Source organism: Antennarius striatus, chromosome 12 (genome assembly GCF_040054535.1).
Source record: "Antennarius striatus isolate MH-2024 chromosome 12, ASM4005453v1, whole genome shotgun sequence".
In the NCBI taxonomy this organism is placed as follows: domain Eukaryota; kingdom Metazoa; phylum Chordata; class Actinopteri; order Lophiiformes; family Antennariidae; genus Antennarius; species Antennarius striatus.
In genome coordinates this window covers 21179076-21321535 of record NC_090787.1, presented here as the reverse complement: position 1 = coordinate 21321535, position 142460 = coordinate 21179076, and the positions used below count along the sequence as shown (strand labels likewise).

General features: G+C 43.8%; 6 protein-coding genes across 19 annotated transcripts; 2 read left to right on the top strand and 4 right to left on the bottom strand.

Moving 5' to 3' along the window:
• The first annotated feature begins 38342 nt into the window (after positions 1–38342).
• On the top strand, positions 38343–54621 carry ppp2r3b (protein phosphatase 2, regulatory subunit B'', beta). 3 transcript variants are annotated; one of them, XM_068329742.1, is made up of 14 exons: positions 38343–38520; positions 38946–39300; positions 47089–47274; positions 47632–47735; positions 48325–48427; positions 49371–49445; positions 49543–49629; positions 49862–50018; positions 50572–50620; positions 50807–50896; positions 50991–51166; positions 52146–52264; positions 52333–52439; positions 53921–54621. In XM_068329742.1, exons 2-14 carry the CDS (start codon positions 38959–38961, stop codon positions 54057–54059), a joined length of 1734 nt encoding a protein of 577 aa, XP_068185843.1. In that variant the 5' UTR covers positions 38343–38520; positions 38946–38958; the 3' UTR covers positions 54060–54621. The 3 variants fall into 3 exon arrangements, 2 of the variants coding, with proteins under 2 accessions (XP_068185843.1, XP_068185845.1); XM_068329744.1 differs by lacking the exons at positions 38343–38520; positions 38946–39300 and adding an exon at positions 44753–45188; XR_011037711.1 differs by lacking the exons at positions 52333–52439; positions 53921–54621 and having other exon boundaries at positions 50991–51455; positions 52146–52270.
• A 339-nt stretch (positions 54622–54960) lies between these two features.
• si:ch211-269e2.1 (cohesin subunit SA-2) lies at positions 54961–73478 on the bottom strand. 7 transcript variants are annotated; one of them, XM_068328856.1, is made up of 33 exons: positions 73352–73478; positions 72912–73012; positions 72759–72846; positions 70832–70996; positions 70236–70332; positions 70005–70081; positions 69853–69924; positions 68222–68426; positions 67970–68121; positions 67818–67891; positions 67600–67723; positions 67408–67506; positions 65637–65716; positions 65445–65552; positions 65241–65355; positions 64992–65109; positions 64630–64733; positions 64000–64092; positions 63821–63907; positions 63232–63420; positions 62931–63007; positions 62757–62844; positions 62553–62633; positions 62032–62124; positions 61783–61957; positions 58940–59076; positions 58736–58837; positions 57807–57958; positions 57590–57718; positions 57320–57510; positions 57176–57236; positions 56921–57092; positions 54961–56412 (listed from the first exon to the last, which is right to left on the bottom strand). In XM_068328856.1, exons 2-32 carry the CDS (start codon positions 72938–72940, stop codon positions 56969–56971), a joined length of 3486 nt encoding a protein of 1161 aa, XP_068184957.1. In that variant the 5' UTR covers positions 72941–73012; positions 73352–73478; the 3' UTR covers positions 54961–56412; positions 56921–56968. The 7 variants fall into 7 exon arrangements, with proteins under 7 accessions (XP_068184957.1, XP_068184958.1, XP_068184956.1 ...); XM_068328857.1 differs by having other exon boundaries at positions 54961–55646; XM_068328855.1 differs by having other exon boundaries at positions 54961–57092.
• Positions 73479–74358: 880 nt separating this feature from the next.
• Positions 74359–79112, bottom strand: si:ch211-218d20.15 (uncharacterized). Its single transcript, XM_068329262.1, has 8 exons — positions 78703–79112; positions 78375–78493; positions 76476–76536; positions 76335–76402; positions 76089–76191; positions 75098–75216; positions 74858–75003; positions 74359–74775 (listed from the first exon to the last, which is right to left on the bottom strand). Exons 1-8 carry the CDS (start codon positions 78821–78823, stop codon positions 74667–74669), a joined length of 846 nt encoding a protein of 281 aa, XP_068185363.1. The 5' UTR covers positions 78824–79112; the 3' UTR covers positions 74359–74666.
• A 443-nt stretch (positions 79113–79555) lies between these two features.
• med14 (mediator complex subunit 14) lies at positions 79556–93911 on the bottom strand. 2 transcript variants are annotated; one of them, XM_068329907.1, is made up of 29 exons: positions 93507–93911; positions 93144–93170; positions 92945–93050; positions 92667–92840; positions 92427–92556; positions 92174–92302; positions 91929–92036; positions 90953–91085; positions 90660–90810; positions 90441–90552; positions 90043–90168; positions 89487–89565; positions 89155–89314; positions 88873–89067; positions 88011–88145; positions 87823–87899; positions 87542–87702; positions 85608–85754; positions 85041–85285; positions 84576–84845; positions 83679–83922; positions 83131–83253; positions 82768–82944; positions 82434–82672; positions 82171–82350; positions 81331–81438; positions 81070–81195; positions 80712–80901; positions 79556–80629 (listed from the first exon to the last, which is right to left on the bottom strand). In XM_068329907.1, exons 1-29 carry the CDS (start codon positions 93680–93682, stop codon positions 80556–80558), a joined length of 4302 nt encoding a protein of 1433 aa, XP_068186008.1. In that variant the 5' UTR covers positions 93683–93911; the 3' UTR covers positions 79556–80555. The 2 variants fall into 2 exon arrangements, with proteins under 2 accessions (XP_068186008.1, XP_068186009.1); XM_068329908.1 differs by lacking the exon at positions 83131–83253.
• Positions 93912–96623: 2712 nt separating this feature from the next.
• On the top strand, positions 96624–137705 carry usp9 (ubiquitin specific peptidase 9). 4 transcript variants are annotated; one of them, XM_068330128.1, is made up of 47 exons: positions 96624–96859; positions 101887–102155; positions 103312–103457; positions 105066–105145; positions 106139–106251; positions 107759–107977; positions 108374–108489; positions 108595–108846; positions 108951–109086; positions 109177–109329; positions 109714–109818; positions 110516–110722; positions 110812–110948; positions 114211–114344; positions 114425–114515; positions 115564–115677; positions 115773–116001; positions 116446–116541; positions 116675–116886; positions 117811–118051; positions 118285–118434; positions 118760–118880; positions 118975–119105; positions 119212–119490; positions 119585–119722; positions 119951–120088; positions 120217–120383; positions 120503–120611; positions 120725–120871; positions 120969–121115; positions 121221–121428; positions 121506–121726; positions 122490–122677; positions 122769–122942; positions 123947–124088; positions 124166–124922; positions 127566–127689; positions 127770–127995; positions 128117–128246; positions 128883–129068; positions 129307–129527; positions 129629–129717; positions 129794–129950; positions 130705–130917; positions 131544–131573; positions 132733–132831; positions 135647–137705. In XM_068330128.1, the coding sequence occupies exons 2-47, from the start codon at positions 102054–102056 to the stop codon at positions 135878–135880; spliced, it is 7809 nt and encodes a 2602-aa protein (XP_068186229.1). In that variant the 5' UTR covers positions 96624–96859; positions 101887–102053; the 3' UTR covers positions 135881–137705. The 4 variants fall into 4 exon arrangements, with proteins under 4 accessions (XP_068186229.1, XP_068186230.1, XP_068186228.1 ...); XM_068330129.1 differs by having other exon boundaries at positions 96624–97203; positions 119963–120088; XM_068330127.1 differs by having other exon boundaries at positions 96624–97203.
• A 1045-nt stretch (positions 137706–138750) lies between these two features.
• On the bottom strand, positions 138751–141822 carry rpl8 (ribosomal protein L8). Of its 2 annotated transcripts, none has more exons than XM_068330132.1 (6): positions 141766–141822; positions 141107–141250; positions 140855–140996; positions 140005–140223; positions 139798–139913; positions 138751–138944 (listed from the first exon to the last, which is right to left on the bottom strand). In XM_068330132.1, the coding sequence occupies exons 2-6, from the start codon at positions 141242–141244 to the stop codon at positions 138786–138788; spliced, it is 774 nt and encodes a 257-aa protein (XP_068186233.1). In that variant the 5' UTR covers positions 141245–141250; positions 141766–141822; the 3' UTR covers positions 138751–138785. The 2 variants fall into 2 exon arrangements, with proteins under 2 accessions (XP_068186233.1, XP_068186232.1); XM_068330131.1 differs by having other exon boundaries at positions 141761–141813.
• Positions 141823–142460: the final 638 nt, after the last annotated feature.

The window sequence follows — 142460 nt, the reverse complement described above, 5'->3', positions numbered from 1 at the left end:
GATAGAAATGGAGGGATTTGTAAGTGTGTGTGTGTGTGTGTGTGTGTGTGTGTGTGTGTGTGTGTGTGTGTGTGTGTGTGTGTGTGTGTGTGTGTGTGTGTGTGTGTGTGTGTGTGTGTGTGTGTGTGTGTGGGAGAGAGAGAGAGAAAGTCATCCAGATAATGACCTACGTGATTGATAATCGATGGCCTCCCTCTCCCCGCGTCTCGTCTTTCTGTTCTAGGGTTGTGTTTTAATGTCGCTCTTCTGCTCAGTGACCTCATTAAAGGATCTGGTTACCCTCAAACAGCTTTTTAATTTAGCCTAATGATTTTTTGCATAATAGATCAGATACTTTGTAAGCCCCAGGGAGCAGCCCTGTTCTTCAAGGTGCCTTTATAGTGAGAGCAGCTCAGGTTTATTGTGCTATACGTGATTATCTTTAATTCATGTTTTTTATTTCAGCCTGTTCGCTTCTTCTTGAGAATCTTTGTTAGTAAATGTCTAAAAACTAGAGCCCTGTAGTTTATTTCCCTTCAGCTAAATGATCTGTTCTATAAAAATAGGCCACTTAGTGACTGGTATCTATAAATACAATCTTATTGGTACTAACCCATCAAAATCTGCTTCATACACTTATTTTTACGTCTAATTTTTTTTTCTTTGCATTGTATTACATTCATCTTAAACGCTTTTCCAAATCAACTTACCGTACATGTATTTTATTTTAGAGGAATAAAGCTGATCATGTAGAACAGAAGTGGAACAGAGCAAACTGTGTGAGAACAGTCTGGTCCTTCATGTTCTGTTAAACGCCAGTCTGAAGTTCTTTTTATAGAGCGGATGTAACCAAGATCCTTCTTGATGCTGCAGCTCACCAAACAAACCAGTGACGACATTAAACTGTCCCAATGCGTGATTTCAGATTCTCAGCCAGCTTGAGAGGCGTGACGTAAAACACATTAGAGTCAGCATGTAGTGGGAGATAGCAACACCAACAAGACAGCATAATAATTAAGCCTCTATGTCACTCAATGGGGGGAGGAAATCCTTCACCCAACTTAGAAGACATGTTATGTTGATTTTCCATCTTCAGTTGTTGGTGATACATGCCAGTGTTTTTGACATTTCACTGTTTCAGCTAAAATGAAAGGAAAGGTGTACAAAACTGTGGTGAGACCAGCGATGTTGTTTGGTCTAGAGACAGTGTCACTGAGGAAAAGACAGGAGACAGAGCTGGAGGTAGCAGAGATGAAGATGCTGAGGTTCTCTCTGGGAGTGACCAGGATGGATAGGATCAGGAATGAGTACATCAGAGGGACAGCACATGTTAGAGGTTCTGGAGATAAAGTCAGAGAGGCCAGACTGAGATGGTTTGGACATGTCCAGAGGAGAGATAGTGAATATATTGGTAGAAGGATGCTGAGTTCTGAACTGCCAGGCAGGAGGCCTAGAGGAAGACCAAAGAGGAGGTTTATGGATGTAGTGAAAGAGGACATGAAGGTAGTTGGTGTGAGAGAAGAAGATGAGAAGACAGGGTTAGATGGAGGACACTGATTGGCTGTGGAGACCCCTGAAGGGAAAGAAGTGTGGACACATTGCCGTCTTTATGCACTACCTGAGTTAATGGCTCCGACGGGCTTCCTGGCTGTTTCAAAATGCAGCCCCTCACTTATTTACATTCGATCAATGTGGGTGTCACAAAAAGCAGAAGAATGCATCATTATCCATGAAATGAACTCAGGTGAACCTGGTTCAGTGTGGTCACCAGACTCATGTAAGGGCAGACACCTGGTTCCTTTGGAACATGAAGTCATTAATCCTGTGTGTTGACTTCACTGCTCTTAATCAAGACATACTGTGATACATTTACAGTAAAGTTTTCTTTTCTGTACTGTAAACTTCTATGATGTGTTTTGGCATCTGATTACTCTGAGGGAACATCTTGAAATGTTTTTATTAATTGGACATTACCTGACCTAATGCTTCCAATTATTTCTGTGACTTATCCCACAGCTTCTCAGAGGATAAAGCCTCTATTGTTCAACACTTTTCTTACAGTTACCAAATTCCTTGGAAACACCCGACCAACAATCTGTTAGTCCATCTCTCAGCACCTCAGACAGAGTTGAAAATAGTTAATTATACCTTCAGAGTGATTAACAGTTAAAGCAGCCTGGCACTAGAGATTTTTATATATAGTTCAAATGTACAGTAGTTGCAGGGTTTAATGTTAAACCACTTATTTGTGATATGGTTTACATTTTCTTCATCTATCTTCTTCGTCTAACACCACACTACCACTTTCTATTGACTTTCCCTCTGTTCCTCGACCGCACCACAGTTATCAGATAGGCCAGCAGAGGCTGTGTGGTTGCTTTAAATGCCTCTCAGACACCTCGTGAGTTTTTACGAGAGCACAAAGAGTTCACAGAGCTGCACTTGAGAGCGCTGGTGAGGGCCAGCGCAGCGCAAATGATCTGCAAAGTTAAAAAAAAGAAAAGTTGCTTATGGAAGTTCAGACACTGCTGCCCAAATGAAGTCGACTCGGTCCAGAACTTTTAACGATAGCCTAGGTCTATCAAAGATATTGGATATTAATTCATTAATAATAGATACTAATGAGCTTTGAAGAGGATGTACTGTTGGACTTGTGAAGTCCCCAGTGACTAATGAAGCCTGCGAAAACACCTTTGAGGTGCTGGGGACTGTGGGGCCTGGCTGGAGGAAACACTACAAGTCTTTGTATTAAGCTGATCGGGCCGGTCCCTGCCCCGGCTTCATTAAAGCCGGCCACTTTCACACCCCAAATTCTACTGAAGGGACCACTGATGAATTAGTTTAATTGAACGTAAATAATGAATTCCCAAGGAAGAGATTTGGCCCAGTTGTAATTGCCAGAGATCAGACGACACAATACCAAACTTCAAAAACTCAGAGCCAGGCGGTCGTAAAAGCCATAACGATGACTTCGAAGAAAAAAGGAAGGAGTGGTATAGGAGGGGGGGGGCAACAGAGGAGGAATAACAGAGACAGACATGGAGAAAAGAAGAAGAACTAATGAGGAACAAAGACCTAACGAGTTTTTCAAGGAAAACGAAGTGTTTCCAAAGTCGTCTTTAAACTTGGCGAGATGAAACGTGGGAGCGGCGGTTGTTTTTGACAGCTCGGGACGAGATGGGCCACGGCTCACAGAGGAAGGGGTAATTCCCTATTCCTTTATATTACCCTCTCACTCCCTCTACCCCCCCCCCCCTCTCGGCTGGGAGCCCCCTCATCCCTCTCTCCACTTCCCTACATTGATTCTTGAATTAGACTGTTCCATTGAATAATTAATAGACCTTTTCCCATGATTGATGATTTGCATGGTTTGAATATTAGCTTTTCAATCAAACACAGCTTGTTCTAATGTAATCATATTGAGAACATGTCAAACACTGTTTACCCACTTTGTGCACAATGTTGTCCTAAGTTCCGGCTGCCGAGGCCTCGGCGGTGGGGAGCGACCCCATCCAGCTGATTACAAGGCCCTCGAGTGCTGACGCTCATGGAAACATGCAGATGTATGCTTCAGAATGTTAATGTGCACAAACAGGCGTGGAATCACAGCAAAGTTCCAGACATACATTTGCGAGTAGATCTGCATCTGTGAATCTACACAAAGAGCCCTGATAGTTTTCTTTTCGCTGAAACGCCATCATTTCCCCAACAGAGCCGGTCTAATCGCTGCAGCGGCGCTGTGTTTAGCTTGAGTGGCAGCGAGGCCAGTCTGGGAATAGATTGTCAGGCATATTGCCTCTACCATCTCAGCGCCATATTACAGAGAGAAAACACATCAATGCTGGGAGAGACACACACGCATTAAGATTCCCTTTTAATTTGACTGGGATTGAAGTCGAGTGCTAAATTACACCATCACCCCCCCAGCTTGGGCTCCCCTCTCCTCTACACCCCTACCCAAGCTTGTTTTTTGTTTGTTTCACTTATTTATTCATTTCCGGCCTTACTTATTCATTCATTCCAAGAGTCCGATTTTCTGAGAGTGTGTCAGCGCGTCGCTCGGCGCTTGAAAGCACTTTGCGTGGCGTTGTGTCTAGTGTGTTTAGATGCTTCCAAACATGTGCACGGTTAAATAATTTACAGAGTAACTGACTAATGACAGGCAGTGATCATGTCGAGACGAAGAGGCCTGGGTGACTGCTGATCAGGGACAGAGCCTGTCGCTTCCCGTCACGCTCACGGCTCCTGTCTGGATGTGTGAGGCTGGTGATTTGGCGTGTTACTGCGGGTGTGGGAAGAGAATATGTTTGTGTTGGTGTCTCAGTGCTGCAGGACGCTTTTCAGACTGCAGTTCCTTTTGCTTTAAATGGAGAGGATGGATGTCTCCCAAGACATTTGTAGAAAATTGATATTGAGTTCTATTCATCACTGGGGTTTTGTGTGACAGTTCATTCACTTTATACACAAGGATGCTGTATATGAGCGCCGCCTGCTTTAAGTCCCTCAGACACTTCAGTGAGAAATGGATGTGAACCTGGAATCCAGTGCTGTAAATGATATTATCTCTGATGATATGTTTGTTTATGGCAGAGGCTACATCACCAGTCAAGCAAACAAACACCAGTAATCTGAACCAAATACCCTCAATATGTCTCAGCTAACGGTTAGGATGCATAAAAAACTTTCATATGCACATTTCTTTATTGTAAATACGTGAAAACGAGTGAACAGAAGAAAAAATTAGGATTTCATTGCAAAGGCTAGGCCTTCCACATATTTATTATCGTTGAATAAGCCCATGAGATGATGAATCAAACCCATGTGTTCTTCCTGTAACAACTAAACATGGTAATGAGTTGTGAGTGCTAATATAGGTAAATTAGGCAGTCAGAGACTGCACCCCTGAATTCAAAATTTTACTTTTTAGAATTTGACCTACTGACCTAGTTTTCCAATTTTTGTGCCTTTTGCTTTTCTGAAAATGTTGCTTTTTGTTTTGTGATTATATCTCATCAGGTTTCAGAGATGTGTACCTAAAAAGGTATAAAAGTGAAAATTTGACCTTGATCTAGTTTTTCAAGGTCAAGGTTGTGATCTAACTTTCATCCCCTTTCCTCCCTGAACATAACGCCTTTTGTTTCATCTTTTCAGCTTATTTGCTTCCTGAGATATGTGCAAAAAATGTACAAAAGTTGAAATTTGACCTTGACCTAGTTTTCTCAAGGTCAGGGTAATTTTTATCCCCTTTGCTGCCCAAGTAATGTGCTTTTTGTTTCATCTTTCTATCATCTTTCTATCTATGAAGACATTTGGTGGACGGACGAACACACGGACACTGACAGTTATAATGCGTCACTGCTTCATGGGATGTAATAAGGCTTCATTCTGACACTCAACGGGTTTCGAGGCAGGGTGTGTACCCAACGCATTGTTCCTATTGTTGCCCCAAAAAACAAGGTGTACGCCAGACAATTATCAAAGACAGGCTTGTTTAAGAAGATGGATTCAATGTTCAGTCATAATTCTGACCATCGGAAACAACATCCCAACATTTATTCCTCACGGTTGGAAGAATAATTCAGATTGACCAGCTAATGTGGCTTGAGGGGTCGTCACAGCGTGTCATCCTTCCATTTCAGATGAACCCTCATATTTGTTCGGCAAAGTTTTTTGTGCTGGATGTCCTTCATGCCGCAACCCCCTACATTTATCTGGGCTCTACCACTGAACTTCACTTTCTGCATCAGGACTGTAATTCTACACATTCCTTACAGAAACACCAGGCAGACCCACCCTGAGACTACTTTATCTTTCAGCTCTCAGTCAACATATATGAAGACTTTCTGGTGGAGACTAGAAGGTCCACTTTTCTCTATCTAGCTGCAAATGTTTCTTCTTTTCTGCATAATTTACTTAGATTAACGAGGAATCACAGGAAGTTCTGAGCTGATGTGGATTGAGAAGAAGTCAAAGAATCACATGTGTGAACATGTAATAGTCTTCTTCTCTTTTGGGCTTTTCCCTTCAGGGGTCTCCACAGCCAATCAGTGTCCTCCATCTAACCCTGTCTTCTCATCCTCTTCTCTCACACCAACTACCTTCATGTCCTCTTTCACTACATCCATAAACCTCCTCTTTGGTCTTCCTCTAGGCCTCCTGCCTGGTAGTTCAGAACTCAGCATCCTTCTACCAATATATTCACTATCTCTCCTCTGGACATGTCCAAACCATCTCAGTCTGGCCTCTCTGACTTTATCTCCAGAACCGCTAACATGTGCTGTCCCTCTGATGGACTCATTCCTGATCCTATCCATCCTGGTCACTCCCAGAGAGAACCTCAGCATCTTCATCTCTGCTACCTCCAGCTCTGTCTCCTGTCTTTTCCTCAGTGACACTGTCTCTAGACCAAACAACATCGCTGGTCTCACCACAGTTTTGTACACCTTTCCTTTCATTTTAGCTGAAACTCTTCTATCACACATCACACCTGACGCTTTCCTCCACCCGTTCCATCCTGCCTGGACACGCTTCTTCACCTCTTTTCCACACTCTCCATTGCTCTGGACTGTTGATCCTAAGTACTTCAAATCCTCCACCTTCTTGATCTCTTCTCCCTGTAACCTCACTCTTCCACTTGGGTCCCTCTCATTCACACACATGTACTCTGTCTTACTGCGGCTAACCTTCATTCCTCTCCTTTCCAGGACAAACCTCCACCTCTCTAGCTTCTCCTCCACCTGTTCCCTGCTCTCACTGCAGATCACAATGTCATCTGCAAACATCATAGTCCATGGAGATTCCTGTCTAACCTGGTCTGTCAGCCTGTCCATCACCATAGCAACAAGAAGGGGCTCAGAGCTGGTCCCTGATGCAGTCCCACCTCCACCTTGAACTCCTCTGTCACACCTACACACACCTCACCACTGTCTTACAGTCCTCATACATGTCCTGCACCGCTCTAACATACTTCTCTGCCACTCCAGACTTCCTCATACAATACCACAGTTCCTCTCTGGACACCCTGTCATCAGCTTTCTCCAGATCTACAAAAACACAATGCAGCTCCCTCTGGCCTTCTCTGTACTTCTCTATCAACATCCTCAGAGCAAATACTTCATCTGTAGTACTCTGTTTTGGCATGAAACCATACTGCTGCTCACAAATGCTCAATCCTGCCCTTAGTCTAAGTTTCCCATAACTCCATTGTATAGCTCATCAGCTTTATTCCTCTGTAGTTGCCACAACTCTGCACATCTCCCTTGTTCTTAAAAATGGGCACCAGTACACTTCCCCTCCATTCCTCAGGCATCTTCTCACTATCTAAGATCCTGTTGAACAACCCAGTCAGAAACTCTACTGCCACCTCTCCTAGACACTTCCAAACCTCTACAGGTATATCATCAGGACCGACTGCCTTTCCACTCTTCATCCTCTTCAGTGCCCTCCTCACTTCATCCTGACTAATCTTTGCTACTTCCTGGTCCACAACAGTCACCTCTTCTAGTCTTTGTTCTCTCTCATTTTCCACGTTCATCAACTCTTCAAAGTACTCTTTCCATCTTCCCATCACACTACTGGCACCTGTCAATAGACTTCCATCCCTATCCTTAATCACCCTAACCTTCTGCACGTCCTTCCCATCTCTGTCTCTCTGTCTTGCCAACTGGTATAGATCAGTCTCTCCCTCCTTACTGTCCAAACTAGCATACAAGTCATCATAAGCTTCTTGTTTGGCCTTTGCTACCTCTACCTTCACCTTACGCTGCATCTCCCTGTACTCCTGTCTACTCTCCTCAGTCCTCTCAGTGTCCCACTTCTTCTTAGCTAACCTCTTTCTCTGTATACACTCCTGTACCTCCTCATTCCACCACCAAGTCTCCTTATCTACTTCCCTTCCAGATGACACACCAAGTACTCTCCTACCTGTCTCCCTGATCAATATCTCCACACTCCTACCCACCAAACAAGAATTAGTGTATCCGCACTATAAGATGCACCTAAAAGCCTTTAATTTTCTCAAAAACCGACAGTGCACCTTATAATCCAGTGCGCCTTATATATGAAAAAAGTTTTAAAATAGGTCATTCAAGGAAGTCACATCACCCTTAGTGTTTTTATTTTAATTTATGTACTTTTACTAATTGATCTTTAACAGTTTGCTGCTTTCTCAATGTAACCTTTGGTCCCGTATTTATTTCCTTTTTTTTAATACTTTCTATATAAATAAATTTCAGATGTGTTGAATCATTCATTAATTCCCTTGAACTGCGAGAGTTTTCAGTTGCTACTGCTTTAGACGTTGATGATTAAACAAAGGTCATTTGAGATGTTGCGTCAACTGAATGTGTAACCAAAGCTACATTTAAATTAATAATTTAATTAATTCATTTAAATATGGTGCGTATACTTTCCACGATAAAAGGAAACTCTAGTATGTGGAAAATGTTACACAAGGTTTTGTAAAATGAGATTGAATAGTTTTCAGGTGACGTCCTGGAAAGTCACATAGGAGACAAATCCCACCGAAAGTTAAAAAAAATTGAAAACAATGAATTTTCTAAAAAGCAAAAGGCCAGTTTTGAGAATTTGGTCGCCGTATGTAAAAAGTTTTGTGGAAAAAATGAAAAAAAAAAAGATGAGTTATGCTTTGGAAACAAGGCAGGCGGTGGGAACCATTCTTCCACGCCGTCGTCGGTTTGTTGATGACGGATAAAGTGAACGGGGAGCAGACGAGGCTAACTCCTCCAGTATCACTATAAATGTGTTCACGGCTATTTAACCAGAAGGTCGCAGACACAGAAAGGAATAGGGGGTAATCACAGGAAATGAGGATGAACAAATGTGCTCTCCCACACACACACAGTGGTACTCACACACACACAAGCAGGATCATGAAACACAACACTGAGGGCCTCTGTGCATGTTAAACAATGCTCTGACTGTCAACAATCAGGCATAAATTAGCAGCCGTGGCCTCTACTGTATTTATTCTGGTAATTACCTCCCAAGAGGACACACACACACACACACACACACACACACACACACACACACACACACACACACACACACACACACACACACGTACAACAGCAGACACAACAGCGTGGCATCACACACACACACACACACACACACACACACACACACACACACACACACACACACACACACACACAGTGAACCAGCCAGTCGCCTCAGTGTGTCAAGGAGATAGGGAGGAGGGAGGGGTCTGCAGACATCCCATCAACAATGTGTGTGTGAGCCCACGTGGAAACATATGTGTGAGGAAGACGAGTTCTTCATCCCTTTGATTGTGCTGGAGAGCTTTAAACCATAAAATCAGTGAGCCGATAAAAGCCAATCCCTCTCCTCCATTAGGGGACAGCAACCTCCCAAACAGACGCCGACTGATTGATAGACAGTTCTGAAAACATTACAGAGTCGGAAATCATAGTTCAATAAAAAATGACAAGGATGAGCTAAAGAGTGAGCCGGAGCGACAGAACGAGAGAGAGACAGGAAAGAAGAGGATGAGAGACAGGAGGCAGGAGCGAGGCAGAGACACAGGCAGTGACAGCCACATGAAATCTCATCTCCATTTTTGACAATGGGGGAACCATCTGAAGCGCCGAGAACAGAGGGAGGAATTTAACTGCTTTCATCTTGTCATAATTATCTCCAAGAAGCCACATGAAAGGGAAAATCTGTGTTTTTTGTTTATAAATTAGAGAACAAGGACATTTTCTGTGTCAACTTTGATGGTGTTTTTCCTCTGAGCGCTGGAGTCGTCCTGGGCTAACGATCCCATCGCTTCTGAAAGTCAAGAAGAAAAAAGGCACTGATGAAAATTGCAATAAAAATGACACTAAATACAATTTAGCAAATGAACGGAGAGCTGAAGTGTCGTAATTCTCAGAGCATCATTATCACAATTGATGCCATTATTGTTGCTCGCACACGTCTGTGAATTCATCAGTGTTTCGAAATTTCTAACTCCCCGAACGCAAACGTGTTCATCGGGAGCGGATCCACCGGCCACACCGTCAGCAGGTGGATCAGGGTATCTCAGCTCCTGATTGGTTGTGTTGGGCAGATCAACAAATGGAGACAGGAACCAACAGCTATGATGATCAATAGTTCACTACCAGACACACAAAAGCATTCTGGGTATTCATCAATCTCCATCGGCAGTCAAGAAGTTGACCACAAACTGGGATTAATATGTGTACGGGTTGGTCGGCGTCTTGTTGTCACAACAACACATTCTAACGATGCAGCACATTAGAATGACAACGCAAAACAAGACTTCCTAGTTTGTGACAAAGAATAAATGAGATGTTGATTCTGGGGAGAGTTTTGTGTAAAACTACCAGCTGGTTCATGTTAGTGACTAGACCTGTACACACACCTGATGCCCCTCGTCCTCCTGGGGGGGGGGGGGTGATTGACGCTGTTTCTAAGGTTAGCGCCACCTGTAGATCAGAAACAATCATAAAGACATGATGTCTTGTATGTTTTGAATTTAGTACGTAAGGTAAGATCCAAATTATGAAGCAGATGTTTCCGTCCGTCCACCAAATGTCTTCACAAGCGTTCAGACAGAAGGATGACACAAAAAGCACATGACTCAGGCAGCAAAGGGGATGAAGATGAGATGATGACCTTGACCTTGAGAAAACTAGGTCAAGGTCAAATTTCTACTTCTGTACTCATCACTGATTTTTGGTAGGCGTTCACATGATACCATACGCGCATTCTATTGGCTGACGGCATCCAGAGGTGCGCTACGTTCCGTCAGCCTCGGACTTCCGTGAGACACAAAAGTGTTTTAAACAGTCTATCAGTGTATTTTAAAGGTGATACAGATAGAAGGTGGTTTAATATCAGTATGTGGGGGGGGGGTTCATTAACGTTTAAATTACCTTAAATAATAAGATAAATAGTTTGTTGTTCTATCGCGGAATTTGTTAATTGCGTGTGGTTCCTGAACGCATGAACCAGGAGGAACGAGGGGTCACTTTATACCTGTTTAGGTCCACGTCTCTGAAACCTGATGAGATATAATCACACAACAAAAAGCAACATTTTCAGGAAGCCAGAGGCACAAAAATGTGTAGGTCAGGGTAAAATGTTGAATTCAGGGGTGTCACAGGATGTTGCAGGCTCTGACTGCCTTGTTTTACTATGTTTATATAAAGAGTTTTTACTTATACATATCCTTCATTGGTCTCCATAGGGCTTCATATCACACCTAATGTTTGACATGTAGGGGTTGTGGAGAAGCCTAAAATATCCAGGTGGATGGAGACAAGCTGAAAGCTTAGGGTGATAATGTGAGGAATGCAGAGATGCAGAGGACACAGTTGTTCTGTTCAGAGACATATCAGCATTACTTTAACAATGACATCACTGTGTACTTGGATGCTGATGCATGCGTCATCATATATTCTCTATGGTGTGTCCACTCATCTTCTCATCATTAAAGGAGACTGGAAATGTGTGTTAGTGAGTAAACGATTATCAATGAGGGTTCACCTGGGCTGAATTAAAGATAATAGTGTTGGTTAACAGAGTAAAATTAATTAGTCAATGAATTAAAATTCAGATGGATGTAAAAACTGCAAATGTATTTACTTTTTTCTAATTTGGGAACTATAGAGTCACATAGACAGTTTAACAAAACAGGAATGTCCTGCAAGATCTCTTTGAAAAACAACCCTGTTTTAATCATTTATAATTTCCTCTGTTTACAATATTTTTCTATTCTATAGACACTAATTTCTCATTAATTACTCTATGAGAATCAGACAAATTTTAACATTTAACTCACATGTGTCAAACTCAAGGCCCGGGGGCCAAATGGGGCCCTACACATCATTTTATGTGGCCCGCAGAGCATAAAAGGTCAGAGTGTCTAAAAATAAATAGATCAAAAATGTGCTTTGACCAAAACTACATTTCCCACAATGCAGTAGTTCAGCCCATTTTAACTCTGACTAAACGTTGTGAACAAAGTTAATGTCCTAACTTGTGTCTGATGTTATTTTTCTTTATTGATTGATAGTTTGATCCTTGATTGATGGAGTTCTGTGGGTTTAATAACCTGACAAATGAAAAGGATTTATGTTAGAACAGAGAAACAAACAAACATGTTTTTTCTGTCTAACTGTAATGTTTGGAACTAGAATCAGTCAGAAATTCAGTTATTTAACATTAAGGAGTAGTTACATTTAGTTACATTACACTGAGTTACATTTAGTTACATTTATTAGTTACATTAAGGAGTAGTTACATTTAGTTACATTACACTGAGTTACATTTAGTTACATTTATTAGTTACATTAAGGAGTAGTTACATTTAGTTACATTACACTGAGTTACATTTAGTTACATTTATTAGTTACATTAAGGAGTAGTTACATTTAGTTACATTACACTGAGTTACATTTAGTTACATTTATTAGTTACATTAAGGAGTAGTTACATTTAGTTACATTACACTGAGTTACATTTAGTTACATTTATTAGTTACATTAAGGAGTAGTTACATTTAGTTACATTACACTGAGTTACATTTAGTTACATTTATTAGTTACATTAAGGAGTAGTTACATTTAGTTACATTACACTGAGTTACATTTAGTTACATTATTAGTTACATTAAGGAGTAGTTACATTTAGTTACATTACACTGAGTTACATTTAGTTACATTATTAGTTACATCCGGCCCCTTGAGGACAGACATTATACTGATGTGGCCCTCAGTGAAAATGAGTTTGACCCCCCTGACCTAACTTTTAGTCTTCAGATGATACTTTTTCGTTTCGTTAAAAGGTTTGATTATGGTCTGTAGAGGTGTCTTACAGTATTGTGTGAACGTGCACTGAGGGATGTCCGTGTGAAGCGTAGATTCTCACCAGTCAGAGTTGATTCTCACCGGCACCAGAGCCTCAGCTATCTTCAGTCTGAGCCGAAGCAAAAAGCCCAAGAAACACTTGGTATAAATGCCCATCATCTATCACCTGAGTCACACAAACACTCTCTGTTCTGTGAGGTTCCAGCGCTAACGCTGTGACCAGAATGTGTTTTTCCTCACATAGCTGAGGCGTTGGGAGAACTGCAATCATGCGACCAAAGAGGATATGAAGCCGAGCCAAAACACGCACAAGGCAGACCCAATCTAATTCGTGTTCATTAAAAGTTAAAGCAAAGGAAACGGCCAGGTTAATTTGTGCTACTGTGATTTAACATCTTGATGATTCATATTAAAGCTCTGTTCTGCGGCGGCCGTGGCGTTCTGCTGTGCTGCTCAGCTTTACAGAGGACAGACCAAACTGAGCCATCTGTCCTGACGCTCTCACATTAGAGCGAAAATCTGTGGTCATCCATCACTGCCTTGTTAGAGAGGCAGGAAGCCAGGGGTGGGGAACATATTGCACCAGCATATTGTTGGAATGCCCCGACATTCTCAGGAACAATGTATGTTTTTGCAGATATGTTACAGACTCAGATAACCTGCAGCTCTGCTGTTGTCTGAATGTGAACTACACCCAGGCCCTCTGTCTGCAGCCATCTGTGGCCCCTCTCACCTTTGACCTTTAGCAGAGGTCAACTCGGGTCAAGCGTCTCAAGTTTGGCTATTGTTTCCGATGAGTGGACAGCGTCTGCCCCCGTCCCAAAAACCCCGACACATGCTCAGTTCGATCCGGAGGCTGACTCTCAGTGGTCAGCCTGCGCCCAGAGGTCCGTTAAAAATCTGTTCTGTCCTAACCAAACAGGAAGTGTTTACATCGTGCATGTGAACTGTCCTGAGACATCGTGCAATATGTTAATTACTCCACAAGAGGGAAGGAGAGGAGCCGCGAAAACCGTGGTTTACACCAAACAACTCAACAAAACACCGCGGAAAAGTTGTCGATGGAAATTACTCTGGGGGAGAATATTCAAGGTTTTCCTCTCGGCTTGGCGGTCATGCACGTTTTGTTTCTCCATCACTTCTTCGCTTGCTTTTCTTTTCTAGCCTTAATTGCAGTTTACAGGGAAAGGGTAATCACTTGTGAAACAGGGCGTGTTATTTTTTTTTTACCCCGAGTGTGAATCCTAAGCAGGCCAATCGCCCGGCTCCATCGCTCCGTCTCTCCGCCGGCTGAATCCTAATGGCTGGATGGAGAGGAGGAGAGCAGGGAGCGAGGAGAGAGAGAGAGAGAGGCTGACAGCGGGGCTTGACATGGGCATTAAATCATGCCCCGAGGAATCCTCCATCCACGGGCTCCTGACAGCCACGCTGTCATCACGGCCAGGCCACTTCCTATGCCTCTTGACAACACTGGAGCAGAATTAGTCAGAGCATCAGATGTAAATTGGTGCTGTTCAAGGATGATAATGAGCACCAAGATACATGTCGGTGTCACTGACGGGACGCCATCGTGATTGGCTGTCCCTCACGCTGCGCTCCATTAGGTCTAATGGTATTCAGGCCAGGTGTAGTGGGGGGGGGGATTGGGGGGGACGCAGGGATGGACAGGGAGAAAGTTTGCTGTTGTGATCAGTTTGCTCCATCCGTGAGAGGACACACATGTGGGGGTCCAGACACACACACACACACACACACACACACACACATTAAACTACTATATCATCCGTTAAGCTCATGCAATTATTACTCAAGTTTTGCACGGTTTGAATATAAATATTGATCTCCAGAAAAAGTTCTACCTCATGAGGTGTATTTATTGGTTATTCATGACATCACATGCATTAACCCACCAGTTTCATCCCAGTCCCAACCGACTCCCAAAATCCTGCATCCCATTCAGTAAAACTCTCAGCTCAGTGCAGTGTGTGTGTGTGTGTGTGTGTGTGTGTGTGTGTGTGTGTGTGTGTGTGTGTGTGTGTGTGTGTGTGTGTGTGTGTGTGTGTGTGTGTGTGTGTGTGTGTGTGCACACGGTGTGTACAGCCTGCTCACTGGTGTTTGCCAGTTTGCCGTTTGCCCATGCTGGGGACGAGCCGCCGGAGCCTCTGCCCCAGATGCATACATTTCCCATAATGAGGCAGGTGGCCTCGACAGACGGCTGGGTTGTACGGGTGACACGGCGCACGCCGGCGCTCTGGGCACCTGACTGACAGACACCGCCAGTCCCTTCCCTCCTCGCTCGCTCCCTTCCCTTCTTCCTCTTCCTCGCTTTCTCTACATCTCTGTTTTGCCCTTCCTCCTCCTCCTCCTCCTCCTCTCCCGTGTTCAGTCTCTTTTCCAGAGTTTGTGTGTGTGTGTGTGTGTGTGTGTGTGTGTGTGTGTGTGTGTGTGTGTGTGTGTGTGTGTGTGTGTGTGTGTGTGTGTGTGTGTGTGTGTGTGTGTGTGTGTGTGTGTGTGTGTGTGTGTGTGTGTCTGTGTGTGTGCGTGTGTGTGTGTCAGCAGCCTTGTTTCACTGTGGGTTTTTGGGTAAATTCCTCCGCTCCCCTGCAATTTCAAATGAAGATAGCTGAAGGTTGTTAATTGAACTGCCGTATCCGTAACAGGGTAAAACTCACTGTAATTAAGAATGAATAAATAATTGATTATGTATATTTTCTTGTAATTGGCTCCTCGTTACCCTTCTACACGCTGAATGCTAATTGATGCTGGGAGTTAATTATCATTTCGCTGTGAAGTTGGCAGTTTATCCAGGAGAGATGGTGAAGATGTCACGGTCATTTCTATTAGAACAAGGTCATCTGTAAAGATTAACATTAAAAATAAATAAAAAAGGGAATGGTCAGAAAATGGAGAGATTCAAATACCCCAGCAGACACCTAAAGGAGTGTTTAACAAACTAGCAGAGGAAGTGGTAAATGGCAAGGATTAAGCCAGAGGCCCTAAGCAAGATGATCCATTAACAAGGATTCCCTAAGGCCTGACTAAAGACTCCAATCTGAGCATCGGTCTAGAAACACAGGCTGTTAGCTGATTAAAGGAAAAAAATCACACTTTTGGATAAAATTACTCAGAGCGAGACGTTCTCTCTGTGGTAATTTTGATGAAAAGTCAGTTTGAAGATGGTGACCATCCATCGCGTGAAGCTTGGAATGAAGTAATGAGCTTCTTTTTTTTCTTTAGGTGTCCAACTGAGATTTAAAATACTCTCCCTTCCTGTGCTACAATTAGTGAAATATTTCAATCGCAGGCAGATTCTCACTCCACATTAATTCCATTTGTGACATTTCAACAATTCTGTTTGTCATGTGTGATTTAAATCATCCTGTGAAGAAAATAAAGAAAAATGAAACATTGCATTGCTAATTTTTGGAAATTCTAATTTGACAGACTAAAAGATTACGAAATTCAATTAAAAATTAAAAATTAAAAATTAAAAATTAAAAATTAAAAATTAAAAATTAAAAATTCAAAATTAAAAATTAAATGTGAAATTAAATGTGAAATTAAATGTAAAATAAAATATAAAATAAAATATAAAATAAAATATAAAATAAAAAAATAAAATAAAATAAAATAAATTACACTTGCCTTGTGAAGAGAAATATTTTTAATTATCATTCATTTTCTATACAGCTCGTAGTAAAAGAGACAGAGAGAGAGAGAGGAAGTCTTCTTTTTGCTGATTTTGACACCGGCAGCCATCTCCTTGTGTGTCAGGCTTCCATAATGGAGTCTTAATGTGTCCAGCAGCGAACAAAGACCACAGACTCTACACCTCTTCACACTGCTTGCCTTACAGGACCCTTTTCTGTCTGTCTGTCTCACTGACTGAGGTGTCCTCTGACTTGCCTGGATTAATTTTCTACAACAGGCCAGGCCTAAGGCAGCTGTGTCAGCATTTCATGAGCGCCGGTGAGGACTGTGGGTTTTAGAACGTCCGCGTGTACTCTGACAGTCCTGTCAGGGAACTAGAGGGCAGAGATGCTCCTCATCTCCTCATACAAAAGTCTGTGTGATCTGCTGCCTCCCTGGAACAGCTGGAAATGCTCACTTTTGCAATTTCAAGCACTGCTGGAATATTGCAGGGATAGATTTGTGTGGCGGCTGGATAATAAGCGGCAATTTGTAGACTCCTCAAAGTAAAACTAAATGAGTCTGATGGCTCCTGCTTTGGTTTGTCTGTTCATTATTGTCTCTATATCCCTACATAAACTAATCCGGGGCTGATGCTAGCTTACAGCAGACAGCTGGATAGTACAGTAGCATGCAACATATTTTCAGTCTTTTTGGATGCGTTGTTTCTTTCTTTGAACACTCCCTCCCTGGTGTCCCCCCGCTGCTTTCTGCATGTTTAATGTATCAGTCATTCAGGTGGGGAGTGACTGCTATGGCATTGTCTTTTAGAAGCAAAGAACTCTCTGTTTTCCACCTGCAGCACCAGGTGTAACTGAAATTGACAAGCCTTTCGATACACGCAGAAAATATGTTATTGGAAGAGACAACTTTTATTCTCCAGAACTTTACATCACACATGATCTTGGCCGAGCGCTCTGATCTGGATCCCTCTGTGGATAAAGGGGAGGAAGGCGCTGCACATGCATGTGTGTGTGTGTGTGTGTGTGTGTGTGTGTGTGTGTGTGTGTGTGTGTTTGTGAGTGTGCATTAAATAAATAACTCCAAAGGCAAATCGATTAACTCAGAAGCGTAGAAGTTTTCTGTGGAAGATAGGCAAAAAAAAAAAGAAAAAGTTTTATTGAGCTACCGCAATAGAAGTGATTTATTAAATGTAGGACCGTGATTGTACACACTGCTGCTGTAAGCATCACATATACTGACTTCAAAGTTCAGGCTGTAGGAGGCAGTGAGCTTTGTTTAATTCAATATTATCTTACAGTTTGAATGGGGATTTGCAGGAACAAAGCACGCGAGCAAAATGCTGGGAGAACAATCGAGCACAAAGAGAATAAAAGGAATGTTTGGATTCCGGCACAAGGCCCGACATGCTGCACGAGAAGGCATCATCAGAGAAGTACAGAGGATCCTCTACTTACAAATGTCTCTACGTACGAAATGTTCTACTTACGAAACGCCTCAACAGGAAAATATTGCCTCTAGTTACAAAAGAAATTTCGAGTCACGAAAGGTTAAAATACAGTATGGGCTGATACTCACAGCTCCCACAGGTTCTTGAACGCAGCATTCTCATAGCTGCTCTACCATTGGCTATTACCTAGCATCCTAACATCCCATTGGCTAAGAGGGAGCTCTGTGTGGAGCTAGATCGGTGTCTATGCAGCGTCCTCGTCATTCGGCCCTCGACCCATGAGGTGTTCTGATAGTTTTATATAAATGTATTAACTTTTAGAGTATTCACTATGGACCCCAAGAAAGTTACGGAGAAAAGAGGAAAAGAAAAGAAGAAAAGAGGTTTTTTGTCCGTACAAAGCAAGAGATCATAAAAAAAATCATGAAAAAGGGATGCGTTTGGTTGATCTCTCCAAAGAATATGTCCGTAATGCATCTACAATCACCACGTTATTAAAACAAAAGGACGTTTAAGGAGTTTAAGGCGTCGCGTGGGGGGTTTCCAGAACCAATTAATTTCTTAAGTGGAGGTACCGCTGTAGCAGCATCACATGATATTTTTCTCCACAGGGTTTTTGACAAATTCAGTAATCCTGTTGAATGATCTTGGATAAATTGTTAGCTTTATTGGACTCTGGACGGAGTCTGATGTGGCTGGGGCGCTGTGGGGCGGGACATCCAGACAGGAAATGAGCGGGTTAGAGCTTGTAGACACAGTCCAGGATGTGTGAACTCACTGTCGTCCAGTGAACACACACTGGATTCCATTATTTTCATGTCTCCACTGGAATCTCTCACCATTTTCTGTCGCTGATCATCTTTCTCAGATACTTCCTTTCAGGCCTGGTGTCTGTCAACGCGTTCTGGACCAGCTTATGGCTTTTGAACGTGGGTCAGGCTGGGTGAGCACACACACACACACACACACACACACACACACACACACACACACACACACACACACACACACACACACACATTTTTACTTCTCTCGTTCCCTTGTGGTCCTTCATCCCATTGGATTTTGCATAACTGTTGAGGGAGCGCCAAACTTGTCTGAGTTGGAGCTGCTGATACAGTAGAAACCTACACTATCCCTTTAATGAGTACACACATGCATGCACATGCACACACACACATATACACACACACACACACACACACACACACACTTTGCACACACTCTTCGCACTGCTTGGCTATTAGGGACCAAGAACAGGAGAAAACTATTTGAAAGTGAATTTTAGATTTCCGGTTGTGGAGCTTTGCCTGGGAATGGCAGCCGAGCAGGGGTGCGAGCACCGACACACACTCCTCACACACACACACACACCACGCATGTTTCCGCTCCGGTTGCTCTCGCACACAGCATGTTTAATCAAAAGAGGCCAACGGCTGCCGACCATTATGCCAATGACACTTTGAGTAAGAGTCCAAGAGCGCAGCGACATGACAGCCATTAGGCATTGAAAGTGAGACTTTAAAGGAGGGCTGAAGGACAACTGTCAGTTCACAATCAAAGGCAGAGAGTGAAATCTTCATAATGCATTGCACTGGAAAATTCCTGCACTCGCTGTCTCTCTAAACCAGTCATTCACAAGTGTCCCGTACACAGCTCGCCGCTCAACGCTCCCAAAAAAAACATGAAACGGCCAGGAACAAAGGGCTGACGAAGCCACTTCAGAGACTGGCAGTCTGTAAATGAAAGCGAGCAGCGGTGTGGGGCATTGTGCAGGTGGTGGGCAGATCATTAAGGACGGGGCTGGTGACTGCCAGAGAGACGACTACTAGCTAGCAACTCCACTAGCGCACCTCTGTTCCTCCCCAGCTTAGATCCTGCTGACAAATGTGACTGAACCAGTATGGCAACGCAATTAGAGTAATGGATTACACTCTGTGACAGTTTCAAAAGAGGTGGGAAACTTTTTTTGAAAGCACCAGTGGATCCTAAATGAAGCCCAGTGTGTTTGAAAATTGCTGCAAAGCTGGAAAATCAATAAATCGTAACAAGACAGACTCCCCGTCTTCCAGTCCTAATTTGTCCACTCATTGTTAAAATTGACAAAAGACGGCAGCGTCTGTGTCGCTTTAGTGATTTTCATTGGGGAAATCAAGGCCTGCTGGCGCTGACCGAACTCCGCTGCTCTTCCAGCTTGGCAGAAAACTGCCACTAATGCCCCTCTCTGTCTCGTAATCAAGGATTTCACTCTGAATCTTTGATCTGGGAGAACCCTCTCTGATGGAAGAACCCTCCAACCGCTACCACACACGAGCAGCACACACACCTCTGATCTCCCTCCAATTAATGATGTCAAATGAGTGTGTTTACAGGCTCATTATATTACTGCTGCAGAAGAGGAGCGCCACCCTGCGTCGCCCAACACACACCAACGCAACACACCACCAACGCGTCTGACCGAGACTGTCTCCGCCTTGACACGAGCCCTGGAGGCAAGCCTGATGGCAAAGCACCAAAGCACTACTGCCACCAGTCAGAGCGGTGGCTCGGTGGGGTAAATGAGCCATGGTGGCACAAGTCCACACACACACACACTTGTACACACACACACACTAGATATGCAGTCCAGCTGGACCTGGTTGGAGACAATTCGTGATTGGTTAAGCTGTAGCCAAGCAAATCCTCTAAAGAGCTCAAACTGCCCCAGAGACACGGGCCGAGGCCAAGGCCTGGGGACAGGTTGACAGGTGTGTGAGTCTTCGTGGAGTTACAAAGCAAAGGAGGCACCGGCGCAAATGATGGATGGTAGAAGAAATGGAAAATGTGAAGGAAAAGTTGCAGCGCTCATCGGTTCCACGGAGGATCGGATGTTTCATTTCTCAGGCAGTCGCTTCCCCTTTCCCAACAGCTTTCAGAGCTGCAGCGGACAGCGTGGAGGCTGGAGCTCCGTACGCCTTTACTGCCCCCTACTGGGATGGAGGTCAGCCTCAACCCCTCCCAGCTGAGAGCGCCCACACTTTCACCTTAGCTCTCACCGAGGGGCCCCCGATGGCGCCTTTCGCTAATTATGACGCTAATGAGAAGAGCGAGAATCAGAGGGTTACACGCGGACAGGAAGATGGCTTTGACACGTTGCTTCAATTACGGAGCAGTCTGTCTTTGTAGAGCCCAGAGACGAAAGGATCTGAAAGGAGTCAAGGGGATGAGAGAGTAAAGCGGGGGTGGGGGGCAGATACGGCCTCTATAATTCATATTTAATATCTGCATCTGTGTTTCACAGCACCTAGCAGGCCACCGGTGACGTAATCGCCTCTTTAATTAGGTAGCAATGATTGTTAATGCATGAGTGTGTGCAGCAGCATCCATGAGGGGCAAATATCAAGTAAATGCACCAAATAAAGAAGGTTGGAATTCTGACCACAGAGCTGCTGTGAAGCTCTGAGTTTTATTGATGGACTCAGTGGACATGTTCCACTCTGCTGTGAGTCTGCTAGTTTCCCCCTTGAGTAAAGCAGCAGGAGTGTGTGTTTCCTCACAGCGTGTGTGACACCGTGACCCCGCTGGAGTGACATAACCGGCATCGGAAAGCGCTGGCTCAGCAAACGCCACTCAAAACAGTCACTTAAAAACACTCACTCACCCTGAGGAGAACACACACACACACACACACACAAACACACACACAAACACACACACACACACATGCTCGCAAAACCAAGAAGTGACACTGACAGTGACAAATTCCTCTTTCAGGTATCAGCCGGTCTGCACACATGCACACCAGTAGGAAGTTCACAAACAGAGGAGGGGTGACAACACACACACACACACACACACACACACACACACACACACACACACACACACACACACACACACACACACACACACACACACACACACACACAGCAGCCGGGGCTGGTACATTACTATTCTATTGAGGTTTAGCAGCACCGCCACCTTCTCCTTCCACTGGGAATTTGATAAGCAGGAAATCACTGCATGTTTCACACACACACACACACACACACACACACACACACACACACACACACACACACACACACACACACACACACACACACACACACACACACACACACACACATTTTCACAATTATTTCCACTTCTGCTACTTTCCTTTTACTAAACCAGCCCTAAATTCCCCCCAACCCTGTGGAGGAAAGCGGTTCCTGGTGGCCAACGTGATCTCATCAGAGTCATTACAGAGAGGCTTCCTCCCGTCGGGGTGTGTGTTTTAGCTCAGGCTTCTTCTCCTTTTCCCGTATCCTCTGGTCCTCTCTTATCTCGTTACACACTCTTCGGGCTTTGTGGTTAAATTATGTATTAAGGTCAATGTCAAAACATGGAAGATGTGTAATCTGCAGGGAGTTTCCTTTTATTCATTATTACAGTGAAGGCTGAGCACAACTGTCAGCCAGCCGTGGTTGTGCTCAGCGTGGAGGCCCCTGTGCTCAGCGGGGCCCCGCAGAGCCTCTCCCTCGCTCTCCTCCGCTCTCCTCCACCTATCCCTTACCAAACAACCACAAACACACACACACACACACACACTTCATCCTCCCCCCCCCTCTTCCTCCTCCTCCTGCCCCTCCCAGACGGACCCCTGATAGATTTACCCAGCTAACCCGTCTCGCTTTGGGATCTTCCTCTTCTTCTTCTTCCTCAGCTGTCAAGTGCAGCTACACGCCGGTGTCATAAATCTGAAGGAGAAAAAATGTTCACACCAGAGAGCAGGAGGAAGAGGAGGAAGAGGAGGAAGAGGAGGAGGAGGACGAAGAGGAGGAAGAGGAGGAAGAGGAGGAAGAGGAGGAGGAGGAAGAGGAGGCTGTCACGCCATGCACTTGTGGTTTAGGGAATTTGTCTAATCTGGAATCATGTCAGGATACAGAGAGGCTACACGAGGTGCCCCCCCCCATGTGTAATTATAGTGTACATGTATGAATGATAAGTGGGAAACCAGCACAGCTCCCGTGTTCTTTGTTTTAATTCAGCCGAAGCTGACGTCACGTGTCGACAGGAAAACCCATCATGGGTCCTCCACAGGGATTTGGATCTGGGGGGCGGGGGGCGGGGGGGTTCACACCTACCTCTCCTGTCTCACAAAAGCTCAACACTTGACCTCTTGTTTTCTCAACTGCTGTCAGTCAGCGTCAGAAGCTCTTCTCCCTGTCAGATGCTCTGACGGCTCTGAGGAGCTCTGGAGGCCTTCAGCCCGACCAGGTCTGAAGATCTCTGCCTTTAACGGATCATCAGACAGGAAACGGTGTGAGATTCTGGTCCAGAGGGGATCCAGATTAGATTAATTCAGTTAGGAAACAGTCGTATTTGTAGTAACGTCTGTGGAGAGCTTCTGTCACGTTAACCATCACACCATTGTGTGTGTAGGTGGTAATAACTGATGTTATTATCAACCATGAGACACACAAAGTTCCATCAATAAATATGAAACCAAGACAGGGGGGGGGGGGGTAGAACATGAGATACAGGACAGACAAGGTTACCTGCTTTTTTAATCCAGATTAAGTGAATGATGGAGGAAGGAAAGGAACTGGAAGTCATCCACAGGACAGCAAGAAGACCCAGGTTGGCTTCTTTTGAATGGAGCAGACACCTCCTCCTCTCGACCCCCCCATCCCTCTCCTCAGGACTGTCTCCTGGTGGTTGCATCTCCTCCCTCCCATCCTCACGTGTTGTGTTTAGTAAAATGCCTCCTGACTGGTGGGCCTAATTACTGGCTGTGCTCTGACCCGCGCCGGGCCGAGGCTTGGTCTGAACACTGATTCAACGTGAACCCTGCACCGGCCGGCCCCTCACACTAATGAATACTAATGAGTGATTATCAGGGGCTGCAGGGACACGCTCACACACCCACCTGTGGAGCTTCAGGAGGATCGGAGAGCCCCTTCCCAAGAAACCCGCTCGTGGTTGGGTTATGGTTATGCAGGGAAATGCAGCTGTCCCTAAAGTGATGCGGGGGGGCGGGGGGGGCACAGACGTTCTCAAGGTTAAACACGTTAACACAGAATAGACCAGAACTCAACAACGTCTACATTTTATATGGAGTTATAACAACTTGCTTCATTTTTTTAAGAGAATTAGCGACGACTTATTTTTTTAAATTCTAACGTCTCAAACAAACAAAATGTACAACAATCGTATGAAACATGACGTATGACGGAAGTCTCCTCCAAAACCAACATTAAAATGCTGCTTACACATATCCATGTACAGTTATACACATGAAGCTATATCACTTTGAAAAAGGCCCTTCTGGCTAATGAGCGCCTCTATTTTTGATACGTTAAGCAGATTTTACTACTAACACTTGTGTACTTACGACTTTCATTGAAATACTCTTTTGAAACCAAGTATTTTAGAATAATTGTGCTTATAATGTCTCCTTCCAAACTGCTATGTTTACATATATTTGCTGTAATATAGTAGTTAGATTATAACTATATATTTCTGGGGTTAACTCATCATAACAGCAATATTTGTCGAGTAGATTTTAGGATTAAATTACACCAATCTGCTTCATACTGGCTCTGGATTTCCCCCTTGTGAGAAAATGAAAAAATTCTTGGTGTTATTTTTCTCCCCACCGTGTGTTCTTTTCATCTGTGTGTACATTATCTCCAGCTCTTTGAATTTCAATTTCACTGTCATGTAAGCTCGTTTCATCACAGCCGACGGTTGCAGCTCTAATAATATTCAACTTTTAGGTCACAGTGGAATGCTAATTAGATTGCTATTTTAATTAATATGTCCCTACAGGTTTCCATATCAAATCAGTTTTAATGCTGTACCGTGCACTTTGAGCCAATAAATTACAACGAAACCTCAAAATAAAACCACTTCAAAAAAGGAGGATTTGGAGGTGTACAGGAGCGGAGCTCGTTTGAACTGAGTTTACATAAATTGCTTATTGTTGCTTAATAAACTGCATAATATTAACCACAATGGGTGATGTTTGAAACTGATTCAATAAGAAATAATGGGTGTTTCTATTTTCTACTAATAAATCCATACATGAACCTGCTCACCAGATAAAAGCCTCAGCTTAGCTGCTCATTTCCAAGGGCAGTCCAGAGTTAAATGAGCTTTAAACAGGGAGATATGTGTAGGTGTAGTAGTACTGCAGACTGTGTGCATGTACATACAATAGGTGTGTGTGTGTGTGTGTGTGTGTGTGTGTGTGTGTGTGTGTGTGTGTGTGTGTGTGTGTGTGTGTGTGTGTGTGTGTGTGTGTGTGTGTGTGTGTGTGTGTGTGTGTGTGTTATTTAAGGACTTAAAAGTACTTCATTTTCCATCAGTGTGTCATTTGCCTGTCAACATTTCTATGAATGCGTGCGCACATATATCTGCTTGTGTTTGTGTGTGTGTGTGTGTGTGTGTGTGTGTGTGTGTGTGTGTGTGTGTGTGTGTGTGTGTGTGTGTGTGTGTGTGTGTGTGTGTGTGTGTGTGTGTGTGTGTGTGTGTGTGTGTGTGTGTGTGTTAACCTGAGTCCTCAAACGGTTGTTTTGTCCTGCAGCTCAGGGTGTCCCATTCATCATGTTGAGAGGGAACTGGGCGGCCTGGGATATGAGCGCTGCTGTATTCCTCTCATAATCAGAGGTCAAACTGGGGTCCAGTGTTCAAATTGCTTTACTTCACAGGAAGGCAGACGCTCAAGCACACACACACACACACACACACACACACACACACACACACACACACACACACACACACACACACACACACTCACATACACACATACACAAGAAGAAAAATGTGCACATACACACGCAGAAATTAGTTGTCAAGCCAGAATTGTGTTGTTCTGAATCGGGTATCAGTCTACACCTGGTTTCGTCTGGTTGTGTATTTTCTCTTACATTGTACTGAAACCGTTACAGAACAACAGTACTGCAGCATCTTGCACTGACCTCTGAATACATCTTTGTTTTTTAATTTCCCATCTTTTTGTGTTTTGCTTCATTTTTTCTGAGCCACAATGATAATCTGATTCAGTGTTTCTGTCCCTGCGTTAACGCTCAATCACTGCATCTTATCCTCAACGTGATTCCTTGTGTTCCACCACCTCGGAGCAGGAGAGCCAGGCTTTTGCTAACTAACAAAAATTGTTATTCATGAATGGGGACGGGGGGGAGAAACTATTTGGATATTTATTATACTTTAAAATGAAGTGATCCACATTTCTGCTGCCTGTGAGGTAATTAATGTGGGGAAATCTTGAATTAAAGATGTAAATCCTGACACTTTGGCAGGGGGGCCGGTAAGGGACAGTGGTCTCCAAGGTTTGGATTATTCTTAGCGTATACCAATTAACACCATGTATCTTCTTTTATGTTCACTTCAATTAAGAGCCTTTACAATTTTTAAGTTCTTTTCTTCTCAGTAGTTAGAGAATGTCAGCAGCTGATCAAAGGCGCTCGCTGCCGTCCGTGCACCATAGGTAATGCTCATTTGCATAAAGGAATCTGCATATTGCTAAGAAGGTTTTCATTTCATTTTGCATGAATTACAGAGCCAGAAATGCAGCAGTAGATTGAGACGCAGAGGTGTGGATGTGCAGATGTACACAAAGCCTTCAGCATCGCCTCGTCAAACTTCTTTAAACAGAGGAGGAGTGTGATTTTAGCATCATAATGACGTCTTTAAGATGAAACAAGCCAACAGCTGGATGAATGAGTCTGGGTCTCGTTGTAGCTCCAACTGTTGAGATTGTAAAAGTGAGCGGCTTCTGTTACGAGTGTTATTAAAAGTGTTAATAACATTCAGTGGTGATCAGAGTATTGTTCACACCCGATAACTCCAGATCCCGAAGTCATCAAACCCTGATTTGCACGGGTGATTTTATACGACTGTCTCGCAAAGCTTTGCTTGTTTTCTAGATTTCCATCTTTTAAGAGGACGTTGAGTCAGAGCGGGCCCAATGGGCTTCTCCTCTACCTCACTGTGGTTCTCATTCGTTTTTCTGCTCTTTATTTCCTCCTTTATTTATAAGTGGTTCTACTTCTGCCTCAAGTTGTTCTGGTTCTGGTTCAGATTCTTCAGATAGGCTGGTTTAATGCATGTGTGAATGCATTTGAATGCATGTGGTTGTATCTTTGTGTACTCATCCACCTCCTCAAGGCAAGTGTGAAGACTCTATTCTACAATGTGTGGCTGCAATAACCACTAATAACCTGTCTGCTTGTGATAATCACTACTACTAGAATCCCATTACACTCCTGGTTAAATCAATGAGCGGATGAACAGACCAGCAATGAGGAATGTAAACGGTGCTGCAGTCACAATGATCATGTGATTATATGATCATGATAAGTCACGTGTTACGCTGGTTCTTTAGGCACAACTGCCCTTTGACTTGTTTTGAAATCTGTCACTTTGACTGAAGTCTTTTTTTGCTCCCTACCCACAAAAAAAAAGAAGATTTGTGAGATATATATTAAAATTGACATTACATAGAGTTTATTTTTAAATCTACTCCAATGCTCTTTCACCTCAGCGAGTGTGTGTCTGTGCCTGACTTTTTGTAATGACAGTATATTTAATCCATTGTTCGTGACTTCATAAAAAAAAAATGAAGGCTTGGCAAATTCAAACATCAAAACATGAAGTTGGGTGTTATGTCTGCGCAGCTGTGGGTTTTCATAACCCGAGTGTCTCAAAGCATTATTAACAAAAATCCTTTGCTCAGCCGTGCATTTCCAGGGCCAATAAAGAGGCAACGCTGTGACACGAAGGATGCATACGTAGAACACACAGCCATCTAGTGTTGGAAAGAAGCAGATGCATGAATACAGTCAAAGGGGCCAGGCACTTCCATGAAGCCTATATGGTCCATACATTGTGCTTATACCTTCACCTGTCTCTAAGGGCCTCAACAGTGATGTTACGTCAGAACACAAACACCAAAACATCACTAGAGACTAAAAAGCCTGCTAACCACCGAGATATTTGTTCTTTGTCATCCTGACGCCAACAAATTGGAATAAAAACGCGAAGGCTTTTGTACTCTGGAGCCATGCACAGGAGGTACACTAATGGTCGGAATACGTTTTCAGCCCACACACCCCGGTTTTAGCCTAATGGCTAGCCTGCTGCTGGAGCTGCACCTCTTCCAGGGAGGCTGCTGAAATAACAAGGCATTAGCACCTGGAGGCTGCGTCCACCTCTCCTGCAGGAAACCTTTCTGTTCTATTACCATCTGCCCTCAGTTTGCATTATAACTGTGTACAACCAAATCTAAGCAAATATGATAAACAAATGCACACGATTGTGTTCATATTGGGAGCATGAATATGTATTCGCTGAGCGTTCAAACAAAGACACAAAGGGAGGCCCAACCTGTTGTCAGCTCAGCCCCCTTTTCCCCGCTGTGAAAACTCTGCTCCCTTAATAATCACACATCATTATGACAATAGATGTTAGGGAAAACACGTAAGCCACGCGCAAATAACACAAGGAAACAGAAACGCACAGACAAACAGAGATATTATCCACCGTGATATCAGCGCTGCTTCCTCAATCCCTCCACCTCACACTTGCACATCTAATCCTGTTTGCTCTTGTTTTTTTAAAATCTGACACACTTTGGCGGTTTATCCCCTCGTTCCCCGAGCTGCTGCCGACGTGCGGGTCATGTAGCCCCACGCTGCTCCCAGAGACTTATCTCATAATTGCTTTTCATTGATCCTGTCCGATCAAGTGCCTGATGTTCATCCTTTTCATCCCAACGCTTCTGCCAGCCCTAATCTGAGGGGTTTCTCTCTTTCTCTACACCTGTAATCCACCCGGACACAAAGCAGAGAGGCAGCAGAGGGCTGACTTTCACACCGTGTGAAACAAATCCTTCGAAAAAGCTCCGTGTCCTCTTAGGTTTATGGACTCACAGCAGTACTTGCATTAAAAAGGATATCTGATGTCAGTCGTACGATCCCATGTAGCCCAGAAGAGGATGACTGAGTTCATGGTTAAATGTTGTGTGTGTGTTCTGAATGGGTTGAAGCAGTGAGAAACTTCATTAAGTAGAAGACAAGAAGTGTGAACTGTGAGGGAAATACAGTTTACACGACTATCAATGCACAGCTCCCAATTCACAAACTCTGAATACACTTTCATGGATTTTTTTGTATAATACACTGAGTCTGGACGACAGCCATGAGAGCACACACACACACACACACACACACACACACACACACACACACACACACACACACACACACACACACACACACACACACACACACACATACACACACAGCTTTAGTTTAATGTGCTGGCAGCTTGTCTGTAGCACCCATTCAATGGAGGGGTTTAAATCATGAGAGCCCATCTTCAGCAGCAGTAACAGATTATATTTCTTCCCATAAAGATGCCAGTTACACATTTTCTTTGTAGATGTGAACTACTCTGTGACGCTCATTAGAAAATATCAACATTTCTACTGCGATATTTTTTTTTTGCTCCAAATTATGTGATTGTGCTGCTTCAAAGGAAACAATTTGAAGATACATGAAAATTAATTTGTTGCCACGTTCAAGTTGTAAACGAACTCCAAGAATATGTGGCATGAATGGTGAAACACTCCAGACATTCAGCTCACGTTTTGTTCCCATTCTCTGCTCGATATGTTAATTGTTTTATTGTGGAAGTATGTGACCGTAAGAACCAAGGTTGAAACGGATCTATTCAGTCATTTCAAAGGGTTTCACGTAAAACTGCTGTCTTACCAAACAGCTAACCTACACTCCATAATGATCCAGAAACCTCCAGGATATTTATGTCCCTTCATGTCTTCTCATTCATATATGTGGGATAAAGCAGCAATCAGCTACCTACGCCACTGCCGACTCTGTTTGAGCCTCCCCCTGCCTTCCTGTGCATTATTCAATGTCCTCCTGCAGCAGCACACACCTTCTCCATGCAGGAGCGCCGACCAGCAACACACACACACACACACACACACACACACACACACACACACACACACACACACACACACACACACACACACACACACACACACACACACACACACACACACACACACTAATGTTATGTAAAAACGAATGATGAAATTCAAGAGGGTCAAATGAAATGAAATGTGTGTGCGTATGTGTGTGTGTGTGTGTGTGTGTGTGTGTGTGTGTGTGTGTGTGTGTGTGTGTGTGTGTGTGTGTGTGTGTGTGTGTGTGTGTGTGTGTGTTCAAAGGTGAGGCCTTGGGTGATGGAGAATGGGATTCCTTTACCTCCTATAAGTACGGTGGGGGGGGGGGATAAAAGCCGCTGTAATGACCTTGGTATAATAAGGCGTTGCTGATTTCCATGATTTTCTGGCTGTTATGCCACCAATCTGCTTTTTCCACGTGAGGAACAAGAAGGGAAAAGAGGAAACCTTGTCTGGACGAACAACGTTTTCCCAGAATCAAACACATGTTTCCACGTTTCAAACCATTATCTAAACGATTATTATCTCAGGGCAAATTAATAGATGAAACACATTTTTCTCAATGGTCTGGCATGTTTTCTTTTTTTTTTTAGTGACCACTTAATACATGTAATTTCCTTAATTTGTGAAGTTATTTAGAAAGTGATGTAATGCTTGTTTCTTTTTATCTTGAAAGCGAGGGCTGCGTGTTGTGAAGGGCTGCTCAGTGCAGCTAATATGGCACCAGTGAAATGAAAGGCTTCAAAAGAGCTTTTTCACGTGGTGCTGATGCGGCGCTAGCTGACCTCTAAATACGATTAGATTGCAGTAAACACAACAACAGCAAACAATAAACAACTGGTAATTGGTGTGATCCTGTCTCCCAACAAAATCTTTCTTGATTTGCTATAAATTATGAGCGTTAATGTGTTTGCTTGCCCTTCCCCTCTGGGTGATATCAGAAAACTCCGACTCCATCCTGATGGGCCCGTCTCATTAAGAGAGGAGCGGAGGAAGATGATGTACAGTACCTTCATCAGAATAACTGGCATTAACTCATGTCTAATTCATACGGCCTGTGCGTGTGTGTGTGTGTGTGTGTGTGTGTGGGTGTGTGTGTGTGAGTGTGTGTGAGGGGATGGTTGTACTCCAATAAATACTGCCAGTGTGTGTGTGTGTGTGTGTGTGTGTGTGTGTGTGTGTGTGTGTGTGTGTGTGTGTGTGTAAGGAGTCGCCCTGAAGCATTCCAGCTGAAGTGTGCCCTCTACAGGCAGATATTATACACTTCACTCTCTTATGGATTTGTGGTAGAAAAATGTACAAATATTTTTAAAAATTTCATTAATAGCTGAAGATGTAATTTCTTGAGTAACAGCATATATCAGTCTACATGTATATTATTCAGCTCTGCTCCATATAAATGCCACTTCTTCCATTAATATCTGATGAGAGAGAAATCCTCCAAAGCCTCCAATCTGCAGAGGCATTGTCTCTCTTTTAAAAATCATCTCAGATGGAAGGATCAAACTTCAGAGCATTAGCGACGTGTCTCATGAAAGAAGTCTCCTCCTCTGTGGCTCCGTTTCGTGCAGCATATTAAGAATCTAAATGTTGACTGAAGACAGTTTGATTCTCTGGCTGTGATTTTCTTCAGGAATAAAACCAGTGAAGCATGTTTACAGTGTAGCCATGAAAGTGTTATGGGATGGCTCATCACCACCCGATACCATTTTGGGAGGCGGAAAATGAGGTTCATACCAACGGTTCATTTGAAAGCCGTATCAAACAGAGAATGTTTAAGACCAAGATCAGAGAATTTTCTGGTCAAAAATATCACTAGACCAGCTACATTCTTGTAAAACTGTTACTTTATGTTAACAATCATTTCAACAGTGTTGAGCTATTACTGGAAATCAGACACTGAGCAGTATTTACAAATCCATCCTGTCTCTTAACGTGCTGTGAGAGTGTGGAAATCCACAAAGGGCAGCAGCAAAGAAACCTAAAGCGACATTTAAATCTGCCTCTAACAGAAACCAGCGTGTGACGCTTCATTCTCTTGTGACAAAAAACATTTGGAGGCAATAGAGAAAAAATGTTTGCTTTGGGTCATCTTTTTAATATGATTTGAATAGAATACAGTATGAAAATTGATTGCTCAAATATTAAGTAGTTTGTTACCCAAATAAAAAAATTTTTTTAATTTAATGTTATTTCAGTCTAAATTATATTTGGTATTTTCAGAAGCTCTTTAGTTCTTTGGATACACATTTTTTGAGAAAGTAAAAATTTTGTTATGTAAAATTAGAGCAAAATGTATGAGCATAAAAGTCATCCTCCAACAGTGTGAAAAATATTCTGAAACAGTTATTTTAATTATTTTCTGTCCACTGATAAATAAAAATGATGTCTGCCTGTATGGATAAAAGAAGATGACTGAGGATGATGAAAACATGAATATAGCTCTAAGTGTTACCTATAAGTTTTCAAGTCTGCATCAATTTAATGTAAAGTTTTCCTCACATACAGTATATTACAAGATCAGTGCAACATATAAACGCATGTTAAAATTTATAGCTCATTCCCATCTATTTGTGTTTTAGATAAAGAGGAGCAATCCTTCATGCTTCATACTTACTTAACAACATGAGTACGTTTCACTTACAAGACCACGAATCATTCGTTCAGTTTTTGACTTTTATGTAATCTATTCCATTACTTTTAACTTTAAACACAAACAAGGTTTGTGTTTGTGTTTTTCCTAATTTAAATAATTTCAGTCATACTACTGTGTGTGCAGTCTCATATGTTTGACAGTGTGTGTGTGTGTGTGTGTGTGTGTGTGTGTGTGTGTGTGTGTGTGTGTGTGTGTGTATTTATATATATATATACATATATATATATATATATATATACATATACATATATATATATATATATATATATATATATATATACACTAAAATCAAAATTTTAAAAATGCAATTTCATTATTTACATATAAAACATATTATAATAATGTTATATATTAATTGTTCCTTTAACTGTACTATCTGTGGCTCGCACAAAAAAGCCAGTACTAAGTCTTCTCAAAACATTCAGAATGATAACTACAACAATCTCCCAAAGAAAGGAGTGGCATATAAAGAGTAACGGTGTGTCCAGATGTGACATTTATGTCCTACTTAAACATGCATTTTAAATGTAAAAGCACATTTTTTATTCAAATCCAAAATTGCATACAGCCTGTTTGTAAATGACCTCAGGATCATTTGAAGGTATAAAGACTTGGTGTAAAATCACATCACATGAATGCAATGATAACTGTCTGTTTGCTGTAGAGTCATAGCAAAAAGTACTTCTCAAAGTACTTTTTGAGTCACTCATCTGTATCTAAATTAATATTGTCGTAATATTACATTATAATAATACAGGACAAGTCAAAAGTTACAGGTAATGAGAATAAGAACAAACTCTCTGAACTATGAGCCATAGTTTCACCTTAAAATACCCACGGCTGATGTCTATTCATCTATGTACATCGCCTATTGTACTGTCCGAATAACTCTACGGTGTACAGCTCCAACACAACACTTTCAACTTTATTCACTCTCCTTATTAGAGCAGATTACTTATTGCCAACTTCACAGAGCACCCATATAGCATAGCTGACAGCAGTTAGGGAGAGCTGCACACATGAACTCCTCACTAACATTTTCCTACGCTAACCAGCTGTCCCCCTGTGGTTTCAGCCTCGGCCAAACCTTTGAAATGTCCTTCAAGGCATGAAAAAACAACATGCACACTGCTTTGGGTAAAATCCTATTTGTACACTGTAATTGCACTTTGAAAAGTTGCAAAAGTTTAAAGTTTCAAGACCTTCACTTTTTCTCTTCTCATTTCTGATATTGATTAGGCTCTAAAACACATGTTTCCAAAACACATGCTGTTCTTAAGAACAAAGAGGTTTCGCATTACGTGCTGCCCCTCAGACAACTTTTAATGTTTCGGATTTGATTTGCTGGCATTATCAGGGGAAGCAATCAGGAGAATTCAGTCAATAATTTTCACAACCGTGAAACCAACATTAATTTGCTCTAAACAAAAATGCTCCAGGCATGTTGAATGTGGTCATTAATGAGCCAGTGGTTTATGGTGATAGGTATCCGTGGGGCCCTTGGTGCTGAAAATACAGACAAACAGTACATATCAATATCAAGACCATGTCAGGTTTGTGAAGTTAAATACAACTGTGTAATGGTCTTTGTCAGAAACATTTTCCTTCTTTGTTTCAAAATTATCTTCAAGAATGCCAGCAGCATGAGTTACAATGTCAGATCTCTGGAAGAATACGAATATTAAAACTAAACTGAAACACCGGTAACAAATATTAACATAATAATCTAATCGCAAAGATTTGGATTGGAAAATGTAATGTATAAACCCAGAATGTGTGATTACAAAAAGAGCCAGATTAGTCTAGACAACATTTGTCATGTCGCCTGCATAATAAGAATAATTACCTAGCAACACTGTATTCACAGAGACACTCAGCAATTACGCTGTTGTTTTTGGTTGCATTGCTGTAAGTTCAAATGGCTCCAAGTGAAATTGTCTGACCATGTGGTGGTGAAATCTCTCTCAGTATTTATTTTACATGCAGGCCTCTCAAGTGTGGCCAGAAGACTGTTTCTACAACTGTTAAATATGAATTAAATTAATATGATTGGAGTTGAAGCCTGTGTTCTAGATCTAGCAGCTAAAAACAATCCACTCCATTTTGCCCCTTGGTGTTAATTATAGTGTCCTTTATTTTCCTGACCCTTACAGTAGGTTGGTTTCTATATGCTGGGGTTGCAGTGGAGGAGACATGATGTCTGCGACCATTCCTTCCTATGGTGATCAATAAGGATGTCCAATTCCACACAGGCCAGGTGTTCCCCATATCTGCTTGGAGGAGTAAGAGTACCAGAGGGGAGCTGGGAGTGGAATCCGGTGCAGATGTTTCATTGTTATTCATCCAAAGAGAATCAGGATCGAGTTCATGAGAGGCTACACTGAACTCACAGAGCTAATTTCTTGGAAATGAGTCCTGCAATAATAACCACTTCAAATTTGGATTGTGTACTGCAGAAATTAAATGGTGATAAAATAAGAAAAAGAATGACGCCAGTAATTACTTATGTGCTGAACACGTGTTAAAAATTAAGAATAACCGCATTATACGTGTTTTATCAGTCCTTTATGGGCAGTGTATTATATAGATAGAACATTTAGTGCACTGCACTCGCATACAATTTTGAGGTAATTTACTTGAGTATGGTCATATTTCATACTTCACCTCCTTTCATTTCAAGAGAAAGGTTGTGGTTTTTAGAGTGCATCATTTATTTAAAAGCCAGATTTCATCTGTTTTCTCATATTAAGGTAGAAAGCCGTCAGAGAGCACACACCCCTGGATATATCACCTTCACTAAAACTTCATACTCTGATGAGCTTTCTCTTCCAAAACCCCTTTTCTAAATTTATTTAAAGCCAGCATGTGGGCCTCAGACAGAAGTTTGGGAGTACAATGCTTTACACTTGTATTCAATTTTAAGATTTATTCTAGATGAACAAGAAACATTATTAACATGTGTTTTCTGTCATCATGCATCAATGACACATTCTGATTATTCATTTAAAAAATAAATTTAAAAGAACTGCTTATTTAGTCACCAAGTTTTACCAAAGGATTTGAAATGTGTTTAAAATAGTACATTTATGATTCTTTCATCACATTCAGAGTGAACCTCCTATGCATCGTTCCACACCTGAGAAATTTCCACAAAAGGTGATCAGGGATCTTCTACTGACATTATTGTGGCCCAAGAAATCAGCGTCCTGTACGACCTTAACTGATAGTGTTCAGATTCATATGTGAAGTAACTTGATCACTCCAAGAACTGCGAAGCTCAACGGCCCCACCTCAACCACTGGACTTCCAACCTTGTCACGTCCTCCTGCTCCCACCAGGACCGAGACCATCATCACTGCAGACCTGGTGACGACAACGCTGCGGAGGCTCCGTCCTTATAAGGCGGCTGGACCGGATAAGATCCCCCCAAGACTCCTCCGAGCCTAGGCTTCGGAACCAGTGGACCCCCTGCAGCGATTGTTCAACCTCAGTCTGCGGCTGGGGAGGGTCCCGTCACTGTGGAAGACCTCCTGCATTGTCCCTGTACCCAAGAAAGGACGCCCTACTGAGCTCAACGACCACCGACCGGTCGCTCTTACCTCCCACGTAATGAAGACCCTAGAGCGACTGGTCCTGGAGCTCATGCGTCCACAGGTGCAGGGTGCTATGGACCCTCTCCAGTTCACCTGTCAGGCCAAGGTTGGGGTTGACGACGCTGTCTTGTACATCCTCCACCGCATACTCTCCTACCTGGACGCTGGGGGCTGTGCCGTCAGAGTGCTCTTCTTTGACTTTGCGAGCGCCTTCAACACCATCCAGCCCCAGCTCCTGCAGGATAAACTGACCTCCATGGCTGTGGACCCCTACCTCGTGAGCTGGATTACGGACTACCTAACGGACAGACCCCAGTACGTCCGTATGGGGGACTGTTTGTCTTCTATGGTGACCAGCAGCACGGGGGCGCCACAAGGGACCGTTCTATCCCCCATTCTCTTCACCCTCTACACATCAGACTTCAAGCACAACTCGGATACATACAGAAGTACTCCGATGACACTGCGATAGTGGCATGTATCCGGGAGGGTGATGAGGGGGGGTACAGGGCATTGGTGGCTGACTTGGTTATCATGGAGGGCAGTGAGGTGGGGGTGGTAGGAAACTATCAGTACCTGGGACTGCAGCTAGACAGCAGACTGGACTGGTCACTCAAGTCCAACTGTGTGTACAAGAAGGGGCAGAGCAGGATGTACTTCCTGAGGAGGCTGGCCTCCTTCAACATCTGTCCTAAGCTCCTTCTCATGTTCTATCAGTCCGTAGTCTCCACTGTGCTGTCATACGCCATTGTGTGTTGGGGTGGGGGGGCCAGGAAAAGAGATATGGACCGTCTGAACAGACTCATCCACAGAGCGGGCTCAGTGGTCGGGCTGAGCCTGGACTCTGTGGAGACAGTTCTGGAGAGCAGGACCATGTCTAAAGTTAAGGCTATCATGAACAACACCAGCCCCCCCCCCCCCCCCCTACACACCACCTTCTCCCAGCAGAGGAGCACCTTCAGCGGCAGACTGCTGTCACACAGCGCCTCCACAGAGAGGCTGAGGTCCTCCTTCGTGCCCCGTGCCATCAGGGGGTACAATGACTCTCTCAGGAGGAGCGGGGGGAGGTGGGAGGTCAGCACGGGGTTAAATGGATTTAATTTAATTTTATACTGTTTATATTTTAATTTTATACTGTTTATATTTTAGTTATAGTTTAGTATATGCCCTGTTAATGCTACATGTGTCTGTTATTGTAGTGTATGTCTTGTGGTATGTCCTGTTTTGTTTTTGTTTTTTTCCTGGTGTTTGGCTGAGCAGTGGATATGTGCAATTTCCTCTGATAGATACTTTAATAATCCCTATCTATCTATCTATCTATCTATCTATCTATCTATCTATCTATCTATCTATCTATCTATCTATCTATCTATCTATCTATCTATCTATCTATCTATCTATCTATCTATGTCTTGTTGCATCTGTGTACTCATGAACCAGTGTTGGATTGAGAACTATAATATTACCACAGACAACAGGAAAGACTGATCATGTTGTGTTCTTTCTTTGAGTCTTTGATATCATTAAATCTGGTGACACAAAAGAGGAAACATTAATACAAGAAGTATCTCAATGACTAATGATGACTGAGTTTAAGAGTTTGTTTCCTAATATTTGTGTTAAAAGTAGTGCTCAGAGGTGCTATGACTTAAACTAAAAATTGTTATTCCAAACTTGACTTTAAAAAATGATGAGACAGAACTTGACTGAAGTTTAAACAGTTTACTGAACAAAAAAGGGTTGAATACATGTGAACTGTGAACCTGAGGAGTACATCGTAATTTATCTTTCCATTAAGGGCTAACAGCAACAGTTTAAATCAATTATGTCCATTCCATAATTTCCTTCACCCTTTCTCTAGGCACTGTGGGTAATGTAGTCTTTTAACAACATAAACATTATCCTGAAATAATGTTTCAGTTCAACACATATATTCAGTGAAACATTCATTCATTCCCTTTAACTAAATATCTATCCCATGAACTGTTCAATATAAATATATTGATTATTATTATAATCGCATGACAAACATGTCTCGTCAAATACTTTCCCCCACAGCCCCACTCAGCCCCCTGCGGACGGCAGCGGACGCAGCATGTACGACGCGCCCAGTTTAACTCGCGGAAAATCTCGCGAGACCTTCCTCCTGGTTACTAGGGGAACGGGAACGTGCGCGCGAGGAGTTCCCTGTTTTCAGCGCGTTTGTTATGAACGTCAGCAACACGTTACGTTACGTTACGTTACGTTACGTTCCCGCAGAGCACAGGAGATACCTGCTCCAGCTTCACGTTCGGTGGACGTGATGTAGATTCGATCAACGCGGTTGACTCTCCCGTTAGTTCACTCTGGTAGGTGTTTTAGCCTCCAGCGCACTGATGCTATCGATGCTAACTAAACACTGCTACAACTTTTTGTCTAGCTAACATCGCCTCCACTACCTACTGACTCACACAGCTCCTTTATGGATACCTCTGTGGCTTTAAGTCGTGTTAGCGAAGAAAAGAGGTTTTATTTCGATTTTAATAAGTAGACAACCTTAGCGGGGGGGCGGGGGTGTTGATTTAGTTACGTTCACTCTTACATGTGGGCCGGGTCGGTGACAGTTCGCGCTAACAGGGAATGACGTCACCGGTGGGTGTGTTGTTAGCCGCTAGCCTGCTAGCTGCTCCAGTGCAGTCAGCTCTGGGCTGTGTTCACCGGCCCCCCGCCGAGGCTCTGCTGGGGGTTCTCCCGGTGTTTTTGAGACGATAACCTCTCTGTTTCTCCACCACAGAGCCGCCACTAAAATGCCGTCAGCACAAGTCCTCCAGCCGGTCCTGAAGATGAAGGTTGACGAGCTCTTCGTCAGCTGGCTGAGTGACCCCGCGACCCAGTCTCTCCTCAAAGACTATCTGGACCTGATCAAAAGTGGACAGCAGGTCGATTTGATCAACGGGGGCGTCCAAGATAAGAAGCCGCTGACCCTGAATGAAAACAAGAATGTGGCACCAGAGAAGAACTGGACGGAGAAGAAACCTGCTCCTCTCGGCACCTCCTCTTCCTCCAGTACTCTTCCCTCAGGCTGTGGCAGCACCAGGATGATCGGACCCAGTGGCAGACTGCTTAGGAGGTCCGTCAGCACAAAAAAGGTAAATTATCTGTGGAAACCGTGAACCCATGGACTCAGAAACCTTCAGGTGGTTTCACATTATGTAAGAACATGAGGTGTTCTCCTCAGGCCCTCATTCCTGAACTTTTTGTACAAACTGTTAAGCAACATTGTGAGAAATTTGAACAAGTTTACGCTTTCTTAACATTTCATGCCAGAAGGGCTGTCATCTTACATTTCTGATAACAAAAGTTATCAAGAGATGTTCAGTCTGAGCCAACTACCCATTGATCAACAAGGTGATCAATGTTTTTTGTTGCACAACACTCTCAGTCAGACATGCACATTCCATAGTAGTTTTTTAAACTATACTTAAAGGTAAATGATGTACAATTAATTTGTAATGTATATTTATATCATGTTGAATCTGTGGCAGTTACATTTGAGTCATTGTTGTGTTTTTAGTAGCCTGAGTTTTTAATCCCTACTTTCTACACTCATATAATCTGATTCTTACATTAATACTGATATTTAACAGTAAGCTTGTTTTGTTTTTTAATTCCACACAGACAAGAATGAGGATTTCTGGCACATGCAGGAAGGAAGTGTCTTAACATTTAATTATCAGACAATGATTTTTGTTTAAAACAGTTTGCTTTTAATCCTAATTTCTGAAGTTAAACCTTCAAAAAGGTTGTGTCAGGTACTTTTTCAGAGAGGCATTCCAACATATAGAGAACGAAAGCATGTAAGTATATATGATGTCTGAATTCCTTTGAGCCTTGTTGTGTTGGGGGTTCTAGTATTGTGCATATTTGCTTACTGCCCCACTGTCATGGCTTGTTGCAACACTGAAGTGGAATGGAGCCAGTTTTTACCAGTTTTGGTTTTGATGTTAATTCTGCAAAACATTAACCAAGACATGGAGCTCGTAGCTACAGTAGAGCCAAAAGTTTCATCCTATTAAAACACACGTATCCAACTTTAAATAGTAAATTGTGATAGTGCATTTGTTGTGTTTTGCTTTATCTCTGTCTTGTTGAATTTACTTTCATTTATGACATGTGTCATGTTTGTTTCAATACTGTTTTTTGTTTTTTAACCCTAGAGTCAGAAGATCGTCTTTTTTCAAATTCTACTTACAGGGACAACAATCAGTTTATTTAGTTATCTGAACTGTTTTAATGGATGAAAATTTGTAGTGCTTCCAAACTTGGTCTTTTTCTGTTGAAACTCTTGGATGCTTCCTTTCCAAGGCAGGCCAGCAGAGGCTGCTGAATGCTCCACGGCACCAGAGACTATAGAGTCTGTTCAGCATAGTCTATCATAGTGGGTCCTCCATGTCTACGAGTACATTTTGTTAATATTAGTCACATACTTATGGGATATTACATCTCAATCTAGGTTATGCCTGCCACCCGGGCTACTCATTCATTCATCTTGTGTGCTGCTGTGTCTCATCTTCAGGTCATTTTTGCCTTTGATTTGTGGACAAAATCAAGCTTAATTGAAGTAGTTTTAGTTGTTTCCCATCTCATCTGGGTTGAAACAGGAAACTGTGAACTGGCTGTGATAGGAGTGAGATAGCCAGACAGCTGGGGACAAGTGCTCTCAGAAATGTTGCCTTCTACATGTTGTTGACATGCTAAAGACACGCGTGAGGAGGTACTGGAGTGGTCACTGGTGGGACATGTGTTCTCTTGTTGACTGAAACATCACAGCTGAATGACTAGACCTCATGTTCCACTCAGAGCGAGGCAGTAGTTATGTTGAATGCCCATGTCTTCACTATTGTGTTGTAGTGTTGTGAGCCTGCCTGTGTCTATAATTCACCATAGATTAGAAACTGACTGATTAAATTGACCAGCTGTGGAAAAGGCTTCCCTATTAAGGGTGGGGTGCTACAGTTCCTTTGTGAGGGGGAGGGGTCATTTGGAGTGTACTCATTCTATGTCTGCTAATGCAGAGACTACATTAGCTATTAAACTCCTACCTGAGGTAGAGGATGCAAACTCTAGGATACATCCTCTGTATTTAATGTTCAGCTGTACGATACAACAGCATGATGTCAGATGGATTTAAACTTTTGTATTATTCATATCCATGTGGCTCTTGGCCCTGAATGCCTCCCTTTCCCTCAAAGATTAACACAGAACAACTGCTGGACAGTCTGTGTTTGGTTGTGATGTTTAATGGCATGTGCCAACAGTGTCTCTCAATATTAAAGGGACTGTGAGGTTGTTATAAAGTAATACTTCTATTTTAAGAAAAGAAAGCTAATTCCTACATAAAGATGCATTCTTTAAAGGATTACTCAAAAATTCCATTTATGTGACTTTGATGCAGGCTGGAACAGCTGGTGTGACTTTGACATCAGACACTGATATAGATAGCCTAGGTCGCCTTCTGTTGGCATCACATACACATTGAGATGAGGTGTGGCAGCAGATTCATCCTGGGTAATTTATTCTAAATTAAATGGTGTAAAATTCTGCTGATTGTATGACCATATGGTTTTAAAGTGTTTATTTACACTGTGGAGTGAATGTCAGCTCCACATGAGGGAGTGGGTTTCCTTCCTGTCATGCTTACCCTTGTTCCCTCACGTACCATCAGTAGCTTTAGTCAGGTTAGTTAGTTAGTTCCATCCATTCCTATTTGGAACATTGGGCGACGAGTCTCCTCCAATTGCTCCGGTCTCTTGCGACCCTTCTTACTCCATGCCAGCTGACACCCATCTCACTTAGGTCTTCTTTGGCAGTCTGTCTCCATGTCTTCTTTGGCCTCCCTCTCTTCGTTATAGTCAGGTAGAACATTAGAAATGAATTTGCTTCTCTTCACAGCTATGCATTTAGGATTATACGGTTATTTCTCAAGCGGTATTTTTATAGCATGCTTAGTTAGGCTCAGCAACATCGAAGCTATTTGAAGCTGGAGTCTGGGGTCATGTGACCTGTCACAGAGAACCAGGTGTTGAACTATTTCCCGCAAGTCCGTTTATTTTGGAGCAATGGTGACCTGTGAGAGAAAATGAACCACTGGAAACTTCAGGATTTGACTAAAACTTCTGAGAAATAGCCCAAAGGAAGTGTGTGTGTGTGTGTGTGTGTGTGTGTGTGTGTGTGTGTGTGTGTGTGTGCGCGTGTGCGTGTGTGTGTCTGTGTCTGTCTGTCTGTCTCCCTCCATGTAAAAACAGCACATAGAAAATGACATTCATGTGTAGCTTTTCCTCTTCCTCCGTCTTTAGTGATCTGACCCTTTGATCCATTTCTGGGTGTAGAATCCGTATTGTTCCATGTTGTCACAGGGTCTTCTCTCAGTCACTGGGTTGTCAGTGAATCAGGCCTATTTCTGGCCCATGTTCACATGTGTCAGACATGTGATTGTGCTGGATTCGGCCAGGACACTCTGGATTTCATAGCAGCATGGTTTCTGTACTGATGTACAGCTGTACCCCTTTGTCATGAGACGATTTGTCACCTCTGGATTCATTGTGATACTAGACATATACTGTAAGTGCTGTAACACAGACAGGGAAGCCAGCGGTAGCCGGTGTTAGTGGGACTCCGTGTGTGCTTGTATTGACAGCGGGGGAAGCCCTCAGGGAGTGGTTGATCAGTTTTGCGCCACCCTTCTGGAATCTATATTTCTCTACTATGGTTGCTTTTCTGTCGTCTGTGTTGTGTGTTGAATGTGAGCAACAGCTGATTGTAGTCCAGCAAATTGCAGCAGTGTGAATCTGAGTGCTCCTCTACCTGCTGACACCTCTACCTGCAGCCATTCACTCCAAACTGTTTCCTAATCTTTGTTATGTAATAACGTGAACATGATCAGACACATTTGTGTGTGAATCAGATACAACACGCTATAGATCCAGCGGCTCCTCGTGTTTTCTGACTGGCTCAGTGAATTGAGTATGAACATCATTCTATTGTAACCTGTTCTATGTTTCTTCAGTGGGTACATGTCTCCCTGCAGTGGCCTTAATATGATCATATATAGCTTTAATATAGCTGGAACTGATCCAGCGGGTTATTTTAAAGGCACATTTTTCATACAGTCCCATGTGAGGTTTGCATTCAGAGCCTGTGTGGTTTTTTTTATCTGTGTGTGATGGTATCTTAAACACCATCAGACAGGCTGCCTCACATGTAAACCAACACATCATCGTCCCTGCTGTGTTGTGGGTCCCTGTTAATGAAACACACCTCACATTTCGTTTTGCTCAGATACACAAACAGATGAAACGGAGTTCCAAACGTGTTGACAGTTTCATCTGATCTACCGTTTCAACATGGCCTTGTTGCTTTCTTTTCCATATTTGGTTTGAATTGATGAGCGGGACAAGGCCGCAGCCACTGTGAAATCATCCCATAAACAGCTTATCCAGCATGTGCAGTGTCCTGTGTGAGGGATAACAGGAACTGGGTTTGTCTGAAACCATTGGAAAATGTGCATGCTGGCACCCACCAATCTAAAAAACCAGTAGGGTGTTTTTATTACCAACAAATATAAGCTTAGCAGCATAGCTTACTGATGTAGGTATCTCTAAACCATTGTGCTCGATCTACAGTTTCATCAGTGGACATATAGGGCAGACTATGTATAGTGTGTGTGGAGGTACCCACACAGCTGTTAGATCAGGATACTGGTGGAGAATTGGTGTAATCACCATCACTCCAGCACGGCTTCAAACGGAAGCAGATGTTTGTTTAAGGAATAAAGATAGACCCGAGTTTCTCCAGATCCAGTTTCTTGGATTGCCTAAACAGTGTATGCTGGTGCTTTTAATAGGTGCAGACTGGTTCGGTCATCATTCTTTGAATTTGACATTTCCCTCCCTCCCCTCTATTGCCCATCAACTATAATAAGACATGGAATGGCTGGCAGCTCAGGCTCGCAAAGGGAAGGCAAAACAAAGACCACCATAAGATCAGATACAGTGGAGTTGATTATATGTGTTGTGTCTCACTGGTGATTTGACCTACACTCTGCTTTTCTATTATTAAGTCATCATGTGTTGGTTCTTTTCTTTATTTGCCAGCTTTTCATTAGGTTTATTTTGTCTGCCTGGTGTTGTCACGTTTTACGGATTTAATAACTACTGAAGGCAGAGCTAGCAGAAATAATATTTATGTTTGTTTTCCACCGCTTTGGGAGTTTTATTTAAAATGTTCTTCTGAATGTACTGTCCAGACTCACAGTACAGTTAATATTTCAATGCAGACTTGAGTTTCTGTTGTGTTTGAGCCTCTCTGAAAGGAAGCGTGTTGACGGGGCGGTGTGTTTTGATATGTAGGCGCATCCCTCAGTTGGCATCTTTGCCTGCTGCAGGCTGCACCAACAGGTCTGTCTTTACAAATCGTTCATGAGCACCGAGGAATGCAAACTGGAAAGGGCAGATCCACTGCACACACCCCTCCCTCCCCACACATGTGCTAAGTGACTCCCACACACACACCCCATCATTTCTTATCTGCCCGACAGCTTTGAGGCCAGGGCTCCCTGCCCCTGTGGATTGTGTATGTCTGCACGCACCTTGTGTAGAGATTGGGACAAAGCTGCAGTTAGGGTTAATATTGTGTGAGCAGATCTGGAATGGGACGGGAAGAGCTGCAGTAACAGCTGCTGTCGCACTTCAAGAGGTTCTCCCTGTGACAGAGGACGACCACAGAGGACTTTGAATGCTTCCACCAACTTTTGCGTAGAGTTCTACCTGGTTCTGAGTCAAGAGGATAGCACAGGATTCATCGCGGTGTCGGTTTATGTGTGTTTGCAACCCTGTCCGGAGCGAGGATGAGGATGAAGGAGCTGTCTCTGCGCCAGGACCCGGACCTGAGGAAGGAGCTGGCCCTGCTGGCACGCGGCTGTGACTTTGTCCTGCCCTCTCGCTTCAAGAAGAGGCTCAAAGCCTTCCAGCAAGGACAGGCAGGTGTTTGTTTGAGTATAGCCACTGCTGGCCTGTTACCCAATGAGTAGGGCTATTAGTGAGGACTGGATCGGTGTCGCCTCACGTCTTGTGTTTTTAGATTGCATTAGTTTAAATCTGCAGGCTGGTTTAAACTGCAGTAATCGTAGCTGCTATTAATCACTGTTGCTCAATAAATTGTAAAGTTGAACTGCAGGTGTTGTTGGAGCCTGTTTCAGCGGGCAGGTGAGGACAACAGGAGACATCACCTTCATATTTATATTACATTATTTGTATTAACTGATCCCTCACCCAGCGTGGTGTCGTATGATGTTTGTGTCAGTGAACGTCTTGTTTTCCAGTGTGTGGGATGTTTCATTTGTGTGTAGAGACGTGAGCGGGGAGCCCTGGTCATTGGAGGGCATTTGAGCTCAGCTGTCTTCTCTCAGACCACATCATTGTGAATGTGTAAAATGTCACAGGGCTTAGCAGTTGTGCTCCAGAGCTCTGCTAGCGGTTAGCATGAAGCAAGGGGGGGGGGGGCACTGTGAGGCAGGGCAACAGGAGATGTTTATGTCCTTTTATAGCCACGGCCGACACCAACACATGGCACACAGAAGCATCTCATGGTGAACTGAGCAGGTCACCACTGACTGAAGACAGCAGAGGAACTCAACGTATAGAAACATGTGGGTTCAGTGAAGAACCCCAGGTTCTCCACAGCTTTAGGGTTTTTATCGACACTGATGGCCTGATGGTCATATGTGGGTTCTAACAAGAGGTGAGAACAATGGGTAGTAGTTTTTTGGCCCTAAATCAATCCAGTATTTTGATCTCCTTGCTGAGGCTTGCGGGAACAGTTTATATGATCGTTGACAGACACGGAGATTTATCCAATTAGCAAATTCCTCAGTTGTGTAAACAGTCTTTGGGTGTGAGACGATAGTATTTTCATGGCCCTGCTGCTACGGTTTGATAAAAATATCTTCAAATTATCTTCATCCATGTCCTCAGCAAGGAGCCCGTTGAGATTATATCAATGCATACGATGCCCTCCCAGTGCCAAAGGCGTGCACGCCAGTTTGGATCAGTTTTATCACTACACTTACGTGTGTATGACTTTCTCATACAATACCCCAGTTCCTCTCCTGTCATCAGCTTTCTCCAGATCTACAAAAACACAATGCGGCTCCCTCTGGCCTTCTCTGTACTTCTCTATCAACATCCTCAAAGCAAATATTGCATCTGTAGTACTCTGTACATGTGTATGACCATGAAAGAAAATGTTAGACTTTTTCGTGAGCGTACTGTTTCAAATCAGAAACATCACAGGTGTAGGTTATATCATCAGTATAGCTAGTTTTCATTCTGTTTTACTACCACATGTGAATTTTCTATAATTTTCCAGGAACGACTTCTGCTACACCTTTCATTATCTCTGACAGCCAGAGGGAATGCAGCGTGTGTGTGTTTGGTTTGAGAAAGTCAGACTTCTGTAAGTCAGTGTTTGATGAAGGTTTCTTAGTGGTTACAGTTAAAAATGATCCAGAACTGATGATGATGATGATGATGATCACGTTATTCTAAATACATATTGGTTAATCTGAGTAAAGAGATGTCATCGTTGCGTAGCGTGTGTTATGCCCTGGGTTTAGGGATATAGCAGGTTATCTTTGATGGTAGTATGCGTTCTCTGAGTGCTCTATAGTTTTATCTTATCATGTTCTGTAACCCTTAAATTCCTTTTTATCTTTATGCAGTCATAACTCATCCCTGATGGGGTTCAATGAGAGATGTTGTTATTGTGCTACTTATCTACAGTTTGTGTTTAAGCAAGCTTGTCTCATGCTGGGATGTTTGAGGTGTGAGGTGATAACATGAGCTAGCATCGACGGCTAACAGTTTATTTCTGTTTCCCAGGCCCAGGTGAGGACGGAGGAGCCCGTCACCACAGCGCTGAGTGAAAGCATTCCAAAGTTTCACTTCCCACAGGGCCGGCCCCAGGCCAACCTCAACATCGACGGCCTCATTTCCAAGATTGAGAAAATATTTTCCCAATTCCCAAATGAAAGGGCCACCATTGAAGACATGGGGCAGGTCGCCAAGGTGAGATAGTGATTTGTAGCATCACGTTTCAGCTGCCACCCAGAAAATCATTTTCATTGGTGGCTTTTCACTCCTGATTTGAAGACTGTTAACCGATTTTAAACCTCTTTGAAAATATTGTCTCTGTTTTCCTGAGAAATCTGAGAAATGGCCTGAAGCCAACCTGGATTCAGAGAGAAATGAGAGTTTGATTTCCTCAGGGAAGTCTTTAAGTGATGCAATGCTGCTTGTCAACCCAGTCGTGTCATGTGTTATGCTGTCATTCTTTTTTACTTTAAAGATCATATATATCTCGGACGTTAGAAGAGGTTAATACTGTCCCCATGTCTTTGCCCCGTCCCTCCTTCGTCTCCACAGGCCTGTGAGTGTCCTTTTTACTGGAAAATGCCATTATTCTGTTCGACTGGAGGCGACAGGACCGGCTTCGTGTCCGTTCACAAGTTCGTGGCGATGTGGAGAAAGTAAGACAATCGCTCCACTCATTCTGATTGGACCAATAGAACAGCCAGTGTTTCATGCAGTCCCTTCAGAACAATGGTCACAACTCAGACGCTGTGTGCAGCTCTCCCATCAGAAGCACTCCAAACAAATCATTGATCACAAATACCAGAGAAGACTTTATATTTCTATTCCGTACGTCTCTACGAAACAAACCAAACATCGTTGTAGTTTTTTTCTGCCTGGAACTCAAAGACTTTTATGATACTGAGTTTGAGCTGTGTATTGAATGCTGTTGGAAGCAATAGACATGTTCTTGTATTAATGCGTTGGCCTCCAGAGGGATGCTGGGAACTGGCCTTTGACTGGAGTTCATGACTCAACTGTTCTTTGATGGGAGACCACAGCCAGCCCTTAGCATTATTTTCACATTGCTGCCATAACATTCCTCACTCATAATAACCAGGCAGACATTCAGAATCCTAATTTCAGAATGTATTATTGCCGCCTTTACACTCGTACTCTTGAAGGAGTGATTAAAGGGATGGACAGAACATACGAGCAGGAGAGGGAGTAACCCCACAACCATCTGTTCCCCCTTTTCTTCTCCAGAACTCTGCAGACCTGTCACGACGATGCTTCTAAATTTGTGCACCTCCTGGCCAAGCCTGGCTGCAATTACCTGGAACAAGACGACTTTATTCCATTCCTGCAGGTACTGGCTAGGCAACGGTTTCTCATGTGGATGAAGGCCGATGGAGGAACATTTCTCTGCTGTACAGAAACAGTAGATCCATCGGTGCAGGACTTATAATTTACACACACATTATAGCAGCAAAAGCATCCCTTATCGGGTCGTCTGATGGAAACGGTCTGAACACGTTGGCCTTTTGTGTTCTCATTCCCCTTGACAAGGTGTTGGTGCTCCACATTAGCAGCTGATAGGTTTCCATGCTGGGGGGGTGGGGGTGGGGCTGCTGTTCCATACTGAGCACCTGTTTGCGTACCGTCAGAGACGCCTCGTGGCCCACACCGTTTAATCTGTACGGTCCCACTCGGCGAATCGCCTCTGACTGTTTTGATGAATGAAAGGCGAATTGCAGTGGAGTAGATGTGACTGTCCCCGCCTGTTTCCTGTGCGTGGTGATTTATGTGTTTCTTCATGATTTAATTCCTCACAGTAAGAGTCAAAGAGGCGTGACGGCTGACCCAAAGTAAGGCCTTTTAATTCCACTGCCGCCTTCGCATATATTTCAACAGTTCTTTTCCACAGCAGAATGGGAGAGGGTAGAATAATGAAAGACGCGACGCCAGGTCATTATAGGAATATAGCTGCAGTTTATTTGAAATGCAGCTCCACCCTTGTGACTCCACGGCACGAGGAAGGAAGGATTAGACAGTCAGCTGCAGAGGCTTTATTTTTTCTGGCTTTGCTCATCTCAGAACAGGTTTTATCAGCGTTTCCTCACAAGCATTTGAGCTTGAAGGCCTCGCTCTACTCAGCCTGAAGCCTTTTCTTTATGTAACACCACTTAAAAAGCACACTGTGTGAAAGACTGATGTTGATGAACGATGACACCGTCTGAATGTTATGTAATATACATTTACATCTGAATGCCGTTGCTTGGTCTACCAATGCTCTGACTTCCTGTCTGCAGGATGTGGTGAACTCACATGCAGGCCTGGCCTTTCTAAAGGAAGCTCCGGACTTTCACTCTCGATACATCACCACGGTAACGTCCGACGATGCAAATGTTGTAAAAATTAAAATGGCACCGCATTGATTAAGTGTTCAGTATTGTTTAGTTGTATATTAATGCTGTTGTTCAGGTGATCCAGAGGATATTCTACAACGTGAATCGGTCGTGGACGGGGAAAATAACATGTTCTGAGCTCAGGAAAAGTAACTTTCTTCAGGTACACGACTGTACAGTTACGATTGTCTGTGTATTTCATGTTACAAAGAGTAAGACTGAAACTTTAAGAATATAAAACATTTTTAAAGTCACTTAATATTCATCTGAGGGCCGTCCACACATTTCTTCTCTGTTGCAGTCACTGGTATTAATAGAAGTGTTGATTTCTGAATCACACATAACTCTAAATGCTTACAGCGATGTGTGAGTTGGAACATCCTCTTGTGTCTCAGAACGTGGCGCTGCTGGAGCAGGAAGAGGACGTGAACCAGCTGACAGAGTTCTTCTCCTACGAACATTTCTATGTAATCTACTGCAAGTTTTGGGAGCTGGACACAGACCACGACCTCTACATCGACCAGAAAGACCTGGCACAACACAACGACCAAGGTGCATGAAAGTTTCATATCCTGTAATCACACACACACACACACACACACAGACACACACATACACACACACACACACACACACAGCTCAAACAATTACAACAGCGCTCACAGGACATCCTCACTATCTCTCCAGGAGGTTGAAACGACCTCAATCCAGAACCGGCGTTGGTAAATGTTGTCGGGTCTAGCTTCAGCCGGTGCACTCACACACTGACTCAGGAAAGAGACTTGTCTTTGCAGCTCCCCCCCCAACACACTCAGCGCCACATGTTCTGAGTTGATGGTCTATGAGTGAGGCGGGGGAAATGAGACACAAGATCAATAAGAAAGCAGTGAGTACTCTCTGCTCAAATGACGCCACGTCTGGAACGATTTCTACCGCCACACGGGCGAAACGATGACCGAAGGATTTATAGCATTGTCAAGATAAAAAAGAGCTCCGGATTTACAGTCTGTGAGAATGGATTACATGTGTTGTTCTCTAACTGGAGCTGCTGGGTGAGAGGGAGCCTCGTTTTCTGACTACGACTCTCTCTCTCTCTCTTTTTCAGCCATTTCCCACAAGATGATTGAAAGAATATTCTCAGGAACAGTAACGAGGTAATGGAGAAGTTGAAGGGAGGATGCTTGTTATGACATTTATGCCCATTTCAAAACTTTTTTTCATATATAAGACGCACTGGATTATAAAAAACTGTCGTTTTTTGAGGACATTAAAGTCCTTTAGGTGTGGTTTATGGTATGGAGAAACGGTCCTTATTGCTGTGTGTGTGTTGATGTGAACAGAGACCGGCGGGTGTATAAAGACGGACGGCTGAGCTACGCTGATTTTGTCTGGTTGCTCATCTCTGAGGAGGACAAGAAGACGGACACCAGGTGTGTGATCTCAGACGCGTCCGTCACGTCATCAGCCTTCAGGTGTCTCCTCTCACGCGCTCTGCGCTGCTTCCCTCCCCGTGTTCCCTCCCAGTATCGAGTACTGGTTTCGCTGCATGGACCTGGACGGGGACGGCGTGCTCAGCATGTACGAGCTGGAGTACTTCTACGAGGAGCAGTGTCAGAAGCTGGAGGCCATGGCGATAGAACCCCTCCCCTTCGAGGACTGCCTCTGCCAAATGCTCGACCTCGTCAAGCCCGAGGTCGAAGGTCAGACCCATTTTACATGTTCACACACCACAAAGCCCAGCTCTGTGTTTTTAACAGGGTCTTTCAGAGCGTTTCTACTGGAGAGTGCGTTGATGACCTGGGGGGACTCACACGAGCAACTGCTGCCAGCTGGGGGTGTCATCCACACCCCCCCCGACAAATTCCCTCAGCACTTAGCTCTCGTCCACGATTCCTTTTGGGAGACACTGACCCGGGATGTTTAGTATCGATAACCATAGCAGGAACGTGACCCCTAGCCAACCTGCTGGGATGCTGCATGAGGGGGGGGGTGAGTGTTACCCCCAGCAGGAGACGTTACTGCTCCACTGTGTATCTGAGGCAGATGTTTCCCTCCTCCTGTCAGCAAACAACCTTTAACAACCATAAGAAATGTCTAAAAACTCACTGTCAAAGCACGTTTTACTATCCAGCATGTGATCAGTGACTACAGTAGAACCTGGAGACACCAGTTTAATTCAGCACGTGTCTGAGTTCATCAGTCAAACAACATTTCACCATGTAGAATTTAACATAAAAAAAACATTTTAATCCGTTCCAGCCTTGAAAAAAAATCCACAAACCCCTAAATTGTGAAAAGAAACAATATTTTTATCAACCAATAGACACCCAGACTTTACTGTGTATAATTAATTATATATAAGTAACGTAAACAATGATAAAGCAAGAAAAAAAAACAAAGTCAAGAGAACACACGAGCTACGTCTACTCAACAAGAATGAGATCCGGTCTCAGCTGATGTATCCATCCGCCAACACGTGGTGGTGTCCTGAAGCATGGCTCGGATGTCAAACAACAATAAGGGCAGAGCGACGTACACACACACACACACACACACACACACGTATCTCAGATAGCTGGGATGTGGAGCAGCTCGTATCTGGAGGTTCTACAGCGTCTCCTGTGAGGGTCAGACCCGTGTATGCCTCCCCCTCTAACGTCCCCTCGTCGTCCTCCTCAGGTAAAATCACACTGCGGGACCTTAAACGCTGCAAGCTATCCCACGTCTTCTTCGACACGTTCTTCAACATTGAGAAGTACCTGGACCACGAGCAGAAGGACCCGTTCTCTGTGATCAGGGTACGGCTGGACACACGGCGTGTCGTCCTCTGGCTTCAGGACGTTTGTGTAACCTGTCACGTTTTCAGGAGGTGGAGGCAGACGGCCAGGAGATGTCAGACTGGGAGAAGTATGCTGCGGAGGAGTACGACATCCTGGTGGCGGAGGAGGCGGCCAACGAGCAGTGCAACGACGCGTAAGTCAGGCTTCACACGCGGGTGTTTCAGATGTGGTGGGTCAGATCGCTTCACACTGCAGGAGATCAGTAACCATCTGTCCATCACGCTCTCACGTTCAGACCGTCACCAGTGCAGTTATAGAAAGATGGAACTAAAAGCACCTTACTGGAGCAGCCAAGGGGATGAAAATGACATGACGACTTTGACCTTGAGAAAACTAGGTCAAGGTCAAATTTAAACTTTCGTACACTCAGGACGAAACAAAAGGCGTTTAATTCAGGGAGGAAAGGGGATGAAAGTTGGATCACAGCCTTGACCTTTGTCAAGGTCACATTTTCACTTTTATACCGTTTAGGTACACATCTCTGAAGCCTCGTGACAAATAGAATGCACCGGTTACATGGTGGGTCATGGGTCTTTTGTTAAAGGACCCTGAATTATGAAAGTAGTTCAGGGGTGTCGCGGGATGCTGCAGTCTGACGGCCTTGTTTCCCTACTGGGATCCATAAAGTCAATCTTAATGTCAATCTTAACGGAGTAGAGTGTAATTGTGGTGCATAAAAGTTTCGTGTGTTTCGTTGTGTGGCGCTTTTAGGAGCACCAGCGACATCTAAAGACCTGCGTCTGCCAGAGGTAAGACCCCCCAGGTCCTCCTCCTCCCCCCTCTGTGAAAGTCTAGTCCTGAAGCCACAGCCAGCCTCTGGCCTCACCCCCGCCCCGCCCTTACCCCCGCCCCCGCCTGCACTGGTGACGGGACAGAGACACAGAACAGCGTTCATGCTGCCTCTGCTGCACCACCTGTGTTCCTTCATGTTTCCTCCTTTGGTTTCCACACATCCTGTTTGTTTAGAACCATTTCTCTGAGACAGAACATGAAAACACTTCATTTCATTACCATTCATACATTTCCCAGAAGCCATTTCACTTATCTTAGCATAAAGACTGAGATATATAACCTAGAGTATAGATTTCAGACCCTCACATCACCGATAAGGTCTCTCACACAGTTGGACTACTGTTGTGGTTTAGAGTCTAATTCTGTGAATAGAATCACCAGCAAACATCACCTGAACAGCATCCAGATCAAACATCACCTTCAGGGTTCCACGTGGACGCCATTCTCCCAGCAGCGCCCCCAGAGCTGTAATTCACACCTTGTGTTGCTGTTTGATGCTTTCAAATGTTAAGTATTGATGAGGGAGCGTGTTGTTCTAGCAGGGGTTCATTCTGGGTCACCTTCTAGTTTAGCTTGAGGTCACCAGAAAACCAGTTTCTGTAGTTATTAAACAAATGTTCGTGTTAAATCAATGAGCTGGGGGGGGCGCTGGGTTTGTTACCACAGGACAGGTTCTGGATACCTCTTTAGACCTGTTGGCAGTCTGTTCTAGGCTAATCTACTGGGATCTGGTGGTAGTTCGGCTCAGGCTGGATTTATCTTCTCCTCACAGGAAGTGTTTTCCTTCCTCTGAATGCCGTTTTTCTCCGTGTGTCCATCCAGGTACGAGAACCCTCTGAGCCCCATGGGGCAGCACATCTCCAGCGATCTGGGTCTGACCAAGAGACATTTCTTTGACATCCCCACCCCACACTGCACCCTGGGTCTGGACGAGTACGAATACGAAGACGACTTTGAATGACATTCGATCCCGTGGGATCTTCCCCTCCAGCCTGCTGAGCGCTCGTGTTCCCAGACGCAGAGCGCCACCAGCGACAGGAAGCTGGATTCAAAGCTCCAGGCCCAGCTCCAATCCGGACAAACGGACTCAGTAACAAACAGGGATGAACTTACCCACTGGTGGGGTGAAGAGGGGGCTTCAGCAGTCATGGTGGTCCGAGGAGAAGCTGTTCTTTATACTAGACCGAATGTTTTCACACAGCTGACGTCCTGATGTCACAACACATCCACGTGTCGACACCGTTGCTCCGTCCTCGCCTGCTGAAGATGTTTTGCTTGGCGCGGCTGGTGTCGGGACGTCAGTCCGTCAGGCTGTCCACACCGCTGCGCCCCGGATCGATAAAACCACATTGGTCTGAAACCTCTGGCTAACGTTACATTCCAGTGATCATAACTGAATGTTTTCTATCATGAACGGATGCTTGCTGTAAATGTCGAGCAAGCCACCGTGGAGCCGTCTGCACAAACACCACAGCGTGTGTTGTTCACTTACGTGTCATGATCGTGTGAGACAGGGTTCTAAATTATTAGATGCTTTTATAAATATCTGTAAATAGTTATTTGCTGCTTGCTGTGTTGTAAATGAATTGGGCAAGTGTTTTAGACATTTTTTTTCTATGTAATAAAGTATGTCATTGGAATGTACTTTTGACGGAACAAATGGAAGTTATAAGTTTTGATTTTTCTTTAAATTAATAAAGCTTGGTGAATGGAAGAGTAATGGTATGTTACTGTAGTTGTCTGTACGCTGAATACCACAGGAACGCTATACTTCTAGTCTAAAAGAGCAATGAGACACTGGATTCCTCTTGTTTTACAGTATTAGTGTATTTTTTTAAAGTATTACAGCTTTAGCATGCATATATTGTTTGGACATTTTTATTTAAATTATATAAATACATAAGAAACTTTACAAATTATTTCCCATAAGGACAACTCTGGAAAAGGAACAGGAAAATTCATTATGTACTTCCAGAGAAAGTTCTATAACAGTAACCAAAAGCTTTACGACACATTTAGCATCTACTTTCAATAGTGGAATCCTGTACATGGATCAAAACAGTTTTACTCAGCAATTTAGTCCTCAAAGAAAAGAGGATGTTTCATAAAAATGTCATCTAAAGAAGAAATCTAGTGTTAAACTGTCTCAGTCGACAATCCATGACATTTCTGTCCTGTCCTCCCGTCCCTGTACACAGAACAAAGTCTACCAGCTTCCACTCATAAAACCAACCATGTAAAGTTCATTCATGTAGCACCAAAGTTTGAGTTATGACAGTTTACAGACCAAACCTTCCCCGTGAGCAGAAGCAGGTCATAGTGAGGAAAACCTGAGATAACAAGGCTCTAGACGGCTGGAAGGTGGAGACACGTCACAGCAAAAACATTCTGACCACGAACAGCAGTAGAAGCTGTAGTCTGCTAAAATATCAAGAATCACACGTTTATCACCTCTTCTTAATCAATGGGTGTCTGACTGCAGGAGGGTGGAGGGGAAACTGCTCCAGCTGGAGTTTGGTTGGTGTGAAGAGTGGCTCTGATATTTGTGCTTTAAAATAGAACCACAAAACAATCAGTGTCAGTAAAGAAAAACACTTCCAAGTTTTCTACAGTGGAAAAAACAGTAAAGTGATGTTGGACAGGTAGTCCTCAAGATACGAACAATCGCACGCAGTCATATCCGACTACTGTAGTTCTCCTGTCTCGCAACCCCCCCGAGCAGCGAAACATTAACACCATAGATAAAGATTTCACTTCAAGTCAAGATGACTTCACAAATGTCAGACTAATGGAAGTTTGCTCTGATTTTAGACTTCATGGGGGGGTTTTGTCACCGGCAGCGTTTTGTCCTTCTTTTCTCCACATCTCTGTGAACTTCTGATCAGGAAACAAACCCACAATGCATTTCTGTTCATGGAGACGTTCACCAACATGGAGACTGAAGACAATTCAGGTCAGGTTTAAAGTTGGAGCAGCGATGTAGACGATAGACTACCTGTAGGGAAACTGTCAGCACCTGATAGTTCATATTTTATGAACTATTGATGGGTTGTCTCCCTGTAGGAACTAAATGATGTAGGAACCAATGTTTGCAGGTCAGGTTTCTGTCTGGAAGAAATAGAAGCTGAACTCTGAATGTTTTTCTATTTCATGTTAACTATTGATTGAGTTCACTGAGAAAATGAATAGAAATAAACCAGATTAATCAAACGTAAAGGGGCGTGTCTGACTTTTGATGAGCAGGAAGTGACATCAGAGCATCATTCAGGTCAGTGTGGTGGAACACCTCAGTGGATTAGAGCTGGGCTTAGCCTCTACACCCCCCAGGAGAAAATTAATTCAGCAGAGGTAGAGATGTTAAAGTTTCATTACAGTACTACAGTATTTTATGTATTATGGGATGCTTTAATGTCCTGTAATTGTTTCTTGTCAGTCTGAGGGAACAGAACTTCAGTATTTAGAGTAGTGATGACATTTAAATGACCTCAAATGGAGATTATAGATTAGAATTTAATAAATAACAACTTGCAAGCAATTCAGTTTACGAACAGCCTTTCGGAACCACTTGTGTTCATAGGTGGAGGACTACCTGTATTTACAGACAGGACCGTTTTTAATCACTAGGCATCAAATGGACCTTCTATTGATACCGTCTTCTCTGAAGCGTCAGCTGCAACAGGAGAACCATCAATGGAATCGATCTCATGTTGGTTTTCAAGGAATTTGGTTGTAATTGTTTGGTTGTAACCTGAATATTGTTTTATCTGATTTATCCCTTAAAAGTTTTGTCACTCAAATCCTAATAAACAGCCTTTTCCACACCTCTGGGCTCCGATGTCCGAACAGAAGACACAGGACCAGAGACAGGCGTTACATTTCGATCTCCACGGTGTCGTCATCGCCCTCGTTGACACACGTTGCCACGGTCAAATTTTTTGCAGGAGGGTCCGCGGGGACAGAAAAAGGATCCGCGTCAGCTGTCTTCTCTGGATGGCTGAGGAGTCAGACGAGGTTAGCGGGGAACAGTCTGCTGGACAACATCGCTGAGGAAATAAATAATATGGACGTGAGCCTCACCTTAGCCTCTGAGCTCTGGTTCTGGAGTCAGCAGGGCTCAACAAACACGGGGATTTACTTCCTAGAACAAAAACAGTCGCTCGGTAAACCTGTTGCTTGGTGGACATAAATAAGGACATAAATGTCTTTTCTGTTTATTACTACCTTCCACTTTCTGTTTGGAGTTGGGGGAGCGGTTGGGCAGGTAGAGCTTCCTGTCAGAGCTGACGTGGGACACGGCGTCCTCTCCTTCAGCTGCAGCCAACATGGAAGCGCGATAGAAGGCCAGCGGCTGCCAGCTGTCGTCCCTCAGGTCGACGGCGTGCTCTGCAGTGTGTTTCTGCAGGTAGGAGAGCCTGCACAGACCAACAGAGGGGTTACAACGACCCACAACCACAGAGGAACACCTGTGGACGCTGTGTGTGCAGCGCTTACACTGTTTTCTTGTCTGGTTTGAGCAGTTTGCTGGAAAACTCACTGAGGATGGTCAGATAGGAGAGGTGTGGGGGTGTCGGTGCGTCTGGGCTCTGACTGAACCCCTGGAATACAAACTCTATGCCGTTCCTGCGCGCAAATAACACACATACAAGGTTTGAGCACAAAACCCGCTCCACGCTGGAACCCGTGTGACGAGACAGAAGCTGGGGTTCACCTGTGGATCATGACAACACACTCACGAAACTTCACGTGATCCCCGAAAGTGAGGGCGAAGCGCCGTGCCAGCTCTTTGATGCTGGTGAAGGTTTGGATCCCCGGCTGAGCTCCGCCGCCGCTCTCCTGCCCCCGTCTGAGGCGAGTGAACAGCTGGGGAGGGTGAAGGAAAGACGCCGACTGAGTGTGGAGGGACTGGAAGGAACATTACTAAAGCCCCATTAAATACAAGGTTCACTGGCAAAGTCTAGAGCACTGCCGAGGTGCCTTTGAGCAAAGCGCTGTCCCCTTACAAGTTAGTCATTGGGGCACGCCGAGAAGGAGCCGTCCGTCCCCCACCTCTCACCATTACCTCATGCTTACACTCTCCCTTAGTTAAAGCATTCGTTCATTAGTGTCGTGATGTTTCAAACATGTTTTCTTTGGTTACTTGAGGTCTGACATCACCGCGTCTCTTCTCTCACTTTGACCACTGGTCATTTTACGCAAATAAATGTTATAAATGTTAGGAGTTTCCTCTGGTAGTTGTCAGTACTTTAAAGAATGAAAAAGTTTATTTTATTCAAACATTCCTATAAATAGTACCATCAGGAAAAAACGGATAAAACTGCAGTGAAATTAATTTTCTCCAGATGAATGTAAAATACAGACAGCAGGTGGGAAAAATCCTTTCCCCAGAGACACTACTGACGTATATTTCCTCTCCTCCTTCAAATCAGACTAAACGTCACCTGAACCGGTGAATTCAGTCTGATGAAAAAGATCTTTTGAGAACCAATAAACTGTTTAAACACGACAGGGGCCGACGTGCAGCCGTGTGTGTGTGTGTGTGTGTGTGTGTGTGTGTGTGTGTGTGTGTGTGTGTGTGTGTGTGTGTGTGTGTGTGTGTGTGTGTGTGTGTGTGTGTGTGTGTGTGTGTAGCAGCTCTACCTGCTGCAGACAGAGCAGGAGCATGCGAGTGCTCTCCATCTTATCCGTCTGTCGGGTTCTGTTCAGCAGCTCCTTCAGGATGTCCCCAAAGGCGTTACAGTACTGCAAGAAAGGGAGGGGGCACCACTGTAGTACTACTACTGCATTAGCAACTACAGTAGTAGTACTGAGCTAGTATCTGCAGTGGTCTCCTGTATTTTCTACCTTCACGTAGTACATGAAGACCTCGGCAGCCATGCTCATCTCCAGTACTCCGTGTACTATGAGTTTGCAGTACGCCGCCAGCAGAGCCCTCCGCCGGTGACAGTCCTCCAGCCTCTCCTCTTCATCGCCCTCAGCGGCTGAGGGAAGCAGATGGAGCCGAGGCGTGTGATTGGACGGAGGACCAGTGAATCATGTTTAACAGAACAGACAGAACAAAGCAGAGGCGGCGCAGACTTTGAGTCGGTTTCAGCTGGATGGCTTTAGCAGGTGGAAATCAAAGATAACACCAGAGTTATGGTTGTGACACCATGTGGCTTCAATCTTTCTCGGGGCTAATAAAATAGTCTCGCTGGTGAACCACAGTTAATGGAATTTTCTCACGGAAAGAGATTGCCCTGATTTTATGATTTAACTCCTGCCCCTGCCCTGGGAGTGATCTCTGATCCAGCAGCTAATAGAAAACACCGTCTATATAACAAAACTATTACCAGGCAAATCCAATAAAACAATAGCTTTTTATTACATGTTCAAAAACCAATAATCCCAGATTGTATTTGGGTGAAATTTAAGGGATTCCCACCAGGACAGCTATTGACTTCTCTGGACGTCTCTGGAAGTAGAAGCTATTGTAAAGGTAATGAAATATTATAGTAATAGACAGACATGAATGAATTCATAAGTTTAACCTGCAGGACTTTACAAAGACAATTCTGTTTATTTCCAACATGTCAATCTTGTTTTCCTCATTTTGGCACAGATGAAAATGTTCTGCTGCCGTAAATTTACAAGCAGCTCGACTTTACATAATAAAGCTGAGATCCTTTATATAAATTAGTCGAGCAGGTCTCAGTCTGAGGATATTAACAAGGTTTTCTTTGTGAGTGAGGATCAACATCCAGACCAGGATGGACGTCAGACGCCGTTTACAGTCAGCCGGATCGTCGGCACCAAGTTTAACGCCAAACGCGTGGCTGTGCATTAAAGACCTGCATGTTTTTACGTTGGTGACCAGCAGCTCTGAATCACAGCTCCACCCCTGGTACTGAGACGCGGCGCCTACTTTTACTGAAGCCCTGTCATTAAGTAAACATTCAATCCAGTACTTTTATTTTCTACTTCATACTTTTAATCCAACACATTTTAGAAAGTTTAATAATTGTTTTTACTCTCTATTTTCAGATTGAGATTTAACAAAAATATAACGTTCATAAAATAAACATTTAGTTAAGAATTACAGTGGTAAAGGTAAATATTAGAGAAAAATGTAAGAACTCGTAGAAACTCAAGAACTTTTATGACTGCTCAGCTCCGGAAGGCTGATCCCTAAGTTGGAAACCAGTAAAATGTTAAACGAGCGTTGATGTGTCGGCTTAAAAAAATCTGATTTGGCCAAATGGAATAAAATGTCGATCACAGCGGACATTTTTCTGAAAACTAAGTATTTACGTCTTGCTGCTGTTAGAAGGAGGAACTAGAATCCAGTGGTTTTAGTGCAGCTGAGCATCTTCACATTACAGTAAAGTTATTTTACAGTTAATGTTAACTTATACTAACAGGCCTTTGGAGGATATTTAAACACTCTTCATTTCTGTTCAACTCTGAGGTTGAGAAACATGTCACAAATAAAAAGAAAAGTTTCAGTAAAAAAAAAAAGCATTGAAATAAAAACAGCTACTGTAAAGGATGTGTAAGATATAAAAATACTACAAAGAAATAATAATCCCTTAAGTTTTTCTAAAATAACAAAATAATTCTATTCCTTTACTTCAAGTATGGAAATAAAAAATGTCAAAAAATAAACAGAAACAAATTGTTGTATCCATTAAATAATCCATTCTACTGCGTTCAGTTTCGCTTTAAACCCAATTGTTCCTAAACGTGTCATAACATCCAGCTGGTTCTTAAATCTTCAACAATCTGTGTGTGTGTGTGTGTGTGTGTGTGTGTGTGTGTGTGTGTGTGTGTGTGTGTGTGTGTGTGTGTGTGTGTGTGTGTGTGTGTGTGTGTGTGTGTGTGTGTGTGTGTGTGTGTGTGTGTGTGTGTGTGTGTGTGTGTGTGTGTGTGTGTGTGTGTGTGTGTGTGTGTGTGTGTGTGTGTGTGTGTGTGTGTGTGTGTGTGTGTGTGTGTGTGTGTGTGTGTGTGTGTGTGTGTGTGTGTGTGTGTGTGTGTGTGTGTGTGTGTGTGTGTGTGTGTGTGTGTGTGTGTGTGTGTGTGTGTGTGTGTGTGTGTGTGTGTGTGTGTGTGTGTGTGTGTGTGTGTGTGTGTGTGTGTGTGTGTGTGTGTGTGTGTGTGTGTGTGTGTGTGTGTGTGTGTGTGTGTGTGTGTGTGTGTGTGTGTGTGTGTGTGTGTGTGTGTGTGTGTGTGTGTGTGTGTGTGTGTGTGTGTGTGTGTGTGTGTGTGTGTGTGTGTGTGTGTGTGTGTGTGTGTGTGTGTGTGTGTGTGTGTGTGTGTGTGTGTGTGTGTGTGTGTGTGTGTGTGTGTGTGTGTGTGTGTGTGTGTGTGTGTGTGTGTGTGTGTGTGTGTGTGTGTGTGTGTGTGTGTGTGTGTGTGTGTGTGTGTGTGTGTGTGTGTGTGTGTGTGTGTGTGTGTGTGTGTGTGTGTGTGTGTGTGTGTGTGTGTGTGTGTGTGTGTGTGTGTGTGTGTGTGTGTGTGTGTGTGTGTGTGTGTGTGTGTGTGTGTGTGTGTGTGTGTGTGTGTGTGTGTGTGTGTGTGTGTGTGTGTGTGTGTGTGTGTGTGTGTGTGTGTGTGTGTGTGTGTGTGTGTGTGTGTGTGTGTGTGTGTGTGTGTGTGTGTGTGTGTGTGTGTGTGTGTGTGTGTGTGTGTGTGTGTGTGTGTGGCCTCACCGCCGGCCTGACCGTCGGAGTCAGGCCCGACAAACACGTGCAGCAATACGAAGGCCAACAGCGCCCTCTGCAGTTTGGGACTGGGAATGTAAAGCAGGGGCCCAAAGGATGAAGGGTCCCACACGTGGAGCTGGTAGGAATGAGCCGTCAGAACGTCACACACACCCAGAAACGCCTGAAGCAGAGAACAAAACACACGTCAGAAAGGTGAGAGGGTGGAGCCAAGCGTCAACTTCCTGTTGGCCCCACCTGATGGCGCACACGGCGGTCTGCGTGGGACAGACAGCGATGACCCCTCTCACAGAACAGACGCAGCTGGGACCTCTGGGCCACGGCTTTGTCCTGACACAACACACACACACACACACACACACATGAACTGACTCAGGCAGGTCTGGAGGAGAGAATCTGCTAATTTTCCAAAACTACATATTGATTAATGTTGGTTAATTTATAATTATATTATTTTCAACTAATATTATATTATTTAAGGGGATAAAACTGTTTCTTATAATATAATAATAATATGTTGTTGATTTGCTGGATGTAAACACAGACACACATCGTCCACACACACACACACACACACACACACACACACACACACACACACACACACACACACACACACACACACACACACACACACACACACACACACACACACACACACACACACACACACACACACACACACACACACACACAATAATTCCAATCCCACTCCTCCATCTTTCCACTGGAGCCGGTTCAAACAGAGACTAACTCACCCTGGTGGTGAGCGTTTCACTGCTCCTGCTGAGGGACCAGAGCACAGAGAAGGACAGACACTGGAGAACCTCCAGCAGCACCTTCACACAAACATGAAGCCGAGACAAGAGGTTGGAAACACCCAGAAGAGGCAGATGGACGCTCCACAGCTCCAACAGGTGTGTGCAGGCGTGATGTGAAGGTGAATTCCTCAGAGGTTCTACCTCAGGCGGCGCTGCTCCCCAGCTGGCGTCCACAGGCAGGAGAGGAGACAACAGCTCCAGCAGGTTCCACTGGGAGAGGTCATGACAGCTGAGACAGATAAATACAGGGATGAACAGTCACCATCAGAACACTGTGGAGATTAAACTTCATTGTGAACATCGTTCAGGTCTCACTTGTGGAAAGCTCTGAGTTTTTTCAGTACGGCTACAGTTTCTTCAGTTTTCGCCTCATCGGCAGGAAAAATGTCCTCCTGCAACAGGAAAACAGGAAATACAAAGTGACTTCAGCTCATCAGTCAGACATTTCCCCATTAGAAGTAACTACAATCATTTAATCCGTTCCAGTCTTGTAAAAAAGCCCCAAACCCTTAAAATTATGAAAATATTTTTTTATAAAGGAAACAGACTTTACCTGTGAATCATTAATTCTACAGTATATAAGTTACACAAACAAAGATAAAGCAGTAGGCCTCACCTGCAGCCGTGCTGTCAGCTGATCCACCCAGCGCTGCACCAGAGCGTCCCTGGCAGCCTGAGCGATGGAGGAACCGGCGCTCTGCCCCCCACACAGACTGAGGAGGGTCCGGGCAGCGGTCTCCAGAACAGCAGGGCCCGAGTGGCGCTCTAGGATGGAGTCCATCTCCTCCATCAGGCTGGACACCGCCTGGGAAAAGATAACTTAAAGACTAAATATCAAGCTGAGATGATTCTGAAAACTGATTCATGAAGTTAAAAAGACACGAGACGTCCCTTAACAGGCACAACAACATGAGTGTCAGCGGGTTCTCTCTTCACACGCAATTAGAATTTTTATTTTTGACAAAAACAAATTTGAGACACATTTTATTCTTTTGGTAATTATACAGATTCTGTGATAAACTACCAAATTACAAAGAAACAGCTAATGGCTAATCAGGAAATGAAGACTTTGCAAATTAGAAACATTTAATTTCACAGTTCAACTACTTTGATCAAACATTCCTGTTTCAGAAACTATGAAACACGATGCAGCTGTGTAAAAACCACTTGATGGTTTGATTAAATCTTATTATTGGTCTACAAACCTGCATGTTTTCAGCCTGGGGACACTCGGAGTGGAAGTACTGAGGGATCTTCAGCAGGGAGGCAACAACGTCACCGCTGCTGGAGAACTGCACCAGAACATGGTGTGGTTATGCATCAAGTGTGCAGCGCAGAGGTCAGATCAACATGACTCTGAACGACACGACAGGTGAATGAGTACCTTGGACAGCAGCTTAGGAAGCACCATGAGGAGATGTTCTGTCAGCGTAGCGCAGTCATCAGTCAGAGTTTTCTTGTCCCTGACACTCAGAACCTGAAGGGTCGTGACGCAAATACAAAAAATAAACCACGAACCAGTTTATCAGACAATGTTTCCACCGACCAGCCTTTAAGGTGTGGTGGATAAATACTACAAAATAAAATGATCGACAGAAAAACTGTTTTTTTTTCTAAATGTAATAATAAATGTGAATCCAGTGTGTATTCAACTGTATCAGCAGCGTCCTCATAACATGGCCTCAACATTCGTTTTTGTTCATTTCGCTAGTTCCAATTTAGAGCTAATGTATTGTGTGTTAGCGGCCGGAGCGTCACCTCTAAGAAGGTAGTCATGTGACCGAGGCAAGCGTCTTCCAGAGTGACTCACACACAGATGTGGAGGAGAGAATCCACTCATTTAAAACTAAACTTGGTTCAGAATCATATTATAAATAAAATGGAAATAATGTAAGTTCTGTGTTCTGGGCATCGATTGACCTCCCGACCGGTACTGGTTCACCTGGGGGGTGGGGGGGCGCTGCTCTACAGTAGATCAGAGCCGCCCCCTCAGTGAAGGACCACCTCCACTGACCTTCTTCACCCCGCTCCTTCCAGCCAGCGCTGGACCCTCTGTGGCCTGACGCACCGACGCCACCAGGACCTCCACAAGAACCGCCTGTTCTGCCTGAGTAAGACCTGATCACTTGCACACACACACACACACACACACACACACACACACAGACACACACACACACACACACACACACCACGTGACAGTCATGCTGCTTAGATCTACTCATCAACAAACGGGACATTTTTCTAGTAATGCCATTTGTTTTGTTGTAAAAAAAATCACATAAATATGCAAAAATAATCTGAGCAGCTCTACATTTAAGGAAATCCTTCTGGATTACTGTTTGTAATCCCACCAAGGAGCCACATGGGCGTTACCTGAACGCTGTGAGGAAGACTCCTTCAGCAGTATGGAGGTGAGGGTGGGCCAGTCCTTCAGCAGAGCTGCACCACAGTCCCACAGACTGTCCACCAAGTACACCACATGCGTGTGCAGCTGAGAGCAGAACACAGGGCGTGTTGTCGTCACGGATCATGACACGCAGCATCTTGACGTTGATTTGAATTAAATGCAGGTCGTTTCCACGTATAAACTTCCTTGGATTGAAACAGACGGTGCGTCCGTACCTCTGACTCCTGGTAGAAGTGCAGCAGAGCCTTCAGTCTGGCCACCGTTTGCAGCGTATGAGCCTCCTCCTCGTTCGATCCCTCAAGAGCTTCACCTCCAGGCGTGTTGAGAAGCCTGATAACGACAACAATCAGTCAAACACGATTTAAACAGTCAAACACGGTTTCTGCTTGCTTGTTTGTTTTGTAAGTGATGTACACTACCGGGCGTACAGCAGCTCTCCTGCAGTGGCCGCTAGGGGGCGCTGAGAGGAGAAGACAAACTGTAGGAGCTGCTTGTAGTCCTCTGGACTGAGCACATCATCACATGTTCTGAGGAGTCCCGTAGAGTCGGACGTAAGTATGAAGGACGCTTTGCAAATGAGAAGAGTGAATGAGAACCGGCCACTAACTCACCTGGAGATGAGAACCAATAGCTTCATAGTCTGCACCCCCACCTCACTGTCCCTGTCCAAGGTCATCGAGATCATCCGGTCCTGGAAGACCAACCGGTAGCATGAATGAGTGGTAACCAATAACAACACGTCTGTCTGAACACGCATGAACATAATCCATGTAGTAACAATGAATGTACTGTCAAGAGGACATACATCTCTGTAGTGGAATAAAGAGTATTTAACTGTTTTACACTCCTGTTGTTCCAATTCAGGTAATGGACCTGTACTCAAAGTCTAACTTAACCTCCAGGGACCCATTAAAACGTCTACACACATGACCTAATCGGGGCACAAAAGGGTCGTCTCACAAAAGCGAAAAAAAAAAAAGTAATACAGAAAAAAAAATGTTTTTAATGCATCAGATCTTTTCCATTACTTCAGACCTATCCATAGATATAAAGGTTATTATATTTTTTATAATTATATGTTTATATGGAATTTGCCATTAGAACCCTGTTTTTCTTCCAATGGGAAAAACACAAAATATGGAATATTTCCAAAAGTTAGTGCAGAGTTTAATACTTCTGATAAAGATATTACAACTATTGGATGAATGGACAAACATGTTTTTACATGTGTGTAAACACAATGGGTCTGGTTCTGGGTAATGGGGTCATTGTGGGGTCATTGTGGGGTCATTGTGGGGTCATTGTCTTGCTGCAGACAATGAAGATCATGTTTCATTGTAACATGTCAGCATTATTGTATATAGTTATATATATATATATATATATATATATATATATATATATATATATATATATATATATATATATATATAATATACATACACACACACACACACATATATATATATATGATTATAGTATGTGAAAAATATGTGGTTATAATGGGAGTCAATTGGACCATTTTTGACCATTTTAGGTATTGTGGTTACACAGTGAAAATCTGCTATTCTATACACTTCCAATGACAGGCATTAAGGAATTCAGAAAATAAAGATGAAAGAAAATTTGTTGTAAAATTTCAAATATTTAGTCTTTTAACTTAAATAACTGATTTATTGGGAAACACATAAAAGCAACAAAAATGTCACTTTTGGGCCCAAACAGTTCCTAAGGGTTAAGTAAGCATGAGCATGAAGTAAAAGTAGTCGTTGTGTAGAAAAACGTTCCCTTCTAGCTGAAGATGTTGTTTTGCATTAAAATTACTGTTGCATTAATATGTAGGCACAACTTTGTTTCTGTCCATGCTTGAGGTTAAGCTCAATTTAATTATCATATGTTCTTGGTTAGTTTAGTGAAAGTAATGTATCATATAAAACCACAATGGGTTTGCTGTGTTGAATCCCACAGTTTCTGTGAGCTCAGGATCTGTACTAAAACATTGTGGACACTGAACTATCACCTTTTTATTTGTTGTGGTAAACCTGTTAACAGGAAGAGTCCAACATGATATTAATAATTTAACATGTTTTTCTGGTCATCTGATGAATTTAAGTCCAACTTTATCTCTCTGATAAAACTTGTTAGCTTTCAGGCCTCAAATAACACCTAAGAGAAAAATCTGTCTCTTTAGCTGCTGATGTTCTCTTATGTTATAAAAGGCAGAGTAACTGTGGGGCTTCTACTTCCCAGGAGTTAAGAAACAATAAGCCAGATGTACCTCTATAGGTCTGTTTGCTGAAAGTACAATATAGAAAAAGCTATTTGATGACTGCCCCCTGCTGGACACAGCAGAGACACGCATCTTCGACCAGAGGCGCTTACCTTGAAGCGGCTGGTGAACAAATCAAGTTTAGGGAGGAGCAGAGGATCTCCGTACAAACCCTGCAGAGCCAACACACACTTGAGACGCACATCCGGTATCTGAGGGGTGATGTGTAGGTACGTCAATGCAGAGACATCATCAAGTATTACTGCGTTATTGTTTCATCACAGTGTGTCGCTGCGGTTGTCTACCTTGTCAAACATCATCCAGCCCATGTATTTGAGGTAGCTATCGTTGAGAAACGCGGAACTGTAGAGTTTCATCCACAACCCCAACTCCTCCACACAAATAGATCGGATTTCTGGAAGCACATCGCTGCACGGGCAAACACACAGAATCCAACGTGTCGCGTGAAGACTTCCACACACACGCAGCAGTTACGCTGAAACACTGTCATAGGAACACGTACCGGTATCTTTTGAGAAAAACCCCCTTGAAGATGATGTCCATGATGCTTTCTATCTCCGCCCGCTTCTCCTGCAGCTGCAAGTGCATGAGTAGAAGCATGACACACACAGGAAGTACGACTCGCCACCTGCAGACACAGCGAAGCGGACTGACCTCGGTGATCTTCTTCTGGATCCTCTCCAGCTGCAGTGGGCTTTTCTGTCTGGTCGTCTTCGTCTTCTGCACCTCGTACAGTTTCTGGCTGTTTTCAATGCTGACGCTGAGACTCTGAGCCACGCCCACCAGAGAGCTCAGCAGCTTCACCCCTGACCAGCGGCGCCCACATCAACAGATCAGTTCACTGTGTGTGTCTGCATCTGCCTGTGTGTGTGTGTGTGTGAGTGTGTGTGTGTTTTCTGTCCTTACCTGCCAGTGTGCAGGTGTGTCTGAATGCTCGCACATAGGAATTGGACAGTTCAGTGAGCAGCGAGATGAGGGTGTTCATCAGGTAGCTGTCGAACAGGACGCTGTGCTGACACTGAGACACCAGCACGGAAATAAAATCACAGAACTCGGAATGAAACCAACGACCGTACGGTCCCGACTGGATCAGAGGATACTCCATACCGTCCTACAGCGGAGACAGGGAGGGATGGGGAGGGGAGGAACACTCTGAGGGGCAGTAATGTCTTAAAGGTATTTATACTTTCATTAATGAAGAGATTTAGACATTATATACATGCTATTTGCTATTTTGCTAGATTCACAGTAGTCAACTTGAATCACACACTCATTTCATCTTTGCAGACAGTTGAACCCTGTCCCAGTGCACACACAGCTCACACAACTCATCTACCCTGTTCTCACCCTGGAAGTCTGTACACATTTGAACACACACACACACACACACACACACACACACACACACACACACACACACACACACACACACACACACACACACACACACACACACACACACACACACACACACACACACACACACACACACACACACACACACACACACACACACACACACACTCATACCCACACCTACACACCCCCACACACCCAAGGTGACAGTTCCATTTATGGAAGTCTTCACACTTATGGGGTGATCAGGATGTAGGCAGGATTGTTTACAGGATGAGACCGGAGACGGAAACTACATCGAGAAGAAGCCGAAAACCTGTCGCGATCTGATTGGACCAGAAGACACCACATCCCCTCATGCATATTCTTAATCTGAATTGTTTAAATTTGAGCGGGCCAAGATAGAATTGCTCTTCTTCAGCTGCGTCTGATGTAAGACACGTGTAGTACCGGCAGTCAGGGAGACGGAGAGAGCCCGGATATCTGTCTTAGACCTGTTGTCAGGAATAAACCTTTAAACTTATGATGATTGTCTCCTGCTTTATCTCAATAACAAGAACCCACGGAATAAAGAAGCTTTGAAAAGACTTTGCTTCATTATCTAAATCAGGGGGGTCAAACTCATTTTCACCGAGGGCCACATCAGCATTACGGCTGTCCTCAAAGGGCCAGATGTAACTAAAAGTAACTTAACGTAATGTAACTAAGTGTAACTATTAATGTTAAATAACTGAATTTCTGACTGATTCTAGTTCCAAACATTACAGTTAGACAGAAAAAACATGTTTGTTTGTTTCTCTGTTCTAACATAAATCCTTTTCATTTGTCAGGTTATTAAACCCACAGAACTCCATCAATCAAGGATCAAACTATCAATCAATAAAGAAAAATAACATCAGACACAAGTTAGGACATTAACTTTGTTCACAAATTTTTTGCTAGAGATAAAATGTGCATTATGTACATTTGGGAAATGTAGTTATGGGAAATGTAGTTTTTGGTCAAAGCACACTTTTGACACTCTGATTTTTAGACACTCTGACATTTTATGCCCTCGCAAGCCACATAAATTGATGCGAAGGGCCACATTTGGCCCCCGGGCCTTGAGTTTAACACATGTGATCTAAACGATCTGATTCAAAAGCATCCATCCGTTCACGAAACAGGAAGTCTCCACTGACCGTATCCATGGGCCATGTGACTGTGAGGATCCATGGAAAGGCCAGAAACTTCTTGTACTGCAGACCGGAGACCTGGAACACACACAGTCACGCAGCGTTACGCACTGAAACGCCACAGGAGACCAGAAGAAATGTCTCTGAAGTCTTCTCACGTCATCTAGGTCTTCCACCATTTTACTCATGACGTCACTGTCTTCTTTATTCTGACACATCTCTGCTGTCACCACACCTGTGAAGGACAGCAGGTATGATTGTGTGTTTGTGTCCTATGTGTGTGTGTGTGTGTGTGTGTGTGTGTGTGTGTGTGTGTGTGTGTGTGTGTGTGTGTGTGTGTGTGTGTGTGTGTGTGTGTGTGTGTGTGTGTGTGTGTTTCATCTGCTGACCTTTGCAACCAGAGCACTGGATGAAGAAACTGATGAGATTGAGGAGGGAAAAGTCTCTGTCCGTCAGGTAGGCCTGGATCCAGTCGTCAATCACCACCTGCTCAGAACACACATGTGATCTAGGAGCCCATAGGTGACACACTTGATTTGAAAACATTAAATTTGAAGAAATCTGATATTTCTAATTAATTATCAGTGTGATAAAGTTAAAGGTGAGTCATCTCAGCCTGGTGACGGGAATGCAGCCTTGGTGTGTTTCCTGTATGTGAACGTTCTGTATCCTGGCTCATGTCTGAGGCCCAATCAAAAATATATCATTTGATATCAGTTTGTGTGCACGTGTTTATTCGGCTGTTTTAATTAGAACTGAAATATTGAAGTTCATATAAACCTATCGACAGAGTTATATAGAGGTGCTCTTTTATCAGAGACAGTGGAACAATAGTGTTTTCTTTGCACTATTACACTAATGAGAAACCGAAACTCAGTCAGATAGAGGAGGAAGACATGAGAAACAATTTTGAGTTTAAATATGTAATATTAGACATTCTAGTGCAAAATCAATTACATGACACTTAAGGATGTGCTCCTCTCACCTGCATGGCGCTCCTGCCCATGGTGACCACCTCAAACAGGGTGACGGCTTCAACATGCCTCTGTTTGAGCTGGCTGCCTCTGGACTGGCTACCAGTGCCGGGGCTGCTTTTAGCACGTTTGCGTTTGACGTTCTCTGAGCCTTTGTGGGCTCTCTTCCTTCTTCTCTGTGGGTTGAGAAATATAACGGGTGTAACAGTAAGGTACAGGTGTATGGACGCGTAAGAACACACAGCCTGATGGGGGTTAAACAGGAAAAGTGCACAGTTATTACATGAAAATACATTGACTATTAATTGATTATTAATGAACTTATTCATCAGTCATTAAAACCTCTGTCCTCTATCTGCACACGGCCAACAAAAAAATACTGTACAAACATGTGTAAAAGTAATGAACAAGAGAAGCCTGTGTGACAGAGCCCCCACTACCTGGGCCAACAGGATGAGGGGAAATGGACCTGACCTGCAGTGGAGACTTCTGTACAAACCCCCCCTCAAGAAAAACACAGCCGACATCCAGTGGAGGATTTACATGGTGCCGTCGGTTCCAATGCTTTATCTCTGTTTTTAACCCTGCGGTGTCCAGCCAGTGTCCCTTCTGTCCCCTCCAGGAGACAGTCTGTCATGCTGTCAGTGGGTGTGGGAGACTTCAGTGCTCTTCACTCTTCTAATGAATGTTTTTAACTTGTTCAGTGAAAATTTTAGTATCAGGAAATCCGTCTACGGTGCTGGGTACAATAGATCGAATCAGAGAAAGTGGCAGCTTTTAAATTTTATTTCTGGGGAGGCAAAACTCGCAATTTCTGTGACCAGGAAGAGGAGAACTGAAAACAATACTGTTCCAGAAGCAGCTCCTGTTTTCTGCTGTAACATCAGATGTCGCTTAAAACTAGAATCTGGTTTCTATAAAATGACAAAAGACCTGAATAACTTTAGGAACATCTGGTGTCACAAAAATGTCCTATGCACTTTAGTTGATGATCAACTCACTTTTGCAAACTTCCTGATATAATGCACTAATTTTTAAATGGTACTTCCTTTTGTTTATTGGTGTTTAGTGTTTTTGAAGTTTCATCAAATGAAAAATTGTAAAATGTTCTGAATGTGATTGAAGTCTTTTTGCAAAAAATCTTCTTCTTCTGAAGCACTTTAGTGCTTTCATCTAATGTAAAATTGTAAAATGTTTGAATGTGATTAAAGTGTTTTTGCAAAAATAAAAAAAAAATCCATCTGGGAGGAAGAAGAGGAGAAGAAGTTGAAGAAGAAGAAAAGAAGAAGAACAAGAAGAAGAAGTCGTAGAAGAAGAAGAACAACAAGACGTCAAAGATTTTTGATTTTGATTTTTGCAAAAACACTTCAATGAAATTCAAACATTTTACAATTTTTCATGAGATGAAAGAACTAAAGTGCTTCAAAAACACTAAAAACAATAAATAAAAGGAAAATACCATTTAAAAATTAGTGCATTGTATCAGGAAGAAAATACCATTTAAAAATTAGTGCATTGTATCAGGAAGTTTGCAAAAGTGAGTTGATCATCAACTAAAGTGCATAGGACATTTTTGTGACACCAGATGTTCCTAAAGTTATTCAGGTCTTTTGTCATTTTATAGAAACCAAATTCTGGTTTTAAGCGACATCTGATGTTACAGCAGAAAACAGGAGGTGCTTCTGGAACAGTATTGTTTTCAGTTCTCCTCTTCCTGGTCACAGAAATTGCGAGTTTTGCCTCCGAAGAAGAAGAAGAACCCAGAGAGACTCCATTCAGACATGTAGAGAAGATGTCAACTTTACAGAGAGAGGCAGAGTTTTCATCTCCCCTCCGTGTCTGATTGGACCAACCATCGTCTTCATGACAACAGATCTCTGAGCCTTTCTGATGATGAAGAAAACCCATCAGAAGTGCTTCAGGAGGCACAGTGCTCACCTCACGCTTCTGTCGGTTCTCATTGCCTGAGTCCTCCTCGGAGTGATGGACGGCCCCGGAGGACCTTCCTTCATCATGACAGGTCCTGCTGGGGGTCAGAACATGAGGTCAGAGGAATGAATGAAGGCTGCATGAGGACCAGACCTGACGGACCTGCGTGTAGCTGCGGCCTCTGGGATCATCTCCTCGGGTCTTCACACAGGACTCAGGTGTGTCTCTGCCTCCAGAAATACATCCCGACCCGCGGACGGCCTCTGAAGCAAACGTGGATGTTTGATTCATTTAAACTTACATCTCCGGGGGGGGGCTACAGGATAAAAAACCGATCTCCTTTAAGAAGGGAAGGAGAATAAATTAAATTAAATTCATTTCCCCTCGGCAGGGAGGAGCCGGGAGGATCTAACGTTAAAGGTTTGCCCAAAGACACTTCGGCAGAGTCAAGCCCCGCCCGGTGGAGACGTAGAGGTGAACAAGGTAAACAATGTGTCGCCATTCGACTGTGTTAGCTAACATGTTTTAATAAATGTCAGCATTAAAACAAAGATTAAAATTGAGCCAGAGGTGGAAAAAAAGCTTAAACTTTCCACACTTACCGTCTCTCTGCGTTTCATCTTTCCCGGGGGTTCACTCACGCAAGTTTAAATCCAAAAACTTCAATAAATAATAAGCAAACATGGCCATGAATATCCTGCTTCCTCTGCTCTGCTCTCACAGTCAAGTTGACGAACAGCCTAACACAGCCCGATTGGCTGACGAACCAAAATCCAGTTACGTGATTGGCTTCTCTTAAACGTCATTCACGTTTATCCCGCCCCTCATGGCAGCGACGTACGGAGTTGGATCTCCGCGTACTTTAAGAACACCTGTAAAAATAAACACTTCAGGCGAACAACATGTCAGTAATTGATAACGTAATTAAAATAAATAAAATACTTTCATACAGCGTCAGTACACAACTGTGTATTATTACAAGGGTGTTACAGCACCTACTTCCTCCAGGAATTTGTGGTAAAATATCTAAACATCTCCCTGTTTGTATGTCGCGGTATTCTAATGATCTATGCTGGTTGACATTTAACGTCTAGCGAGAAGTGTCCAGTAGGGGGCGCCATATGCGCATTACTGTAAAGATGATATCGCTTTGTGCTGCAGGTAAAACTCCAGGGGGTTCTCTGGAATAAACAAAAACACCATAAATTTAATCCGGAGAAAATATCACAAAGTAAAAGTGCTCAATTCCAATTAAAAATGCATTTCAAGCAACCAAACTATTGTGTTGTCAATAATGACAGATTGTCCATCCATCCATGGAATAATATATTATATTAGAATAATTATAATTATATTATAATATTATTATATAATATAATTATATTATATAATAATATTATTATATTATTGCTATACAGTAATGTACAGGGAGCAAATTACATCGTTGGTGATGTGTTTCACCTCTTCATATACACTGAAGGAGGTATGGTCTCTTTTTCAACCTGCCTGCCTTTTAAGGGTTAATCTTGGATATGATCACATCTACCAAACGCAGATTGGAAGACACAGATGGTGCAATAACAGAGAAAAAGTCTGCACATTTCCATGTTGCATTCAGCTTTATTATTCAGGTAAAAAAGGAAAGTCACAACAGTGGTTGTAACAGTAGTGCAACAGGGATTCATCAAGATCATATCCCAAACAACAAATGCACCATGCGGACTAGAAGGCCCTCTATTCATGACTTTTAAGTGACATAAGCGATCTAATCCCACCATCAATCAACTGAATCAGGTTGTGTAGCACCTTTTCACAGTCAAAAGAACCTCCATTCATTTAGAGGCAGGACTCTCCCAGAGGAACCTGATAGGTCCAAACAAAAGGATTCATGGGGGCAGTGGGCTTCATGAGGACGGGTCAAAACAGGAACTGTGAGATGAAGGCCATAGCCTGGTGAAGGTCTTCCGTCAGCTCTTCTGGTAGTAGCAAAACCAATGATGTCAAGCTCTGAGTTATTTTCAACACCCTACATAGAGAACAGAATGTGGTTGTTAACCCATTGCTTCTGCCTCAATCACCAACAGTGTAAGGTGTGGATTACCACTCACCAGTTGATGTAGTGAGCAGCCAGCAGAGGTTCATGTCTGGACCCTTCTTCTACCGCTAGACACTGTTTCATCTGTTTGAAATTGGCCTCAATATTGTTCTTTATTTCAGAGAAAGCCTGCATTCCTCTGAAAGAGCTGATGACTTGCTGCAAAACAAGACGTTAAAAAGCAAACAAGTTATCGTAGAATACAGACACAGGTAGATGTATGAAAGAATAAACCCAAAAGAAGTATGCTTACGTATATAACCGACAGCTGGTGAGGGATGTATTTATGACTTCCGAGGTGCCTGATATCTTCCTCTAACTGTTGACTCAGGACCAAGAGCTGGTTTAGTTTGGCAATGTGGATAAAGTATTCTGCAGATGGAGCATTAGACTGTGTTAGTTTGGTTCTTTGGGACACAAGAATACATATTAATCATGTGAGCAGCGACTATATGGATGGAGCGGTCATCAGAAAACCATCTGCACAGTCACTGTTGTCATTGAACTACTGTACAGGAAATCCATGGCAATGAAAAAGATTTGTGAGAGACTACAAAGAGAAGCACTTCACTGCATTACCCCTACAATTTGTTTGTCTTGCTTCAATACCATCCTTGAGTGAAAGTATAGAGAATCAGAATGCTTTGAAAATAATTAGGAAAATGGTTCCTGTAAATCTTTCATTATATGTGTATTACTGAGTTGTTCATACTAATGCATTAATATGTAATAAGCACTAAAGGATTAATGGTGATGTCAGTTTTAAATGCTTTTAAAATAATCCATGCTTTGCTCTATAACGAGCCATCAAACTTGTCTGAATGTAAATTACATGTATGATTGTTCTTTTCTGTGGTCTCCCTCCACTTTCACTTATATTCTGACAGTGTTTTCTCCATCGAAGAGACAAAACCAAAAGGTTATCGGCATTTTTTTTAGAAAACATCAGTCTTAATTATTATTTAATGAAAATCTGATATCATTAAAGGGCCTGTACAACAGGCAATTAAATGGGGAGATGATGGAGTGATGGCAGCCACCTCGCAGTGCCTTAGGAGTAGCTTGCTCTAAGGCACCTCAGCAGAGCTCAGGAGGTGAACTGACACCTCTCCAGCTACCAGTTCACACTCCATACCTTTGGTCCATATTGGTCTTGAACCGGCCACCCTCCGGTCCCCAATCCAAGCCCGTGTGACTGAGCTACTGCCACCCCAGTGGTGATAATTGTCAGCCCATCATCCTACCGTCCATTAGTGGCCTCTCCAGCATGTCCACCGGGCTGCCCTGAATAAGGAAAACCTCGACTCGAGGAAACATCGCTGACAGACTCATCATGTCCAGGTAGTCCTGAGTAAAAACACAATACCACTGATTTCTGGTATAGCATGTAGGACTTATCTGAAAATCCCGATACGCCAGAGGAGTTTCAGGAAGCTTGGCATGCAGTGTTTTATGTAGACTGTTTTCTGGAACGTATTCTGATGTGATACCTCCAACTGCGGCATAGGCTTTGGTAGATGTTCAAGGCACTGCAGCATCTGGTCAAGAATCTCTGATCCTTTAGAGAGAAGAAAATGCATCAAAAATCCAGGAGCTCTTCATAAAACACTGTGATCCTTGATCAGTCTGACCTTGGGTCTGGAAAGTGTCTGATTCCTCAGGGCTACAGCCTTGTCCTAGCTGCTCCTGGAACTGTAACACAGAAAACACTGCTAGTCACAGATTCCATTCAGACCAATGAGAAATTCTGACTGCAATTACAAACAGTAGTCTATTTATAATTGTTGGGATGTTGAGACTATCAGTTTTAAACTGACAGTGAAGTTATGTCAGAGTTAGATTAGGGGCAAGTTGTCAAGGATACCTCAAATTGTCCAAAAGAGCATGAATTTGGTAGAACAAAACTGAGCATACAAGTAGAGGGTAGCCAGGCACGGATTAATGAATTAAAAGTCAGAAAAAAAATTGTGAACATTTGGTCAAAAAATGAGATTGTATGAGATTGGTCTTTGAACCCGAAAGAAGCAGTCTCTGGCAGGTAAGTCCATAACACTCTTTATTGGCTGCACATTTGAGTCAGCAAAACACAGGACAGGAGACAGACGGACAGAATCCAGCAAGGAACAGGGGAATCTCGAGGTCATGACACAAAGTCTAGATCTTCAGGACGGAACAGGACGTATAGTCAGAAGAGTCAGAGTCAGACCAGGAAGGCAATCGGTCTGTTGGCTGCAGGCAGGGCAGACCCCCAAAAACTCACAGGTGCCTTCCTCCAGTGTGGGCCGCCAGAACCTTTGCAGAATTACGTCCTTGGTTGGCTGGATTTCTGGGTTACAGGTGATTCTGCAGTCGTGGAACCAGAATTGGATTGGAACCAAAAAATTGGAACCAAAAAATATATGCCAGAATTTTGTGGTCAGACCAGATGAGGAAGAGCTGCTTGCTCACCTCCAACCAATGGCACCATTCCTGAAAAGCCACTGCCAGAAGCTCTATGTAGTTTCTCTCAGCCAGAGAACAATGGTGGAAGAAGGAGGCACAGGGGTGAAGCTTCTGGTCCCTTGTAGCCCTCTCCCACTCCCCAGAGGCTACAAGCAGATTAGTGGGCGGTGGTAATGTTTTTGATTGTCATTTCGTTCAGGCCCCCATAGTCGAGGCATGGCCACCGACTTCTCTGTCTTCTCCACAAGAAATTACAGCTCCTGCAGTTCCAACACAGGACTCCAATAGCAGCTGTGGTAGGATGGGAGCTTGAGGTGTCAGACAGTAAGTACCGAGTGTAGTTTTTGCGAGTTTATCCATGAGCAGTTACATTTGGGTGGCCAACATAACCAACACTTACTCCTGGTTTGAAAAAGCCAGGTAAACATCTGCTTTGACAGAAAACAGCAGAGGCTTGTGATGTTGTCTGTTCAATCTTCTCAAAATCGATTCTGGGGGAACAGGAACGACACTGGGTCCATTCTTGGCCACATTGTACTGTGTAATGGGTGTAGTACATGGACCCAAAAGCAGCTCCCCTTGGCAAGTAGGTCCATAATAATTATAATAATTTGCGCACCAGCACTTTCTCAAGTAAATACATTGCAATCTTTATGTAACATGATTTGCTGTGGTTTAATGGGTGTTTAATGTGAATTGACATAAAAATAAAACAAACACAAGGTGTTTTGTTTGCTGGTGGAGACACACACATGGGTCTTCCAGATTATCAATTTCAAAAATTCATCTGACAGTTTGATGGAAACAGAAACGAGGTCAAATGTGGGACGCAAACATGAGCTTCATCAGCAGTGGTGGATGGGAAGGAAATTTCCTGAATGAAATTGATTGATTGATAAGGCTGGCGGCGAGGCTATGTTATCTCCTGGAGGCCAAACAGACCATCAAACCTGGCTCCAGATTAAAAATGAGCACCATAATATGACTTGATCAAAGAAAACACACATATCTAGAGATTATATTTATAACAGGTCACTGATTGCTTACTTGATGCACATCAGGATGTCATTGCTGGCGGGTCACCATACCTGCTGCATCTGAGCCCTGATGAGGAGGTCCAGCTGCCCACAAAGGCACAACATCTCCAGTCCCACATGTTCTGGACTCATCCGGACAGGCATCAGGGGTCTCCTCACCTGTAGCTCCACTGGCCAGAGAACAAAAACCACATCAGCAGGTTGGTTGCCTTTCCTTCACATGTCAATACATGTAAACACACAACCCATGAAACAAACGCGCATGCCATTCCAGAAGCAGGTCCAGGAAGGATGGAGATGTGAGGTCTGTTCTGGGGGCCATCAGGAGAAACATTTCTGACGGTTCGAGTAAAAAGCAGCTGGTAAAGCTGAGACTTACCTCTGAACGCCTCATGATAAGCACAGGGCTGACACAGCGGCTCCGACGCGCTGCCCGCCATGTCTGACCGGCTGTGCGTCCTCAGTGCGTCCCGCTGGTCAGAGCCGCAGGATGGAGGCATCAGAACCCCTGATATGGAGATCCATCACTTTATTTTTGCATCGGGGGGGTCTACTTAGCAGAAGGTGTGCGTTCGAGTGTCCGACGTTCAGGCAGGGTGAATAGAAGCCACTGCAGTGTTTCTTCATACGCAATCGTTTCTTTGCGGATGATGTCACTCAGTGTGAGCGCATGTGGTCTCCTGAAGGGTCCCGGGGGCTGAGAGCTCGATGTGCGAGGAAGACACGATGCCAACGCCCTTTCAGACAGCAGACGTGCTGTTAGTCTGGCTTTTACAGCTCTGATCGCCCCTCCCACTCCGCCTCCACACACACACACACACACACACACACACACACACACACACACACACACACACTCGATGATGTCATTGTTTGGGATGAAGATGACAACACCAGTCTGAGGGCAGCGGTGTGATCAGGTCTGATCCATGTCCCTGATCTCTCCTCTTCCACCAACAATACATTTTTGCCTGTTTTTTGTGTGTACTGTATTTTGCAAATTTCTCAAAATGTGATGCACATTTTTTGTATGAATTGTCCAAAGAACATAGATGCAAATCTCTCGTGGACAAATCAGAATTTGTTGTGGCTCTGTAATCTGTAGTTCCTAGTCACTTTTTCAGATTACGGTCAGTACGGTGTATGTTTTAAATCAAAATTATACACAGCAACAAAATGTGCTACTCAACAGACCACATAACGCATCAGTAATAATCAGAGATGGGACTTAAGAGGAAATACTTTAAAAGAAAAAAATGCAGGCAATGGCATAAACTAAAGCATACAGAAGATGAAACACTGCATGAAGGACAAGAACGGCATCCAAGTATTAAAGGGTGGAACAGGCCAAGGAACCCACCAGCAAGATATGAAAGCTGTTGAACAGTCATTGTACAGTAATTAACATAATGAAAGTCGGAGTTCATTCTGCATAATGACGTTTACTTTCCAATGTCATAAATATATGCAGCACAACTTCTATACTTTGGCTTCGTCAAATGTTTGAAGCAGGACATCAGCTCAGGTACAATATCGCTCGTCACATTTCATTGAATGATCTACTTCTGTACCGCCAAGTGATAGATTATCAGGGCACAAACCAATTCTGGGCTTGGTTTATTATAGGATGGCTCAAATCCTTCAATGAGGACTCCGCGTGGTCTAAATAAAATACAACTGGCTTATAAAGTCTGTCAGTTTTACAGTATCCAAAGTGAAAGTTTGAAATAATATCGCAGAGGAAACAAAGCAAAAAGACATTTAAATAGTGTGCTGTGTCACATAAAATATCCTGACGCTATAATTATGGTCTGGTATTAAAATGAAATTAAAATGAAAAAAATTCTCTTGCAAAAGTCTAACTCAACTACTTCTTTTTCAAAATTCAAATATACAACAATATACATATTTTGTAAACAATCTTAATTTTGAATAGAGAATCTTGTTTACAAGTGCATCTGGAGGAAAAAAATAAGATTTCTGTTTTTTGCATCAACTGCCATTCCACACTTGAGATATACCCCAACAATAAATCTCAGGGCTGGAGTCCATGACTTCATTTCTGTCCCTGCTGACGTGCGGCCAGCGGCCCACAGGCTGCGGTGCAGCAGACGTGTGCTGGATGCTGACATCAGTTCGTCTCTGGTTCTCCTTAGAGCTCATGGATGGACCTGTGTCTGTTCACCAAGGCTCTCTCGTTGGGTTCCAGTAAGGGCTCCAGCTTTGGGGTTTTTACTGACGGGTACCGGGGGGTAGTGTGAGGTTGGCCATCAGTTCGTGCACCGAGGCGAATATCGTACACTCACCTAAAGGAGAGGCAAAATATAGTGAGCGTTAGCAAAAGCACTTAGCAACAAGCTTTAAAAGACACATCACACAGCGTCTCACCGGGTCTAGCGGGGTGCAGCTCATTGAACCTCTTCAGGATGTTGGAGACCATGAGTGCTGCGGCCCCCGAGGAGCTGTGCTGCCGGGGGATGTCCGCCTGCTGGGTGAGCCATGTGGCCATGTCGTACACGATGGGCACGATGATGCTCACCGGCTCCTGGGGCACCGGGATACGCTGAGTCAGCTGCAGCTGAGAGGAGAGACCAACCACAGACAGTCAGGTGTGTGTGTGTGTGTGTGTGTGTGTGTGTGTGTGTGTGTGTGTGTGTGTGTGTGTGTGTGTGTGTGTGTGTGTGTGGACACATGGACCACATGTTCTGATGTGGAGAGCTAACAGCGAGGCTCTGCTGACACCTACAAAGAAAAGCATCTTGGACTTGAGCACCACGGCGATGGTTCCAGGAGGAGCGATCGGGGGGGCGCTGGGGGGGATGGTGAGACAGAACTGGACATTCCATTTGAGTTGTGCAGCCTGGTCAGGGAACTGAGGAGGAAGGCAAGATTGTGTTACAACCCTCGATTCAGAGAGGCAATTCTAATCATTTAAGTCAAAAATGTGAGCACATATTTAATGTTTAAACCGTCACTGAGAATTCCCATAGAACTGACTGCTACCTACCAGTTCCAGCTTCATGATGCGCACACAGTCACGCAGAATGTTAGTAGGAGCTCCCAGGAGCTTTGTGAAAGCATTGAGAGTGTTGTATTTGAATGGAGGACCAGCAACCTAGGAAGAGGACAAGACATGAGTGCAGATACTGTTGCTATGGGTGGTGTTCAAGAGCACCACAGAGAGGATGACTGTCAAATCTTAAAACTTTAAGACAACATTACTTAACATAGAAATTTAGATCATCATACACATAGAGCTCATTTTACCTCCAGAAAGTAGTGCATCCCTGGGATGCGCTTCAACAAAAATGTGTGCATCCCAACATGACGTTTATGCATCCCAAAACCAATAACAGAATATACGGTAGAAGCGTACGCAAGGATTGAGTTTAACCAATTGCACAATATAAAAACTAAACAATCTGTTAATTTTAATGATTTTATTTATAACATCACAACTGTTAAGTAAAAAGAAAAAAAGGATTAAAATTGTTATTTTCATCAAAATGTTAATACCTGGTAGTTATTATTAAAACAACAAAACAGTTTTAGAAGTAAAGAATTCATATATTCTCCAGTGGACACTGCACCAACCAGTGGTTTTTTTACATCTTTTTCGGAGGCATGGTGATAATGTAAGACTAAATCCTTGCTGCAGCATGTAAAACAACGTTGCGTTACCGTTTGGGCGATTTTAATGAGACTGAAATTTTTATATATATATATATATAAAATTTCCCATTTACTGGCCAAAATGTTAACAATTTTTGCACAAATATTTTAAAATGATGTATTTTATTTCACTGACATATAAAGTGGGGTTTAAAGCTCTGCTCCGTATACCCACCCTTGTCTCAAAGAACTTCTCCAGGACCTGGAGCTCCTCCTGGGACCAGGGACCAGCGTTCTCAGGGGTGACTTTGAGCTGCAGCGTCTGGTAGTTCTTTGGGTTGAGAGCCACGCGACACTTGAGGACATCCGTCTTGAACATGATCACCCCCGGCTCATTAGAGTTTACAATGGACAGCTGGGGGGGGGGTAGAAACACCATGAATACTGTGAGGGGAAACAGGCCTCTAAGAGCGTGAAGATACTGAGATCCATATTTACATTGGGCTCCTGCTGGATGATCCTCTGTAAGTGCCGCCTCATGATGACTGAACCCAGGAAGCGCTCCAGCGGGGAGCAGAGGTAGCTCCCCGCTAGGCCTGGCACCAGGCAGGGAGTGGGTGAGGGGAGCAGAAGCACATGCAAGGCATTGTGGGTGAGGATCGTAGGAATGGAGGCAGCCCAGGGCCGCTGAGGTAGCTTGCGAGGTGGAGGCATACTGGTGGGCATGACCTGTGAACCTGAACCAAAGACAGAGCACATCATTTAAAGTACCACCTCTTGTGTGTGACAGACTTTTGTCACCAGTGACACACTCGGAGGAAACGGTACTTACTGGTCCCAGCACGAGGAGAGTGGGGGTCAGGGATGGGTGAATGCAGCGATGGATTACCGGGGGACATGCCGTGGATCCGTGCTCCAGGAGAAGGCCCAGAGACCTGGGGGGAGCCGGCCCACTGGCCCCGGTGGCTGGGGGACACCATGGCGTACGGAGAGCTGGGGTCCAGAGCGCCTACAGGTGGATGAAAGTACAGCCATAAAAAACTCCACCATGAACACCGTCTGATGGCCGGGCCTTTGTGTGGCCGTCTATTAGTGGCCGCTAACGCCTACAGGTGCATTATGGGTATGTTCAGGTCAGCCCGCTCCAGCATCCGCCCACCAACAGGCCAGCATTCAGGGCCACCCTGCTGCTTACCGTGGGGACTGGCAAAGCTGGTCTGGCCCATGGCTATACCCAGAGAGGACGGAGACGGGGTGGGCCCGAAGGGGGAGGGCGCCCTCAGGGCTCCGCTAGGGGAGCCAGAGGTATGGATGTTCCCTGCACACACACATACCAAACGGCTCGTCAAGACTCTTGAGGTTGACAAGTTCTCCTCACACACACACACACACACACACACGCTCGTACACACGTGCTAAAGCAGGGTGGGAGGCAGCAGCCTCTGGCTGGTGGGCTGAGATGGGGGGGGTGGGAGGAGCAGAACTGAAGTCATGCTTTGTTCCCGCTGGGCACTGATGTGTATTTATGTCACATGAAAAGCATCTCATGGTTTCACAAACGTAAAACGGGCACAGAGCAGCTCTTCTCCATCAGGCAGGTGATGACGATAATGTGATGCGTTCAGAAATGATGAGCCGCTCTTAATCCCACACTAAAGGCTGATGAGCTGAGATGACGACGACACCAGAGTTCACTCACTCACACTTTAGTGGAAAAACACAACACATCCAGCTCACCCTTACCTGGGGACTGGGTAGGCATCATGGATGGTGAGGGGGTTACATTGGTGTGGTAATTGGGTGGCGGTGAAGTCAGAGGAGGGTAAACCCCCCCAGCACCTCCTCTCATCTGTGGCTGCTGCTGAGCCTGTAGCTGGTTCAGACTGTCCATCACGTCCACGCGCACTGGTGAGGGCGGGTTATCGTCCTCATTGACGGAGCGTCTCCGAGCGTCCTGATTACTGTCCACAAACATGTTCAGGAACGTCTAAAAAAAGGGAGGATAATTATTTAATTAACTATGCATAATTAATAACGGTAAAATCTGTATTACAACTAATTTCAGCTGTGCTTTGGAAATATCCTTCAAGTTCTTCAGACCATTTCAAAGAATTTAACTGAATAGTCTGGGATAAGAGCACCAGAAAATCTAAAAAGCTAACAAAATAACCTTAACGGATCATCAATCCATACAAAAACTACAGTGACAGAAGTAGAATTACTGCTCTGTGGCAGCATTCCTCCAAGAAACCGCTCAGACAGAAATATATTGCTGTGAAGTTGACTTTTTAGATATAATGCGCTGCTAGTTCACACTCTTGTCCTAAAAGTTATGTCAGAATTACAAATCTTTAATGAAGGCAGACATTTGTGCCAAATGTAATGAATTCCCTCAAGACGTTCCTGAGATACCAGGTGAGAATGGGTCAGACATGCAGTCGCTGTGACATCTAACCGCCTGAACCTGATCACTTCATCCTCGAAGACAAACAGTGTCAGATCTGAAGAAATTTCCTCAAGATATTCCTGGATTCTAACATTCAGACATCAAATAGTTTCATGATGTATGTGCAGCATTATTTTCAGAAAGAATCCTCATTTCCCCAATGCTACCACATAATGCCTTCCAGTCTGGTGTACCTTTAGTCCGGGGGCGGGGTAGAAGCCCTCTACAATCTTAGTGTTGTCAAAGAGGCTGTAGGCTCCGTCTCTGATGGCCACCACACCACGGCTGCGGCAGTAGATGTCGATGCAGTACATGTTTCGGAATGCCAGGCGGATGTGTGTGGCTGACTGGGGTAAGATGGAGAAGCACTGGTACGCCGTGTTGGTGCGCTGTGTCAGGCCCAGCATGGGGACTGTTGGGAGCTTGTTGATTGCATTCAAAGGGGCTTGTGTGTCAGAGAGCACCTGAAGAAGACGATACACACATCAGCCACCAAACACACTCACACTGAAGTACACGGTGCAGGATTTAAGGTACAGTGATCGCTGCATTGAGACCAGGTAGCCTCATCATTACGGTTACCTGAACACATTTATGACAACCTTACTGACTGTCCAAATGAAGAATTGATCAAATGTGTTGTTTCCAGTTTTGTGTACCTGCAGCAGCTGCATCACATTTGGACTCTTGTTGAACATCTCTTGGAGCTGATGGAGGATGATGTTGTGGCAGTTGGAGCAGCCGGAGTTTGGCCCCACGGTGCCCAAGGCCAGATGGAAGCGCTGGCTGCTGGAGTTCCACTGGATGGTGACGGAGCTACCCTTGGTGGAGCCGTAACACAACACCAGCTTACGGTAGTTATACAGCCGCACTTCTGAGAACAGGCTCAGGTAAGAAGGCAAGTCTGGGGGTCGGACAAGTCCCAACAGAAAGCTGGATTAGATCAGTGTTTCGTTCTGTGGACAAATAAACAACTTCCTTCCCGGTGATTATGAAATGCAGTATTTTCCGCACTATAAAAGCCTTTAATTTTGTCAAAAACCGACAGTGCACCTTATAGCCCAGTGCGTCTTATAGTACGGAAAATACTGTGCAAGACCAAACTTACATTTTTGTGTATTTGAAAGTAGATTTATCAGCTTCATCATATATTCAGAAATCCACTCAGTTACATTAAACCGTAACATGTAAGAGGTTTTCTCCTTTGCAGATGACCAAACACGTACCTGGCAGGGCACGAGAGAAGTGGAGAACACACTGGTAGAGCTGATTGATGGCGCTCCAGTCATTGAGGAACATCTCTACCACTTTACGCCCGCCCACCGGCTCCGACAGCGGGTTCTCATAGGTCAGATAAACATGCCGCGTAGACGCTGGTAGGGGTGAACACAGGACATCATTTTGCGTTTAACATGAAAACCATATTTTAAATAATATATACTATAATACAAGATCTTGTATTATATAATATAATACAAGATGTTGAAGCTGAATCAAACTCAACATCTGCTGAGGAGCCCACTAGACTTGCTATTGCTGCGACAGCAAAACAAACCCTGTTTTTGTCAAATGTAGATGTTGCACGTAGTTCTTCTTTTCCTTTGGGCTTTTCCCTTCAGGGGTCTCCACAGCCAATCAGTGTCCTCCATCTAACCCTGTCTTCTCATCCTCTTCTCTCACACCAACTACCTTCATGTCTTCCCTCATTACATCCATAAACCTCCTCTTTGGTCTTCCTCTAGGCCTCCTGCCTGGCAGTTCAGAACTCAGCATCCTTCTACCAATATATTCACTATCTCTCCTCTGGACATGTCCAAACCATCTCAGTCTGGCCTCTCTGACTTTATCTCCAGAACCTCTAACATGTGCTGTCCCTCTGATGTACTCATTCCTGATCCTATCCATCCTGGTCACTCCCAGAGAGAACCTCAGCATCTTCATCTCTGCTACCTCCAGCTCTGTCTCCTGTCTTTTCCTCAGGGACACTGTCTCTAGACCAAACAACACCGCTGGTCTCACCACAGTTTTGTACACCTTTCCTTTCATTTTAGCTGAAACTCTTCTATCACACATCACACCTGACACTTTCCTCTATCCCGTTCCATCCTGCCTGGACACGCTTCTTCACCTCTTTTCCACACTCTCCATTGCTCTGGACTGTTGACCCTAAGTACTTCAAATCCTCCACCTTCTTGATCTCTTCTCCCTGTAACCTCACTCTTCCACTTGGGTCCCTCTCATTCACACACATGTACTCTGTCTTACTGCGGCTAACCTTCATTCCTCTCCTTTCCAGGACAAACCTCCACCTCTCTAGCTTCTCCTCCACCTGTTCCCTGCTCTCACTACAGATCACAATGTCACCTGCAAACATCATAGTCCATGGAGATTCCTGTCTAACCTCATCTGTCAGCCTGTCCATCACCATAGCAACAAGAAGGAGCTCAGAGATGTTGCACGTAGTCATATATTTATAAAAAAAATAATATTGCCATACAAAACTCTTTCTCAATGTTGTTTTGTTGTTATTACAGAAGGAAATATGTTTGTGGTCTCACTAAAGCAAAAAACATTAGTGCACAAGTCACTGTTCTGCTTGACGCAGCTTTTCTGAGTCTGCATCTGAAAGACCGGTTCTCTAAGTAGCATGAGTGAGAGTCTGACCACACCGCCATTCCTCAGTCATCACGAGGAAGAGGTAATGTTTCTTTGTATGACGGGCAGCATAATGTCAGGCCCCTTTATAGAGGGGAGTCTAACCCCTCTCTGATGGTGACATGCTTAGTTCCAACCAATCCTGGCTGGCAGAATGCAATAGGAGCTTCTGATGAGGTCAAGCTGAGGGCATTCCCAAAGTGAGGCGCTCGCTCACGCTGCTCAGAAAACCACAGTTACACAAGAAACCTGAAGTTTTTAATGCCTCAGAATAAACCTTTGAAGATGCAACAGCGCACACAATCAGTCTGTGTGCAGTCAGGGTCCCGAAATACAGCTACAATATTTTTTATATGTGAACGTTTAACTAATGTAAAGTAACTATCCTGAATAGTTAACAAAAGATTCTTAAATTCTTACATTTTCCAGCAAATTCAGTGAAAATAAATTCATTCAGTTGGTGAATGTTTGCTCTTAAATGTTGGATCACTTCGGTGATGTGTACCTTGCTCTTTGCTGTGTGTGCTGTTGAGAGGACAGTTGGCTAACACCAGCTCAGCCACCCAGGTTCTGTTGTTCCTGCCCTGCAGCCTGAAGGTGCAGTCCAGTAGAGACCGCTCTAGAGCTCTCCTCGTCTCCTCTCCAACACCGCTACAAGGAGGAATCCTTCAGGATAAACACGACAACAGCTTGTCCATGGTGGTACGAACCAACTGTATCGTACTAGCTGCTGGCTGTCAGTGTGTGTGCACGCAGGAAGTTGATTCATGCGTTTGTGTATCTTACTTCAGCAGACGGATCGCATGGCTGCTGCCATCTCCCTCCACTTGGACGCCCTGGTTTGGGATCTCCATATTGGCCAGCTGCTCAGTGACACATTAGCCAGAAAAACATGAGCTGCAGTGCGAGACATTTACCGACACATCTAACACTAATGTCTATGAGGGATGCAAAGGTTCTACATTGTGACTCACCTCTGTTCTGAGACCAACGAAAGGCATGTTGGTGTCACACATTGCTACGACGTGAGCCAGCTCTTTGTTGAAGGCACACATTTCTCCAGATCGCTTCGGCTTTTTCGGCTCTGGATCCCCCTGATCCCCCGACATCTACAAAGAAAGAAATCGATCAGCCAACGTGTGTGTTTGTCTCGCAAAAGCTTCACGTTACAAGGTTGTATTATATTGGAGTGTAAACACAAACTACCTCGGAGGCAGAACAATTTATATTAATATTGTCACATTATTATCATTGCAGAATATGTCATTTATAATCACTAAATATAGTGTACTCATCATTTACATCAGGGGTGTCAAATTCATTTTCACCAAGGGTCACATCAGCATAACGGCTGTCCTCAAAGGGCCAGAGCTAATAAATGTAACTAAATGTAACATAAATGTAATGTTATATGTAAATACTCCTTAATGTTAAATAACTCTGAATTTATTACTTATTACATAACAGTTAGACAGAAAAATCTGTTTGTCTGTTTCTCTGTTCTAACATAAATCCTTTTAATTTGTCAGGTTATTAAACCCACAGAACTCCATCAACCAAGGATCAAACTATCAATCAATAAAGAAAAATAACATCAGACACAAGTTAGGACATTAAGTTTGTTCAAAATGGTTTTGTTAGAGATAAAATGGGCTGAATTACTGCATTATGGGAAATGCAGTACACTTTTGACCTGTTTATTTTGAGACACTCTGACCTTTTGTACTCTCGCAGGCCACATAAAATGATGGGGAGGGCCACATTTGGCCCCCGGGCCTTGAGTTTGACATGTGTGACTTACATGAACACGTGAGTGTTAACTAATGAAACAATGACCTTTCTCTTGGACCCCAGCCGGACCCCTCTCCCTGCTGCCGTATCCTGAACGAGTTGTTCGAGGTTGGGTTTGAAATGCTGCAGGAGTTGTGCACACACAGGTCCATCATCTCCCTCCAGCTGCGACACGGACAGGAAGGAGTACCTGTACTGTAGCGTCGTGGGACTGCTAGGCACTTCGTGCATTTCCACCACCTATGGACAAGGGAGGAAGATGAAGATGAAAAACGTACACACACACACACCCACAAACTTTAAGGATATATTGATTGACAAACTCACAATGTAGTACTGTGGAAGACGTGTGAGTTTAATGAACAGTTTGTGTTTAGACAAGCTGCCAACGGGGTGTGTGTCGGAGTTGGACAGGTGAAGGACGTCGGTACACAGAGTGGGAAGATGCTTCACAGACTGTCGACAGCGCTGCTCCCCCAACCAGAACCTGAACACAAAGAAAGAAGACTTCATAGCCATCAAAGTCCTCACCAGAGAGTCCACAGGCCAGTCACAGCACCTACGTAGCTGAGTGTTACGACCTACAGCTGCTACCAAATGAATGTACCGTAGCTGGTTTTGACAGGCTTCTGTTTGGAAAACTGAAAAGGTGAACTTACTTCAGCTGCTGGAGCCAAGACGTGATCCGCTTCATATCATCATTGATGGTCTTTTCAATGTCATCCAGCATAGATTGATCTAGAGAGACAACAAGATCTTTACGCTTACAGAGCCAATTACACTTCTTCTCCTTTGGGCGTGTCCCGTAAGGGGTCACTAGTGTGTCATACTATCTTCTGCATCCTCCTAACAACAACTGCCCTCATGTCTTCTTCACTACATCCATCCATTTTGGTCTTCCTCTTTCCTGGTAGCTCCATCCTCATCACCTTTTTTACCAACATCCTCACCATCTTCATTTCCTCCACCCCCAGCTCTACTTCCTGTCTTCTTTTCAGTGGTACTGTCTCTAATCTGTCCATCACAGCCAATTATACTAAACATTTAAATTCACGCCACGTAAAAAGCATAACTGTCCATCATTTATCTGTATTACTGGTGGAAAAGCTCAGTCCTTTACTGTAAAATGAACCCAGATCACAATATGAGCACATTAAAGAAGAGCATTACTAGTACTGACACACAAAACAAACGTTAATGTTTGACATTACTTACCTAACCCATACAACATGGGCTGGAACATTCCGGAGTGCAGGTCCACAAAAATGTGTAAGCACTCCGAGCGGCCACAGGGCTCAAGTATAGGAATAACCAGCGTGGGCAGAGCCGTCTCAATGAACGCTGGAATAAACAAGCACATGAGAGTGAATAACACCATTATCAACTCTGACAGAAGAGATCTCTGTGAGCTGGGGGAACTTTAACCACAGGGTTTTTCCAGGTTAAAATGATGTCTTCTGCCTCCTAAACAATGCCTTGTTTTCCAACGGCTGTTACTGACTGACAGGCACAAGGTCATGTCTGCTGGCGTGAACAACACTGACTTTCTGTGCATCTGAACTGGAACTAACCTTCACTGTTTGGATTTAGCTCATGAGAAGGTAAATACTTACAATTGTCACAGGGATTGCTGCCCTTCAGAATGGCTTTCAGCTCCTGCAGCTTCTGATGGGAACGTGCGTGCACACTGTCAATCAGAAGTTTCTCCACTGACAGATGGTCGATCTGAAGAGAAAAAGAAAAAGGTTGAGAAAACAAGCAGCGTGAGGTTTGTTCCGTAAGCCATACAGTTGTATTTTTTATACTGCATTGGAAACATGGATCTTCCTTACCTTCATAGCTCTTTCCATTAATTTTGAGTCACAGACAGGGAGAGGGGGCTCATGGGATATCTGCAGAGGCCTCGATACGTCTGATTCATCAATCTTTATGGTGACTTTATGTACCGACGCTGTACCTGTTTTCCTACCTAAAACCTGCTGGCTGGAGAAACACAGAAAAATTAGACTTTACAAAAACATTCCATCATTTTAAGGGCTCATTTATCAAAGTTTGTAAGTTGGTTTTTTTCCCTCAACATTTTGTTCTGGTACAGGAGTTTTTAGGAGAATTCATAAAGCCTTACTTCCACACAGCGAGTGTGAGGTATTTTGCAGGTACATATCTCTCTTCCTGCACTAAGTCTCCCCATCGCTCTCTAATAAGCATCAGCGTCTGAGAGTGGAGCACCTCCAGCTGCAGCGACAGACAGAAGGAGTCTGGACACAATGTGATTAAAGAAAACCACGTGGGAAACTATCACAAATGAAAGTACCACATCTTTAGATCAACATTCAAAGCACACACACACACACACGTATCTTTAAAACACAAAGTCACTACGCTGGTAAAAGGAGACCTGTGCCCAGCAGACTACCCCTCACATTGTGAGCTGCACAGCCAGTGCTTGTGGAGAAAAGACAGAGGAGATGTGTTCTATTTAGCATGGTGAGAAGAACATGCAGCCTTCACAAGCACGCTTGATTATGGTCTTTGATATGAATTCTAACAAGCTTTTGATTTTCTCTTTAGGTTGTTCTACAAACTGATGGGTGATGGAGCTTGAACTTTTGACACAGAGCTCACGCTGCATGACAGCAATGAAGACCCTTCATCAGCATTAGTCTGGTGTGTTTGACACAACTGGCCTTCATCATGCCAAATATCCAAGCAGTTCTAATAGCACCGAGTTAAAACTAGAATTTGGTTACAATTTTCCAAAATCAAAATTTTGTAGTACTGCAATGGAAGCCCCCAATGAATTCCATCCTGTGTGACCTGTATAACTAACCGGTTGCAAACAGAATTTCCCTTTATCCTTCAGGAATAACCAGTTGGATGGTTTGAGAACGATTGAAAAAAAAGGGATTAAGAAGAATGCAATCCTACAGATGTGTTTCTCCTTAGAGTGCTGAGTGTGTGACTGACCACTCAATCCATGCTCCGATGCCTCCCTACTGCAGCACTTTACATCATACTGGGATTAAAGCCAATTCATTTTTTATGCAAGTCATAAAGAAAATGCATGTGTGTACAAATACACAGAAGCAGAAAAAGGATACGCAGGCAGTTGTACATATCCTGGAGGGGCTTCTCATCTGCACACAGACGTGCCTGGACCAACTCGTGGATGAAGTTCACCTGCAAGCTGTGGACCAACGCTCGCCCATCTGTCAGTACAGAGACAGAAAGGGGCACAAATGAAGAGTGGTAATGGGGTGACACACTACTGGTTGACAGCGAATGGTAAAAAATGTTTAATGTACCCACTGTAGTGTGCAGTAGAGTGTATGAGTGTGCGCCTTACCTCCGGTTTCCTTGTCTTCAACCAGAATATCCAGCTTCAGCAACCTCCAGGGGATATCAGGGTCATCTCCCATCACAGTCAGGGTAGCCTCAAACTCCCCTTCCACACGAAACTTCACACGGCCATTAGCTTCAAATGCACACAAACGGAAACCATTCCAAGGATACGTTTCCTCATTTTCAATAATGCTGAACCCAAACTCTGAATGATCACAATGTCTATCATTAAACCAGTCATTACATATTCTACTTACCAACTGTGAGGTTTGCCAGCTGGGGCGGTAAGTCTGTGGTGACAAGGCGGTGTTGTAGAATTTGATTGAGCTGGCTCAGGGTGGTCTGCTTCTCTGACTTAGTGATGGGGTCAGGAGGAATGATTTTATCCTACACAAATAGAAAAAGATATTCAGCACAAATGAAACACAAGCATTTCAAGATACAAAGCTGTTTTTTTTCATGGAGTACATCATTATACATGACGTTAGCACACTTACTCGTATACATGTAGGTAAGCGTGGATATGACCCTGTGGTGAGAACATCAATAGCAAATGGGATGGCAAAGCTGGGTAAACGAGCGTGTACAAGGGCGTCTCTCGCCAGCGACGCCAGTCTATCTGCTGTATCCACAAACAGAATGGTCTGCTGGTCCAGGAAGCTGGAGATCATCTGGTGTAAAGACATCAGTGTCTGGTAACCACAAGGCAATTTACAGCACATAATATCTGAGTGTATGCAGTGATATTACGGTGATAGAATTACAGCCAACATACCGCACACTTCTCTACCTTCCCTGCATTGCTGGCCCATTTCACCAACGCCAGCAGACGCACAAAGAGCTGCCGAGTTCGACTGGCGAACTGGACAATCTCAATTTTCCTGGAGAGTAAACGTGATGTAAAATGATACAAAACTTAGAAACAGAAAGGACTGGATGGATATCATGTTAATAATGAATTCAAAGAGACATACCTTTCCATATCGGTTTTCCTTGGAAGTCTAAAAGATGAAACATTTAGTTAGTGATTTGCTTTATCCTAATACCTGCCCAAACCCCATGTGGTGGCTCACATGGTGACAGTTAACACATGGATTAACTGTTCTCTGTGCAGCTACAACATGATCATCCAAACCAAAGTTATATCTTAAGGATTTCAAACAGGAGCTGCTTAAGTTGCACATTAGATCCGTTAAAGCCCGGCGTTAAAATGACAGTGACATTCTATTGAATGGCTCTTTTACATTTTGTTTACATGTGGATGGAGGCTGTGTTTGTTAGCATTAGCTGGTTAGCTCAACGGCTGCGGCCTAGCGCCACCAAGTAGACTGACTTACAGCTCCGCCAGCAGGGTGATTTCATGGTAGGTCCTTTGGAGAAGAAATTCTATCAGCAGGCTCAATCGGACTCCCTGTGTGGCCGGGGCCCCAGGCGGCGGCGGCTGTGGGCCCGATACAACCGGCCCTCCGAGCGGGACGAGCTGCCCGTCGGGTCCGATCTGCACTGGAGCCATTTTAGTGACGGAGGCTAGCTAGCTACACGCTAAGCGCTACGGCGGAAACTCTGGAGCTGTAGAAGCGAACTCGGTGGGAAAACACTCCGGTTGAAGCCTCACATTTCTCTCACCACACGAGTGTCTTAGCATGCACTCGTTTTCACTAGTCAGAAATAAACTCTGTAGATACAGTGACTGTAGTCACTCATTACGAAGGAGGCTCACTGCCGCTCAGCCGCCATCTTTGCTGTCGGGACGCGTTCACGTCCGGTCGGACAGAAAACACAGAGCGGAGCCCTGAGGAGGAGAGTCGCTGCCTGTCCGCCAGTCAGCGTGTTATTAGAAATATTATGTCTCATTTTTAGTAAAAAAAAATTATAATTTCAATTTTTTTTAATCAAAAATTCAACTCTATCATAAAGTATATTCTTCACACAACTGTTTATTCAGATTTTATATCAGTTTTAACCTGTTTAATTGCATAGTGACGACTGTTACTCAAACGCATCCCTTTAACAGAACGTTATTCATTTTGTCTCATAGACATCAGGCTGTAAAATGTTATTTTCCAGAGAAAAACTCTAAAACCATTTGCAAATTTCTCATGAAAAGTAGCTGTCACATCAATGGTATGTCGTGTCTTTTCTATCTAGGATTATTCTGCAAAAAATTTCCCATTCAAGCAAACTGCTTTGCTAAAAGTGTCGAAAACTCATATGTCCAGTTTTACATATGTTCAATGCAGTCACGTTTTCACTTATAGAGTCGATTCGATCTCTTAAACAGTCACTATATTTTGCACTGCCCTGCAATAAATAAATGTTCTGCATTTCATTAATAGCTTCTACTCAGTCAGAGGTCGATCAGAGAATTTCTCAGATTTTAGATTCCGCAGCGGCTGGAGCTGGAAAACATTCGGAAAAGGTTCTCAAGAAATTGTGTTCAGTTCCACGATAGTCAGTCTACATCCATTATGTTTCATAAACACAAAACTGAACTGATTATTTAACAGGCATATGAATCAACATATTATATACAGTATTTTCTGCACTATAAGGCACACTGGACTATAAGTCAGAGTTTGTCATTAGTCTGAAGCACATGTGTCAAACTCAAGACCAAAGAGAGTGAAAGAGAAGTGACTGAAAACGACATTTTCCGCATTACAGTAATTAGACCCATTTTAACTTTGAGAAAAACGTTTTGAACAAAGTTATTGTTCTAACTTGTGTTTGATGTTATCACATCCCGCTTCAAAGCGGTGATGTATTGGGATTGTCAGTGTTTATGTGTTCGTTGGTTAGTTTGTCCGTCCGTCCACCAAATATCTTCACAACCGTTCCAAATGGAAAGATGAAACAAAAAGCACATTACTCGGGCAGCAAAGAGGATAAAAATGAGATGATGACCTTGACCTTGAGAAAGACAGTTAGGGTCAAATTTCAATGTTTGTACACCCAGGAACCAGATAACATAGAAAGACAAAGGAGGCCAGTGTAAGTAAGACCATAGATCAAAGCTAGTGCTTTGATCGATGACAGGAGGTCAGAGCACTAGCTGTGGTCTTTGACCTATACAAGTAGGTCAGGGTACAATTTTGAATTCAGGGGTGTTGCGAGATGTTGCATTCTGTGACTGCATTTGTTCTAGTTTTTCTTTGTTCACTTGGATAGTTTGATCCTTGATTGATTGAGTTCTGAGGGTTTCATAACCTGACAAATTAAAAGGATTTATGTTAGAACAGAGAAACATGAAAACATATTTTTTCTGTGTAAATGTAATGTTTTTTACTTGAATAAGTAATAAATTCAGAGTTATTTAAAATTAAGGAGTAGTTACATTTATTTTACATCACATTGAGTGACATTTATAACTCAATGTGGCCCTTTGATGACAGCCATGATGCTGATGTGTTTGACACCCCTGGTCTGAAGGATCTTTATCTTGTTGCATTCAACTAACATCATGTTTTCATCTGTGGGATCATCATTAGTCCAGAACTCCAGAACTGACCCTGAATTTGTTGCTTTGGCCCCAGAACTGTCTGGAAATGTATATGGGACCATCCGATACATCCATTGTGATTATTTCTTTAACCCTCGAGGACCTATTAAAATGGCTACGTACAAACCTAATCGGGTCATAAAAGGGCCATCTCATAAAATTGAAAAAAATATGTAATACAGAAATATTTCTTTCTTTCCATGCATCAGATCTTTTCCATTACTTCAGACCTATCCATAGATATAGAGGTAATTGTATATTTTTTTATTATGTATGTTTACATGGAATTTGCCATTAGAACCCTGTTTTTCTTAAAATGGGAAAAACAAAAAATATGGAATATTTCTAAGTTAGTGCAGAGTTTAGTACTTCTGATAAAGATATTACAAATATTGGATGACTGTTTTTGCAGGTGTGTTAACACCTGTGTCTGGGTTGTGGGGGGGATTTTGGGGTCATTGTCTTGCTGCAGAAAATGAAGATCATGTTTCATTATAACATGTCAGCATTATTGTGATAATATATATCATATACATACATAATATGTAAATATATAATGCATATATATATATAGTATATATATATGCTTATAGTATATGAAAAATATTTGGTTATAATGAGAGTCAGTTGGACCATTTTTGACCATTTTAGGTATTGTGTGTACACAATGAAAATCTGCTATGCTATACACTTCCAGTGACAGGCATTAAGCAATTTAGAAAATAAAGACAAAAGAAAATTACTGGTAAAATTTCATATATTTAGCCTTTTAACTGACTGATTTATTGACAGAGAAACACATAAAAGCAACAAAAATGTCACTTTTGGGCCCAAAGAGTGCTCAAGGGTTAAGATTTTCTTTAGCATAAAATAAGGCAAGCAGGAATTATCTTTTATGTTGACAACTATCACAAATCGGGCCCTACATATTGTCTAGATGTCCATCTGCTGGGGGGTCCTGGTTCAGAGAGGGACTGAAGTGTTTCTGCCTCCCCTGAGCAGCCCGGCCGCTAGAGGGCGGTGTAGTTCACCGCGTCCGGCTGCTGTTTTGTTTCACTTGGTTTTAATCAAACTGCGGTTTGGATGTTTCTGCTGGAACCGGAGTCATTAATAGAATTCTGCGAGCTTTATTATCCCGTCCATTCGGCTGATTGAAGCGGTCTCGTTTGCAGTTCAAAGCGGCTCCCAGAGGTCAGTCCGCCGGTGTTCTCCGGCCCGTCCGTCCCGTTTTATTGACCAACATTTGTTTCCGACTGCGCTTCCGCCATGTTGAACTGATTCAAGTTGTGAGTGACTGCCGGGACCGAAGTGACAAGCCCTGCAAATCGAACCAGATAGAGAGTCAGGGGGCTGTTACCGCGCCGGTGACGCATGAAAAACACCCAGAAGCAGAGGAAAATCGTAGGAATTAGATCGCTCGGGTAACAGTTCGTCCCTGCAAAGCTGTCACAGATAGAGGCCGTTTATGTAATCTACGACACCGTTGGAGGCTGGAGCTGAGCCCGGGGATAGAGGGAAGTCATATCGGATTCCTGGTGAGTTGTTAGCTAACTAGCTGCTGATTGTTAGCGGCTGCTGCTAATATTAGCATCAGCTGGTGGTGGATGCAAGGTAAAATTACTGCATGCGTGTTTCGACTTTAATGTATTTTTTGGTGGCTTTTTTTCTGAATTCTACTGCGTATAACAAATGAGACATTGTCAATACGATTAAACATTAATTTTCTGGTTTCGTGGTTACATGTTGACTGATTAGTTTACTCCGCTAGATTCTCTGACGCCAAGCTAGCGCTAGCTAACATTACCCGCAGATAGTCTGAGTCTGTCTAGATCCTTTAAACGAATGTTTACAGGTTGCTGAAATATTTTACCCTCCAAACACATTAGTTGTGTTTCACTAATTTATTTATCTAAAGCAACTGTTAGTAAAGGTTCTGAGTCCCTTTGATGTTAAAGATTTTTTTTTTCTGTTTTAGTCAACTTATAACTAGACGATACAGGTCAACGCTCGCTCACTAAATTTCAGGAAATAGACGACTCCCTGGTATCTAACATAACGTTAGCGGAATGAAGTTATTCCGAACGCTGTTGTTGCTGCACGGCGACGTTATGTGTAATCTCAGTGTGATGGCATTCAAATATTGGACGGGAAAACTGGTAAATAGTCGAGCCAGATCAACAAGCTGCTTGTCAGAACCCAAACCTTAACGCTGTCTACTATCGGGATTTACCCGGAACGCAGGCTAGCTGCTAGCTATCATGACTGTTTATCTGCACTGCCCATCGTTAGCTGGGTAGCTAACGACCGATGCTCGTCAATGGCCTCACAGCGACATAGCAGGTCAACAATAACCCCAGTGGAGGCAGCGAGAACTCGATAATGGTTCGATTAAAGTACTGAGACGGCCTTTGTGTTTTAAAACCGTTTGTTGTGTTGTAAGGTTAGCGGGGCAGCTGTAAGGCCAGGCCCGACCGGGCGGTGAGGCCCGAGTCTCAGATCAATGGGCTTCAGGCTGCAGGCCGTCGCTGGCCGTCTGGGCGGATCGCCTCGCAGGCTAACCCGAGCCGAGCTGCGGCCGTTAGCCAGCAGCAGTTAACCAGCAGGACCAGCAGCTGGTAATGCTGGGGACAGAACAAAATCCACATTATACACGAACTGTCACCGTGTACTTCATCTGCATATGGGGTGTCCGCCTGATTATCCACCTTTGTGAGTCATAATATTACGTGGTCATTTTTATTCCGGACATTAAATGTTCTAATACTTTGTCGCCTTAACGTTTGGGAGCCGGTTCAGTCCCAAAGGCCCCAGTGAAGTGGAGCCTCTTGTGTGTTATGACCGGTCATGACGAGCGTTATGTCTGTCTGCATAATCAATGTGTCCCATCTGATCGCCTCTTTTGTAAATAGCTGATCCATGATGTTGCATTTTCATGTCAGGAAGTCATTTGCAAGAATTCGCCCGTAATTTCAGTAAAATGCACCGCCTTATAACACATCCAACCGACTCAAGCACATGTCATTGGACATCTGAAAAATTGGGAATTATCAAGGTTTATTTTTTGTTAAACTAAGAAAGAAATTGCTTATCAACCAAACCTGCGTTTTTATTATGTCCATAAACCAATTTCTGACTGATAAGAAATGGATTCTTGCTCACAAAATAAATGTACATTTAACAAAATACAATACTGTACCACTTTAGTACATCACAACCTTATTGACCGTTGGTTTTATCTCGAGCAACTAGTTATTATTCAAGACTTGAGAGATTGAAGAGGAATAGATAAGTTTACTAATATCCTCATGTCCTCAGTTGTCTTGTTTGTCTAAATTTTATGTGATGTTTACAAAGGATTTAATTTAAACCTTTTCTCATTTTTTGCCTTTGTTGAGCTGATAAATTACTGATACTTTGGGTAAAAGAAATAGAGGATGTGGACTTTGTTGAAACGAAGGGCATTTTGGATTTCCTGCTCCTCATTTACATTTGAAAACAGGAATTGTTGTGTAAAGGCTTGAAGGTTGCTTTTCTCTTTCGTAAAACTTTAATAACATGGAATTGTAAATTTAAAATGGTGCTTCTGGAGTTTTACATGACCCAAGTGTAATTTTCAGTGACAGACTGACGTGTTTATTGCTGTGACAGAGGTGCGTTATTAGCTTTCAACATTGAATCCTGTCATGTTGTATTTGAATTGTGGTTTTATGGTCCAGTGGTACGGTTTGGACAAAATCTTGTATTAAATTATTGAGTACTCATAAAAAAACAAAATGGAATGCAGGTGTGCAGTCCCAAATGCAGTCCACATAAATACTGTCGTCTTTGGTTCTCTGTATACTGGGTTGAATTTTTCTTATTGATTTGATATCATTTAATATCTTTTCCATTCTTGTACATTTCGTTGGGAGCTTGTGTTTTTGCTCTGCAAACTGTGGTAGCTGACGTGGTCTTCTGCGAAAGTTAATAGAATCATATCATCAATGCAATTTCCTCCGGGATTAATAAAGTATCTATCTATCTATCTATCTATCTATCTATCTATCTATCTATCTATCTATCTATCTATCTATCTATCTATCTATCTATCTATCTATCTATCTATCTATCTATCTATCTATCTATCTATCTATCTATCTATCTATCTGTCCCATCACTATTAAGTTACGCCTAAAATTCATCTCCTCAGTTTTATCCTGTGCATTCAGTGTTAATCACCAATCTGCAAACTACTTATAGTTACTTGTGTGTGTGCATGAGTGTGTGTGTGTGTGTATCACACACGCACTCATGCACACACAAGTGATACACATGTGTGTTTTGCATCCAGGAGAACACAAAACACATTCTCTCGGTCATGCATTTTCAAATTAATTTTTATTGATACATGCAACAACAAATTTACTTTGACTGGTGTCGCACCTGGAGTTTCCCCCGCGTCACGCCCTCAGTCAGCTGGGACAGGCGCCAGCTCCCCGCGACCCGCCACAGCGGAACAAGCAGAAGATGAATGAATGAAAGTAAACCAGCTGTGGTTTTGTGGTTGGGTATCTTTCAAACTGGATTCAGATTCTAATTATCCATTTCCATCCTTATTATTTCTGGTTTTTATCCTTATTTCTTTCCTTGACGTCAGGATCAAAATGAGTAACATGCCTGCTTCACTTTGTTTGGCGACTATTTAATTTGTCATTATTACTTAAAAATCATTCAATGGTTCCACCTTAAAAATGTGAGGATTTCTGCTTTAGTTTTAATGTTATTAGCTGGAGCAGATCCCTCTAGATATTATGACTCATACTAAGGTTACAAGAACACAATAATTCTTAATTTAAGGTGGTTATACACAAACAAAATGTACTTGGATGCTTTATTTCACAGGTAACTTTTGTAAATTGTGGTAAATTTCTCCACTGGGGAATGAATAAAGGATTCTAGTCTAACATAGTTTGTATTACTGTAACTATATTTTTCTGATTTTGCTTTAAATGTTTTGCTGGAATCTTTTCTATACAGGGGTTTTATTCACTTTTTTTATTGTTATTTTTAGCGATGTATCATTATTTTCCGTAAGTGATTTGTCAACCACTGAATAGATGTCACATAATTTGCTGAATAGGGTTGCTCTGCCATACCATTTGTGTCGCAGATTTTCTGGTGAAACAGCGAGGCAGACGCTGCTGGTTTCCTGAATATACAGTAATGCTACATTTACTCATTTCATGAGATAAAAGCATTTTGAGATGGAAAGACATGCATGCATTATGGTAAAATGTGATAATGTTACTTTTTCAATAATTTCTATGGAATCAAAATTTGATTTCAGGCTTCATGCCCTACTTTATTGGATATTAACTGTAAGGAATAGAGAGAACTATCATGCAGGATTAGCTGAAATGGAATTGATATTGCGAACCTTATGACTCAAAAGACTTTCCAGAACACTTCTTTTTAAAGTAAAATTTCTACTGAACACTGTAACATTGGTACACACTTGCTTTGCAGCAAGAGAATATTATTTACCTTGTACTGTAACTCTAAAGTGCATCTAATAATTTGGCTGAATGTCTTTCCTTTTTTTTTTCTTTCAAATTGACCATTTGCCCTATCAAACATTTAAGTCTGATTACTATCATGGTACCAGATTGCAGCAATTCACTAGTTAGGATGGAGCAGGCAATCTGAGTTATATACCTTTATGGTGCATCAAAGTTTGACACGTGGAGGGCTAGAATGCTTCACAACGCTTGAACCACAGCTTCTGTGTCAAAGAAAATGTTGTTACACATGAGACGCAGCAAATAGCACTATTGTTGTAAAACCAATCGATCATAACAATGGAAAAAGATGAATAAAAATGTTATCTGTGAGGCCTCTCATGCATGCAGGTGCAGATGACATCAAGAATTGGAAATATATGATGCAGTATTTGACTTTGTTAAGTGAAATTGAAAGGAACAGAATATTTGTTGGATACTCAGAATCTACTTTAATTCAGTGATGCACATCAGCTTGGGGGTGCATTCTAATTCATAACACATCCAGTTGGGGACTGAACACAGAACTTTTGTTTGGTAGCTTGCAAGAGGAAGTAATCCAGAAGAAGAGGACTTTTTGTAATCCAAATTGATAACCAACTAACCCAGTCTGTGTGTGTTACAGGTAACTGGACCATCTTGCTGATGATTGTGAACTTTACCCTCTCTTCTCTGCTTTAGGTTATGCAATGGTCTCTGCGGCACACCCAGACCTCCAGGTGCTCGCGTCCTTCTCTCGTGTGTTCGGCCTCTCTTCCCTCTGCTCTCCAGCTGAGGTGGCTGTGATTTTCCTCCTGGCCAGTGCTCCCTAAGAGGCCAAGATTGCCAAGATCTGCCCTGTGGCGAGCATGACAGCCACCACGCGTGGCTCTCCGGTGGGGGGCAATGACAGTCAGGGCCAGGGCCAGGCACCTGATGCCCCGAGCCAGCCTCCCCTGCCACAGAACCAGGTCAGCATCTTCTTTTTACAGCCAGTACTTTAGTCTGTCTTTCATTGGATCCACTACATTTTATTCTTCATGCTGGATGTTTTTTTTAAAATCTTGTCTCCCTTTTCCTGCCAGTGCTTTTATCCAACTCTCTGTACCTGTGATTGTCTGAAATGACTGTATTACACTTCCTTACTGATGGTAGACATTTGCTATTGTCCTGTGAAGTGAAAAATAGTGGGAGCATGATTCAGTCTCTCATTTGTTAGCCCAGACACTATAGCAGTTTAATAGATGCTGTTCATACCTAATCGTACACAGATGCTGCGAGGGAGGGGAGGAGGGAACGGAAAAGAGGGTGAAGGCCAGGCATCAATGAACAGAGCCTCCTGAGTGATGGATAAAGGGTGTGTGTGTGTGTTGTATGTGTTGTGTGTGTGTGTGTGTGAGTGTATATACATGCAGCCCTGTGTTGGTTAGAGATGAGCTGTGGTGAGACGTGAGAGGCAAGCTGCCTATGTAGGTCAGCCAAGCAGAAGGAGTCTTCACCACACACCCCCACATTTCATATTTCTCAGTTGTTTATCTCTCTCTCGGTTGTGTGTATCCCTCTTTTACTCGCACACACAGCTGCTCACACTACGTCTGATGTTCATACACACATTAAATGAGGGAAGAAGTAAAGTGATTGGTGCTTTACGTCACATTTAACCACTGATTCTCAGAAACGTCCTTCAAAATTTCTTCTTCACAACACTGATGAACCCATGTTCTGATACATTTATATTTCTGACATGTCAGCCCGTGTTTGTTGCCTCCAGGCAGATGAAAAGAGTGTTTCTCTGTATGCCAAATACTATGGGAATGGCTTTGTTGAGAGGCCTTTTAGGATAGACACCTGCTCCCTTTTGCCGACATGCGTATGCACTTAGTGACCAGAGTAGTAGGAGGTCCACTCCGTCTGAGAAGGCCTTTCCATCGCTGCGTGTCACTTTAAAACCATTGTAAACCTTAAGGCTTCAGGTTAAGTTTCATACTTTTAAGTGCTTTCTATTTGGATCTTGCACTTACTTGATGACACATTTCTATTTCTGGTTCATGTCCTGCAGGTACACCAATGACAATCAAACCTCATTGTGTTGTCATTGTACATTGTACACTTTTTTTTTTTTTGTAGACATCTTCCCCGAACTCATCTAATGAGAACTCTCCAGTGAGCCCCCCGGATGACCAAGCCCAGGGGGACAGCCCCCCTCAGCTGGAGGAAGAGGAGCCTGCCTTTCCTCACACCGACCTAGCCAAGCTGGATGACATGATCAACAGGTCAGAAGATGGCATCCTCTTCATTATTCAGAAAGCCAGAAACAAACAGACCATAGACCTGTTCCCAGAAATATTCCTCTACTGTGCTTCTGGTGCTAATACTCAAGGGATTTGTCCATAAAATGGGAGTGAATAGGTTAAATGCTCTCATTTTATATTAGGTTGTAGGACAATAATATCGTTATCATATCAATAATATAATACAGAGGAATAAAGCTGATGAGACATACAATGAAGTTATGGGAGAGAGTAGTTGAAGCTAGACTAAGGGCAGAAGTGAACATTTGTGAGCAGCAGTATGGTTTCATGCCAAAACAGAGTACTACAGATGCAGTATTTGCTTTGAGGATGTTGATAGAGAAGTCCAGAGAAGGCCAGAGGGAGCTGCATTGTGTTTTTGTAGATCTGGAGAAAGCTGATGACAGGGTGTCCAGAGAGGAACTGTGGTATTGTATGAGGAAGTCTGGAGTGGCAGAGAAGTATGTTAGAGCGGTGCAGGACATGTATGAGGACTGTAAGACAGTGGTGAGGTGTGTGTAGGTGTGACAGAGGAGTTCAAGGTGGAGGTGGGACTGCATCAGGGATCAGCTCTGAGCCCCTTGTTGTTCACTATGGTGATGGACAGGCTGACAGACCAGGTTAGACAGGAATCTCCATGGACTATGATGTTTGCAGATGACATTGTGATCTGCAGTGAGAGCAGGGAACAGATGGAGGAGAAGCTAGAGAGGTGGAGGTTTGTCCTGGAAAGGAGAGGAATGAAGGTTAGCCGCAGTAAGACAGAGTACATGTGTGTGAATGAGAGGGACCCAAGTGGAAGAGTGAGGTTAGAGGGAGAAGAGATCAAGAAGGTGGAGGATTTGAAGTACTTAGGGTCAACAGTCCAGAGCAATGGAGAGTGTGGAAAAGAGGTGAAGAAGCATGTCCAGGCAGGATGGAACGGGTGGAGGAAAGTGTCAGGTGTGATAGAAGAGTTTCAGCTAAAATGAAAGGAAAGGTGTACAAAACTGTGGTGAGACCAGCGATGTTGTTTGGTCTAGAGACAGTGTCCCTGAGGAAAAGACAGGAGACAGAGCTGGAGGTAGCAGAGATGAAGATGCTGAGGTTCTCTCTGGGAGTGACCAGGAAGGATAGGATCAGGAATGAGTACATCAGAGGGACAGCACATGTTAGAGGTTCTGGAGATAAAGTCAGAGAGGCCAGACTGAGATGGTTTGGACATGTCCAGAGGAGAGATAGTGAATATATTGGTAGAAGGATGCTGAGTTCTGAACTGCCAGGCAGGAGGCCTAGAGGAAGACCAAAGAGGAGGTTTATGGATGTAGTGAAAGAGGACATGAAGGTAGTTGGTGTGAGAGAAGAGGATGCAGAAGACAGGGTTAGATGGAGGCAACTGATTTGCTGTGGAGACCCCTGAACGGAAAACCCGAAAGGAAAAGAAGAAGAGGACAATAATATCATTGTCAATATTTTATTTTAAATGAAAACATATCTGCCTTGCAAACACAGGAAAGAATCTGTTACAGCTGAGCCATTGGATGCAGTTCATACATTTTGGATGCCTTTTTACGTGCGTGTAATGATTCATCTGGTTTGATCCCGCCTCAGGCCTCGTTGGGTCGTTCCAGTCTTGCCAAAGGGAGAGCTAGAAGTCCTCTTGGAAGCAGCTATTGACCTGAGTAAAAAAGGTAAGAACGTACAGAATGGACATTTGTGTAGGTTCTCAATTAAACAGACTGGACTTTTGTTTCTGCAGAGATGATTTGTGGCATCTATATCCTACAATTGTTTTTAATGCAATGCACAACAGCGTTTCCCTTCAATTTGGGAGGGAGGGGGGTTCCTTGGTGGTACTGACAAGGTTATATTGGTAGCGTTCTTCTCTAGCCTCCTCACATGATACTGTTGTTACTTTGACTTCAGTTGGGGACTGAATGCTTTCACATGTATGGTGTAATAACATCCCGCTTCAAGGCGGTGATGTATTGTAATCGTCAGTGTTAGTGTGTTCATTCGTCCGTTCGTTAGTTTGTCCACCAAATATCTTCACAGTCGTTGCAGATAGAAAGATGAAACAAAAAGCACATTACTCGGGCAGCAAAGGGGATGAAGATGAGATGATGACCTTGACCTTGAGAAAACTAGGTCAAGGTCAAATTTCAACTTTTGTACACTCAGGAATCGGATAAGATAGAAAGACGAGAAAGAAGGCCAGTGTGAGTAAGACCGAAGATCAACGCTAGTGATTTGATCTATGAAAGTAGGTCAGGGTAAAATTTTGAATTCAGGGTGTCGTGGGATGTTGCAGTCTTTGACTGCCTTTTCTATATTGTAATTGATATTTAACTTGATAAGTTACTTTTAAACAACTATTGTTTTGCCAACTAATATTACTAATACACGTGACAATGAAAGAAAGCATTCATTTCCCATTTGACAAACTAGAAACAGAATATTCTAGTATTTAGAAAAACTAGATTCTTCCTGTTACATTCAGATTGTTGGACAATTTTCTATTTTAATAAAAAATATCATGTCAACACATTTTGTGCGTTATATGTGAACCTGAGGTCAAAATTGAGACATTCACCCCGCTCATCTAATTTTTAAGTAAACTAAACCAACGTAGCGGTACTTCCCTGAAATGGTGTGGGTTTTAACGATGAATGCCTTCCTTGCAGGACTGGATGTGAAGTGTGAAGCGTGTCAGAGGTTTTTCCGCGATGGTCTCACCATCTCCTTCACCAAGATCCTGACAGATGAGGCAGTCAGTGGTTGGAAGTTTGAAATTCATGTGAGTTTTTTTGCTTTGTTTATTAGTAGTTTAAAGGTCTTCTAAAAAAGAAAAAGCTGATAAATCTGAACTTTTGAGGAAAAGAGGGATAGTTTAAATATCGTAAGAATTCATCTTTAATTGCAGTCATCAAATAACACCTGACTGATTTTAGTGCAAGGTTTCCAAAAGTGTTCCACAGGCCGACAAAAGTCACTATGTTAGTGGCATGGGGCACCATTTCATTTTAACTTATATACAGGTAGTCCTCAACATACAAACATCCGACTTAGGAGCATTCGTAGATATGAACAGCCGTAAATTTATTTCATTTATGTCTTGTTTTTATGTCCTGTGATTGTTTCTGGTCAGTCTTGGGGAATGGTACTTAATTATTTGGTGTAGTGATGGCATTTAAATGACCTCAATGATGGTTATATTTTTGTCCATCGATCTATTTTCTCCTTCTGCTTTTTGTGGGTCACAGGTGTGTCGCTTGTACACCGCAGGGCCACACATAATACAAACAACCATTCATGCAAGCACACACACACACACACACACACACACACACACACACACACACACACACACACACACACACACACACACACACACACACACACACACACACACACACACACACACACACACACACACCACCCCCACCTGTGGGCAATTTTGACATGACCAATCTACCTAAGCTATAGAATCAGAGAGAACCCATGCAGGAGAACAGGAGAACATACAAACTGCACAGATAGAACTCAAACCCAGACAGCGCTACTGTGCCATCATATCTCCTGCAATTATCGATTGAAAGGTAATAAATAACGACTTAAGAACAATTCAGCTTACAAACAAGCTCTCGGAACCAATTGTGTTCATAGGTTGAGGACTCAGGAATCAGGAAAAGCTGCCGCAGTGATCACTGATCTTTTTGTTGGACATAACTAGAGCTGAGTTTTGTATGCGGAAGGATTGTCTCTGCAGCCTCTTCATGATAAAACTAGGAAACGTAGGTGAGATGTAATGAGCAAAACATCTGTTTGTGCTATCGCAAATAATGTTGACAGTGTCGTAAATTCAAATCCTAGTTTTTACATTACATAGAAACATCTGATCCTTAGTCCCACGTTGATTTGTTTTACCTTCCTTCAGTCTGTTCTGTCATTTTATGGGTGATATGATTGGAGAGCATGTTTTTAATTTTTGTGTGGAAATTCATGAACATGTTCATTTAAATTTTCAGTGAAGCACAAAAGTCTGTTTCATGTCTGTATGGCAGCTGCTTGCACAAGAGTTTACCCAACAGAGTAACAATGCAAAAGCCGTTATTAATATAGTATTTCTTATTCTACCAGGTATGCAGTGTGTTGATATGAAGGTGTCAGTCAGTGTCTGTGGCTTTTCAGGTCAACTTACATGGTTATTAGTAAATCAGTAGGAGCGTACGCCATTTTGACTGCTGCTTTGCATCCCAGTCAATGTGCCACTTCTTATTGAACCCACAAACCTTGTTCCACAGAGATGCATCATCAATAACACACACCGATTGGTGGAGCTGTGTGTGGCCAAGCTCTCTCAGGACTGGTTCCCTCTATTGGAGCTGCTGGCCATGGCCACCAACCCTCACTGCAAGTTCCACATCTACAATGGCACGCGGCCCTCTGAGACCGTCCCCGCCGGGGCCCAGCTGGCTGACGACGAACTCTTCGCTCGCCCTCCAGACCCCCGCTCTCCCAAGGTGAATCGCTGAACATCAAACTACCCTCTATGCCAGAATGTTCAACGGGGCACAAGATCAGTCAAGGATTGTCAGGATTGAGCTGGTCTTAAAACAGACGTCCATCAATCAAACACATGTCTTCATTAGAGTCGTGACAGCTTACTGTACATGATCGTCTGGCGTAGTACATGAAACCTGCCGTCCCTAAGAGAATTTTTGCTTGTGTTAGAAAGTAGATCATTTACACAGAAGAAAAGGAATTTTAGATAGAAATGTAACACATATCACTTCTAATTCAAGGAGGAAATTTCATCTACTGGACAATAAAGATAATGTCTGATTGTCTTTTTTTCTATATCAACACATAAAAAGCATCACATCAACATTTTCTTCTGACTTTTTTTTTCTTCCCAGGGCTGGTTGGTGGACTTGATAAACAAATTCGGCACGTTAAACGGGTTTCAGATGTTGCATGATCGTTTCATGAGTGGCCAAGCACTGAACGTCCAGATCATCGCTGCACTTATTAAGTGAGGCTCGAATAAAATTCACCTTCACTTCTGCAACATATCAAAGCCAGTATCATGGTGATGTCCTTCTTGTCATGAACTAACCTTGGGTTCTCTGCCTTGCAGGCCTTTCGGCCAGTGTTACGAGTTCCTCACATTGCACACGGTAAAGAAGTACTTCCTTCCAGTCATTGAGATGGTTCCACAGTTTCTAGAGAACCTCACAGATGAGGAGCTGAAGAAAGAGGCCAAGAATGAAGCCAAAAACGACGCACTGTCCATGATAATCAAGTCTCTGAAGAATCTGGCATCTCGTGTTCCGGGACAGGAGGAGACAGTGAAGAATTTAGAGATTTTTAGGTTAAAAATGATTCTTAGGTGAGTATTGTGAAATAATGTCAGTACCTGTCATCACAGAGTACGATCGTCATGATACACGTTTAATATGTTAGCTAAATGAATTTTTTTGTTTTTACTCTCAGGTTATTGCAAATTTCTTCTTTTAATGGCAAAATGAATGCACTAAATGAAGTGAACAAGGTAATCTCCAGTGTGTCCTACTACACTCACCGGCATAACCCTGAAGAGGAGGAATGGCTCACTGCAGAGCGCATGGCGGTAAACTGAGTTCCTCTGTTAACCCTCGTGATTATCAGAGTCCCCCTGCATCCAATACCTATGTGTGTCTCCTTGTCCCCCCCCCCGCAGGAGTGGATCCAGCAGAACCACATACTGTCCATTGTGCTTAGGGACAGTCTGCACCAGCCTCAGTACGTAGAGAAGCTGGAGAAGATCCTTCGCTTTGTTATCAAGGAGAAGGCTCTCACAATGCAGGATCTGGACAACATATGGGCTGCACAGGTGCGCCGCAGCAAACACTGTTTTTAGTGCAAATACGCAGTTCAGGTTACAGAGCCAAAAGACTGACCTTGAGGTCATCTGTTGGTATTTTGCAGACTTTTCTCTAATATTGTGGCACAAATGTAAAATAAGATAATAAATCACAATCGCTTGTAAAAATTGTGGGTCAATTCAACAATCCTTGTATGTGCAGCCATTTTTCTAACAGTTGTCCTGTATCAAACATTAAAGGAATCAAAACTGTCAACATGTTTGTTGCTACAGAAAGTACAGAACCTCACCGTTCTGTACATCGCGTTACATCTGCATTGTTTTCCATACGCTACTAAGACACACTGGACATTCAGGTATTTTATTGACCTCACTTCTATGTTCTCTCTGCAGGCTGGTAAGCATGAGGCCATTGTGAAGAATGTCCACGATCTCCTGGCCAAGCTGGCGTGGGACTTCTCACCTGAGCAGCTTGATCACCTTTTTGACTGTTTCAAGGTAAGAATTATATTAATCAGTCATGCAATCAGAGACTGAAGAGAACAAGTACACTCTGTTTGAGTTGTTTCTGGCTTTAAACTCATTAATCCTGGATCATTACCTTCCAACAATATTGTGGTTTGTGACCAGCCTGAAATCAATAGTTGGGGTTTTTAAAAAAGTTTATGACGCCCCTCTCCAATCAGTTTATTATCTGGAGCAGATGGTGGTTGGCTCACCCCCAGCATGGAAAAACAAACAAAAGGAAAAGAAGCTACACATTTTAGGCATTTGTAGAGGGCTAAAATTTTTAGCTTCTTTAGAACATTTCACTGCTGTGCTTTAACTTCAGAAAACCTTTTCTTGTAGGAAATGACTATTTTTAAATAGCCAACAAACACAATTAACTAATTTGTTGGTTTTTTTCTCCAAGATACATGATTAACTGTTAGATGGTAGGGATGTTTACTCTCTTTGCCCACATTCTGCTGGGGAGAAGTAATATTTTGTCACAGGAGTCCGGTGGGTTAAAGAGAGCATGGATGGCCGTAACGGAATTCATTTTCTCATTTAACAAGCTGTGGAAAATGCTCCTATTTTTTTGACATTGAGGGGAATTCCCCACTGCCATTAAATGACAGTTAGAAAAATTGAATTGTTCCTAAAACATCTGAAACTGTGTTTTTGTTCTTTTGTTTTTTTTAATCTTGTGCAGGCAAGTTGGACCAATGCCAGTAAGAAGCAACGTGAAAAACTTCTTGAACTTATTCGGCGCTTGGCTGAGGATGATAAGGATGGGGTGATGGCTCACAAGGTCCTCAATCTGCTGTGGAACCTGGCCCACAGCGACGACGTGCCAGTGGACATTATGGATCAGGCTCTCAGTGCTCACATCAAGATACTGGATTACAGCTGTTCCCAGGTACATGTTGGCAGATATGTTTAAAGCATATGGATGAACCCATCATAGGCCAATAAGTGAAAGTACTGACATTTAATTTTCACTCACAGGACAGGGACACACAGAAGATTCAGTGGATAGACCGCTTCATAGAGGAGCTGCGAACCAATGACAAATGGGTGATCCCTGCCCTGAAGCAGATCAGAGAAATCTGCAGCCTCTTTGGAGAAGCTCCTCAAAACCTTAGGTGAGTGCGGTCATGATGGGAGTCTATTTAATGTCTAAGAACATAGAAGAGAAAGCGTTTGCATGTCAAGACATTTATTTGGAGACATTTATATTTGGAATATTTGACCAGTTTACTTTTTTGGCTTTTTGAACTGAAGCACGTGGAACTAACCAACGGACCGGGACAAAACACCCCTGTTTAACTGTCTAGTCTGGCAGCGAGTCAATGTTCAATCCATATTGGAACCTGCTGTTTGTGTTATGCAACTATTTCGAATAAGAAGTCGTTCTTACAGCAGATATTTGACGTACAACAGAGTCAGTTATTACAGATAGCAGAAAGAAAGACAGTTGGTTGTTCTTACTGGAGGCTCTGCCCATTGTCTGTTCCTGGACACTGAAGGGAACTGCAATCGTCCATTTTTTCCTCAGTCGACCTATTTTTGTGCTGCTCATTATATGTTGAATTGAAGTAGTGTTTTTATATTCCCAGTCATTGTAGAAAATATGTAGTATGCGTGCCTCTTTTTCAGAAGGAAAATGCCAATTATCATACAAACGATCTTAGCGGGGTAAGTTGAGAGCAAATTCCAGGGTACACCTACCTCTGTGTTACACAAAGTCTCACTTTCTTGTTGAAATGTCTATGGTATGTTGACATGTAAAAAGTCAATCTCAGCCCTGGATCTGCTTCAACAATTCTTCCTTGGGTTTCATCTCAAATGACTGATTCCTCCTCGAGCCCCCCAATTCAAGCCCCGTCACATTGGTACTGCAGTCAGGAACGAGACAAGACACTAATATGACTAATGGCTAAACAGTGAGCTCTCCATTCTGAGGAGGGTTCTGACGAATATTAAGTTATTATTATGCATCCTCTCATCTTGCTCCAAGAATGCATTGAGACCCAGATGCTTATCCATTATTCTTTATCATGCATTTCCATCCGTTAAGAAAACTGAAAATGAGAAGCAATAGATCAGAGTCCAGTGGGACTGAAGTTTGTAGCTGCCATCATATGATTAGGAGATTTCTCTCCCTCCCTACTTCTCTTTCTCTTTCTCTCTCTCTCTCTCTCTCTCTCTCTCTCTCTCTCTTTCTCTCTCTCTCTCTCTCTCTCTCTCTCTCTCTCTCTCTCTCTCTCTCTCTCATTGTACTTAATCAGTCATGATGATAGTTATTGTTAGATGGTTAATTTTACGTTTTTGATTCATTCATTTCACAATGAATTATTTGAAACAATGACTGCAGTTGTGTTTATCAATTAAATGAAGTTTGGTTACTGGAAAGCAAGTGGTGTCTAAAATGTCTTCGCTTTGGTCGTTATATCTAAACTCTTAATTTCTCTTGAGGTGCTTGCTAGACTGAACTGAACTGAACTCACCGTAAAAGCACATGGCAGTGCAGAGGCAGACTGTTCCTAAAGTATAGACGGATACATAAGTCAGAGAACGGTCCTTTGAGATGAAGCCCTATTCTTGGAGATGGAGCTCTTCTTCCTGATGTCACTTCTTTTCAGCACAATTTACTCAATGCTAAATATCAAGGGTACTTCATGCCTTGATCCACTCTTGCACGTTTTTTACTAACATTGATTTCCAGCATTTGATGTAATATACTTAAATAAATAAATGTTTCCACAATAGATAACTGAAATCTAGCCACTTCTAAAAAGTAAACTGGTCATGATTACGTTTGGGCATGATTACTTCAGAACTCAATTGAAACTCCAGATTTCAAGCATCATTGTACAAATACACACCTGCTGACAAACACGTTTTTATTTATTTCACTTTGATGAGCAGCATTTATAGAAATGGAACATAATGTTTCTCAACATAAAATTGTGACCAAATTTAGAATGATAGGAAGTACATTTGCAGTATATTTCCATTTTTGATGACAGTACCAACAAAATATCGAAATAGTATGGTGTGTATGTGCGTGTATGTATATATTTATAATATACAAGCAAACCTTGGTTTTCGAATGCTTTAGACATCGAACAAATCGGAATTCGACCAAAAAATTCAGAATTTTTTTGTCTTAGAAGTCTAACAATATTTGGAAGTCGAACACGAAGCGAACACCTTTTTGGGGCGACCGTGGCTCAGTGGTAGAGTGGGTCGTCCAATGATTTAAGATCGGCGGTTCGATTCCCGCACCCGCCAAGTCATTTGTCGTTGTGTCCTTGGGAAAGACACTTTACTCTCCTTGCCTCCAGTGGGGCACTCGCTGGTTTGTGAATGTTTGTGATTGTTTCGGTGGTGGTTGGAGGGGCAGATTGGCAGCCACGCCTCCATCAGTCTGAGTCTGCCCCAGGGCAGCTGTGGCTACACACATAGTCTACCATCACTAAGTATGAATGAGAAGTGAATGAATAATGGATCTGATGTAAAGCATCTTTGAGTGTCCAGAAAAGCGGTACATAAATCTAATCCATTATTATTATTATTATTATTTGTCGCCGCCAAGCGCGAGAAAAGTCAAGAGAAAATGGGACAGTAATATACTTTTTATTTTAGTTTACTGTATTCAATAATTTTTCACTTCATTTGCGTTCCATTGCCTATGGTACGAGTTACGGTACCGTAAACTTCTGTCCAAAAGACGACGGTAACCCGTATCTTAGGCTAACAGGATTACGTCCATTATTTTTTTTCTTTCTCATGTTTGCTTCTTTCTTTTACGTTTCTTTGATATGTTTCATTACCATACAATTTGATATATAAATGACATTATGAAATAAAACGTTGAAAAAAGGTAGTTTTCTAGCGTCTTGGAACGGATTAAGACCATTTACAATACAGTATTTTCCGCACTATAAGGCACACCTAAAAGCCTATAATTTCTCATAAGCCCGTAGTGCACCTTATAATCCAATGCGCCTTGTATATGGATTAATATTAATGTTAGTATTGGTTAAAAACAAGATCGCAGAAAAAGAGCCGTTTGGTGGCTGTCGCTACGGAAACGTGAATTGTTGGATGATTTGTTTTCTAAATTAAACATGACGTTATGTGGAAAACAGGGCAGGAAATGACCTTAATGTGATCATCACTGGTGGTATTTCTGTGACACATAGATGTACCATCACACTAAGAGCTTTTTTCTGTATGTGATTTAGGCAGATGAAAATCAGAAGTTGTATGAATAAAAATGTCACCTATAATGTCTTAATGCTCTCTGTGCTTTTTATTGACCCTTCTTACCACACTGACGTCTTATGTCTGTTTGTTTCCCCTTTTACACTTCTACGCCTCCTGCTGTTCTGTCCTCAGTCAAACCCAGAGAAGTCCTCATGTGTTTTACCGCCATGACCTGATCAACCAGTTGCAGCATAACCACTCTCTGGTCACCTTGGTGGCTGAGAATCTGTCTGCCTACATGGAGACAATGAGGCAGTTCTCCAAAGGTAAATATCGCTGCCAGAAGTGAAACTGCTGGTTGATCTTACTTGGATCTGATAATGTCTTCACTGCATGTGTTTCACAGAAGAACAGGCCGAGTTTGACCCCCAGACAGTCAGGCCAGGAAGTCGCTACAGCCATGTCCAGGAAGTACAGGAACGACTCAACTTCCTGAGGTATAAAATCACATGGGTCTGTGTGAAAGGCTCTCCTGCAACTTTAGAGCTGAAGTTGCCTTTTACCAACAGCTCCTAGTTTGTATGTCCACAGACTTGTGCTATTTTCCCACTCACCTAGACCCCGGTATGTGTATCAAATATTCACAGTTCCTTCTGGTCCTATTATGAAAAATACATTTTTTTCATAATAGCCATGAACAGCCAACGGTTCAGTATACTTGACAAATATAATACGTTAGTTTTACCTCTCCGGTAACATCCCATCTTTCATTAGCCTGCATTAGCTTAGCTCCCTGGTGTTGTTTGCCATTCATCTGTCATTGTCCGTGACGATTGTCGGGAAACACTGCTTTGATGACGTCCTGTCAGTAATCACTTGTGATCTCCTCCTCTGATTTATTTGCTAACACTGTTTTTCTCCCAAAAAAAATTCTCGGTGTTCACCGGCCAGTCTCATTGTGTTTACTTGACTGAGAAAGTAGCTCCATGCTTCGCACAGACAAAATAATAGTTATATCATGGAAAACAAGAGAAAAACACAAGAAAAATAAGAGCAAAATACGTGGTAACAAAGTTACTGAAAGTTCGACGATCAAGTACGACGATCGATCGGTAGTGCGCACGTTCATGTGGCGCTTGTAAACAAAACGCACACAAACCTGAGGAGGGAAGCGTTGATAGAGAGGGAGCTCAGAGCCACGCCCCTTAACACGGAGCGTTTTGGGGTGGAAGTGATTTTATCAATATTGAATCAAAGATATTGAGGACCACGGATCACTTGGGGGCATTAGACATTAGAAATACATTAGAAGACATTAGAAATACAGTGTAGTTAGACATCTGGCAGCTGAATGATATGAATTAAAAAGCCCAATGTGGGACCTTGAAGCTGCTCAACTGGTGTCGGTTGCTTGACTTTGGTTATTTGGGGAAGAACAAGTGTTAGTCACTCCACACTCATCAAACATCTGGAACCCCCTGTTTAACCTTCCCATACCTCTTATTCTTACCCTCAGATCATTAATGACCTTTTTTTTTTTTTCAGGTTCCTGCTCAAAGATGGCCAGTTGTGGTTATGTGCCCCCCAGGCCAAGCAGATCTGGAAGTGTCTGGCTGAGAACGCAGTGTTTCTGTGTGACCGTGAAGCCTGCTTCAAATGGTATTGTACCAGCTGATTTCATTTTGCCTTTGGCTACCCTGACACCCCCCACCCTCCATCGAATCTGAATGGTTATTTGTCCTGTTGCCCAATAGGTACTCAAAGCTGATGGGGGATGAGCCAGACCTGGACCCAGACATAAATAAGGACTTCTTTGAGAACAACGTCCTGCAGTTGGACCCTTCTTTGCTGACTGAGAACGGCATGAAGTGCTTCGAGAGGTTCTTCAAGGCCGTCAACTGTAGGGAGGGCAAACTGGTAGCAAAGCGCCGCGCCTACATGATGGACGACCTCGAACTAATAGGATTGGACTACCTCTGGAGGGTGAGCACATTTATTGCAACAGATGGAGGCTTTTGCTCGTTAATGTGTGTGTGTGTGTAACACACATTTGTCTTAAGAATAAGAATCTCCAAATCAAAAAGCCTCAATAGCCTCTGGCTTCCGTTAGATATTATTTTAGCTTAAAAGCAGTTCTAACTACACTCTGGCTGTGACTCGGTCCTCATCTGAAGAACACGGGCCTTGTGATTGTTACTGAGCGACATTGAAGTCTGCAGGAATGCAGTTGATTGTTTTCAAAGCATCGCTCCAGACTTCAGTTTTAACTGGCCGTGTTTGAATTCATTTGCTTTACTTGACTTTGCAGTGTTGCTATTGAACGTGAGCACATTGCATAGCGTATGCTAAAAGTCACTCTGCTGGAGGGTGTGATTGAGAGCCCCGCTGGGAAATCAGTGATTGATGCCGTGTTGTTCTCTCTCCCAGGTGGTAATTCAAGGAAGTGATGACATCGCCAGCAGAGCCATTGACCTGCTGAAAGAGATTTACACTAACCTTGGACCAAAACTACAAGTCAATCAGGTACTCAGTTTTGTTTCAGTTGGAGCGCAGGTTTGAAGTTAAATCTGTCAGCGCTCTCCCCTGCCCGTGTCTCCTTCCTGTCCAGAATCGATCATGTTGTCTCTTTGTCATCTTGTGTGTTTTTTCCATTCAGGTCGAAATTCACGAGGATTTCATCCAGTCGTGTTTTGACCGTCTGAAGGCGTCGTACGACACCCTCTGTGTCCTGGATGGAGACAAAGACAGCATCAACTGTGCCCGTCAGGAGGCGATCCGCATGGTGCGAGTTCTCACTGTGCTCAAGGAGTACATCAATGAGTGTGACAGTGACTACCACGAGGAGCGGACTATACTGCCCATGTCAAGGTACAGTCGTTGTGCTTTATCTGCCATTCAGGTTTTAATATATCGCTGAACATCAGCTGATATATCCCGTGAAGCAGTGATGTATTGTAATTGTCAGTGTTTGTCCGTCTGTCCACCAAACATCTTCACAACCGTTGCAGATAGAAAGATGAAACAAAAAGCACATTACTGGGGCAGCAAAGGGGATGAAAATGAGATGATGACCTTGAGAAAACTAGGTCAAGGTCAAATTTCAACTTTTGCACACTCAGGAACCGGATAAGATAGAAAGACGAGGGAAAAGGCCAGTGTGAGTAAGCACTAGCTTTGATCTTTGACCTTTGCAAGTAGGTCAGGGTAAAAGTTTGAATTCGGGGGTGTCGCGGGATGTTGTCTGTGACTGCTTTGGCTCTAGTTTCTGTCCTGAGATATTTTTGCACATATCTCAGGAACTGGATAAGATAGAAAGACGAAACAAAAGGCGTTATATTCAGGTTTGCAAGTGGATGAAAATTAGATCACAACATTGACCTTGAAAAACTAGGTCAAGGTCAAATTTTCACTTTTATACCTTTTTAGGTACACATCTCTGAAACCTGATGAGATATTATCACAAAATAAAAACCAAAATTTTCAGGAAGCCAGAGGCACAAAAATGTGATGATGTTGCGGGATGTTGCATCTCTGACTGCCTTGTTTGAGATTTGAAATGAAAATATAGTGAAGTCTTGTAGCCTCATGAGGTGAGAAAGTGAAACAAAATGGATATCAAGACAGCACAGCCACCACAGTAACCTAAGTTTGTACAAAGCACATGTCAGAATTCAGGGACACGGTCTATTCCATGCTAAAAATGTAGAACCTTGTGGATCGGGGCCTCTGATTGCATTTATTGTGACATTTGTCAGAAAAACAGTGGTATACTTTTTCCCGTTCCTCTAACAGAGCTTTCCGTGGGAAACACATCACCCTCATCGTCCGCTTCCCCAACCAGGGGCGTCAGGTGGACGACTTGGATATTTGGTCCCACACCAATGACACCATCGGCTCGGTTCGGCGTTGCATCCTGAACAGGATCAAAGCTAATGCTGCGCACACCAAGATAGAGCTCTTCATTGGTGGGGAGGTGGTCGATCCGGCTGATGACAGGAAGCTGATCGGACAGCTTAATTTGAAGGACAAAACGGTAAGAATTTTCAACTGGTGCAGTTTTCGTAAAAATCAATTGTCTTTGCTTTGCCCCTTATGATTTTTGTGTCCTTATGCACAAAACGTGCATTCATTTTTGTAGATCATTAAAATGTGTGAATTCAACAGCAGCTGTTTGTACTGCAGCCAAATGACTGAAGTGTCGCCCTCATGAGTAGATTTTCCAGCATCAGACCAACACGAACTCATTGTACTCAATGTTTTGTGTAGCTGATAACAGCCAAGTTGACCCAGGTGAGTGCCAACATGCCTTCAAGCCCGGACAGTTCTTCTGACTCATCCACTGGCTCTCCTGGTAACCATGGCAACCACTACAGCGACGGGCCCAACCCTGAGGTGGAGAGCTGTCTACCTGGTGTGGTGAGTCCACGGCACAGATTCTGTATGGAGTGTCTAAACAGGATGTTTCGCTGTCAATACAATAATTTCATAAAATGCATTATTATTAAATGTATAGTTGAGATATTTATGTAAAAAAATATATTTATTATTAATATTAATCTCACTATTAATCAGATGGGTCATCTGTTTTTGTCATTTAGGGACTCTAATGTTCAACATCACATCTAACTCCATTCTGACGACACTCCTTTGTCTTATAACCCCTGAACTGAGATGTGATGTTGTCGTTATGTGATCACCAGTATGTGAACGGTGTTTCTGAAACCAGTGTCCTTTTCCACAGATCATGTCGCTGCATCTGCGCTACATCTCCTTCCTGTGGCAGGTGGCCGACCTGGGCTGCAACCTCAACATGCCTCTGCTTAGAGACGGAGCTCGAGTTCTTATGAAACTCATGCCTCCAGGTACGCACGCATCCAAACTCTCTCCAGGGAATTTATGCGATGACAGCACAGCGTGAGCTATGTTGTTATGTATGTACTATTTCCGTGTCCTCAGATAACACTACAGTAGAGAACCTGCGAGCCGTGTGTCTGGATCATGCTAAGCTGGGTGAAAACAGCCTCAGTCCTTCACTCGACTCACGCTTCTTTGGTCCATCGCCTTCACAAGTGCTGTACCTCATTGAGGTTGGTCATTTCCACCTGGTTTGCTCATGCAGTGAGAATAGTCTGCTAAACACATCCCACCAACCCTGTTTGTGTGTTTCTCACTCTCCTCTCACCCCCGATCCAGGTCGTCTACGCTCTGCTGATGCCGGCCAGCGCCACTCTCGGCGAGGACGCCAGTGACTTCCAGTACAACTTCCTGAAGAGCGGTGGGCTGCCTCTGGTGTTGAGCATGCTCACTAGGAACAACTTCCTCCCTTCTGCGGACATGGAGACTCGACGCGGCGCTTACCTCAACGCGCTGAAGATCGCAAAGCTCCTTCTTACCGCAGTCGGGTTCGGTCACGTGAAGGCGGTGGCCGAGGCCTGCCAGCCCAACGCCGAGGGAAATATTCCAGTTTCACCGGTTAGGCCTCACACACAAACACACCCGTGTAACTGGTTCGTCAGCTGACTGCCACATCTCTGACATGTTGTTATCTTTCTCTACCTTTGTACAGATCAACCAGGCCACTCATGACCAAGCCTTGGTCCTCCAGAGCGCCCTGCAAAACATCCCCAATCCGGCCTCAGAGTGCATGCTGCGCAACGTAGCCATCCGGCTGGCCCAGCAGATCTCGGATGAAGTAACAGAAAATGTAAGAACAATACTTCTCAGGGTTGGGATAATAATGTTAATGTAGATTAGTGATTACAATTACTAATGAAAAGTTTTTGTAGCCACTGTGTTTTATATAAAGGCTGTTATGTGTTGGTTGTACGTACAAATGAGTGTTATGCATTAACACTGAATGAGTTAGAGAATATTAATATTTTAATGATGCTAATCTCTAAGAATGCCTTGTATGGGACTGTTTTTTTACCAGAATTTTTTCCAGGCATCGAAATACATCCCAGATATATGTGTGATCCGAGCGGTACAGAAAATAGTGTGGGCATCAGGCTGCGGTACGGTGCAACTCGTCTTCAGTTCAAATGAGGAAATCAGCAAGATATATGAAAAAGTAAGTTTACGTGTCGCTCACGTTTTGTTCGACGTAACAAACGGGTAAAATGAGCTGTTGGTGGGACTGATGTGTAGTTCAGGGCTGTTTTTATGTTCGTATCGCTCATTTCTTCTCTTTATTGTCAGACAAATGCAGCCAAGGAGCCGGACGGGGAGGATGAGCAGGTGTGTTGTGAGGCACTCGAGGTGATGACGCTGTGTTTCGCCCTCATGCCCACCGCTCTGGACACGCTCAGTAAGGAGAAGGCCTGGCAGAGTTTCATCATAGACCTGTTGCTGCACTGCCACAGCAAGTGAGTCCATCTGGGTGAACGCCAGCAGGTTGCTGAAGCCCAGTGGGAGCAGAGATGTTCTCCATCTCTGTCCCTCAGCTGGAACACAGTGATGTTAATGTGGTCATGTGTGTGAACAGATCCGTACGTCAAATGGCCCAGGAGCAGTTTTTTCTGATGGCAACGAGGTGCTGTATGGGTCATCGCCCCCTCCTCTTCTTCATCACTCTTCTCTTCACCGTGCTGGGGGTGAGGAAGACGTTCTGTTTGTTTCATTTGTCTCACAACACTGTGATGATGTCTCACCACAGTGTCGACAGAGAGCTCCCTACTAGGTCCTGATTTCTATTGTCCATTCCCAGAGCACCGCCAAGGAGCGAGCCAAACACGCCGGAGACTACTTCACGCTACTCCGACATCTTCTGAACTATGCCTACAACAGCAACATCAACCTGCCAAACGCTGAAGTGCTCCTCAACAACGAGATCGATTGGTTGAAACGGATACGGGTAAGGCAGCGTCTACCCACACATTTGTTAAGTTTATTCTTGTTATATTTTACGTGTGAGCAGAAGTGAAGTCGAACAATGAATGTGCGTTTACTAGGACGAAGTGAAGAGAACAGGAGAGACTGGAGTGGAGGAGACCATCCTAGAGGGCCACCTTGGAGTCACCAAAGAACTTTTAGCCTTTCAGACACCAGAGAAAAAATATTACATTGGCTGTGAGAAAGGAGGAGCGAATCTCATTAAGGTACAGCCTGCTGCCCAGACATTACTGTTCGTGTGAAGAGAAGGGAAAACCAACCATTTTTCTAAGTTGATCACATGACTCATTTCTGTTTTTTTCCTTTGTCAGGAGCTGATTGATGACTTCATCTTCCCAGCATCCAATGTGTATCTGCAGTACATGAAGAGTGGGGACTTCCCCACAGAACAAGCCATCCCAGTCTGCAGCAGCCCTGCTTCCATCAACGCCGGCTTTGAGCTGCTGGTAGCGCTGGCTGTCGGATGCGTCCGCAACCTCAAGCAGATCGTCGACACCCTGACTGATATGTACTACTTGGGTATGGAGAAACCAGTTCCAGTGATGTATGTCTCTGGTCATTTGGGAATGACATCACTACGTTTCTTCTCCTTTCAGGCTGTGAGACACTCACGGAGTGGGAGTACCTGCCTCCGGTGGGACCGCGGCCCAACAAAGGGTTTGTGGGATTGAAGAATGCAGGAGCCACCTGTTACATGAACTCAGTCATCCAGCAGCTCTACATGATCCCCCCAATCCGCAACGGCATCCTGGCCATCGAAGGCACGGGCACCGACGTGGACGACGACATGTCAGGAGATGAGAAGCAGGAAAATGAGGTGGGGTGAGAGTGTGTGTGGCAGAAAGTCGTTTGCTCAGTGAAGATTCTATCTCAATGTCATCTCACAGAATGGATACGGTATTTTCCGCACTATAAGGAGCACTGGACTATAAAGCACACCGTTGGTTTTTGAGAAAATTGAAGGCCTTTAAGTGCGCCATACAGTGCAGAAAATACTGTAATTCTACACCGTAACGGAGCGATCCCCATCCTTTTTTTTACACTGTGTAAATATTGTCTGACGTTAAACCGTCAGACAATATTTACATGGACCGTCTTTAAGGTGTGGCGAATAAATAAAATGAAAATAAATTGATACGATCAGCAAAAACACTATTTTTGTTTAAATATAATAATAAATGTGAATCTAATTTGAAGGATTTCTTCACAGTTCAGCCGTAATTAATTTTGTTACCAGCTTGAGAGGCCCCTTTTAAGAAGGTAGTCATGTGACCGAGGCACGCATCTCGACACGCATCAAGAGTGACTCATAGACAAATGTGGAGGAGAGAATCCCGTAATCATAAATAATCATAAATAAAATGGAAATAATGTGAGTTTTGTATTTTTTCTGTGTAATCTGGTACCCAGTGACCCACAAACCGATGCCGGTCCGCGCCGCAGGGGGTTGGGGACAAAACGGCTTCGATCTGAAGCCATCATTGTCACAAAACCACTAATTTGATGTCAGAAATCCAAAGACACGTAACTGCTGTTTCCCCAGACAGCAGGATGTTGAAATGTGCTTTCTGCCTCCACAGAGTAACGTGGATCCTCGTGATGAAGTGTTCAGCTACCACCATCAGTTTGATGATAAACCCTCCAGTAAGTCAGAAGACAGGAAGGAGTACAACATCGGGGTGCTGCGCCACCTCCAGGTCATTTTTGGGCACCTGGCTGCGTCCAGACTCCAGTACTACGTCCCAAGGGGCTTCTGGAAACAGTTCAGGTATTTCAGAACGGCGGGTTCGGACGGTTTCTCCATTTTTCCCCCTGTTTTTAACCAGTGCTGATGTGTAATGGTCACCCCTCCATTTCAGATTATGGGGTGAGCCGGTGAACCTGCGCGAGCAGCACGACGCACTGGAGTTCTTCAACTCGTTGGTGGACAGTCTGGATGAAGCTCTGAAGGCCCTGGGCCACCCGGCAATGCTCAGCAAGGTGCTGGGGGGCTCCTTTGCAGACCAGAAGATATGTCAAGGATGTCCTCACAGGTAAGTAAAGTTCTTCTTGTGTTTTGTTACTAGAGATACAGTGGTACCTCTACTTACGAATTTAATTGGTTCTGGAAGAAATTTCATAAGTAGAAAATTTCTTAAGTAGAAACGCGTTTTCCATGCAAATGCCCTAATCCGTTTCAAGCCCCCAAAATTCAGACCTAAATGTTTTATAAAGCATAAAAATGCATCAAAACATGTAACAAATACATGTTACGATTAGATTATTACACAATAAATGAGAGTTGTGCATAACGTAAAAAACAAAAAATAGAATAAAGAATAATAATGACGGTCATTTACATTTTAACTGCTGTCCTCATTGTTTTTTGCCCTCTTTGGTTCATGCCCTCTTGCCCCACCATGAACAACAGAGTGAATTCCAGTCCTACTTCTGAACTTCTCCAACCACCCACGCGACGCCTTAAACTCCTTAAACGTCCTTTTGTTTTAATAACGTGGTGATTGTAGATGCATTACGGCCATATTCTTTGGAGAGATCAACCAAACGCATCCCTTTTTCACGATTTTCTATCCTCTCTGGCTTTGTTTGTACGGACAAAAAAACTCTTCGTCTTTTCTTTTCGTCTTTTCTCCGTCACTTTCTTGGGGTCCATAGTGAATACTCTAAAAGTTAATATATTTACGTAAAACTATCATAACACCTCATGGGTCGAGGGCTGAATGATGAGGACGCACACAAAGAGGTCCCTCTTAGCCAATGGGATGCCAGGAAGATACTAGGTAATAGCCAATGGCAGAGCAGCTATAAGAATGTTGCGTTCAGGAGCTGCGAGTATCAGCCCATACTGTATTTTTACATTTCATAACTCAGAATTTCTTTCGTAACTAGAGGCAATATTTTCCTGTTGAGGCGTTTCGTAAGTAGAAAATTTCGCATGAGGAGACATTCGTAAGTAGAGGTACCTCTGTACTGTAATAGGTTAGCTGCAGGTGTACCACGATACTAGTCACACATTTTTTTGTCTCTTTTTTTCCAGATACGAGTGTGAGGAGTCGTTCACGACTCTCAATGTAGACATCAGAAACCACCAGAACCTGCTGGACTCCTTGGAGCAGTACGTGAAAGGGGACCTCCTGGAGGGGGCCAACGCTTACCACTGTGAGAAGTGTAACAAGAAGGTAAGAACGGCGCCGCCGTGTGGTCGTCAGGCCGCTGTGTCTGAGAGGACTCACGTTAACGCTCCATGTCTGGTCAGGTGGACACGGTGAAGCGTCTGCTGATAAAGAAGCTCCCCCCTGTCCTCGCCATCCAGCTGAAGCGCTTCGACTACGACTGGGAGCGAGAGTGCGCCATCAAGTTCAACGACTACTTCGAGTTCCCCCGGGAGCTGGACATGGAGCCGTACACGGTCGCCGGCGTGGCCAAGCTGGAGGGCGACGACGTGAACCCGGAGAACCAGGTGATCCAGCAGAACGAGCCCTCCGAGCCCACGCCCCCGGGGAGCTCCAAGTACCGTCTGGTGGGAGTGCTGGTCCACTCAGGCCAGGCCAGCGGGGGACACTACTATTCCTACATAATCCAGAGGAACGGGGGCGACGGCGAGAAGAATCGCTGGTACAAGTTCGACGACGGGGACGTGACTGAGTGCAAGATGGACGATGAGGAGGAGATGAAGAACCAGTGCTTTGGGGGGGAGTACATGGGCGAGGTGTTCGATCACATGATGAAGAGGATGTCGTATCGAAGGCAGAAGCGCTGGTGGAACGCCTACATCCTGTTCTACGAGCGCATGGACTCACTGGACAAGGACAGCGAGCTGGTCAAGTACATCTCGGAGCTGACCATCTCCTCCACCAAACCGCACCAGGTCAAAATGCCCGGGATCATCGAGTGCAGCGTCCGCAAGCAGAACGTCCAATTCATGCACAACAGAATGCAATACAGCCTGGAATATTTCCAGTTCATTAAGAAACTCCTGACCTGTAACAGTGTCTATTTAAACCCCCCTCCAGGTAGGAACCCTTCTTCTATGTCCTGCACTGCAAACTGCAACAGATATTTTCACAAACAATGGCCTTTGCATCAGATATTGATGTAGATGTTGTTATATGATGCCTTTTTTTACATAGATTAGATGTTTTAAATCGACTGGATTGTCATCTGGCTAGAATGGGAAAAAAAAACAAGTTATAGATAAAGCTATCAAAAAAAGATTAGTTGAAGATGAGAAAAAAATTGTTAAAATGTGGAAGTGACAGAGACAACATTAACCATAGAAGAAAATGTTTGTTTGTTCCTCGATACTAGGGATCAACAATATACAAAATAAGGAATTGCTGTCCCTACGGTCTTTAACTTGAACGCTTGCATGTGCTGGATGGTCACCATGACCAAACATGGGATGTGATTGGTTCTGCCATTTCATTATCATCGTCTCTTTATATCAAATAACAGATGCTTCTTGATCCTCTGCATTTCAAAGCTACTCACTTGCTTCATTTAAAGAATACACTCACGGTTTATGTTAATATGTGGCAACCCTGCCTAAAGAAATGAAAGTGGGGAGTGTTTGGTGTGTTTGGTGCAGACTGCCGAGAAGTGCTCTCCTCCTGTCATGCATTATTAATGAAGTCAGAGCCCTGGAGTTTTCCACAGGAAAATAGATGTTTGACAGCACAAGGTGATCAGCACAGATCCTTTTTATTGGGTCAGAATAATTCTGAGGCGCGGGCATTTTCTGAATCAATAAGGTTTGATTGCTTCCTTGTATTTTGAGTCTCAATTAACATTTGGTTTGATGCAGGATTTTTTGGCACCTATCGTAAATTGAACATTAATCCAAATGGGTGGATGTGTAGACACACCCAGACACCTTTAAAGCTTCAAAAAAATTTCAAATTTAAATTTACATTTGTTGATGTGAGGAGGTGCACGTCAAATGGCTCCAAACAGCGTCTGTCTGCAGATCACTGTCGTCCTTTTTTATCCGAGTAGTGTGATCTAAATAGCAAATTAATAAGTCTAACATAAAGCAGTTTTCAGGATATTAGTTCCTGACTGATCCTGTTAGATTATTTAATTTAGCAATTTCAGATTTATCTGCTTTGCCCAATGCGTTTACCTGCACAATGACTAAAAGTGTGTTGAGTCTGCTGCTGGGGATAGCTGTAGTCATTATTTGTCCTCAATGATGTTTCATTAACATCCTCATGATTTTAATCATTTTTTTCTGATTTTTTTCCAACTAATCTGCACGTTATTTACAGTTTGGATAAAATATATCTAAACCATGCTTCACTGTTTTTGAGGGAAATGGAAGGCAGTAAAACAGACTGTAGTGACTGAAAAGCTCATTAAAGGTCTGTCATTACTCTACTGTTGTTTCATACTCAAAATGGAACACAGAGGTCTTAAAAATGTATATATAATCTTAACGTAATCATTTTAGGGGGTCGAAAAGTCTGCAGTAAAATAAAACATCCATTGTCTGTTAGTCCGCCCTGAATAGATTTTGACTCAGGTGGAAAACTAACACCTGATCTGCCTCCGGGGTAACTTCTTTTAACTCTCCAACAGTTCAAACCACACATGGGAACTAACTACTGCCTGTATTTATTTATACACACTGTGAGTGAAGGCCTGTGCAACCAAGACTGTCATAGATTCTGGAATATCCGTTATTTGGCGTCATATAAGCAGAAATCCGCCATCTTTCCCAGTAGATGGTTGTAGACTTTCCCAGTATTGATACGAGTCTCTTGTTACCAGTCCCAAGCAGAGACACGTCTGTGGTGACGATTCAGACTGTTCTTATGCCATAGAAATGAAGGATGTTGGGTTAGTTTCAATCACGCTACATTCCACTGAATCTTTTTAAAATATTGTAAGGTCATACCTTTCAGTCAACAACAGCGAGCTGTGGCCCCCTCCCCATCTCAGTTATTCCAGTGAATTATTTTGTGTGTGAATCCTTCAACACTTCATTTATTCTAATCACTTCTTTCAATCTCTGGATTTTGTTTGGGGATTTATTTTTTTTAGGATGATGACATCATGAAATACTACAAGATATTCAGTACTTTAAAAAATACTTTTTAAAAAAAACTCAGCATCAGCTTGAGATGAGAAATCCGACATTTAGTGTAGACCTGCAGTCTGCCTCCTGGGCCAACAGAACCAGTGATTGACCGATCCGTCATGTTGTTGACTTGTAGAAGTCTCTGTCTGCCGCGCTGCCATCTGCTCTTAATATATATAGAATAAAATTGTCTGCAGTACCAGTAAAGGTTTGGTTATACACCGAATTCATTTAAAGGGAGGAATGTGGTCAACCTTTGAGCTGAGACTGTCAGAAATGCTCTCAGACAGCTTGGACTCTGTTTTCCATTCCATTTAATGTGAAATGAAATAATAACGTCAGAAAGACGGCTTTAATCTTAGAATAGTGGATGTCTGTGAATTGTGTGAATTGCATAAGAGCAGCTAATTACATTTATTTTATCAGAAATGTGTTGTGAAGCCAAATCAAAGGAAAATGTCACGGCCCTTTGTGTTCATGATGAAGTCATTTGAACGTCATGTTCCATAGGACGTAATCTCATGTTAATGTAGGTGTGAGATGTATTTCTTTTATTGATCGTCCTTCTCTTCATCAGGACAAGACCACCTCCTGCCAGAGGCAGAGGAGATCGCTATGATCAGCGCTCAGCTGGCTGCCAGGTTCCTTTTTAGTACAGGTTTTCACACTAAGAAAGTGGTGCGGGGTCCTGCTAGCGACTGGTAAGCTCCCTCTGCCTTTGCTTCTTCCCTTTCTCTCTTTTCTTTTTTAAAGGTCTAAATATTCCCCGTCCCCCCTCCAGGTATGACGCCCTCTGCATCCTGCTGAGACACAGTAAGAATGTTCGCTACTGGTTTGCACACAACGTTCTATTTGCGTACCCCAACCGCTTCTCGGAGTACCTCCTCGAATGCCCGAGCGCCGAAGTCCGGGGTGCTTTTGCCAAGCTCATCGTCTTCATCGCTCACTTCTCACTGCAAGATGGCCCCTGCCCCTCCCCCACGGCCTCGCCCGGATCTTCTGCTCAGGTCGGTGCCAACCTTCAGCCGAACTCTGTGAAACACACTCTGGACGAGATGAAGGTATTTCATGTGGCGTTGGCGCTGTCCCGTCGGTGTTCACCTGTGTTGTTGCTTTCGTTGCCAACAGGGCTGTGATAACCTCACCCTCAGCGGCCACCTGTTGAGAGCTGTACTCAACCTGCTCAGAAGAGAGGTCTCTGAACACGGCCGTCACCTGCAGCAGTACTTCAACCTCTTTGTCTTGTATGCCAATCTGGGTAAGGATTGCACCCAATCACTCAGCAGTCACATGCATCTGTTCTGCACTGGACAAACACGGGTTATGCCATTTTTTTTCTGATCACATTTCTGTTGTAATACAACACACCACACTGACATAACATTAGATTTCACTTTCACTACATACAATTGGTCAAAATCACGATACAGTGATCCCTCGTTCCTCACGCTTAATGCGTCCAGGAACCACAGGTAAATCTGCATGTCTATTAGTTGATAGATTTTCCCCATAATTTAGAGAAGTTTAGTGTTTTTTTTCAAGGCTGGAATGGATTACGGTAAAATGAGTTCAGTTATTTTAAACAGGGAAGTGTTGTTTGATTTATCAGTTACAGAACAGATTAAACTCGTCTTGAGGTTTTATTGTATTTTTTAGAGAGGATAAATAAAGTACGAATAAAAAGACACGGATGGAGGAACACATCCGAGCTCACTGGAAAACACAACCTGTTGACATTAAAACTACTGTAGTTGTCATGAACCCGGCAGCACTTGACTGTTGCTGTGCTCTCATCAGCCACTAGTGGGAGCTGTTCAGAGCGTGATGGGTTGTGGGCAGAGGAATTGGTTCCTGCTGGTCTGACATGCTGCTGCCTCTCCTCTGCTGCACACAGGCCTGGCAGAAAAGACTCAGCTGCTGAAGCAGAACGTTCCCGCCACGTTCATGCTGGTCGCTCTGGATGAGGGTCCCGGCCCCCCCATTAAATACCAGTATGCCGAACTGGGCAAGCTCTACACGGTGGTGTCTCTGCTGGTCCGGTGCTGTGACGTCTCCTCACGCATGCAGTCCTCCATCAATGGTGAGTGCTTTCCTCTTCAGCTGCTTGAGTCTGGCGTGAACAGAGATGATTTTATGGGGGGGTGACAAGAGTCAGAGCCCAATGAGGATGTCATCCTTGCTCAGGATCCAGTGACTGACAATCAGCCACTCTTAGCGTCTGCTGTGTCGGTGGAGCTCAGAGCTGAGGGCTTTGGACACTAAAGAGAACACGTTTCAGGTTAGAATGAGTCTAAACTTCCTCTCCGCTCCCGTGCCAGGTAACCCCCCCCTCCCTAACCCCTACGGCGACACCAACTTGACTGCCCCGGTGATGCCCCTGCAGCAGATGGTGGCAGAGATCCTGTTTGTGAGGACCAGCTACGTGAAGAAGATCATTGAGGACTGCAGCAACTCGGAGGAGACGGTGAAGCTGCTGCGCTTCAGCTGCTGGGAGAACCCTCAGTTCTCCTCCACCGTGCTCAGCGAGCTGCTCTGGCAGGTGATTGGCTGGTGCTTCTGAACCTAAAGGACCACCACTGGGGGGTGTCCTCCCGCTCCACACTCAGTGTACAAATCCCATGTGTGTGTGTGTGTGTTCAGGTGGCGTACTCGTACACCTATGAGCTGAGGCCTTACCTGGACCTGCTGCTACAGATCCTGCTGATTGAGGACTCCTGGCAGACACACAGGTGGGACAGAAGGAGTCTGAGGTGGCTGCAGGTTTCAGTGTCTTCAGTGTTTAATATCTTTTGTTTGTCGGAGCAGGATCCACAACGTGCTGAAGGGCATTCCGGACGACAGAGACGGGCTCTTTGACACCATCCAGCGCTCCAAGAACCACTACCAGAAACGGGCCTACCAGTGCATCAAGTGCATGGTGGCGCTGTTCAGCAACTGTTCTGTGGCTTACCAGATCCTACAGGTGAGTTTGACGCGTTAAACCGGTCTTTCCTTGTGTTTACTGACATGTCAGGGTGAGCTGATCCATTCTGTGACCAGAAAAACACAACAAAGATCCCAATTGTATCCAAGAGTAATGGTGAATAACACTGTCATAAAGACAATACAGTTCGCCCTCGTGCATTCACGCATTAACGCTCGTGACTTCACCTCACCATGGATTTTTGGTAGGCAGTCATGTGATACCGTACGCGATACTCGGACTTCCATGAGACACGAAAGTGTTTTAAACAGTCTATCAGAGTGTTTTAAAGGTAATACAGATAGAAGGTGGTTAAATATCAGTATGGGGGGGTTCAGAAATGTTTAAATAACCGTAAATAATAAAATGAATAGATCACAATCTCGATCGCGGATTCCTTATCGCAAAGAACAAGTGCACACTGTATTCATTGTTTGAGAATAATGTAGGATTACAGTATTAGCCGCACTATAAGGCGCACCTCAAAGCCTTAAAGGTCCTCTAAATGTGACAGTGCCTTACAGTCCAGTGCTCCTTATTTATGAACACAGTTTCAGATGACACCCGTCAATAACAATAATGAAAAGAAATCCGTTCCTCTTGGTCTCAGGACTGATTTTGTACCACTGCTATTAAACAAAAGTTTTTATTGTTAAGACCTTTGGAGTGAATAGAACACCCCCGAACACCTAACACCCCCTTCATATGAACACAAGTCTGTCTGCTCATCAGTGTGTGGCTCTTCTCCCCACAGAGTAACGGTGACCTGAAGCGAAAGTGGACGTGGGCCGTGGAGTGGCTGGGGGACGAGCTTGAGAGGAGGCCCTACACTGGGAACCCCCAGTACACCTACAACAACTGGTCCCCCCCAGTGCAGAGCAACGAGACCTCCAACGGCTACTTCCTGGAGCGCTCACACAGTGCACGTATGACACTGGCCAAAGCCTGTGAACTTTGTCCTGAGGAGGTAATGGCTTTGAAATTGTACCCTATGAAAGTCACACACACACAAACACACACACACACACACACACACACACACACACACACACACACACACACACATTGTGCTTAGGTAAGCCCCCCCCCCCTCTATCTAAACTGTAGGACACCACATGTAGTTTACAGAAGAGCTGTTCAAAAACACTGCAGTTTGACCCCCAAACACCACAGTAAAGCATGTGTGTATGGTTGCCATGGAGACATGTCAGCACTGGTTTACAGTGATGAAGATAAACCGATTCATATTACATTATTTCAACACAGCAACCTGCAGAATTGCATTGCATGATCAGCCTATACACTGTATGTAATAGAGAGGAGGGGTCTCATTGATTATTGATTAATCAGTTAAATAATCCCACCTGTTAGTTTATCATTCCCAGCATGCAATTGGGTTGAAATATCCTCCCTAAGACACAGCTATGACTTGTTAACTATGTTGAATATGTTGTGTATTGATTCATTCGTGGCTGCAGTTCACAGTGCATACAAATAATTTTTTTTTGTTCTCACTTAAAATAAATTACTTGTATTTTTATGTTGAAAAATCCAGTCAAATGACACACTTCTCCTGTAATATTCCATACACAGCTCAAGTGTACTCAGGGAAGCCCAGGGAAGGTCAGTATTCCAGGCACCACAACATAAAGGAAGGAAATTGAACCTTAATTTAATACAAGTGTTAGCAGAGAACACTGATCGGCCCGTGTGGAGGCCTGCAACACGCTTAACACACGTTTAGATAGAACTGCATCATGTTAAGTTTCCTGTAGTTTGAACAGTCATCCATGCAGAAGCTAGAGACATACTGACATGTTGAGTGCCTAGAGTTGTTCCCACTTTGTCAGGTCTTTTTGGGGGGGCTTTATGCGATGGAACTTGTTACAGAAATAACAACCAGAGGTTGGTTTTTTTTTATTACTTAACGTCTCGACATGTCCTTCCTGTCAGCACGGAGTTGTGTTCATGCTCCTGTAGTGCTAGGAGGACAGACGGACGTGGTCCTCCTGTCTGCTCATACAGTACAGTGAGATGCAGACGAGCTGCTGGGGGGTTCTTTACATTATGATGCAGCTGCACAGTCAACAGGTCTTTGTCCTCTTGTTGTCCCGCTGCCCAGTCAGGGATTGGCCAGTCTCCGTCCCAGTCTGGTGCTCTTTTACCAGTTTTTGCTTCTTTGCCAACTCAGACCGGTTCCTCCAGCCACCTGCTTCTGGGCTCCTCTAGACCTCAGGGTTCAGTAGTTACAGTATTTAAACCGCAAGGCTTCCTTCATCACCATGATGGTTTAGGAACCTGAGAGCATAAGCTGTTGGTTAGTTTTACCTGTTACATCCATGATTTTTTTTAGTTTTCACAAAACATCTCAAGATGAGGTTGTGTGTCGTTTTTATTGGCATGGATTCAGACGTCATCTGACAGTTTTATTTTCCATCGGTAGGATGTTGACTACATTTGTAAAAGACATTCATTAGTTTATGAGCTGTTTTACCACTCTTTGCACATGTTAATAAATATATTTTATACATACATACAATTATTTGAGCTTGAACTACCATCAGAAACAAAAGGATCAGCAGCCTTTGTAAAACTGCAGTAACAGAGACTCTGTAGAATCCACCTACACACAGCATCATTAAACTTTATCCTACATAATGTAGCACAGTTGGATTTTTGACTTTCCCACTGATAGTAGTTTTATAATAGGCTGCAAATTCTGTTGGAATATTTGTTTCCGTTGCAGTCACCATTTATTTCTAACATTTGTCCTCTCCACTAGGAACCAGATGAACAGGAAGCTCCTGATGATCAAGACTCCTCCCCCCCTGAGGACACCTCCCTGTACCCCCACTCTCCTGGGACCACTCAGTTCCAGCAGGTAGATCATCAGACTGTCCTGTCCCCGTAGGGAAGAGCATCCAACAGGGGGTGTGTTTCCCCCCCTTTATGGCAGTACAGTATTTTCCGCACCATAAGGTTGAACCTAAAAGCCTTTAATTTTCTCCAAAACCAACTTTGAGCCTTATATATGCAAAAAAATGGAATAGCCTTTCATTGAAGGCGCGCCTTATAACGCAGAAAATACTGTAGTTCAGATAAGAGTCGGTCTGTCAGAACAGTGTCAGCGCAACTGTTTTTGTCTTTTCCGCAAAAAGGAAAAAAATAATTAGACTTATTAAATTTTTAAGAGTAAATATAAATTAACTATTCACAATTTCTTTTATCACAGGTTTAAATTTGAACCATGACATACCCAAAGGTCGTTGTGTAGACATTGACCCCAAACATGTGTGAATGGTGCCCTGTTGGGGGTGAATGTGTGTGTGAATGTTGCCCTGTTGAGGGTGAATGGTGCCCTGTTGGGGGTGATTGTTGTCCCGTTGGGGGTGAATGTTGTCCCGTTGGTGGTGAATGTTGCCCTGTTGAGGGTGAATGGTGCCCTGCTGGGGGTGAATGTGTGTGTGAATGTTGCCCTGTTGGGGTTGAATGTTGTCCTGTTGGGGGTGAATGGTGCCCTGTTGGAGGGTGAATGGTGCCCTGTTGGGGGTGAATGTTGTCCCGTTGGTGGTGAATGTTGCCCTGTTGGGGGTGAATGTGTGCGTGAATGTTGCCCTGTTGGGGTTGAATGTTGTCCCGTTGGGGGTGAATGTTGCCCTGTTGGGGTTGAATGTTGTCCCGTTGGGGGTGAATGGTGCCCTGTTGGGGGTGACTGGTGTCCTGTTGGGGGTGAATGTGTGCGTGAATGGTGCCCTGTTGGGGTTGAATGTTGTCCCGTTGGGGGTGAATGGTGCCCTGTTGGGGTTGCATGTTGTCCCGTTGGGGGTGAATGGTGCCCTGTTGGGGTTGAATGTTGTCCCGTTGGTGGTGAATGTTGCCCTGTTGGGGGTGAATGTTGTCCCGTTGGGGGTGAATGGTGCCCTGTTGGGGGTGAATGGTGCCCTGTTGGGGGTGACTGGTGTCCTGTTGGAGTTGAATGTTGCCCTGTTGGGGGTGAATGTTGTCCCGTTGGGGGTGAATGTTGCCCTGTTGGGGTTGAATGTTGTCCCGTTGGGGGTGAATGGTGCCCTGTTGGGGGTGACTGGTGTCCTGTAGGGGGTGAATGTGTGCGTGAATGTTGCCCTGTTGGGGTTAAATGTTGTCCCGTTGGGGGTGAATGTTGCCCTGTTGGGGTTGAATGTTGTCCCGTTGGGGGTGAATGGTGCCCTGTTGGGGGTGACTGGTGTCCTGTTGGGGGTGAATGTGTGCGTGAATGGTGCCCTGTTGGGGTTGAATGTTGTCCCGTTGGGGGTGAATGGTGCCCTGTTGGGGTTGAATGTTGTCCCGTTGGGGGTGAATGGTGCCCTGTTGGGGGTGACTGGTGTCCTGTAGGGGGTGAATGTGTGCGTGAATGTTGCCCTGTTGGGGTTAAATGTTGTCCCGTTGGGGGTGAATGTTGCCCTGTTGGGGTTGAATGTTGTCCCGTTGGGGGTGAATGGTGCCCTGTTGGGGGTGACTGGTGTCCTGTTGGGGGTGAATGTGTGCGTGAATGGTGCCCTGTTGGGGTTGAATGTTGTCCCGTTGGGGGTGAATGGTGCCCTGTTGGGGTTGAATGTTGTCCCGTTGGGGGTGAATGGTGCCCTGTTGGGGTTGAATGTTGCCCTGTTGGGGGTGAATGTTGTCCCGTTGGGGGTGAATGTTGTCCCGTTGGGGGTGAATGGTGCCCTGTTGGGGGTGAATGGTGCCCTGTTGGGGGTGACTGGTGTCCTGTTGGAGTTGCCCTGTTGGGGGTGAATGTTGCCCTGTTGGGGTTGAATGTTGTCCCGTTGGGGGTGAATGGTGCCCTGTTGGGGGTGACTGGTGTCCTGTTGGGGGTGAATGTGTGCGTGAATGGTGCCCTGTTGGGGTTGAATGTTGTCCCGTTGGGGGTGGATGGTGCCCTGTTGCGGTTGAATGTTGTCCCGTTGGGGGTGAATGGTGCCCTGTTGGGGGTGAATGGTGCCCTGTTGGGGGTGACTGGTGTCCTGTTGGAGTTGAATGTTGCCCTGTTGGGGATGAATGGTGCCCTGTTGGGGGTGACTGGTGTCCTGTTGGGGGTGAATGGTGCCCTGTTGGGGTTGAATGTTGTCCCGTTGGTGGTGAATGTTGCCCTGTTGGGGGTGAATGGTGCCCTGTTGGGGGTGACTGGTGTCCTGTTGGGGGTGAATGGTGCCCTGTTGGGGTTGAATGTTGCCCTGTTGGGGGTGAATGTTGCCCTGTTGGGGTTGAATGTTGCCCTGTTGGGGGTGAATGGTGCCCTGTTGGGGGTGACTGGTGTCCTGTTGGGGGTGAATGTGTGCGTGAATGGTGCCCTGTTGGGGTTGAATGTTGTCCCGTTGGGGGTGAATGGTGCCCTGTTGGGGTTGAATGTTGTCCCGTTGGGGGTGAATGGTGCCCTGTTGGGGGTGACTGGTGTCCTGTTGGAGTTGAATGTTGCCCTGTTGGGGGTGAATGGTGCCCTGTTGGGGGTGACTGGTGTCCTGTTGGGGGTGAATGGTGCCCTGTTGGGGTTGAATGTTGTCCCGTTGGTGGTGAATGTTGCCCTGTTGGGGGTGAATGGTGCCCTGTTGGGGGTGACTGGTGTCCTGTTGGGGGTGAATGTTGCCCTGTTGGGGGTGAATGTTGCCCTGTTGGGGGTGAATATGTGCTCATTGTTGCCCCTTTCTCCCCCCGTACAGAACAACCACCCCCATGGGCAGCCGTACACCGGACCCGCTGCTCAGCACATGAACAACCCCCCCCAGCGTCCCGGCCCCGCCTCTGCCCCGACCCCAGGCCCCGCCCAGACCCCCACCCCGGCCCCTGGCCCCGCCCCTGGGCCAGGCCCGCGAGCACAAGAGAACTGGGAGAGCACGGACGAGGTGGCCCCCGCCCCCACCTCCACCCCGGCGCCAGCCCCACCTAAGGAGTAACCCCCCCCCCTTTAATGTGCCTGGAGCCCCCAACGTCCCGTTTCCTTCCTCCACCTTCAGTCCAGAGCTCCTCACCGGGCCCCCTCCCACCTTCTCTGTCCCCGGGGCAGGCCAGAGCCAGGCCTTTCCTCCCGTCAGCCTGGGGGGTTGGGGGCGGGGTGGTCTCTCTTCCCTGACCTGGGGGCTGCCTGACGGTGGGACAGCCGCCGGCTGGGGGGGGGGGGGGGGGCGGACGAACGTTCTAAGAAAGGAAAACCAATCAAACCCAGAGCCGACGATGTTGATCGCCTGTCGAGCCGACACAGAGGTGTACATAGTGCGTTCATGTTCCTGACTGTTCAGGCCCCCCAGTAGCATAACCGTGTGTTTGCTGGTGGGCGGTGTTGCAGATATTATGAAAAACAAAATGGATATTACAAAAAAAAAAAAAAAAAACGCCCCCCAAAAAAATCCTGTAAGAAGACAATAACTCCTGTTTGTTTTCTCACCCATGTTCAGCAGTAAAGTTAGTCCTACCGTCGGACGGTTACCGCTCATCCAACCGTAGGACGCAGCGTTAGAATTATGTTTTTGTTGAAGCTCCATGGCAACCGTACGACCGCTGCCAAATCAAGTCACGAGCCGTGGTTTGGTTTTAGTGTGAGGTTGGACTGGTTGGACTGGTTGGGTTGACTTTTACGGTGTTTTGGTTGATGTGAAAAAGCAGTGATGCAACATTGTTCTGAAACTCATTGCCTTTCTTCTTCTATTTTTTTGTTTTGTTTGTTCTAGTAATTAATTCAACCCTTTTTGAAGCTCTAGTTAATGCTGTAACATTTAGCATGGCTTCTCACCAGAATAGTGTAGCCCAAGGGGAAGACTTGTGACCATAACAACCTGAAGCTGTTCTTAAACCACATCTCCAGAGGGTTGTTGGAACCCTTAGGCTTATTTTTTTTCTTTTTTTCTACTCATCTGCCCCTGTTAACAATGGGGGCGATATTTTGAACCAATGTAAAAAAATAAGTGGCTTTTCAATTGCACATTATAACCCTCCAACTTAACATTTGACAGTCTGTTTTTGGTGGGATAGACGGCTTTGCTTTCATCTTTTAGAATCCTGAAAAATGAAACTTATGCAACAGAACTGCTGCACTGGGCTGTCTGGTGTATAATAGACTGTGTGATTTGCTTCTATCTCTTCAATAAAGCCTAGTTGTAGACAGACTTGTTGCCCATTGGCTTCCTTTCTGCCATGGAGGCGGTCAGGTGTGGCGTCTGACTGCGGTTGGGGGTGAAATACCTGATCCCCAGCCGCAGTGAGACCCCCCTCACTGTACCGTTCCATGGAGAAACGGGTCCCAAAGCAGGGTTCTTGTAAGAATAGTGACTGGTTAGTCATGTTGCAACTTGAGCTGACTTGTAATTCTGTAGGAGTAAAAGGTAAACATCAGTAAATACTGTATTTAATTGGTAACTTGAATGCATGTATTTTTTTTTGTCTAAAACATACCAAATACTCCTGCAAATGAAAATATTCTGCCCATCGTATTATATTTAAATATTTTGCTCTTATTTTATAGAATTTATTTTGTTGTATTTCACTAAAAATAGAATTTGATTTAAGAGGAACATTTTTGTCCTTGTGTTATTTTTAAAGAAGATATTGACTGTACAGAGTTCTGCGCCCTGTTTTTTGCCGACTTTTGTTTTGGCCATGGTGTGACGTTGAATTCTGGAGCTACAGTCGCGATGTGGACTTTCACTTTGTGAGGTTTTTTGTGCACAGAAATATTACAAAAAAAAAAAGCATTGCGCCCTTAGCAAATAAAGAACGTGGAATCTTGCCTGTGTCTCATTTTTACCTGTGGATGGAACCAATAAACATCTGCACATCACTGTCCTCCAGAATGTTTCCTGTTTTGAACCGACACTCGTCCTGTGTGATCAAACCAACGAGTTCATCAAGGTTCATGTTCAGATTGTCTGTTAAAGTGAACATTTATTTAGCCTACTGACATTGAGCTAAGTAGGATACACAAACCAACACTTTCACATAAATCTGCACCAGAAAGTCCACTTGAAATGTTTAAGATCAACTGAAATCAGCTGAATTTGCAGCTCTTAAAGAGAGTGAACTGACCTGAACTAAATTCCATCTCGTTCTGTTTTGCAGTCTCATACATGCTAACCAAAGCTACATGGACACCTAAAAAGTAGTCTAGATCTGAACATGAACTTTATGCTCCTAACCCTCAGGGGTTAAAATGGATAAACACGACCTAACTGGGACACAAATGGGTCGTCTTATGAAAGAAAAAATAATTTTCTGTTTCAATGCATCAGATCTTTTCCATTACTTCAGAACTATCCATAGATATTGTTCAAAGAAAATTACTGGTAAAATTTCATGCACTTAACCTTTTAACTGATTCATTGGGAGAAACAAAACAAAAATGTCACTTTTAGGCCTCAACGGTTCCCAAGGGTTAAGGAGGTGAGTATTACTATGGAAATGCAAAAAAAATGTCATAAATGTTACTAAGGAAAGGCAAAAAACAAAGAGGTTGAAAATGCATTTCAGGCAGCTAAACAATGGTTTTGCTGCCTTGGGAAAGGATTACATGAGCAAATCCTCCTGTTGGTTTAGTTTGTGTTGCTCACCTAATAAATGAAACACTGGAGATACTGAAAAGGAAAAATCTGACCCACAAAGACCTGGAAGCCGTGAGGGTGAAAGCAGGACCCTGGTGCTCCTACAACCGGTCCAACCAGCTGCACCTCTTCCTGCTGAAGGTCTATCTTTAATTGATTTAACTTATTTTACAACCATATCCAATATTCATATCATTTGACTTTCATGTGCGGACGAAGAAATGAGACGACAGAACTCTTTGAACACATTTTATTATCAGTAAAGTCAGACTTAGTTCTCCTTCTCCTGTACGGTCTTTGTTCCACGCAGTCTTCCTGTACGTCTGGCGGCAATAAGACCGACCTTGCGTCCAGCGGGGGCGTCCCTCCTGATGGTGGAGGGTTTACCAATATGCTGATGGTTACCACCACCGAAGGGATGCTCAACGGGCTGCGGGGGGAGACAGGGAGGGAGCAGCATCAGCATCACGTAGATCAACATCACCACACTTCAATGTCAGCTGCACACACTTAATAGTCGAGCACTATTCTATTTTTTCTGTATGTTTGGTAGAAAAATTTAGTGACCAGACTGGAAAACAGCTCCCATATCTACAAGCCTGCCTTCAGTCACTCCAGTCTCCTCACAGACTAAAGATCACGCTGTTGGCATCTCTCAAAGCGTCCGTCTTTTCACCAAACCTTCTTCCCTTTACTGCACTTGTCACAGCGTTCAAATCCTTTATTTACAGATTCTTAAAACATGACAATACATGAAGCATGTATGCATTGATATGATGTGACCAAAAACATTACACAACCCCAGTGATACCTGCTCACAATGACACCAACACCACCCAGCTCTGGTGAGCTGTGTCGTACTACAGTGGACTAACATTAATAATGAAATACCCACATAAGGTCAACTATACACAGTGGGGATGAAATCCTACTCTGGATGCTGGAGATTAAATTCTATCAAAAGCAGGATGTGTTCAGTGGAACAGGACACACGACTCTGACACCAATGCTCAGCTGAAACAATGCAGGTCCAGTCATTCAAAGACTATTATTGTCTGTGAAAAGTAAGAACTAAAACACAAATACATCCAGGTCTGCTGTTTGAACGGTTTGGTCATTACATTTTGATTTGATTCAGCCAGATAATTATGTTCAGACTGTTCATGTTTCAAAAAACACCACTGGTTGCCATCGGTTACCTCAGCATTTCCTTCTCAGCACACACACCTTCCACCCTAGCTCCATGCTAGCTGAAACAGTAGCAGAATATTGGGGTGACTTACGTTCATAGCCACACCACGGACACGCGGCCAGCAGTTCCTCTTGGCCTTGTACTTGTGGTAGGCGCGACCAGCCTTCAGGATGGGCTTGTCGATACGACCACCGCCAGCAACCACACCTACAATGAGAGGACACATCCGGTCAGGGGGTGTCCCACTGAAACACCTCCAGATCCCAAACACGCTGCTCAAGAGATGTGAGCTTCTTACCAACAACAGCTCTGTTGGCAGAGGAGATGACCTTCTTGGACCCGGAGGGCAGCTTCACTCTGGACTTCTTCGTCTCAGGGTTGTGCGAGATGACGGTGGCGTAGTTTCCTGACGCACGCGCCAGTTTGCCTCTGTCACCGGGCTTCTCCTCCAGGCAGCAGATGATGGTTCCCTCAGGCATCGTGCCGACGGGCAGGACGTTACCGATGTTCAGCTGAGCTGTGGGTCAAAAACAATCAGCCACCAGCTCCACACTGAAACAATGTGACCCCCATTCACCACTACAATTTAAAGAACAATCCTAAATGTTGACGCCAGCGCTCAGACAGTCCCATCTCAGCATCTATGTCTTCTGACAAGTTTAATTTAGCCTTTTGTGAACATGTAAGACAAAAGATGAAACCGTCTGAAACACATCAGGATACATAACGTGTGAACTATGCAGTGGTACGATGCACCGAAAATGTTTCCAATTCCAACTTTTGTGGGATTCTTCAGATTTAAAACCACACTGGAGGAACACTGCTGTGTTACCTGTGGACTGGTGTCAAGTTTTTGCTAAAAATTATAAAAGTGTTCTGTAAACTTCCAGACCTGTACATTCGAATGATAAACCTTGAGTGGACAAATCAACACCCACTTATGTTCATAATAATGCTGACACACAAATAATGATTACAACCGGACCATATGTTTTCTCTTGAGCCAGAGGTAATAGTTAAACAATTTCCCAATACATCTGGATATATCAGCAATAATCAATGTCAAAAGGATTTGTGATACATTGCATCACAAAGATTGCATCCTTTCTATTTGTAGAGAGTTCTACACAGTCTGTTTTTATTCTTACCCTTCTTGCCACAGTAGATGAACTGTCCGGTGTGGATGCCCTCTGCAGCGATGAAGAGTTCCGTCCTCTTCTTGAATCTGTAGGGGTCACGAAAGGCCACTTTGGCCAGGGGGGCGCCGCGGCCGGGGTCATGGATGATGTCCTGAGACGACAAACCACAGGAACACAATGTCACACACAACTCCAGCCTGGAGGAGTCCCCACACACACACACCCACCCACACACACACACACCCACACACACACACACACCTTAACGATCCCCTTGATGTAACCGTGGCGTTCAGCGAAGTCAATGTGGCGGAGCTTAGCAGCTCCTTTCCGGTGCTTGACGTGGGCTTTGAACACGGAGCCCGGACCTTTCCTCTGTCCCCTGATCACACGTCCCATCGTGAACTGAAACACAAGACGTGTGAGGTTAGCATGTGAATGCTAATGTCGGCTTTACAGGACACGTTGATCATTAAACAGGAAAGGTGTCAGGATCACACGTGAAAACACCAGCGTGAGCCTCACATCGCTCAAGTCGGTAGCCTGCTACAGCTGAACAACGGTAACACAGTTAACGGTACAAGAACAGCTTTAAACTAGTCTGGTGTTTCAGTCAGCGGGAAAGTTACCGTCGACTTTACCAGTAATATAAAACCTATGTTATAACCGGTTATGAGCTTCAAAAGCCGGCGTGTCCTGAGCGGTAACGGCCTTCAGGCTAGCTGCGGCGCCATGACACCAATGAGCTAAACAGAACCAATATAACACTTCAAGACTGACGTGTGTAGTTAAAATAACCAGTGGGTTTTGTCTTTGCACACTTGATTTGCCTTTAGAAAAGCTTTTTTAAAGCGGATGAACAGAAAAAAACAAGATTTAGAGCAGATTTCAGGAGGGGAAGCAAACAGTACGCACCCTACCTAAACTCCGGTGACGGAAAGAGGAAGCGCGAGAGAAAGGCGGAGGTTTTCTTCCGGAGGAATCAACGAGGGGGATGATGGGAAATGTAGGCAACGAGGGTTAACGATTACTTGAACTCGGGTGAGAAGGGATTTCGCTGAGACGTGGACATAAAAAGAGATTATGTATGTTTTGTTTCCGACATAGAATTAGTCAATGAAATATATGTTATTCAGAGCTGCATTATAATCCTCATAATGCTTTTAATATTGAGTGTTTTGAATTTATTTCGATTTCGAAGAAATAATTTAGTTTATAATACTACTTTTTGGAATGACATTAGTAACAATTTTGTTTAATGTGGCATTTCAGAGTTTAGTATTTTAATAAAATTGTACTAAAAGGAAAAAGTTTTCACAGTACAACCAAGGTGGTAAACGAGGCGAAAATACAACTTCTTAAAGAAAGAGAGAGAATGGGCACACTGGCATTCATAAGCTTCCATGCTTGTATTAATACAATTTGGAAATCATGTCATTCAAAAAGAACTAACAGTTCGGTTTGATTTGAACAAAAAATTACATTACGCAGTGTTGTGCCTCCGACCATAGATTTATTATTTATTTATTATTGATTATTTAATTATTATTAAATTATTATCAACAACAACAACAACAACAACAACAGCAGCAATAACAATAATGGTAATAATACT

Coding starts and splice junctions, on each gene's coding strand:
- si:ch211-269e2.1 (XM_068328855.1), bottom strand. CDS start 72,940: ATGATCCCAGAGGCCGCAGCTACACGCAG. Junction 65,717..67,407: donor TGTTCACCAGCCGCTTCAAG/GTAAGCGCCTCT, acceptor TTGGTCTTCCAG/GACCGGATGATCTCGATGAC. Junction 57,511..57,589: donor AAACCAGACAAGAAAACAGT/GTAAGCGCTGCA, acceptor TGGTCTGTGCAG/GCTCTCCTACCTGCAGAAAC.
- rpl8 (XM_068330132.1), bottom strand. CDS start 141,244: ATGGGACGTGTGATCAGGGGACAGAGGAAAGGTCCGGGCTCCGTGTTC. Junction 140,997..141,106: donor ACATCAAGGGGATCGTTAAG/GTGTGTGTGTGT, acceptor TTGTCGTCTCAG/GACATCATCCATGACCCCGG. Junction 139,914..140,004: donor TGCCAACAGAGCTGTTGTTG/GTAAGAAGCTCA, acceptor CTCTCATTGTAG/GTGTGGTTGCTGGCGGTGGT.
- med14 (XM_068329907.1), bottom strand. CDS start 93,682: ATGGCTCCAGTGCAGATCGGACCCGACGGGCAGCTCGTCCCGCTCGGA. Junction 81,196..81,330: donor GCATCATGAAGCTGGAACTG/GTAGGTAGCAGT, acceptor CTTCCTCCTCAG/TTCCCTGACCAGGCTGCACA. Junction 80,902..81,069: donor AGTCCAAGATGCTTTTCTTT/GTAGGTGTCAGC, acceptor CTCTCCTCTCAG/CTGCAGCTGACTCAGCGTAT.
- usp9 (XM_068330128.1), top strand. CDS start 102,054: ATGACAGCCACCACGCGTGGCTCTCCGGTGGGGGGCAATGACAGTCAG. Junction 115,678..115,772: donor CGTGAAGCCTGCTTCAAATG/GTATTGTACCAG, acceptor GTTGCCCAATAG/GTACTCAAAGCTGATGGGGG. Junction 121,429..121,505: donor GACTGATATGTACTACTTGG/GTATGGAGAAAC, acceptor TTCTCCTTTCAG/GCTGTGAGACACTCACGGAG.
- ppp2r3b (XM_068329742.1), top strand. CDS start 38,959: ATGCCGTCAGCACAAGTCCTCCAGCCGGTCCTGAAGATGAAGGTTGAC. Junction 47,736..48,324: donor TTCGTGGCGATGTGGAGAAA/GTAAGACAATCG, acceptor TTTCTTCTCCAG/AACTCTGCAGACCTGTCACG. Junction 51,167..52,145: donor CGTCAAGCCCGAGGTCGAAG/GTCAGACCCATT, acceptor CGTCCTCCTCAG/GTAAAATCACACTGCGGGAC.
- si:ch211-218d20.15 (XM_068329262.1), bottom strand. CDS start 78,823: ATGCCTCCATCCTGCGGCTCTGACCAGCGGGACGCACTGAGGACGCAC. Junction 76,403..76,475: donor AGACACTTTCCAGACCCAAG/GTCAGACTGATC, acceptor TTCTCTCTAAAG/GATCAGAGATTCTTGACCAG. Junction 74,776..74,857: donor GCTGCTCACTACATCAACTG/GTGAGTGGTAAT, acceptor TTCTCTATGTAG/GGTGTTGAAAATAACTCAGA.